This window comes from Aedes albopictus, chromosome 3 (genome assembly GCF_035046485.1).
Source record: "Aedes albopictus strain Foshan chromosome 3, AalbF5, whole genome shotgun sequence".
Classification (NCBI taxonomy): domain Eukaryota; kingdom Metazoa; phylum Arthropoda; class Insecta; order Diptera; family Culicidae; genus Aedes; species Aedes albopictus.
Window position 1 is genome coordinate 262577568 of NC_085138.1, and position 144179 is coordinate 262721746.

A 144179-nucleotide genomic window follows, 5' to 3' on the forward strand; every position below is an offset into this window, starting at 1 on the left:
CTCCCACTGTGCATTGGTCGGGCTCCATACAAAGGGGCGTCAAACCTCTCAAAAAACGGAATTGATATTTTTAAACTTTTTTTTCACCTTATAACAAAGATAATGTATTGTAGTTTTATGATTCTTAATTAAAAGCATACCAGCTTTTGTATTTCAGTGACATTTTCACTGCCAAAGAGGCCTAAGTCATAAAATTGAAAAATAAATTATTCGAAAAAAGTAAAATAATAATATTTTGAGAATGGAATATACGTTTTATGTTATCCAGCATATGAAAGCTTGTTATTGGACTGTTTGAATGCTTGTATGGTGCAAAATTAATATGTCACAAAACTTTTCAAATTTTCATATTTTGTACCTTAGGAATTTTGGTAATTTTTAAGTTAAAAAACGGTTCGTGTCGTCACGTGTCGCCGCAATTTCGAATAGTACATCTTAAACATCATGCTTAGGGCTGCATAAAAACGTTTAAACTTTTTGCAGAAACTTGCAGTTTTTCAAATTAGAGCTATTTAAAAAAAACATGTTTTTTCATGTATTTTACGTTATTTTTCCATTTTTGTTTGAAATAAATTTTATCTTCCCACATTTTTCACACGTTTTGAACAAACTTGATTGGATTTGACCGAAAGACAATCATTTAATTAAATTCAAATAGATTTTGTAACAAAAAACGCAAATAATGTGGGGTTTACTGGTTTTTACCGTTTTTGAAATTATTGAAGTTACGTAATTTTTGAATACCTCTTTTTAAACACTAAAAATACTATATAACATATCTAGACAACCTATAACTTCGATTAAACACATAAAAAGAGTTTTGGCCGAACTTTATCTTTTTCCGACCATTGCACTAAGGGCCAGAATCGCAATCTAGCGGAACAAAATTAATTACTCCAAAACGAAGCATTTCCGACACATGGTGTCTTCGACAAAGTTGTTTGACATTAGCAGGGGCATCTATTGCTATGAACGTAGTAGTTCGCAACTCGTCCGCATAGGTGGCGCCACCATCTAACTTCTTTGTTTTACGTCCTAGAGATTTGGCGTCTTCGGTAAAGTTGTTTATTTTTGCAAATTAAACAACTCTTTCTCAGACGTCAAAATTCCACAGCCTACTGTTTTCGAGTTATTTAAAAAATAAAAACCAATCAATGAAAAAACAGTTTTTTAAGCTTATTTTGACATTTTTACTAGAAACCATGTGAGTTTTTATTTTTTCCTAATGCATATGTGTCAAACCAAACACAATGTACGGGAAAATGTTGAATATTATCATTAAAAATTAAAAATAAAAATACAAATTCGAAAAAATAGTGTGAATTTCAAGGCCTTATATCTCACAAAGCGCAAAAAATCGCAACTTCAAATTTTCAGCAAATACGGAGCAATACTATGTGAACATACTGCCAAAAATTTGGAGAGGTATTTTTTGGTGTTTTTGAGATAATAGCTTTTTAGTAACAGTATAAATATAAGTAGTGCCAGCATGTAACTTTTTACTGTTACATATTAGAGAGTTTATGTATTCGAAAAAGTTGTTCATTTTGACTAAATAAACAACTATTTCTTAGACGTCAAAATTCCACGGCCTACTGTTTTCGGATTATTGCATATAAACTAGATAATATTGATAAAAATGACAATAAAACACATTTTGATGCAATAGTATGAAGTATTTTTTATTGTTTTTACTTTTACGATACATAGTAAGTCATGAAAATATCAGCTTACTATTGTCAGCATGGGTCAAGATATCTTTTAATCTTTTGCAAGTCATAACAATAAAAATAGTTCATACCACTGCATCAAAAGGTATTTAATTGTAATTTTTTATCAATATTATTTAGTTTATATGCAATAACTCGAAAACAGTAGGCCGTGGAATTTTGACGTCTAAGAAATAGTTGTTTATTTAGTCAAAATGAACAACTTTTTCGAATACATAAACTCTCTAATGTGTAACAGTAAATAGTTACATGCCGGCAATACTTATATTTATACTGTTACTAAAAAGCTATTATCTCAAAAACACCAAAAAATACCTCTCCAAATTTTTGGCAGTATGTTCACATAGTATTGCTCCGTATTTGCTGAAAATTTGAAGTTGCGATTTTTTGCGCTTTGTGAGATATTAGGCCTTGAAATTCACACTATTTTTTCGAATTTGTATTTTTATTTTTAATTTTTAATGATAATATTCAACATTTTCCCGTACATTGTGTTTGGTTTGACACATATGCATTAGGAAAAAATAAAAACTCACATGGTTTCTAGTAAAAATGTCAAAATAAGCTTAAAAAACTGTTTTTTCATTGATTGGTTTTTATTTTTTAAATAACTCGAAAACAGTAGGCTGTGGAATTTTGACGTCTGAGAAAGAGTTGTTTATTTTGCAAAAATAAACAACTTTACCGAAGACGCCAAATCTCTAGGAAGTAAAACAAAGAAGTTAGATGGTGGCGCCACCTATGCGGACGAGTTGCGAACTACTACGTTCATAGCAATAGATGCCCCTGCTAATGTCAAACAACTTTGTCGAAGACACCATGTATCGGAAATGCTTCGCGTTGGAGTAATTAATTTTGTTCCGCTAGATTGCGATTCTGGCCCTTAGTGCATTGTGCGCTTGCAGGTACGCTTCGATTGTTTTACGAAAAGCGCAGTGACGACAGACTGGGGGGTCGCGAGAGTCAAGGTTGGGAACCGTGAAACTAGACAGATTGTCCGAAATCCTAACGCAGTTTTTGGCATCGTCCATCATCGCTTTGATCAGTCTAGTAAGCTTCTAGAAAAAAAAAACCGTTCTCGTCCACGATTTTCCATATAGCAATCTGCGGTCCACACGGAAAATCCAAACTATTCAATATTTGGGTCGGTTTTACTTAAAATTGAGTAAATCGAATAAACTCGCTACCCAAAATTAGGTTGTTTTCCCTCTCTGGTTACCGATGTTGTCAAAAATAAACAGAGATGCATCTACCCAAAGGGGGTCCTTGACCCCAATAAGCCAATTTTGGGTAAATGTAGGTTCACTCAAAATTGAGTTGAATGAAGGGGGGTCTTAGGTTGCATTTACCTACTCTTGAGTATATTTTTTAGCTGGGGGTAAAGGCAATCTACCTAGCGTGAGTTTAATCGATTTACTCAAATTTTGGCTTATTGGGCCGAACTATGGAATTGCGTCAAAAGAACTCAATTTTGGGTAGTTTGGCGGTTCCTTGTAGTATTCGCGCCATTTTTGGAGGATTTTCCACACGGTGAAGATCTAGTTCTTTATCGAGTGGCCATCGGCAAAACTGGCTTGATAACTTCCCACAAACTCATTCACAAATGAAAGACAATTGAAGACGATGGGTTAGCACTTTTTAAACGGCATTCAAAATAGTGGGGTTGCAAAACGATAAGTCGATAAGGAGAGCGTCCAACATAACTCTGGCTCCCACAAGTTCCTACCTCATGCTTCTACGGGTCAAGCGATGACAAAGACTGCCAGCTAAGAGTTGTGTGTTTAGCTGGTAGGGCATCCATTCTTGTCCTTCTGACTTCAGCTAGGTTGAGGAGGTACGTCTCGAGCGTCTGTTCATCAAGGAACTTGGATGCTTTCGACTGCTGGAGTTCGTACCGGGAGACTTTTTCGGCTTTCAGTCTTTAGAGCGGTCAGAACTAAAACATGTTTTCTACGCCCGACGTTTCGATTGTATATTCAATCTTCTTCAAGGGTTAGAAAAGTTTGGTTCTTTGTCTGGTGGATTGTTTTTGGTCATTCGTCAAATGACTGTTGAAATCGTAAAATAGTTAGAATAGTTAGAAACAAGACAAAGTAGTGAACCGTTGCCAAGTTTTTTCCGTTTTGTCCAGTAAAATAGAAATTGATGAACATCAAAAGCTTGACGAGAATGACCAAAAACAATCCACCAGACAAAGAACTAAACTTTTCTAACCCTTGAAGAAGATTGAATATACAATCTAAACGTCGGGCGTAGAAAACATGCTTTAGTTCTGACCGCTCTAAAGACTGGAAGCCGAAAAAGTCTCCCGGTTCATCAAGGAAGTGCGGCTCAAAGAGCGTCTGTTCTGACATCCAGTGGCTGAGTATGAAATGCTCCTGCACCGGAAGTATTACCTAAGGGGCCGTTCATAAACCACGTGGACTTCTTGAGGGGAGGGGGGGGGGGGGTCTGGCCAAAGTCAAAGCTCCACACAAATTTCTAAATTTTTGTATGGACAAAAGTCTACGAGGGGGAGGGGGGTGGGGTCTGAGGTGGGCAAAATTTGGTCTACGTGGTTTATGAACAGCCCCTAAGGGGATAGGGCATCTTAGGCCAACAACCTGATGTTCTCGAAACCCAAAATCCGTTATAGAAACCGAAAATGAAAGATTACGAACTGATTCAACGGCAACGACTTTTTGCGCGAAACGACGATCAAGAATTATTATATTAACCCTAGCCCAGCAGGGTAAACTGGCACAACTAGCCAATGAAGCATGCCGTATGAAGATTGGGATCCTAGGCCTGAGCAAAGTCCGTTGATCGAACTTTGAAGAACACATATTGGCGTCGGGTCAAATTCTGTTATACTCTGTCCTACGAGGTGAACACGCTCCTCGGTGAAAAGGTCCTTCGTCGAGGAGCTAGGGAACCGTGCTGCGGATATTCCACAGGGTGGAAACGAAGAAAATCAATGGAGCGTCATTAAGAACGCCTCCATCGCCACCGGCGAGTATAACTTGAGTGAGCTACACACCCGGAGAAAGCAGTGGATCACAGATGTTACCTGGAGGAAGATAGAAGAGCGAAAGACCGCCAAAGCCGTGATAGAGCGAGCGAAAACACGAGGAGTCAAATCCGTAGCCCGTCAGCGTTATGCGGCTCTCGAGAAGGAAGTGAAACGCTCATGTAAACGGGACAAAAGAACGTGGGCGAACTCCCTAGCCGACGAAGGTGAGAAAGCCGCAAACACCGGCAACATTCGTCTCCTCTACGATGTTTTACGTCGCCTTAGTGGGACTTAGATGAATGCAACGATGCCCGTGCATGACACACGTCTGGACAGTTAGTTATTGACCAACCAGTTCCAATGCTGCGCTGGTTCGAGCACTTTGGAAACCCTTTTCAAGTGTCGGCCATGCCATCAACACCTCAGCATGATTCGCCAAGGATTCGACGCATTACCCGTGTGAACACCGAAGCTCCATCAGTGCAGGAGATAGAGCCACACGCCGAGATAGAAACAGCCATCCGTAGAATGAAATCGAACAGGGCCCCAGGGGTCGATCGCATATCAGCTGAGATGCCCAAAGCTGACCCCATAGTATCTGCACAACTGCTGAATCAATTATTCTGCAACATATGGGAAACCGCAACCTTTCCGGCCGACTGTATGGAAGGTGTCTTAGTTAAGGTACCTAAAATGGGTAATTTTAATGTGTATCGATCTCAAAGTCCTCTGTAAAGTAATCCTTTACTGGATACAGGAAAAGATTGATGCAACTCTCCGACGGCAGCAAGCAGGATTCCGTGCCGGACGATCTTGTGTGGACCATATTGTCATGCTTCGTATCATTCTGGCTGAAGCAAATCAATGAATTCCAAGAGTCCCCCTACCTGGTGTTTATTGATTACGGAAAAACTTTCGATCGTCTCAATCACGAAAACATGTGGGAAGCCCTCATGCACAAGGTTGTCCCTGAGAAAATCATCGGCGTCACTGAAGCACAGTACAGGGCATTTTCGTGCAGAGTACTGCACAACGATGTCTTGTCCGATCCCTTTCGGGTTGTCACAGGAGTAAGGCATCGGTGTATACTACAACCGTTACTGTTTTTCATCGTTGGGTGCTGTGGCAGCCCATTACAATGGAGCACAAAAATAACAACGAACTGGCTGATGACGCTGCTCTCCTAGCTCAATGGCACTCTGATATACAGAGTAAGCACGATGATTTTGCCGATCGTTCGTCGGCGGCAGGTCTTACCATCAACATGAGCAAGACCAAATCGTTGGATGTAAACACGGTCAACCCTTCCAGCCTCAAGGTAGCTGAGCAAGCAGTGGAAAATGTAAAAAGCTTACAATATCTTGGTAGCCAAATAGTGGCCGATGGCGGCATCAAGATCGACAAAGGTCCATGGATCAAGAAGGCGAAGGCTACTTTTGTGAGTTAAGAAAGGTATAGAAAAACAGCCAGATTAGTCAACGCACCGAAATTCGAATTTTGAACTCGAACGTGAAATCTGTTCTGTCGTACGTCAGTGAAATCTAGTGTGTATCAGATAAGAACACTCAACGGCTGCAGGTCTGCATCAGTAGATGCCTGTGGTGTATAATTCGTGCATGGTGGCCTCACAATTGGATCTCCAACGTAGAGCTCCATTGTTGATGTCATCAAAATCTATGTAACAGAAATTCGGGAGCGATAGTGTAGGCGCAGACAGACGTTCAAGTTTGACTCAGCAGCTTGTGTAAAAAACATGGCCGCCACAAATTGCCAAGTGGCAATCAGCGAACAGATGGCGTTAGCGACGTTCATATCCAATCGCTGCCTCACATGTGCGTTGCGACCAACAACTGTCACCACGGTCGTCTTCCAGCCGGATGGCGGGAAGACCGCACGTGTTGCACGCTAATAATGTTTCCACATAATTTGTGCAGAGTAAATGACTTTTTTTTAATGTCTAAAATCTTTTGCACAAATTAGCGCAGGACTCTTGTAAAATATTGTACTTATTATTACTTTTGTTTTACATAGATTTGCTTGAATAAAACTGCATTTGGATGAACTTCACTCGCATTGGGAAATCTTTGTGAATGTGACGCAGATGTAGGAATGGTTTTGACAGTGTTTGTTTTGATTTTATTTTCCGGTGGGTGGTGAATTGGGTGGTAAGTAAGCGGCTGGAAGCACGTGGTTTCTCAAACTGTCAACTGCACGCGACTGCACTGTGGCAATCGGTTGCCAAGGTGTCGCTAGTGAAAATTTACATAGAAAATTTGAATAAATTTGTTCGAGCTAGAACGTCTGTCTGCGGTGTAGGTGTGGAACTTTCAGCATAGCAAGAATTATAATAAGTGAAACTGCTGTGTGAAACGATTATTTCAGCACTCGTCGTATTGATCCAACTCGGCAATCCTGGTTGAGTAAATATACGACTCGTGCTGAAAAAAATATCAGTTGGCAACTTGTTGCATAAATAACTATTAAGAATGAGTAATTTATAACGCTAGCGGGGGTTTTCGGCTTCCAGTCTCTATGTAATCATAAACGGATATTGGTTCAACACCTGACGTTTCGGTCACATATATTGTGCCTTTTTCAAAGGATAGATACAATCCCTCCGTTTACTCGTGAGGTTATGTATGTTTTAAACATAGTCGCACGTCTTCACTTCAGTGGTTGAGTTCGTTGGTTGGCGCACTTTTTCAAATCTATCAGTATCTGTTTTACCTCCTACGATCTACCTCTTACCGATAAACAGATACTGATAGATTTGAAAAAGTGCGCCAACCAACGAACTCAACCACTGAAGTGAAGACGTGCGGCTATGTTTAAAACATACATAACCTCACGAGTAAACGGAGGGATTGTATCTATCCTTTGAAAAAGGCACAATATATGTGACCGAAACGTCAGGTGTTGAACCAATATCCGTTTATGATTACATAGAGACTGGAAGCCGAAAACCCCCGCTAGCATAATACCAATCACAGTCGATCCCCTTACATCGTAATTTATAACGTTTGAAATTAAACTTTATCGCATATCATAATTTTACAATTAAGTCTTAAATTTATGTATCCATTAAACGTTGGACACAGATTTGGAAAACTGGAATGTCTCAAAAATAATTTAATATTTGATTCTTCCAAACTCAAAATGGATTTATGATTAAACATTGAAGCGTGACACCATTCAAGGAAATGGTTACCCTACACATATCTTATCACCCGTATGATTATCGATTTCAAGTGCTTTTGAACGTTACTCACTGATAAAACAAAATCCATTCAGTTCGATTTCGGATCTAGTTTTGACTGTACGAAAGTGTTTCTGAATGTTGATGAAAAAAGGATTGAAATGTCCAACATAAACAAAGGTCGTCCATTACCACCAGTACCCCCACGACCTGTGTCCACAATATTTCCATCCGGTGTGCCTCCGCCTATACCGCCGCGTAGAAGAGATTACGAAAACAGCGAATTCGTCAGGCGACAAACACCCACATCCGGAAATCAAGCCAGAGCAAATAGCGTTCATAATTTGACGCAGCAATTTCAAGGATTGTCCTTTCGTCATGATGGAGATACTAGAAAAAGCTATCCCAATTATCTGAACAGTGCGTGTGAAGCTTTACAGCACATTTATGAGGAGATTCCGGCAAGGTAATCTTAGAAAATATTTCTATGTGATAATTTAATAATGTTTCGATTAGAAAAGATTCATTTTCAAATAATTTTGTTGAAGTGGCATTGAAGTTTATCGCACGGTTGATACATGTCCCGAATCAAAATATTAAGTGACAAGTTGTTTACATTTGTCCAATACCGCTATCTTTACAGATCGAGTACCTCCGGGTCGTACAGTGCTGGAACAGAAGAATATTGGAGTGATGCTACGTTTGAAACAGAGTAATTAAATAGCTTTACAGTGTCTTAGTCCTGTTATGCTCAATACTAATGTAGAGATTTCTTGTAGAAGTGACGGTTCAGTTGTCCGCAACGAGTCGAATGAATTTTTAAGTGACAAATCTCTTAGCACCGAGCGATACAGTTCGCCACCAGAAAACACAGCTGATGAGCTACTTCAGAACGAACAAAAGTACATCGACAATCTGATGAATGGGATGCTCAACTTCATCCCTCTGATTTATCACATGAATCTCCCGGAAGGCTTACGTGGCCAAAGAAACAACCTGTTCGGAAACGTTGAAGAGATCCACGAGCTTCATCAGGACGATTTTCTTCCAGCACTTCGTCGGTGTTATCAAAATGTAGAACAAATTGCACAATGTTTCATCCATTGCGTGGAGACGGATAAGTTTTACTGCTATGTGAAGTATGCCCTTAATCGTCGGAAATCGGATACAATTTTCGAAAGACATCGAGATTACTTTTCGGTAATTCAATCTCTTTATATTTGTACATTTTCCTCTAATTCAAATCTACATTATTTTAGTCCAACCAACACGAGCTGAACAGCTTTCTTCTGCAACCCATCCAGCGGCTTCCGCGGTACTTGCTGTTTATGGACAAATTTACCAAAGAAACTCTGAAATTTGGGGATGATCATTATACGGCATCTCACATTTCTACCATCAAAAAAGCTCAGGAGAAATTGAGCGACTTGGTGGACTTGATGAACGCTGCAGTGTCGATTAGTGATATTCCACAGTGCGCAAGAGAATTTGCTGCGACTTCTTCGTTTTCCCAGGCTATTTCAGGTTTTGGTCGCGACAATGATCTGGCATCTACGCTGATTTTGAAGCCGAAAGGGAATAAGTTACAATCTCGAAACAATCCAGTAAGTAGGATAATTTTCTCCACATTAGTAGAAAAGACAAACAGACGTAGTAAGAATTTGGATCGTGCATTAAACGGTGAATTTGAATTGCATGCTAGTACCTTGATTGTCTTCCAGGGGTGCGTGCTATTGTGTTCTATGAGCATCACCATGCGTGCGGATATCGTGTGGCAGGCACGAAGATACTCAATTCCCAAGGATGTCAAGGAAATGGCCGTGACGAAAAGTTCTTGGATTGACTGCGAATCGAGCTTGTTACTCTCAGCATAAATACATACATTCAATTACTCAACATCACATTTAAGATAAGACGTAGGTGATCACAACGGCACAATACTCGGTTTGTGACTGCCGTTCTCCATCCTCGGTCACGCCCGATGCTCGCCAAGTCACGCTCCCCTGATTCACCCATCGTGCTCTTTGCGCTCCACATCTTCTTTTGCCAACCGAATCAGTGGCAAACACCAGCTTTGCAGGGCTGTTGTCAGGCATTCTTGCAACGTGCCCTGCCCACCGTATCCTTCCGGCTTTGGCCACGTTCTGGATGTTGGGTTCGCCGTAAAGTCCAGCGTGCTCGTGGTTCATACTTCTCCACCACACACCGTTCTCCTGCACACCGTCGAAGATCGTCCTTTGCTCGCTCGAAACCTCTGAGTGCTGGTCCAAGTCTCGTGTCCGTAGAGGACCACCGGTTTTATTAGTGTTTGGTACATGGTGCATTTGGTGCGTGTTTAAACCTTTTGGACCAAAGCTTCTTCTGGAGCCCGTAGTAGGCCCGACTTCCGCTGATGATGCGCCTTCGAATTTCACGACTCACGTTGTTGTCAGCCGTCAGTAAGAATCCGAGATAGACGAATAGCTCCACCACCTCGAAGGTATCCCCGTCTATCGTAACATTACTACCCAGACGGAGCCAGTCGTGTTCGGTTCCGCTTGCCAGCATGTACTTTGTTTTTGAGGCATTCACCACAAGTCCGACCTTTGCTGCTTCGCGTTTCAGGCGGGCGTACAGCTCTGCCACCGTTCCAAATGTTCTGGCGATAATGTCCATGTCGTCTGCAAAGCACTTGATCGGGTTTTGTTTTGATCATCGCATTACACCTTTCAGAGCGATATTGGAGAGTAGGCATGAGCTTCGAATGTACTGGATAGTTCACCCAAAACTCTTATGCAGTTTTGCACACCGTCCATCGTTGCTTTAATCAGTCTGGTCAGCTTCCCAGGAAAGCCATTTTCATCCATGATTTTCAATAGCTCTGTGCGGGTGATACTGTCGTATGCCGCTTTTAAGTCGATAAAGAGATGATGCGTTGGGACCTGGTATTCACGGCATTTCTGGAGGATTTGCCGTACGGTAAAGATCTGGTCCGTTGTCGACCGGCCGTCGATAAAGCCGCCTTGATAACTTCTCACGAACTCATTCGTTTTAGGTGACAGACGACGGAAGATGATCTGGGATAGCACTTTGTAGGCAGCATTCAAAATAGTGATCGCTCTGAAGTTCTCACATTCCAAATAGCCGCTCTTCTTATGAATGGGGCAGATTACCCCTTCCTTCCACTCCTCCGGTAGCTATTCAGTTTTCCAGATCCTGACTATCAGCCGATGCAAGCAGGTGGCCAGCTTTTCTAGGCCCATTTTGACGAAATCAGCTGCTACACCATCCTTACCAGCTGCTTTGTTGGTTTAGAGCTGATGAATGTCATCCTTAACTTCCCTCAGCGTGGGAGTTGGTTCATTTCCGTCTTCCGCTGCACTGGCGTCATCGTTTCATCCGTTGCCGTGGTCTCCAGTGCCTACGTTGTCCACGCCATTCAGGTGCTGATCGAAGTGCTGCTTCCACCTTACGATCACCTCACGTCCGTTCATCAAGATGCTTCCGTCCTTTTCTCTGCTTATTTCGGCTCGCGGCACGATGCCGTTGCGGTATGCGTTGATCTTCTCGTAGAACTTCCGTGTTCCATGGGAACGGCACAGCACTTCCACGTTCTGCTGGGTTCTTTGCTGCAGCATTACCGCCCGTGCTGCGTTCTTCTCCTCCAAAATCGCTCTACACTTCTCGTCGAGCCATTCGTTTCGTCGACTCCTTTCCATGTACCCGATGGTGCTCTCGCCTGCGTCTTTGATGGCTGATTTTACTGTTCTCCAACAGTCCTCTAAAGAGACCTCATTAAGCTCGTGCTCGTCTGGCAACGCGCCACGATAGGTCTTTATAATGTCGTAGAGGTGCCGTCCGTCAATCAGAACGTGGTCGATTTGCGATTCCGTCTGATGTGGTGATCTTCAGGTGAAACGATGTGGGAGGCTGTGTTGGAAAAAGATGCTACGTTTGGCCATGTTTTGGAGGCGGCGAAATCAATGAGTCGTAGATCGGTTTTGTTCGTCAGCTGGTAGGCGCTGAACTTCCAATCGTCGGTCTGAATTCCTTCTCCTGGCCTACCTGAGTGTTTAGGTCTCCTATGATGATCTTAACGTCGTGGCTTGGGCAGCGATCGTACTCGCGTTCGAGCTACGCGTAAAATGCGTCTTTGTCATCATCAGTGCTTCCGGAGTGAGGACTGTCGTTTATTACCTATGCTGAAGTTGAAGAAATCGCCCTTGATTCAATCCAAATCCAATCCAAATCCAATCCAAATCCAATCCAAATCCAATCCAAATCCAATCCAAATCCAATCCAAATCCAATCCAAATCCAATCCAAATCCAATCCAAATCCAATCCAAATCCAATCCAAATCCAATCCAAATCCAATCCAAATCCAATCCAAATCCAATCCAAATCCAATCCAAATCCAATCCAAATCCAATCCAAATCCAATCCAAATCCAATCCAAATCCAATCCAAATCCAATCCAAATCCAATCCAAATCCAATCCAAATCCAATCCAAATCCAATCCAAATCCAATCCAAATCCAATCCAAATCCAATCCAAATCCAATCCAAATCCAATCCAAATCCAATCCAAATCCAATCCAAATCCAATCCAAATCCAATCCAAATCCAATCCAAATCCAATCCAAATCCAATCCAAATCCAATCCAAATCCAATCCAAATCCAATCCAAATCCAATCCAAATCCAATCCAAATCCAATCCAAATCCAATCCAAATCCAATCCAAATCCAATCCAAATCCAATCCAAATCCAATCCAAATCCAATCCAAATCCAATCCAAATCCAATCCAAATCCAATCCAAATCCAATCCAAATCCAATCCAAATCCAATCCAAATCCAATCCAAATCCAATCCAAATCCAATCCAAATCCAATCCAAATCCAATCCAAATCCAATCCAAATCCAATCCAAATCCAATCCAAATCCAATCCAAATCCAATCCAAATCCAATCCAAATCCAATCCAAATCCAATCCAAATCCAATCCATATCCAATCCAAATCCAATCCAAAACCATTAAAAAACTAATACAATTCCAATCCAAATCCAAGTTCAATTAAAAAATCCAATCCAAATCCAATCCAAATCCAATCGAGATCCAATCCAAATCCAAGTTTTGTTCAAAATAAATCCAAATATAATCCAAACCCAATCCAAATCCAATCCAAATTCAAACCAAATCTAATTCAAATCCAAATCCAATCCAAATCCTTTTCGAATTAATTCCAAACGCAATTTAAATCCAACCCAAACCCAATCCAAATTCAATCCAAATCCAATCCAAATCTAATTCAGATCTAATTCAAATCCAATCCAAACCCAATCCAAAACCATTCAAAATCCAATACAAATTCAATCCAAATTCAATCCAGATCAAATCCACATCCAATCCAAATCCAATCTAAATCCAAATCCAATCTAAACCCAAATCCACTCCAAATTAAAATCCAATCCAAAATATATCAAAATCCAATCATATCTTAATCCAAGCCAATTCCAAATCTAATTCATAACCAATTCGAATTCAATTCCAATCCTATCGAAATCCAAATCCTATCTAAAACCTACCAGTACTTTATTCATTTGCATCTCAGTACAATTGATTCCAGATCAGATCAACCATTGACATGTACAGCCAGTCTAAGCCAAGGTAAGCTGACACTTGCTGTAATTCTGTTGAATATCTTGGATACAAATTCTCAATTCACTGTTATTTGATTACCTAGTTGTCTCTAATTGGTACAAATTGTACAAGATTGAGTTACTCTACATTAAATTAGAGCGATTCTATTATAATCTGAGTATTTTATAGTTATTTTTAACTGTTGTATCTCGGGATCCAATAAACCGATTGAAAAAAAAATGAAAAGAGCAGCAAGTAAGGATAAGTAAGTTAAGTATGAAAACTTAAATAATACTGTTTTCTAATACATCTTTCCATTATTGGCATAGCTGCTGAAGCTCTAATGCAAAGTGCTTTCTTTCAAAGTTCTTACTTTATTTCCACAGATCGACCTTTTCGCCCAGGGGAAACTTATTCGCGTGCTGGACACCGAAATATATGACGAAGCCCGTTACCGAGCGTACAAGTCCAAGTTTTTCATATTTGAAAAGCTCCTAATCTACACAGAGATCACCAAGGCTGGCCTTCCGTACAGGGGCCATTACTTTGGCTCGGAAATAAACTATTGGGAAGATTCCCGAAAGCTGTACCTGTTTTGTCTACACCGAGGGACCCAGGAGATTCAAATGCGCTGCAACAAAACGATAGCCGATACTGTGAAAACTATCCGACAACGAGCGATCTCACAATTTTTCAGCGAACCTCAACTGATAGATTTTGAAGCACCACTGGATTCGCAAACTACTAGAGCATCTACCAAAACAGATCTGTAATTTTATCGGCGCACTTATACAAAAATTGTCCAGATACTGACAAACTTTTTTTTACAGAGACCTTACAAATAGCATTATGGCATTGATAAACTCCCAAATTCAGTATGTTCAGGTTTTTCAAGCGAATTTCGAGTACTATTTGAAATGCCAGACTCCTTTTCAAGAAACGCAACTGCACAAATTCAAAGAAATTTGCTTGAAAATGAATCATTTGCATTACGATCGAATCATATCAGATTTATCAGCTAATGTCGGAAACATTGCTGGGATTTGTACGATGTTCTCACAATACGTTCAGGTAAGAATAGTCTGTGATCAGTAATGTACTAATAAATCCAATTGTTGATTATCATTTTCAGTACGATTTTCCACCACTATACGGAGAATACCTGAAAGTTGGCTATAGTGCGGTTAAGTTTATCCGACATCGACCCACTTCAAATGTAATTAAAACGTTTCAAACAATTAACAAACACAATCGAGTGCTAACACAATCCGATTTTCAGACTTCCTGCACATTCCTTGTGACAACAATTGATGACTTCGTGTATCTCTGCATCGGGAGATTGGAAGAGTTTACCCAATTTTTCTCAACATTGACCGAGAAACTGTCGGAACAGATCATTCAAAATACATCAACCGATAGATCCACGTACCACCAGCTGGCTGTTGTTCAAGTGGAACTGGACAAATTCACCCAAAGCGTTGGTGATAATTATCGGCTGCTGTCCTTGGATGACGAAGTGATCGGGTGTGGTTTGGCGGTGAGCAGCGAACGAGCCAAGATCAGGACAGAGCAGTTGGAAGCAATCCATTGCAGGATATTCATTTGTGAACGGGCAGTTGTTTGTGTTGCATGTAGCGTTGAGCAGCAGTTCACCAAACGACGTGAACGATTTGATAAAGTGATATTTATTGATAGGTTTTCTGGTAGAGCTCATCCAATGCGATTGAGAAAAAGCAGGAAAGATGACGATGTAGGATGCTTTACTTTTGGGAATACAAAGTATAAAGTAAAATTCCAATCCAGTCAAGCAAGAGACAGGTTCTGTGCAAATTATGTCCAACAGTTTGTTTCGTTCGATAAATAGTACAAACTTACTCTAGTGCTGTGTCCTACTTGTACGTTACTTTATAATAAAATTGAATGCTCTCAAATTTTCAAATCACTTTCTATACACGAACACACAAAACAATGACAATAAATATTTGACTTGTTGGACTTCGGCCCAACTGCTGTTCCGAAACTATAATTCTCCGCTCCCGGAAATAAATAAACACGCAATCCGTAGTTGAAGGGAGAATTTTATTTTCCCATCGAAAACAGTTAGAATACATTTCAAAGTTTAAAGCTGTTGTACAATTCATATATACAAATATTGCGTATTTGATTTCATTTTAGTTAGCATGCTGCGTATGTTCTGTTTATGAGAACCCCTGGTAAACCGTACCTAGGGGCTGTCCATAAACCACGTGGTCATTTCTTTGGGACTTTTCGAACACCCCCCCCCCCCCTCCCCCCGCGTGGTCATTAGTCCATACAAAAATTTTTATTTGTCCATACAAAATGGTCATTGGCCGAACCCCCCCCCCCCCCCCCCCCCCCCCTAATGACCACGTGGTTTATGGACAGCCCCCTAACTGTCTAGTGTGTATAGTAGGGTGGCCCACACTTAAATGAAAAACAAGAATTTTGAAAAGCCAAGTCTTACCTCCTGAATCGGTTGTTTTGGACTTCCAGAAGCTACGTTCAAAATTTGAGCAAAACCGATTAAGCCTAAGGGAGCGCTGAAAGTGCTTGAAGTTTGTATGGGAAAACGTGGCCAAATGTATGCGAAAATTTTAAGTTTTCTATTTTTGCCGCTAGGTGGCGCTGTAAGCATTTAGTGATAAAACCCTTTGGTATTATTGTAGGTAACTATATTCCAAACAACTTTGTCGAAGACCGCAAAGTGATCCGACGCCTGTGAGAAAAGTTATACCCTAGGCAAAATGAGGCGAAGTATTGAGATTTCATTATTGATATTATTCTTTACATGTACTGGAAAAACAACCGCCATAATGTCTCGCCTCACTTTACCTAGGGTATAACTTTTTAAACAGGCGTCGTATAACTTTGCGGTTTTCGACAAAGTTGTGTGGCATATATATAAAAAAAATATGAAAATGAAAGCTTGCACGCCGTATCGAATGATAATGCCCAGCGAAGCGTAAACTTTGCAGCCTCCCGTGGTATGGTAGTCCGAAGCACCTTCTTCCCCCGCAAAGATATCCACAAAGCCACCTGGAGATCACCCGACCACCAAACAGAAAACCAAATCGACCACGTTCTAATCGACGGGAAATTCTTCTCGGATATAATCAATGGCCGCACATACCGCAGTGCGAATATAGAATCGGATCACTACTTAGTCGCTGTATGCATGCGCTCAAAACTTTCGACAGTTATCACCACGAGTCGAAGTCGAACGCCGCGGCTCAACATCGAGCAACTGCGTAACGTAGAAGTTGCTCAAGACTACGCGCAGCAGTTATCAGTGGCCCTACCAACGGAAGAGCAGCTTGGCGCAGCTACACTTGCAGATGGCTGGAGGGACATCCGATCCGCCATAGGTGGTACCTCGGCTACAGCACTAGGCTTCGCGACTCCGAATCACAGAAACGACTGGTACGGCGAATGTGAACAGTTGAAAAACGAGAAGAATGCAGCATGGGCGAGAATGCTGTAACACCGTGCGAGAGCGAATGAGGCACGTTACAGACAGGCGTGGAACAGGCAGAAGTTAGTCTTCCGGATGAAGAAGCGCCAGCAGGAAGAACGAGATAGCGAAGCGATGGAAGAGCTGTACCGCGCTAAGAACACACGAAAGTTCTACGAGAAGCTGATCCGCTCACGCAGAAGATTTGTGGCACAAGCCGACATGTGCCGAGATAATGACGAAATTATTCTCACGAGCGAGCGTGAAGTGATCGAAAGGTGGCGGCAGCATTACGATGAGCACCTCAATGGCGACGTTGCAAGTACCGAAGGTGGCGTGGTAACAGATCTAGGAGTATGTGCACAGGACGAAAGACTTCCGGCCCCTGATTTTCAAGAGATTTAGAACGAGATTGGCCGGTTGAAAAACAACAAAGCTGCTGGAGCAGATCAACTACCAAGCGAGCTTCTAAAATACGATGGAGAAGCACTGGTGAGAGCACTACACTGGGTCATTACCAAGATTTGAGAGGCGAAAGTTTTACCGGAGGAATGGATGGAATGTATCGTGTTTCCCATCTACAAAAAGTGCGACATGTTGGATTGCGGGAACTACCGCGCGATCACACTACTGAGCGCTGCCTACAAGATACTCTCTCAAATTTTATGCCGCCGTCTATCACCGGTTGCAAGAGAGTTCTTGGGGCAATATCCGGCTGGATTTCTAGGTGAACGCGCTACAACGCACCAGATGTTTGCCATCCGCCAGGTGTTGCAGAAATGCCGCGAATACAACGTGCCCTCACATCACTTGTTCATCGATTTCACATCGGCGTATGATACAATCGATTGAGAACAGACTATGGCAGATTATGCACGAATACGGATTCCCGGATAAACTGATACGATTGATCAAGGTGACGATGGATCGAGTGATGTGCGTAGTTCGAGTATCAGGGACACTCTCGAGTCCCTTCGAATCTCGCAGAGGGTTACGGCAAGGTGATGGTCTTTCGTGCTTGCTGTTAACACTGCTTTAGAGGGTGTAATAGACACGAATGGAACGATTTTCAAGAAGTCCGTTCAGCTGCTTGGATTCGCTGATATATTGATATTATTGCTCGTAAATTTGAGACGATGGCGAAAACGTACATCCGACTAAAGAGTGAAGTCAGGCGAATCGGATTAGTGATTAATGTGTCGAAGACAAAGTACATGATGGCAAAGGGCTTGAAGGAGGAATCACCGCGCCCGCCACCCCGAATTTATATCGACGGTGATGAAATCGAGGCGGTTGAAAAATTTGGGTACTTGGGCTCACTGGTGACCGCCGACAACGATACCAGCAGAGAAATTCAGAGGCGCATTGTGGCAGGAAATCGTGCTTACTTTGGACTCCGCAGAACTCTACGATCAAATAAAGTAACTATATAATAATAATAATAAAGTAAACTATCTACAAAACGCTGATTAGACCGGTCGTCCTATATGGGCACGACCCTACGTGCAGAGGACCAACGCGCCATTGCACAGTGTTCGAAATCGATGATTTTGCGATCAAAATTAAATAACTTTTTTTAGATTGGTTCTAGAGATTTGGCGTGTTCTACAAAGTTTTTCTGCATGTTAAAAGGCGTCTTTTGATAAAATGTTATAAATGATTAATCCCCCTAGAAGTGAGATAAAAATTTTATTTTTTCGAAATATTTTTTTAGAGGTTTGACGTCTTCGGCAAAGTTTTAGCTCATAATAAGAGAACAAAAATCGTAGAACATGTCAAAGCTCCACCTCTTACGGTTTTCGAGATATGGAGCGTTTTGTGCGAAGTACCCCTAAAACTAGTTTTTTCAGTGTAGCTTCAACAGATAAAACCCTACAGTTTTGTGACCTTCTACAAACTTGTTCAGGACGTCAAAATACACATTTCTTCTGAAGATGTCAAGTCATTATATCTTAAAACAAAAAAGTTATAGGCAAATTTATCATATTTTAAGGTGTACTTTCACCTTAAGTAACTATTTCCGGCGCAAAATGGCGCAGATGGCTCAGTCGGTAGTTGAAAGATTAGACTTTCTACTATCACTTGGGGGTGGAAACCCTCGTGGGCAATAGTGGGAAAGGTGTTTTAAATACATGACAAAAACTAATTATTTTGCCTGTAATACAAGAAAAATAAATTTAAAAAAATAATTAAGAAGCACACAGTAATTTTTACTGCACTGTGTTTCTTCCGGCAATATTTTACAACGTTTTTACAAAAACCAGTGAGTTTTTATCACTAAAAATTAAAACAGGACAAAATATTGTTCCCGCGTGTTATAACTTTCTTTCTTCAAACTTATGACAACATAACTATGCCCAAACGAATGACTACCTACCCAATGGTCGTAGAATTGAATGGCTGGTAGTTAGAATATCAAATGCCTTTTGATAAATACCTTCGCAGTTCTTATTAAGGTAGTTGTAATTTTACATTCTTCAATACATATTTTGACGATTTCCTGGTGAAAATAAAGTAGATCTTTTATATCAAATGATCAATTTGATAAAACAATTTATTTTCAACTCGATTTTTGTGAAAAGTACTGTTAAAAATATGAAAAATAGGGAAGTGGAACCATTTCGGCAGGGGTCCTATTTTGGGCACTTTTCTGCTATAACTCAGCCAATTCTGAACCAATTGACACAATTTTTGGAACTCGATGAGATGCGTATAGTATCTAGCCGTGTACAAAATTTCAAGTCAATTGGTTTGGAATTAATTTAGTAATAGCGAAGAGTGCCCAAAATACCGGCCGCTGCCCAAGTGGTTCGCTACCCTACTTCAATTAACTCATGATGCAGACGATGGGACGTCAAAACATGTAATTGATTAATGTCAAGAGATTAAAAATAAAGTTTGAAATAAAAAAAAAACATCGCATTATTTCTCGGCACACCCTGTATTTTATTAATTTATATCTGATATATTTCAATTGCTTCGAAGGTGTAAGTCAAACTCGTGGATTACCGAAAAAGCTGTTAATCTGCTATCGGACGAATCAAAACTTCTCCTGATTTTTTCGGATACTGATTCCGTAGTTGAAAAGTCAAACAACAAATATAAACATAAATACATGAAAAAAATCTACTCTGTGTTTTGATGCACATCTTGAACTGTTTAATATTTCCTTCTTCCTATTTCTAGCGCTACATAACTTGAATATTGCCCCAGAAAAAACTTCAAATAGGTAATTTTAAAGTAACTTTATCAGAAATTGCCTGATCATCTGATAGTAAACAAAATGAATTCAAAAGCATGAATAAAATATTCTGTTTGGTAAAAACAATGCTCAAAAACGACACGAATGCACCTTTGGCGTAAAGTGTCGCTAATTTAAGTAAATAAATAAACAAATCATGCTCATAAATGTTGTAAAATATTGCTGGAAATTACGCAATGCAGTAAAAATTACTGCGGGATCCTAAATTATTAATTTTTATTTATTTATCTTGTATTACAGGCAAAATAACTAGTTTTTGTCATGTATTTAAACCACCTTTCCCACTATTGCCCACGAGGGTTTCCACCCCCAAGTGATAGTAGAAAGTCTAATCTTTCAACTACCGACTGAGCCATCTGCGCCATTTTGCGCCGGAAATAGTTACTTAAGGTGAAAGTACACCTTAAAATATGATAAATTTGCCTATAACTTTTTTGTTTTAAGATATAATGACTTGACATCTTCAGAAGAAATGTGTATTTTGACGTCCTGAACAAGTTTGTAGAAGGTCACAAAACTGTAGGATTTTATCTGTTGAAGCTACACTGACAAAACTAGTTTTAGGGGTACTTCGCACAAAACGCTCCATATCTCGAAAACCGTAAGAGGTGGAGCTTTGACATGTTCTACGATTTTTGTTCTCTTATTATGGGCTAAAACTTTGCCGAAGACGTCAAACCTTTAAAAAAATATTTCGAAAAAATAAAATTTTTATCTCACTTCTAGGGGGATTAATCATTTATAACATTTTATCAAAAGACGCCTTTTAACATGCAGAAAAACTTTGTAGAACACGCCAAACCTCTAGAACCAACCTAAAAAAAGTTATTTAATTTTGATCGTAAAATCATCGATTTCGAACACTGTGCATTGGAGTTTTCAACGAAAGGTGTTGCAACTTGCGTACCATCTACGGCAGAGTGCAGATGGAAGACAGGACTTGGAGAAGGCGAATGAACCACGAGCTGCATCAGCTGCTGAGAGAACCAACCATCGTCCATACCGCGAAAATCGGGAGGCTACGGTGGGCGGGTCACGTCATCAGGATGTCGGATAGCAACCCGACTAAAATGGTTCTCGAGAGTAATCCGACCGGTACAAGAAGACGTGGTGCGCAGCTAGCTAGGTGGGTCGACCAAGTGGAGGACGATCTGCGGACCCTTCGCAGAGTGCGGATCTGGAGACAAACAGCCATGGACCGAATTAAACATGTGCTCAAAAGGGGATCAATTGTGACCCATTTTTGAAAAATACATCATAAGACATGCCTCCATAAAAACACAGTTTTGAAAACTTCAACAATAATTTAAAGTCCTTCTGTTGTGTATAAACTTGCAATAGATGTTTACCTGCCATTCTATACAAAAATGGATCTAGTTTTGTGTTTTTTCTTAATGTTACAGGCAAATTAAGAAAAAGGGATCAAGTCTCCCCAGTCTCCCCTATAGGTTAAATTTAAGGGGGTCCACTGTTATCTTCTGTTTATCATGGTAAAAGAATGTTATATACCTAATAGTGGGTCCCAATAACCCAATAGTGGATCCCGGGGTTTCCACTACAGAATAATTTGATCCAGAGATTCTAATAATTATTAAATGATAAATGATTTGGTTTTGTGTACAATGCATAGAAAAGTTATAGAACTTGTTGCGTAACCATTGATAATCACAGTTCATTAAGGATATCAAACTTCTTTTTACAATCTGAGTAAATTTCTGTTACTACTGTCCACTAGTGGTTGAAATGCTCAAGGTACTGCACCTCAGTCTATAACATAAAAAGAGGATCTAGTGTAATAAAGACCATGTATATTTTTTTGTGACAGGGGCTCTCTCTTTGATCCAGCTCTCCCGGATTGCTCACTGTTTTACTGCATGTAAACTTCCGATACCAACCAACATAGACAAAGTGTGTCGTTAAATAGTATTTCCTGCAGTGTATGTGATTCATTCATCGATATTCGGGGATAATGTTGTAGCATGAGATATTGACCGTAACCCTATATCTTATCATCGGAACGATTATCGTGTCGCAAAAAATCGAAAATTCTTCAGTTGTTATCCGTTTGTGTTCCAATTTGGCCGTATTGAGGTTGCTCTAGATCGTAGAGGAAAAACCGAAATCCCATCATGAACAAGAACCGTCCCTTGCCACCACCGAAACCCGAACCGCACAGATTGAAACAAGAATTTCCTCCAGCTTTACCGCCACGAGATTATGAAAATGCATCATTTGTCAACCAGCAAAAAGTTACATTGACAAAAGGGAATCAAATTAGAGACAGTAAAGTTCAGAAATTAGTGCAGGAGTTCCAAGGATTGATAACCAAAAGCATGAATGCAGAGCCAGACTGTCCAAATAATGTGATCAATCCGCCGGCTACTGACGATCACATCTACGATGAAGTTTCTGTCAGGTATTGTATTGGAAAAGCAAAACCTATTTTCATAGACGCATTTACTTGGGCAAAAACCAAATCGGATGAAAGTACAATCAATTAGATGTGTCATCACATTTGTCTAGATGTGAATGTGGGAGTAACACCGCAAGTCATACATATTTTCAGACACATTGTCATGCGATACACATTGTTTTCAAACTTTCAAACTACAAGAAAAAAAAGTGCAACCATCCGATTTGTATTAACAGTGAAATTACTTGTTGCATTAAAATTGTAAAAGAGATGTCCAATTGATTGGACCAGTGACTTAAGCATCTTATACTTATACTTATACTTGATTTGCTGCCCTAAAGAGAATAGGTGAATTTAATTCTTTATTGTTATAAATTCACATTTTGCTTGTTTATAACGCAGATCAAGTACCTCTGGTTCCTGCAGTGCTGAAACAGAAGAGCAATGGAGTGATTTTTCATCTGATTCCGAGTAAGTAGGTAATTGTATTATCATAGCGGCTATCTGTAATTCAATGCAGATGTTGATTTCAGGAGTTACTACGACACCGTAGCCTTCGATGTAATGGATCCCAATGATAGCCTAGCCAAGTATGAGCGACAAAAATCCACACTGAAAAACGCTGTTGCTGAACTTCTAGAAAAAGAACAAAATTACATAGACGGGCTGATGAACGGCATACTGTATTTCATTCCCTTATTGGAGCGTGCAATTCTTCCGGAGGGCTTGCGTGGGCAAAGAAACAATTTATTAACAAACATAGAAGAAATTCACAAGTTTCATCAAGACGAGTTCCAACCCGCACTACAAAGTTGTAACGAAAATGTGGAACAAATTGCGGAATGTTTCATTCGTTTCATAGATTCGGATAAATTCTACTGCTACGTGAAATATGCAATGAATCGACGAAAGGCGGATACAATTTTTGAAAGACATCGACAATATTTTAAGGTAATTGAACTACATGAATCAACTAGTTGTTCTTCATTTGATCAATTCTCAATTCTTACAGCAAAACCAAATGGTAATGCAGAGCTTTCCTCTACTACCCATCCAACAGCTTCCGCGTTACAAACTGTTCATGGAAAAATTTATCAAAGAAACTCTGAAACTGGAAGATGACATAAATGCGGCATCGAACACATCCAGCATTCACAAAGCATATGAAATGATAAGCCAATTGAACGACCTGGTAAACGCAGCAGTATCAATATGCCATATCCCAGAATGTGAGAGTGAATTCGTGGCTACTACTTCGTTTTCGCAGTCCTATTCAGGCTTTACCCGAGAAAATGATCAAGCTGGTGTTTTGATTTTGAAGCCTGAAAATAATAAGCAATCTTCTCGAAATAATCCGGTAAGTAATTTTAAATCTTACGATACTACAGTCTCTCTCTCTCTCTCTCTCTCGAGTAACTCAAAAGTCCTACATGAGCTTATGTGACTGTTATATGACTTTTATTTGCCAGGAGAAGGAAGCTTCATAAGATTATATATTACATATATGTTAATAGACTTAGGGCCCATATAGCCGAGGCGGTAAACGCACGGGTATTCAGCATGACCATGCTGAGGGTGACGGGTTCGATTCCCGGTCGGTCCAGGATCTTTTCGTAAAGGAAATTTCCTTGACTTCCTTGGGCATAGAGTATCTTCGTGCCTGCCACACGATATACACACACATGCAAAATGGTCATTGGCAGAGGAAGCTCTCAGTTAATAACTGTGGAAGTGCTCATAGAACACTAAGCTGAGAAGCAGGCTTTGTCCCAGTGAGGACGTTACGCCAAGAAGAGGAGAGAGGATGTTAATAGACTTCCTTTTTCATTTACATTGTTGAACTTTTTGCAAAGCTGATTTTGTACAAATAAAACAAAATAAAACAGACATAACACTGTCAAAATTTTCATGGACCGCGCTTTTAAAGTTCATCATTATTCATTCATAAGGAGAATACAAACATGGCTGCCACAATGGCCGACTTGGTCCCCTACTCACGTTTTCAAGAGCACCAATCTTGAAAATTTGTAAACAAATGCTCTCCGCTCTCTGCTTTGTAAAAGCTGCCTCTTTCTGGAAGTGAGCAAAGTCAGGAAAAACAAGTGCGGCTTGGCTCGATGCTTTGTTCATCAGATGTGTGCCTCTGAAGTTTGTATGAAAAATTGCAATGGGATTTCTTGATGTTTCACCTTAAATCTTCATAGTTAAGGTTATCACAACTAGAGGTGCGTGCATCGTTTTTCTTTGCGGTTTACGTTTCACACTAGCTCCTCCTGCTGACGTTGCTGATCAACGCAGTGTTTCACCAGGCGATGATAGTGTGAACTGGAAGATGAATTTTCACAAAATTTCACGTCTGTTCGATTACCTTACCGGTCAGACTAAGGCCGAGTGTCCTCTGCTGTACATAGGAGTCGTCTCCATTCGACACGTTCCATGGCTGTACATGTCTCCACTCCATGTTGCGCACTCTGCGAAGGGTCCATAGAAATTCGGGAGGCGAGCGCCGTAATTCCTCCCTAGAGTCCTTTGTCATCATGTACTATGACTTTGACACATTAATAACTAATCCAGTTTACCTGGCTTCAATTTTAGTTAGATGTAGGTTTCCGCCATAGTCTCAAATTTGCGAGCTATCACGAGCTATACTAGCAATATCATCTGTGAAACCAAGCAGCTGAACAGTAGCAGACTAAGTAAAAATCGTACCACTCGTGTTTCTTCTCGTTCTCTTTATTACACTCTCTACTAAAGCAATGTTAACGGCAAGTATGAAAGATCATCACTTTGCCGTAACCTTCTGCGAGATTCGAAGGGACTCGAGAGTGTCCTTATACTCGAACTACGCACATAACTCGATCTATCGTCGCTTTGATCAATATTATCAGTTTATCCGGATATCCGTATTCGTAAATAATCTGCCATAGCTGGTCTTGATCGATTGTAGTATACGCTGCTTTAAAATTGATGAACAAAATATGTGTGGGCACGTTGTATTCGCGACATTTCTGCAGTATTTGGAGGATGGCGAACATCTGATCCTTTGTAGCTCTTTCATCTCCTTGGATTTAGCTGGGCGTGAAGCACTATTTCTTATTCAACCGGTGGATGTCAGGACAGACGCTGTTTGAGCCGCACCTCCTTGGTGAGCAGACGCTCGTGTCGTAACTCCTCAATTCAGCTGAAGTCAGAAGGCCAACAGTGTCCAGGCTGGGTTCTATAACATTTACCCGAAAACCATTTACCCGAAAGACATTCACCCGAAAACCATTTCCCCGAATGTAACATGTACCCAAATGCCAAATACCCGAATGCGACATTTACCCGAATGCAACATTTACCCGAATGCGACACTTACTCGAATGCGACATTTACCCGAAAAGTTTATTACTATGCACATATTATGATTTTGTGAATAATGTTCATTTATTTTGTTCAATTTAAAAAGTACATGTATTATTATGTATTATGGATCAGAAAAGCATTTTGAATATCAAATCCCTCAAAAACCCATTTTATCAAATTTTCTCTGAAATGATCCGCGATAGGAATTCACAGAGCATATGCTTGAATAAAACTAATCACTGCAGCTTACATTTGTTGCGTTTACGCTGTTTTTTGGTCAAAAAAAAATCTCTGTTTGTAGGCTAAATGGTCATTAGCTCGAAATCATTAGAAAACAGTCCTCGGAAAATCAACATATCATTAGAAAAAAAAAAATTGACAGAGAAGTTTGCAGATTGTTCACCAAACAGAACATCCTATTATTAAAAAAAGGAAAAAATCTTAGATGTAGAATGGGAATCCATCACTCAATCATGTAAGAGTGTAATTTAAAAGAACATCATATAATCGAAAGAAGGACAAAACTTATATACATCCCAGCTAACAATGGTAGCTGAATTACAGCTTACTCAACCAAAATTAGTAGATCGAACGCCAAAAAGATATGCAGCAGTGCAACTCGAAAGAACAGCCTTTGAAGAGAAGAAGGTAAAATCTCCGAAGGATAGATAATAGTTTGGCCACCAAACAACTCAGCGTCACTATTTTTGTGAAAGAAACTCTATCCCATTACCCCGAATGCCACGGCCCGAATGCCATTATGACATTATTCCAAAAGTCATTACTCCGAATGGGTCATCACCCTGATAGATAGGTATATTGGTTTCTTAAAGGATATAGGTGGAAAGATGGATTCACGGGTCTCCTATGGAGTTAGTAGTTCGTCTGCAAATAAAATATATAACATTTCAACTCCAAATCAAAAAAGTAGCCTCTTATGAAAAGAAGGAATAAATTCTATGGAGGAATTACCAGTTAAATCAGTACCAGCCGACCAACTCATCAACAGTTCACGGGTGGACAATGTAAATTCGAAAGAACAGCCTATTTTAAAAAGAAGGTAAATCTTAGAAGAAGTGGAGAATACTTGCGGTATGGCTGCCAGTTTGTGACCATGTATATAAGTGTATATAAGTAGCTGTAAAAATCTACAGCTATATTGCAACAGCATTTCACAGCTCCAAAGAACACCCAATGATAAAAAGAATGTAAAATTTATTATTTAAGTATGATTTGTGATCAGCGCCAACAGCAAATGTTCAAGCAAATCTTAAGAGAACACATAAGACAAATTGTTTGAATCTGAAACCTCTCACTTCGTCATAGTTTTCTTAAATGCATTGCACTTGCTTCTTACGTTTCCATAAACCTTTCTTGTTCATGAACATGTTACAGATTACCCCAAGGGTTACCCTTTTCTAACTGATTAAGTTTCATCAATTTTTAATAAGTTATCCACAGTGAGTATTTTTTGGGCGATCTCCTGATTGATTCGGATTGGCGTTCGGGCTAATTGGATGGAGCCGTGAAAAAAACAGAATATTAACAAAAATTCTCTGATTAAAATAGCATTGTGACCGCCAGTTAGTCCTGTACCAGAGTGCTTGATGATCACTCAGTCTGATGATTATTAGGTCTAACCAAAACCTGCTATATGAAACCGGGCCATAACATATTTATTATTGACAAATCTTATGGGGATCAAGTACACATTTGTTTTAATATTTCGAGTAAGTGACGCCTTCGGGTAAATGTCGTATTCGGGTAAATGTCGTATTCGGGTAAATGTCGCATTCGGGTAAATGTCGCATTCGGGTAAATGTCGCATTCGGGTATTTGTCGCATTCGGGTAAATGACGTTCGGGTATATGTCATTCGGGTAAATGTCTTTCGGGTAAATGGTTTTCGGGTAAATGTTATAGAACCACAGGCTGTACTACCAAATAAGCACACAACGCTTAGCTGGCAATCTTTGCCATCGATTGACCCGTAAAAGCATAAGGTAGGAACATATGAGGAGCAGAGCTATGTTGGACGGCTTATATACTCACCGTTTTGCAGCTCGTGGTCCTAATAACTCTCTTTATCTCCGGCAGTGTCGACACCACGCCTGCTTCCTGCTATTTGACCTTCCTGCAAGTAAGGCTCCATCAGCCAGCACACAGAAAGACAAGGGGCCTCCACCTGCCCCGACCTTTCGGGATCCCTTTCCAAACGAATTCTTGGATCCAACCTGGTCTTCTTCTTCTTCTTCTTTTTCTTCTTCTTCTTCTTCTTCTTCTTCTTCTTCTTCGTCTTCTTCTTCTTCGTGCGTAGGGATATTGTAGGAGGAGCGGTGCCAAGTGCGAGAAGGGTGACGCCTTCGTCATGAAAACAGAATAGTCCCAGTACTCGGAAGTCTTGAGGGCGATGAGGAGAGACGTCAAGCTCGTATTAGACGTACGCAAGGACGCCGTCTACAAATGTCTGGCGGATGAGGTCCTTGGTGAGGGCATCGAAGTAAGGGCTTTTACAGTGGAGGCGACTCTGAAGGTGAAAAACTTAGACGAGATCACTATCATGGAAAAGCTCGTCACGGCACTGCGGCAACTGAGCCAGCGGCTCAGCCAAGGCCGCCAAGGCCGCAGCCGTTAGTCTACGGAAGGGCTCGGCTCACAGGTGACTTTGGTGCAGCTACCTGTGGCGGACGCTAATAAGTCCGCTTAGTAGAGAAGCTTAAAGTGTGCTAGTCAGTGTGCCAACTGACCTTGCACGAGCCACCAGAGGTTTGCGTCAGGTATCTGGAACCAGTGTAGGTGAGGCGGCGGTGAAGTCCATAAGGCACAAAACTGCACGAGTCCATCCACGTTCAGGGTTGGTCAACTCTGAGGAGAACTCTTAGATAAGTGTATATTTTACACGCGGCACACGTGGCTTACTTCGTTCACATTGCTCTTGTGGTTTTCACTCCTACTACGATGCACACATTTGTGCGATCAAGCTAAAGAGAAAGAGATTTATCTTCTCTTACAATTATCAAAAGAAGAGAAGTCCAAAACCAGTACCATGTGCATTGAGGATTGCAGGGGCTATTTGAAAAGACCCATCTTTAGCCAACCAGTCTTCGATGATTTGGAACTACAGGCGAAGTATTTTAAATTTTGGGCTCTCATTTGGGGACAACTACATCGGTCAAAAAAGAAACGCCAAAACTTTATTAACTGAGTGTTTATTAAATGCAAAATTCAAGTTTTCAAATGTAATACTAATTACGGTTTAAGTTTATAGGTATGCTCTCTTAGTAAATCACTGTTAGCCTTCACGAACAAAACGTTTCCAAGTGTTTCAGGACCAAGTCTTGTTCGAAACCTGGTTAGAACCTGTCCAAGTCCATTAAATGCTCTTTCTACCGATACTTGCGTACACGGAATCTGCAATATCACCAATGCCAGCATAACTAGATCCTTCTCCTTAGGCTTAGACACTTGCCACCATGAAATTATGTCTGTATCAAGTGGCAGAGATGGTTCAAGCCGTAGTCTGCGAATTCGTTTTTCCATGTCATTGAAATCGCTTGTTCTTGCCTGACGGTTCACCGACAGCAACTGTTCGACCCTCGTCAGTCTCCCCAGGCTGATTGCAGAAGAAGTTGAAGGCACGGGGTCGCCAGCGTCTGTGGTTGATTGTGCCTCACTACCACGAATCATCTTCATGTTTTCTCAAGTCTTGAGAATGTGCTTCTAAGTAAGAGAAATATATAAATATTATAAAATAGGTAGGAAATATGACAAATATATTAACTTACAATTGCTCTTTCTTGTTGATCAGGATTCAAGACGGGGGAATTGAAATCATTAAGGCGGAGATCCATATACAGGGCTGCTAAAAAGGCGTCATTGCCCATCCACATGTGTTGACGATCTTTCAAAGCTCTGTTGAGTTGTTTAGCTAGGGATGAGCAAATATCTTCAAGCTCAAGCGTACATTCTTTCCAGTACAGATTGAAAGATCCACTTGTCAATGCTTCCTCCTGTGTTTTCTTGGTCAACACATATACAGGCTTAGTTGCTTGAAAAAACTGATCCACGGTCGACCAAAATCGAGCACCAAACTGCTTCTTAAGATCCGGGGTGAGTAATGACATGATGAAGTCTTTTTGTTGTCGTAGGCAATCAACCATCAGGTGACTCGAACCCCAACGAGTGTCTCCATCGAAAAATGGCATTTTTTTGGATTTTTTTTGGATTCCGAATTTCCGTATGGCTGTGCCCGGAGGGTTTTGACTAGTTTCCTCGCTTTGGCCAGAAAGATTGTCACGGACTTCTTTTTGAAAACGTCGTAAACCGAGAGCTGTACATCATGGGCAGCACATCTCACCCCCGTTAGATGTGCATTATTGAGGTTTTCCAAGTCATCAATTTCTTCGGTGTATTCAACTTCGTCGGCTGAGAAACTCTTCAAAGATTCTGTGTCATCGTCGTCCCTAAAATCATTCTTAACATTGCACATGCTCAAACTGTAGAAATCGTGGAATTGAACATAATTTATGCAGTACTTACCGATCCAAAAACTCTGCGTCTGTGTCGCATTCGTGGTCAACATCACCGGAGTAGAAGCTTGCATAATCAATATCGGTTTCTTCATCGCTCGTCGTTGTGTGGGTGTGAAAGCACCCCTAGCGCATACAGTGTGTTTGAAGCTAAACATACGGAAGATCGCCCAATATGCGAGACACTCAAAGTGAGTGCCGCGATGATAAGCTCATTCACGTTGTCAACGATTTCTCCCTCACTTTCGATTGCTGACCAGCGTATAGGTAAGATGTGCTACGGCATCGTCTGGGTGATCCCTTTTCGGCTGATATCTAGGTAATACCGGGTCAACATGGTCATTTTTTCGGAACAAAGCTTTTTCGATGCCTTTTGTGGTCCCAAACAACTGTGCAAAATTTGGGCACAGTTGGTTGTGTCCCCGCATTCCGCATTGCGTTTGAAATTTGTATGGAGTTATATATGGGAAAACACACTTTTCTACATTTTTCTCGTAAGAGGTTCGAATTTGTCTGGAACTATGTAACTCTCGATGTTAAAGTTTAGCCCAGGAGATGCTGATTAACTTTGCCAAAAAGAGTAAGATGCTAGAATGACTCTGAAAAAAGTTATTAATGTTCAAAGTTCGATATCTCCGCACAACTACTGAAAATCATTTTTTCTGCCAACACTGCTGGTGCTTCAAAGGATCAACTTATCCTTGCTTTATAATCTGTCATTTCATGGAACTTCAAGCCCTATTTCATCAACAAACAACAATCAAGCTAGTGGTTTTTATTTGATTCTCCACTCATTCTTTTTTATTAATTGATTACAAAATTCTATTCATTTTAGCACTTGCATTTGAGGAATGGTTCCGGAACTATTAAAGAGAAGTACCATATAAATCATCTCTCTGCAACCGATGGCCGCACGGTGTGTTGAAACAGGATTATTATCGCCCTTTCATGAACCTAAAATATTTTTTCGTTATAAGTAAGCCTTAGCTGTATATATTAAGATTCTAGAGGTTAAAAAATCTTTCATCGGGGAAAATGAAAATAAATTCGATTTTAGTAGTTTACTACTTTTCTCATATAGTATGATATTACGCAAATCTGATGAACCTGAACTTCGCTACAAAAAGTCCCCTTTCTAATAATAAATATGAAACCATATAGTGAGAAACTAATGCGAAAGTCGTTACAACGAGTTTAAATTTGTTTGGCGTTCGTTTCATGTGTCCAGCCCACTACAGTCTGCCGAAAGTCATAATACATAAAAGTCAACATTCCTTCCATTTATCTGGCGCATAGATATTAGTAATTGAGGTAACCAAATACTTCGCACTAATGATACATTGGAACGGACTCGTATCTTTTGCAGCAAATACTCTTGTGCTAATTTGCCTGAAATGGCGGGTATTAGTGGCACATACTTTGCATGCCAAACCATGTAACGATACACCTAAACGACGATCACACTTACACGAAAGATGCTTCGATTGCGAAATAATTAAACAAATCTATCTATCTATCTTCTTGGCGTAACGTCCTCATTGGGACAAAGCCTGCTTCTCAGCTTAGTGTTCTATGAGCACTACCACAGTTATTAACTGAGAGCTTCCTCTGCCAATGACCATTTTGCATGCGTATATCGTGTGGCAGGCACGAAGATACTCTATGCCCAAGGAAGTCAAGGAAATTTCCTTTACGAAAAGATCCTGGACCGACCGGGAATCGAACCCGTCACTTTCAGCATGGTCATGCTGAATACCCGTGCGTTTACCGCCTCGGCTATATAGCATAGCATAGCATAGCATAGCCGACCGTACACATCCTGGGTGGCTGTCGATAGAGACGTTTAATGCGCCAGAAAAGTTGCCTGGGACTTGACAAACCTTTCATTTAACGAACTCTCGACACCTGGCCAGGTCCTTACGATCAGCGGGGATGGGGAGGAAATGTTGATTAGATATCTACTCAGAATATGTCCAAGAACTTGGCCCACTTCATAGATATCTGGAGTTGGAAATTGGATAGGGTTTAATGGGGTGCTTTCCTTGGCGAAAAAGCGTATGAGAAATTGTCATGATTTAATCATTTACCTGGTTACCACGAAAAGAAAAATTAGGTTGATCTCACCAAATTTGTCTCTTGAAGACATAAAATCTTATTCCTCAAGCCAGAACACCTCAAAATCGCCGCACCACTTCAGAACGTCTCATAAACGCGGAATTCACTGAGGGCAATCCATCATCCACACTGAAAAACGATGACGCACACACACAACAGAATCAAACCACCGCGACGACAGCAGCGGGACCTAATTCGAGATATGAAAAATCACCACCACTTCCAAAATTTAAAATTTTCAGACGCGAAAAAAAATGACAGCGCGAAAATTCGAAACGTCCGCGCGCGCGCACCGACTACTGCGATCCTATTCTGTTCTTGCTCACTCCCCGTGCGTTTACCGCCTCGGCTATATGGGCCCTAATTAAACAAATATGGTGACTTAATCACGCGTATTTTTTAACATTCATGTTAACTGGAAAATAAGTTGTTTTGAGCTAGTTTAGCAGAAATACTGATAGCTCTTCGAATATAATGAGAACTTTTATGTATATTATGCTCTCAAATTTTGCAAGGCTCGATGTTTTACTAAGTGATAATTTATCCTATGAATACTTTTGTTCGCATGTTGGTCACATAGGGCCGATTTCTTCACCCTGTATTAAACGTTAAACCACGTTTAACTATATGGATAAGCCTGGTTTACCGGTTAATCCGAGGTGAATAAATCAGCCCTTAGAGAATAGCTTTTAATTACTCTTTCGACACACACCCTTAATACACGTACTTTAAGGTAAGCATATGTAATCATTTTTTTTTTATTGTGAAATCAATCAATGTTTAATTGAAACAATTTTAGATATGATGATGATGAACCTGGACATGTTAGCAGAATACATGTACGTAAAAAGAATATCGGATTAAATACGATACACTGAAGATGACCTAACAGTTGAGGTCGAAATACGTATCTGTCAAAGAATGCAAAATCGTAGTGCAATTAAAAGGAACAGTACTTAACTCTATTTTCTTTTAACTTAGTTTTAGATATGTTCATTGTTGTTTATGCTGAGAACAAATTCAACTAAATTAACAGATAAATAAAAATTGAAAATGTAGATCAAAATAAAGAAGACATCAATGTTCTGGAAATGTCATAATACATATATGGATACAAAACAACAACAAACAATGGTGCGCAAAATGAGGAAAGATTGACACAATTTCAGCTTTCAATACAACTTTTTAAAATTTTATTGGTTATTTTATTCTTTTTGTCGGAATCATTGGATAAATTTTGATTGCTAAATAGTTATAACACATAGAAGATGGTTGGAAGGTATCGAGTGCACGGGTGACTTTTTAAATCTACTCTAATGGATAGTTCCCACTTTGTAAGTACAGTGCAGTGGTTTTTCAGTTTTATTACTAGTCGTCTTTATCATTTTTGCTTTTTATTTCGTTTCTATCACGCTCTGCAAGGACAAGTGATATTTCTCCCCATACTGAATCTGTTGTCAAACTCATTTTGCAAAAAGAAGGAATTTTACTTGGTAAAAAGAATGTTTATATTATGCAGTCATAACATGACGATGTTTTTATCAAGACCAAAGTGTCTTATAAAATAAAACTACAGATAACCCAGACGATAATAGAAAAATTCACTGCACGAGACTACTATTATTGTTTGTTTGTTTATTTATTAACGACCTCTTAATCAAAAATGATCATTCGGGTCGGACTACTATTAATGAAATCTATCAGATTACTTGCAAATTGATATGTTTCCATTATATTTTAAGCTTATACTATAAAATGTCATTGACATATATTAAGCATGCGTTGCATTCGGTAAGGTTCAGTCCTAATAAAAAAACGTTATGACATTGAAATTGCTTTGCATGACTAGATAACCCGTTAACCCGCTGTTTCATCTTACCCCACCCGTTTCAACTTGCCCCGGTGTACCTTATTTTAAACCAAATGTAGAATAATCATTTTTGGATGCATTAACATAACAAGACAACGCCAGTCTTATGTATTTTGTGTCAACTTTTTGTTATTTGAGATTCAACAGCCCACTGAAACCTAAAGGTATCATTTTATAAGTTTTTGAAACTTTTAAGATTTTGTATGGACAAAAGTCCTCAACAGATTAGAGGTAGAACTTTTACAAATAATTCACGCACGCTCAGTATAGTTGACTCATACTTTTTGGCAAATATCCATGTGGATGTGGTTTGATATACAAAGTATGTGCAACTAATACCCGCCATTTCAAGCAAATTAACACATGAAGGGTATGTGCTGCAAATGGTATGAGTCACAGGTGTATGGTGATTTCACAAATGTAGCACAATGTAGTCACACTAATGGGAAGTATTTGTTTACCCCCATTACAAATATCTCTAGATTGAGTTTAAATAAGGGCGAAAGTAACATGAGAGAGTTCTCTTCATCGACTCTCTCATCTTCAAATTAAAGTGACAAGATGCTAGTATGGTTGCACTTTTTGGTCATAAATCGCTAGGTTGGAATGCAATCTAGCGTCTAAGAGTAAGAAAGTTCGATTGAATTTGCATCTTGTCACTTTAATTTGCAGAAGAGAGAGTCGATGAAGAGAACTCTCTCATGTTACTTTCGCCCTTATTTAAACTCAATCTAGATCTATGTGCCAGACAAATGAAAGGAATGTAGACTCTTATGATTTATGACTTTCAGCAGACTGTAGTGGGCTGGACACATGAAACGAACGCCAAACAAATTTAAACTCGTTGTAAAGACTTTTGCATTCGTTTCTCTCCAAATGGTTTCAAATTTATTATTAGAAAGGGGACTTTTTCTAGCGGAGCTAAGGTTCATCAGATTTGTGAAATATCATATCATATGGGAAAAGTGGTAAAATACTAAAATCGAATTTATTTTAATTTTCCCCGATGAAAGATTTTTTAACCTCCAGAATCATAATATATACAGCTAAGGCTAACTTATAACGTAAAAATATTTTAGGTTCATGAAAGTGCGATAATAATCCTGTTTCAACACACCGTGGGCCGCTTTGTGAACAACTCATCCTAACCTGGTTTGCGACATTTCTAATGGACATGGGTCCGGATTAAAAGAAGAATAATTCTAATGCTCGGCATGTGGCGCATCTAATTTCTTGGTTTTGCACATCGAAAGCAATAAAAACGTTTTGAAACTTTTGACGGACACTCCACAATCTGGTTTAATCTGTCCCCATGATGATAGTACATAGCAAGAGTTTCCTAGTGAAAAATTATGAGAGAAGCTTATGCGCTTGTTTTTAGCCATCTCAGACCCTTCTGCTCCTACGAGGGAAGAGTAGACTTTTATTCATACACATTTTTTTTTTTTTGACCGTAGACTTGAGCCAGAGAACCTATCCCGCCAACATTATCTACGTTTGATCTACGTAGTTCTAGTAGAAGTATTTGCTTTTGATACCATGATCAAGGAATAACGACAAAATGATCGGCCTAAAACACATTCCTATCCCATATAACGCTGTTGGTATTGTTGGTCAGCTACACTAATGTATGAACTGTAACACCATATGACACCAACTCATCCCACTTTAACCCTTTATAAGGCAGTGGCAACTATATTGCCACCTTATACACATATTTTTTTCTGTTCGTTTAGAAAATTTTTACAACTTCTGTTTCAACTGATGGACACATTAGGCCTTTGTGAACACTCATGATTTTTTTGAGCCATAACAAATATGAATGGGCTTTTTTAGAACAAAATGTCTCTCCAAAAACTGCCATTTTTGAGTGCATGAAGGTTTATAAGCTCGAAATTCTGTTGTGGTGAGCGAATTGAAAATCGAATGATGGGGAATGAAAGGCCTATGTTCCTTTTACTTGTGGACAAAATTTCAACTTGATTGCTTCGTTACTTTTAGAAACTCAGCCTTTTGAAAAAACGTACTATAATAAATGGACATGTACTAAAATTGACATCTCGTCCAAAATAATTGGCCAATCGAGTTCAAATCCACACAAGTAACTCATGAATATTAGGGCAATAACCTGTCAAGAAATCAGCATGATTGATAAACGCATCACAAAATAACAACATTTTGAACTTTGTTGACAAAAAGTTGAAATTTAGACCATTTTTTTTTCATACAAAATCGACCATCGAATTTTTTGAAAATAAAAACGTTTTTGTTCATTACACCACATGTAGTTTATATTCCAATGTAGTACGAGTGGATTCCGTGCCTGGTTCTCTCGGCCTTATAAAGGGTTATGCAATTTATGATAGGGTCCCTACGGGATGATATCTTGGCTTCCCCTGTGATTCAGAAAACGAAGCGAGTTCGGGTCGTGCCTTGACTCAGTTTCAATATTTTCTTTTAAACCACGAGTTGTTGTTGGAACCATTTCTTCATAAAAGTATTAAAGATGGAATACAAGGCAGTGACAGGCTTATCCGCATCTATGTTCGGAGAGATACATTGAAATTGCCGGTTCTAGTAGGTTTCACAATAACATGATGGGCTCCTGTCTCTAACTTATTTAAGGGTATCAGAAATGCAAGAAGGGGTTATAATTTACTCCTTTCGAAAATTTTCGAAAGGCAGATCTGGGCAAATTAGCTATCCCGAAAAAAGTGGCCGCAAAGAAATTACAGAATGTACGATTTTATTAGTTGCAATTACTTGCATATTTTATATTTGAGGCACGTTTAATTGTACAAAAAATAATAATATAATCAAATTATGAATTACTTGTTGCAGAAATACGTATTTGCAAACTATTTTCATCAATGCGTAAATCCAGAGCACTCTGAATTCATCCATCTCGTCAAAATGTCGCAGAATGTATTGCATTTTATTTTCTCAAAATCCCAGGTCATGTTCAGATTGATTTAGTGGCCATCGGTGTGCCCTTTGAAATAGTTCCAGAAAAATTCCCCAAATGCAAATCCTGAAATGAATAGAATTTTGTAATCAATTAATAAAAAAGAATGAGTGGAGAATCAAATAAAAACCACTAGCTTGATTGTTGTTTGTTGATGAAATGGGACTTGGAGTTCCATGAAATGACAGATTATAAAGCATGGATAAGTTGATCTTTTGAAGCACCAGCAGTGTTGGCAGAAAACATGATTTTCAGTAGTTGTGCGGAGATATCGAACTTTGAACATTAATAACTTTTTTCAGAGTCATTCTAGCATCTTACTCTTTTTGGCAAAGTTAATCAGCATCTCCTGGGCTAAACTTTAACATCGAGAGTTACATAGTTCCAGACAAATTCGAACCTCTTACGAGAAAAATGTAGAAAAGTGTGTTTTCCCATATATAACTCCATACAAATTTCAAACGCAATGCGGAATGCGGGGACACAACCAACTGTGCCCAAATTTTGCACAGTTGTTTGGGACCACAAAAGGCATCGAAAAAGCTTTGTTCCGGGTTGATGTGATCAAATCTAAATTTTCCCATACAACGTTGACCCACTCTACTAGGTATGCACAGTCGTTTCAGGATCCTCCAGCTCAGCCGTTACCAATGACTGTTCGTTTTTCAATAATTTGGTTGCCTTAATCATGTTGCTTCCGTTGTCAGTTGTGACTGTGTATATCTGAGTGATACCAACACTGAACTTCTTGAGTAATAGCAAAATTTCAGCTCGCAGACTTTCGGTAGTGTTTCGCTCGAATCTTTCAATCATGCCAATCGTATATACGGTAATCTTTCCGTTATCGATTATTTGGGCATTTATTCCGAGAACAGATCTTCCTTTTCGGGAGGCAAGGTCCATCTTGAGGCTGAGCATATTCCCACGAAGTTTATCAGTAATGCACTGTACAATATGCTGCTCCACTGATTCCAGATACTTGACAATACTTTTTCTCCCGACGTGAGGTAGCTTCAGGCCTTTCTCCATTGGTTCAAGGATGTTCCGGGCGTAGGGAGTATCGAAAAAACGAAAGGGAAGGTTTCCTTCTGTAACCCATTGCACCATGGAGGTAACGTAGACGTTCGGGTCAATCCAGATAACCACCTTTTGTTTCGCTTCGGCTTGGCTCTTCATCGATTCTTCCTCCGTAAGAAGACCTATTTCTGTTGCCTTTGCCTTGTGGGAAGTTACAATATGCCGAGAGAGATTGAACTTAGTTTCGCACTTGAAAGTTTTCGTTGCTTCGCCGCATAGCAGACAAGTGGTTATCGTTTTCTCCTCTCCAGCATCGTTGACAACTTTTTTCTTGGAAAAAAAATGCTTGAATGTCGATAGCTTTCCGTTTTTGGCTCTCCGTCACACGCAAAAACGGCAACGCTCAAAAATGTGTTCGGCCTGCACATTTTTAGTAAACATCCATGCCGCACATGACTGTGTTGGAAACACACATTTTTTAAAAAATTGCTCGTACGCTCACATGAGCATGTATTTTGCAATAATTTCGACATGGCAACCTCACTGGGTTTATAAACCACCTTCAAATACCGAAAAATATTGATATTTTGCAAAAATGTGTGCGTACGAGCAATTTAAAAAAATGTGTGTTTCCAACACAGTCCCTGTGCGGCATGGGCGCTACTCAAAAATGAGAGTTTTTATTTTAGAGAGCATACTGATTTTGAACGTCCTGCGAGGTCAACGGTTCACAAACTTCTACCTTATTGCATGAAAATTTGAAGCTCAATTGATGGAGAGTGGGATCGAGAGTGAAATAAATAACACTTCCCCTGGTAACGATCAAAGTGCACTAGATATATGGTACATGGGAGAACTTCCGTGTGGTGCACAAAGTCTCATTTACACTAAAGAGAATCAAAGCACACTTCTTTTTTGTGCACTAGAAAAAGCTCTTTTTAAGCTTGAGTGCGAGAAATGACCAACTCTGTCCACGTGTTTGTTTTTGTTCCGGAAAATCCACTAACAGCAACCACCCAACTGGAGGTCCAAGGTGCCCGGCCTTCAGAAGAACCACAGCTGACAAATCACAGTGCAGGTAACGCAAGTGAACCTGAACCACTGTGACGCAGCCCAGGAACTGCTTTGTCAGGCAGTTCATGAGTGTCTACTACCTACAAGGGCTTCGTGGTCGCCAAACTTAACTGGGTTTTCTACCAGGAGTACCTTTAGTCGGAGTACTGCGGTACGATTATTGACGTTACCTGTTGTAGCCCTGGCCCTACAAATAGTTCGAACTGGAGAATAGACGATGGCTACACTCATAGCGATCACCTGGTGATTCGATGTGGTATCGTCTACATCAACAGCAAGCAGCGGGTAGACGAAGAGGCGGCTAGGTCAAGACCAAGCTCGAAGGTGGAAGACATCGGTGTTCTCGCTTGCGTGCGGTGCAGTCATGCCTAGGCAATTCCACCCTAGAAATGGGAGACCATCGGCTTACTGATGCACTTTCGTGCTAGGCGGCGGATGCAGCGAGCACGAACTGAGGAAGAGCGAGATGAACGGCGGGTGGTGTTCACTTCTGCTAAATTGAATCGTGCTAAACACCGAGATGATGGCGAGCAGAAAGGCCTGCTTTCAGGGTCTCTGTCAGAATGATAATGCGAATCCGTGGGATGATGCCTACATGATTGTGATGGCCAAGACGAGAGGTTTAATGGCTCTTACAGAGCAATCCCCGGAGATTTTGGAGGAGATCATCGAGGGGCTTTGTCCACGTCAAGATCCTAGTTCTTGGTCTCCTTTTGTAGGACTGCCGGGGAATGGGGCTAGAAATTAGGCGAGGGTCACCGATATAAAACTTGCAGAGATAACGAAGTCCTTTAGCTAAGATAAGGCTCCAGATCCGGACGGAGTTCTGAACTTGGTCATAAAAGTAGCTATTGCAGAGGCTCCAGAGATGTTCAGGTCTGGTATGCAGAAATGCCTGGACAAGGGAGCTTTCCCAGAGGTTTGGAGTCTGTTTCTATTGCCAAAGGCAGGGAAACCACCCTGAGACTCGTCGGCATATAGACCAAAATAGTTGATCGACACGGCGGGGAATCATAATCAACAAAATGTTGAGGCACACCGAGGGTTTAAATGGTCTCAGCAAGCAATGATCAGTGTATCTTGACATCACTGGTTATGGTGCCTATCGGTATCCTTATCGGGGTGGATTTGGAGTGCTTCGAAACGCGTGGCATAATATAGGCATACGCAGGACTGCCAGATGGGCCCCAATGGTCAAATGGTAGCGGCGTTCCACTAAAGGACGGTGGAACCACAGATTAATCCAGGGGGTAGATAGTTGGGTTAACTGGCGCCATAGGGAAGTAGCATTCCAACTGAGCCAGGTCCTTTTGGGTCATATGAACTAAGGTGATGTTATGTTGAAGCCACACCGCGAATTTTCAAGACAAGACACCTGATGAACTAAATCACGGATTGCACTCAAAGTTAATCGATTGGTCACCACCAACGGCTAACCAATCGATCAACTCTTCAGCGCTTTGCGATATTAGGTTCTTCAAATTTGTGCTCTTAAAAATTCGCGGTGTGGCTTCGTCATATCTTTACCTCTAGCTTGCTGGCTTGCTTTTTGAAATGTCTGTGTCGGAAAGTTTGTCTTTATTGTTACCCTAGATATGAAGAACTACAAACAGGACACCTAGACTAAATTAATACATGCTAAACTCACTTTTGTTTTCTTTTTGCAGATAGACCTTTTTGCCCAGGGTAAGTTTACCCAAGTACTGGAAACGGACATTTACGATACGGCTCACTACCGGTGGTACAAAGCGAGATTTTTCGTGTTCGAAAAACTCCTAATCTATACTGAAATTATCAAAGATTCTTTTCCCTATCGAGGACATTACTTTGATTCGGAAATCAACCATTGGACAGATCACAAAAAGCTGCACTTGTTCTGCCTGCAGCGAGGAACACAGGAAATTCAAATGCACTACAACAAAACCATCGAAGCTACTGTGACAGCCATTCGACAGCGTGTAACTCCACAATTCTCCCCTGAATCAGAAATCATCAAATTGTCAAAACCCATTCAAGCAATGATCAAACCGGATTTGTAAGTTCCAAAATAGAAACGCCAATTTGACAGTTTTTTGAATACTAACTTTATTTTTTTGTTTCAGCGAAATGGAAAACAGCATTACGGCAATGGTCAACTCGCAAATTCAGTTTGTGAAAACCTTTAGAGAAAATGTTGACTTTTATTTAGAAATTGATGCTAATCTCCAAGTTGCTCATTTTCGCAAATTCAGGGAAATTTGCTTGAATATGCTACAACAACATGAGCGTGTTTTATCTGATTTATCATCTAATGCTGAAAATATGTCAAAAATTTGTACAATGTTCTTGCAATATGTCAAGGTATAATCGGTATTAATTCAAACGAGATCAGAATTCAAATAACTTCTCATTTTTTCCAGGTCGATTTTCCTTGTATTTATGGAGAATATTTGAAAACTGTCCATGCAGGAAAATTCATTAGAAATCGAATCACTCCAAACGTAATAATAAAAAATCTCAACTTTCATATACAGCTGCAATTAATTAATAACCCATTTATGTTTATTTTATTTGTTTCAGACTGTGAATTTTTTGACGATAGATGACTTCTTATACCTTTGTATCGATAGGTTAGAGGATTTCACTTTATTTTTCACAACAATGACCGAAAACTTATCGGATATCATCACCAAAAACGTATTATTTGATAAAACCCTATTTCAACAAGTGGCCATTGTCCAAGTTCAATTGGAGAAATTCTCTCATAGCGTAGGCGAAAACTTCCGTTTGCTGTGTTTGGATGATGGCGTCAGCAGTTGTGGTTTGGCTTTGGTCAGCGAGCAGATTAAGATACAGTCAGGTCAGCTGCGAACAACCAATTGTAGGATTTTTATTTGTGAACGAGCGATCGTTTGTGTCGCCTGCAGCTTTGAGAGCCGGCTAACAAAACGAAGTGAACGATTCGACGAAGTAGTGTTTTTCGACAGGTTTTCCGGAAGTGACCAACCGATGCGAATGAGAAAAAGCATGAGATACAAGGATATGGTTTATTTTACGGTTGAAGGCACAAAGTATAGTGTTAAATTTAAGAACAATCAAGCTAGGGATAAGTTCCATGCTAATTATGTACAGCAGTATGTTTCGGTTGGAAAATAAATGTGATATTTTTGTTATGTTTGTAACTTAAATTTTGAGTTATTTTCTTTCGCTTGTCTTGCTTAATTCAATGCCAGATAGAGAATACTTTTAAATAGGGCCCTTGTAGCCGATGAGGTAAGCGCATGGCTGAGGATGACGGGTTCAATTCCTGTTCGGTCAAGGCATTTTCGTAATGACAACAGGGCCCTAAAATTAAAGTCGAAATTCCGCTTTTATTGAATTACAATCAAGCATGGTATTATAATCGCAACTGTACCTTCCATGAACTCGAATAAGTAAAATGGTAAACAGTTCTAGTTTGACAATTGAGGTCGACCTTGAAGTAGTGCAATTCGACATTTTTCAAAACTATTCCTTTTTGAAATACACAGTGAAAATAAATCACTGAAAGTATAAGTTATAAGGTAAAAAAAATCAAAAGTTATGCATTTATTTACATCCACGGCCAATAAAAACATCAAATATTGAGTAAATATGTACTCTTGGGCCATCTTCTTCTTCTTTTTCTTTATGGCTCGACGTTCGCATTGGAACTTGCTCAAGAAACAGAAACAGCTGAATAACAGTTTCTTAAGTTACAGTTTGCTTAAGAGTGATTTGTTCCACTCGTGAACAGCAAAAATGTTGGTTGGGTGGCCTGCCTCTCTTCAACTTAGTGTTTTTAGAGCACTTCCACAGTTATTAATTGAAGGGCTTTCTTTGCCTGCTATTGCATGAATTTGTACATTGTGTGGCAAGTACAATGATATACTATGCCCAGGGAGTCGACAAAATTTTCCCGACCGGAACGGGAATCGAACCCGCCGTCACTTTTGGACTATATTTTGTGGTTTAAACCTAGAATCTAGATAGGGCTTTAGGAGCTATTTTATCATCTTCCTAAGCATATAGTGTTTTCGCGCCTGCTAAGAATATGGCTTGCCCCAGTTTGGGCGTAACACTAAGAAGAAGAACGGCTTATTACCGTTAATGATGTGTCAAAACGCCTATGTAGATTATGGCAGTTCAGATTTCAAACAAAGCAAAGCAAAAGCAAAGTAATAATAACCGTACATATAGTAGTTGCTACTCCGTGATTGACCAGAACAATCGAAGTTGCATAGAAAACAGAATGAATGGTACTAGCTACACACTCTCAATGTGCTCAATTCGAGAATTCAATATTTAATAGTCAATAACGGTGCCGGCCACGTCCTTACGATCATCGGGAAAGGGAAGGAATGTTAGTTCGACAACCGTTGTTACTAGAAACCGTGGAATCCACAGCGTCCCCACAGTTGTCTCGAGAAGGAATATTTGTTAGTAGGGTAGGGTAAGGTGTGGATGCTGGAGCCACCTTTAGTAGGTGATATGATCCACTAGTTATATGAAAATACACGACACGGTCTTCATCCCGATTATGATTCATTTGGTCGCGATAGTAAGGGTAATGCACATACGTCAACGATCATTCTATATTAAACGCGTCACCGCATTGATCGTTTACAGAACCGTGAAAACCGACTTTCCCACGAAAGTTATCGCGCGCTTCTGATTTCGCATTCAATATCCGCGTCCCCATCTCCCTACCGAGAAAACCGACCGATTCACGAAAATAAACGCGCGTTTCTCACAGTATTGAACCTAGAGTATACGGAGAATAAACTTTCAAGCTAAGATAGCTATTTGCGAATTATGTATCTTATAGCTTCAATATAAGGCCAAGATTAATTTGCAAATATTACCAGACTCCAGGTACTGCCCATAACTGCATAACAGTCACATTCGACAAAAGTAGGCATTGAAGAAAATCGAATTTAAAGTTTGCAACATGCGCTAGTATGGAGACGAAACGCAATTTCAAAAAATTCACAATAATTTAAAGTTCATCCTTTTGCAATAAAATTTTCTACAGCACTTCTTCTATGCTGGACGAATAGTTAAAAAAAATAATCAGACCAAAATATGATTGATGGTACGCTATGAGGCCAGTGTGTATTTCCAGTGTGACTGTTATGCGGTTACATTCATGAATATAAGCTAATGAGACAAAACGACTTGGTATTTGTTTCACATTTTGCAAAACAAACTTATTAAGTTCATTTAAGTGGATGAAAGTAATGATGATTAGGAGATGATCCCCGGTATTAACTCAATATTGGCAAAAATTGCAAATGTTACAATTATGCAGTTATGGGCAGAGGAGTCCTCATGACAACGCATTGGAGAAATTACCCCAAGTCCTTCTAGAATGTAAAGAAAAAAACCGGAATGATCTCACCCAGTTCCGTGGCGTCGGATGACCGCAACCACTCCTTGACTCTTTCAATTTTCTGCAATACTGTTGGTTACCAAGTGTGCGAATCGTCTGTCGTGTTTTTCTTGGTTCCGCGTTGTTTGGATTTTCCCTTCCGAATCGTGAAACGGCTGGTGGTGCTACGCCATCCGGAAATGTTTCGTTTGGAAAACGCGTGTGACATTTGTCAGGACTGTCAATTTGGGCATCGTTTTGAAAATAATAATTCGTGATTGTAGGTTTTTCGTGCCGAAATCTTGCAATTCCATTTCATTTTCCGTATTTATCGTGAGTGTTTCGGCGGTGCCTAATTCAGTTGTCCGGGACAGTTGTGATTAAAGTGAATTTGCTTCAAAATTGGGATTTTTATCATCGTGTGAGAATTTGTGTTTGGACGGGCGCCATTGGCGTATCCAGGGGGTGCCTTGGAGGTGCCAGTTTCAGTAGCTTCCAGGTTGCTTTGCTTTTTTGGCGGTTCTTTAAAAATTCTGTAACAGTGATACTTCGGCAATTACTTTTGGAAATCTTTCTGAATTTTATTCTGAAAATCCTTTGATGTTTTCGAAAAATCTTTTGTGAATGTTTGTGGATATTTTTATGGAATGTATTCCGGCAATTTATTTTGAGTTTGGATTTGACCAATTTCTTTAAAAGCCTTAATATTTTCTTCAGGAATTCCACTGGTAATTCATATATGATTTTTTGTGTCAACTGCTATGAAAGTTCTAAGGTTAATTTAATGGAAAATTATACGCCAATTTCTTTTGGAATTTGTCAGGTAGTTTTTCGTGAATTTCATAAGATGTTCTTCGAGTCCAGTTTAGAATTACTGAATTTCCAATTCAGCCATTTTCGAAAGCAATATATATAAATACAATTAAATCATCAAGAATTACAAAAGTAATCACAATAGAATTGTCTGAGCAACTTGCAAAATAACTGAAAAAGAAATTGCTGAAATAATTTCAGAGGAATAGCCATTGAAATTATAAAAAAAAATCAAAATAATAAATAAATTGCTGATTAAATTTAAAAAAAAAAACGTGCCGAAGGTACTGTTAGAGTAATGGCCACACAGCGGTCTAGCAAATACGGAATCGTGGGTGCGAATCCCACCAGAACGCATTTTTTTATTCATCTCTTAATTTGACAATTAGCAACCCTGTGTGCCTTCTAATTAATTACATGTTTTTCTCGAACATTCCTATACGATTTCACAATAGATTTCTCGAGTAATACCTCCTAGCATTTCTCTGGAAATTCCTTCTATTCCCAAAACTCGTTTAGGGATTCCTCTAGAGATTTCTATTCTGAATCCTTCAGCTGGAATTCCTTGAAAAAGGCCTAGGGGAGTTCCTCGAGTGATATCATGGTTATGTCTTGAGTAATCCATGAATAAAAACTCTACACGGAGACAAATTTTGTTCGTTTGAAACAAAAATATGCATGTTTATTCGGTAAATTGAAAAAAAGTTGAAATCTAAAATTTTAATTTTTTAAACTAACTCAATTACACATTTATTTCGTCAACGCCCATTGAGGAGCCCCCTGTTCCGCCGTCGAGAACATAAACAAAACTCACAAGTTGCAGCTGCAACATCAAACAAGATTTCCTCATGCAAAAAAGGCATGTTTCACCGAAAGTCTCCACGAAATCCCGTTGTTTTCGGGAGCATATGTTATCTAATATATGTATACAAGATGTTAGCATTGAAAATACAACATGGGAGGTGGATTTTCCAGGAATGACTTTATAAGTTTAATGGGAAAACAAATATTTTCGTTTTGCCGATCCGCCACAAAAAAAAAAATCAAAAATTTTTACATTTATTTCTAACATCATCTGTCAGAAGATGCATTTTTTGTTTCAAACATGGATTGCATTTGCTTCAAATGTGATGTTCGATTTGCTCCAAACAGTTTAATTTTTGTTGCCTGAACAAATTGACAATTTATTTGAATTTACCTCAAATATTTTTGATTTTAACATAGCTTTTTCTGCGTGTACCACAGTTTAAATGTCTGGAGGAAGAATAACTGGATTAACCGCAGGAATTGCTTGAGGAAACCCAGCTGGAATATCAGGAGGAATTCCTAGAATTCCCGGAGGTATAATAGAAGTAATTTCTAGAGAAATTCTAGAATCAGGAATGCCGGGGGTATCCTAAGAGAAGTTTCTCTAACGAATGCTCGGAGGAATACCTACAGTTCTCCTTGAAAGAATCGGTAGAAGTAAACTGTAGTAATCACTGATGGAATCGCAGGAGGGATTTCTTAAGAAATCTCAGTTAGAGACGAACCAGCCAAGGGCTGAAAGTCTTTTCAATAAAGACAAATCAATCAATCAGAAATCTCAGGAAGATTTCTCGAAAGTATTGCAGCAGATAAGTATGCCAGGAGAAATTCCTATAAGAGTTTGTGAAGGAGTGCTAATGGGAATTGCTTAGAGAATTCCAGCTGATATTCATGGAGGAAGGCCAATAGAAGTTTTTGTGGAAATCCCCTGTGGAATTTCTGGAAGAACTTCTGGAGGAAGTCCTGGATAAATCCTTGAAGAATACTCAGGAAGAATCACCGAAGAAGTTTTTAGAAAAATCCTAGGGAGATTTTCCGGAACAATTTCAGGAAGAAAGTTTTGAAAGACGGACCTGGTTTAGGGTGGTGCTTCGAATCCAGTTTGACTTTCTATTCTGCAGAGTTGTAACTTGTTCTGTAGCTTAGTTGGTTAAAGCGCCGGACTAGCGATAACGAAGTCGTGGGTTCGAATCCCACCAAAACAAGTGGTAATTTTTCACAAATTTATCTCTCAATTTGCCAATTAAACGTACTATGCCTAAAAATACTTCAAGTTTTTACGTCTATTATAATCATTGTGTTAAGTTTTAAATTTTAGGTGACTGTCAATGAAAAATTCTAGGTCTCTGCATACCTTTCTTAGGTGTCCAACTAATCTTCCTTTCCCATCTCTCAGCTGTCGCAAGGACGTGGCCAGGGCAGCACTCGACCGTTGGAGGATTGCGTCAATATTGTCTAAGAGTCAGAGATTAGTCCCAAATATTTGTTGTTTGGTTCGGACCAACCCTCATAACAGCAACCCTCACACAGCAACAGCAGTCCAGGACTGTACCACCTACGAATTTGTGCGACTTGCTTAATGGTAATGCTAATACTGTTGGCGACCAAGTGTGCATCCATTTTTATCACTTCACGAGGAAGGACAATGTGCACTAGACCTGTTCACTTTTTTTAACCTACCCGTGTCACATCAAATTATCAATCCACATGCAAAAACTAGTCTTCAGTCCAAAAATTAGCTAATTTGATAAAAGTTTAGAGGTGTATCAAATCGATTTTGTGTTTTTTTCGAGCATTTTCACGAAAATGTACTTCAATATCCAGAAAATTGCACCAAAAAGGTACCGAAAATACCGTTAAAATATAGTTGGAACAATACTCTACAACTTTGCCGAAGACACTACGGTGTTTAAATTGCGTATTTCAAAGTTATTCAACAATTTTCGTTATAAAATCACCAAAAAATACAATATTTTTACGATTTTTCATGTAAAAGTCATGTAATTTTACATTGTTTTAGGTGACTAATTGTATGAGCTATTGCTCCTATGTGTTACGAACATTTCGTCCATATATCATTTTAGTGTAGAAATTCGTTTTCATTGACTAATTATCAAAAGTTTGTCACGTTGATACTAAAAATTGTACAGAGTTGCCAGCATAAAATAAAACAACCCATGATACCCATGATTTAAACGTCATTACACTTCTTGGTCTCATCTGCATCAGTTTAAATTTGGTGCAGTTGGTTGAGCATGAGATTGTGGATTCGAAGATTCAAGGTTCGAGTCCGGGAAAAGCATTTTTTTTGCGTCTCGATCCTGCTATAAGTTGATGAAACTACGCACTGCATCTCATTGCAATTTGGCATCATAGCATTGTTTCGGAACCGTAGAGTGCATAGTAAGGATGAAGTTTCCCTTCATCGTGTAGTTGTGCTGATTTATGGGTAAATAGATAACAAGTAAGCTCCACCCACAGTTGTCTGTAAAATGTTGCATCCAGAAGCAGTTCCATCATCGTATTGAATTGTTTTAGCTAAATTGAACATTATCAAACAGATGCTCAATATTTCGCCCAGCTGATCTTGTCGACACGATTTATTGTCAACAAGTATAAACTAAATATCTAGCTAGTCCTGGAATGGACTTAATTGGTAGGTCCCGATCATTATTCTTTGGGAGATTGCGTGTAAGTCATGGCAGATTCATCATCCTAACTGCTACAAAAAAAAAAGAAAAAAAAGTTTATCATGTATTTGAACTTGAACCTGGGACCTTCTGATCCGCAAGCTCGAGCCTTACCATCTGCACCATTTCTGATATTTAAATCAAAAGACATTAGAATACGATGGCATGACGCCTTAATCATGGGTAACTTTGTTTTAATTCGTGCTGGTAACTCTGTGCGATTTTTAGTATCAACGTGACATACTTTTGATAATTTATCAATGAAAACGAATTCCTACACAAAAACGATGTATGGACGAAATGTTTGTTATACAAAGGAGTAATCGCTAATTAATTTAGTCACCTAAAACATTGTAAAATTACATGACTTTTATATGTAAAATCGTAAAAATATCGTGTTTTTTCGTGATTTTTTAACTAAAATTGTTGAATAACTTCGAAATACGCAATTTTAACACCGTAGTGTCTTCGGCAAACTTGTAGAGTATTGTTCTAACTATATTTAAACGGTATCTCCGGCATCTTTTCGGAGCAATTTTGTGAATTTCTTAGTAAATTTCTGTGAAAACGGCTAAAAAAACACAAAATCGATTTGATACACCTTTAAATCTTCATCAATTTGGCTCAATTTTGGACTGAAGACTTGGTTTTACATGTGGATCGATAATTCGATGTGACACGGAGAATCGGAGAAAAAAAGTTTCAAAGTGAACAGGTCTAATGTGCACCTGTCCCAAACACGCGTCATTTTTCACTTTATGCTTCGAATAATCCCAACAATTATACAATGCCTATCTTACAAAAACACCCAAACGTAGCAAACCGACGGCGGATCAGATTACTCAATGCAAAATGCATATGTATATCCAGCACACACTTAATTTAGATTACCATGTTCGGTAAATCTTTGACGAAATTAGAACAGCTGAATACAGCAATAATGGATTGTTTACCTTTTGCACCCGGTTTTGACAGTTGGTGTACCAAGCCTCAGTCAAATCGATTACCGAAACTACTTTTTCGTCAAAAAAGTTCCGAACAAGCAATTTAGGATTGAGTGTGCATATCGTTACCTTCGAACCTAATTATTGTCACATCGATATACACTCCCGATCAAAAGTTTGGGGTCACCCCCTCAAAAACATGTCATTTTTTTAGGTCCATATCTCCGCCAAAAAATTGTGTGTTAACTTAACTCAAAGTTGCCAAATTTTCTAAAAAAAAATGAATATAAACTAACGACAGTGTCGCTGGATATTGGGTTGACCAAATTTTAAGATGAGTGTGGTAATATAACCCATTTTCTATTAGCTTTCAACTGCTTTTTACGGACCTTAGCCAAAAAATCTAGAAAAAAGTTATTAAGTAAATTAACTCTTCATGTCATCGACCAAAAGTTTGGGGTCACCCCTCAATATGATGTATCAGCCAAAAGTTTGGGGTCACTTTCGTAAAAGATGGAAAAGTGATTTGATGATATCTTCGTCATCTATAGTTCAATTTTAATTCTTTTTGGCTCATATCAAAGATCATTAACTAAATTTACGTCTGAAGTCTTTAACTTAACGTATCTAACGATTTTTGTATATAAAAATATTATGTAAAGTTAACACATTTCATTACATTTCAAAAAATAAGGCAAATTTACGTTAAGTTTTAGTATGTAAATTTCAACAAATGTGTGTGGTTCAATGTTTTTGCAGTAAGTATCATTCATTATGTTGCAAATAATCCAAGAAGAATTAAAATTGAATGAAAGATGACAAAGATATCAACAAATCACTTTTCCATATTTTACGCCGACACATCATTTTGAGGGGTGACCCCAAACTTTTGGTCGATGACATCAAGGATTAATTTACTTAATAACTTTTTTCTAGATTTTTTAGCTAAGTTCTGTAAAAAGCAGTTAAAAGCTAATAGAAAATGGGTTATATTACCACACTCATCTAAAAATTTGGTCGACCCTATTTCCAGCGACACTGCCGTAAGTTTATATTCATTTTTTAGAAAATTAGGCAATTTTGGGTTAAGTTTAGAGTTTAAAATTTTCATTTTCAATGAGTGAAATTCAACGTGAATTTTGAAGATTCTCAACTGAGGGATCAAAATAAAATTCATTTTTATGAATGAATTTTTTCACCTATTCATTCATTTTTCTGTCACTGACAATTTTCACTGAGAAATAAAACTGGACCATAACTCCCGATTATACTTCCAATTACCTCAAAACTTGTGTATAGTAGTTAATTAGAATATTAATTATGTTCTCTATGTGTCCATTAAGTTGGATTGTGCGTCTGTCAACAGAAATTTGACATTTTACGACGTGCGAAAAAATATTCGTGACAGAGAATTGAATGAAAAAAGAAAGCCATTCAGCTGACAATGAATGTGGCCAAACAAGAATGAAAAAAATAGAATGTCAATCTTCACTTCCAAGCTTCGAATTTTTTACTCTCCGAAGTTTACATACCATTTTTTTTTTTTGAAAAACTTTCTTTTAAATCGTGTTCAAAGTTTCTTTGACCTATTATCTTTTGAATGAGACCTAGGGTTTTGAAATCGGACGCAAATTGGCAAATATATGGGCCTAAAAAAATGACATGTTTTTGAGAGGGTGACCCCAAACATTTGATCGGGAGTGTATGCACCCCGCTCTAACCATTGTAATTAAATATCAATCACATTTTATACACATCTTAACCAAAATGTAGCACGATCTAATCGTTCATTCAAATAGCCTTACAATTCCTAAATACAGAGACTTCGCAGATAGCGTTCTTCCGAACAAGAACGACTTCTCATTAGCGATGCTTAGTATTGGGTTAATAGGTTGGGACACCGCGTGGAACTGAAAAGAAAACCCGTGAAGGTTCTGCGATCCATAGAGGACACATCATCCGGATTATGCCACCGAACCTGTTGGAAAAGTTTTGACAGAAAACTCTGGTGATAGTGAGACCATCTATGCAAATGTGGAAAATCATTGTTTTCCATGCCTTCTATTAAAATATTGAGTTTCAAATCAATGGGTATGAAATTATTTGTACTATTTGAACTAATTCAACGATTAGTTAAATTGTATCAAAAATGATCGCAACAGTCTGTGATCCCGTGCATCATTTACCTGTTGCATATGTGTAAGTTTCGGTTTATTTTTTATACGTTTGCATCAATTGCATGTGCTGCTGATAATAAAGAAAACTGAAATATTTTCAGTGACTTTGAGGGCTCTCCCATTATTGCCTTATTTACCTGCGCTACTATAATGTATTTGATTCGTTTATCGATACTCGGGGATAATATTGAAGCATGAGATATTGACCGTAACTCAATATCTTATCAATAATGGCACGATTATCGTGCCGCAAAAACGAAAATTCTTCAGTTTTAATCCGTTTGTGTTCCAATTGAGACCGTATTGAGGTTGCTCTAGATAGTAGAAGAAAACTTCAAATCCCACCATGAACGAAAACCGTCCCGTGCGAACTCTACGACACGGATTGCACAAATTGAAATCAAAATTGACACCAGTTTTACCACCACTAGATAATGAAATGGCAACAACTAGCAATCAGCAAAAAGTTACATCGACAAATGAGAATCCAACAGCAAAGAGTAATGTTCAGAAGTTAGTACAGAAGTTCCATGGATTGGAAACTAAAAATACGAATACAGATTGTCCAAGTAATGTGTTCAACCCACCGTGTACTAACGAATTGGAACACATCTACGATGAAGTTACTATCAGGTATTGTATTCGATGAACAAAATCTATCTTTAAGCAAGTCATCCGTCTACGTGAAACCAAATCGGAGTTAATCAATGCGATGTGCCATCATATTTGTTCAGATAAGTTGTGGATGTGTGAATGACACCATAAATCATATTTTTAAGCACATTCGTCTTCAATACACATTATATGTAAAATTTTAAATTATGAGAACGAAAATGTGTGTTTTGTATCAATAGTATTGATAAAAATATTTCCAAAATCTTTTGAACAGTAACATAAGCACATTAGAAATATTCTAAAACTTCATTCGCTCCGCTAAACAGAATATCTGAATCTAGATCAAGTTTCCGGATGTTTTCTTCACTCTTATAAACTCATTTTTTTTTTGTTTTAAAATAAGATCAGGTACCTCTAGTTCCTGTAGCGCTGAAACAGAAGAGCAATGGAGTGATTTTTCATCTGATTCTGAGTAAGTAGCTTGCTACATTTACCAACAAATCGGCTTTCCTTAGCACAATTCAGATGTTGATTTCAGTGAATATTACGACACCGTATCCTCAGACGTAGTGAATCGAACTGGCATACGAGTCAAGTACGAGCGAAACGAATCACAACTGCCAAACGCTGTTGCCGAGCTTTTAGAAAAAGAACAAAGTTACGTCGACGGGCTAACGAACGGCATATCAAACTATATTCCTTTGCTCGAGCGTGCAATTCTTCCGGAGGGATTACGTGGCCAAAGAAACAATCTGTTTGCAAATATAGAAGAAATGCATAAGTTTCATCAAGACGAGTTGCTACCCGCACTACAAAGCTGTAACGAAAATGTGGAACAAATTGCGGAATGTTTCATCCGTTTCATAGATTCGGATAAATTCTACTGCTACGTGAAGTATGCGATGAATCGACGAAAAGCGGATACAATTTTCGAAAGACATCGAGAATATTTTAAGGTAATGAAACAATTTGAACCAGCTAACTGTTCTTCATGTGATCAAGTCAAAATTCTTACAGCAAAATCAATGGGAAATGAACAGCTTTCTTCTGCTGCCCATCCAACAGCTTCCGCGTTACAAACTGTTCATGGAAAAATTTATCAGGGAAACTCTGAAATTGGAGGATGATTTTAATACGGCATCGAATACATCCAGCATTCACAAAGCACATGAAATGATAAGCCAAGTGAACGAGCTGATAAACGCAGCAGCATCTATAAGCCATATCCCAGAATGTGAGAGTGAATTCACGGCTACTTCATCATTCTCGCAGTCCTATTCAGGTTTCAAGCGAGAAAATGATCAGGCATGTGTTCTGATTTTGAAGCCCGAATGTAATAAGCAATCTTCACGGAATAATCCGGTAAGTAAAATCTAGCTATATTATGTATTTGATTGGTAGTGTGAACTTTGGTTCATGCTTTGCGCCACACACCGATCTTCTTTACGTCTGTCACCAACGGTCATCCTTAGCATTTGGCGCTAGAACCTTCCAACCCAAGCAGCACACATGTACCTACTATAAGAGTGACGCCAGCGTAGATTCGGGTTGTATAGAAGTTGATATGACGTAATTTTTGCAATATGTTTCGATATGCGGCAATCGTCACATGTGGTTGTTTGGGGCCTGTCCATAAACTAAGTCTAAGGTTCATTAAAATTTCAAAAAATTGTATGAAAAAAAGTCTACGATGGAGTAGGGAGGGGGGCGAAGTCCTGAGATGACCATAAATGAGTCTACGTAGTTTATAGACAGCGCGCCTGTTGTAGCGGGTCATGGTTCAACACTTGTATTGAAAACAGCCGTCTCTTAGGTCAGCTTCAATGCTGTAATTTAATATTTATTTATTTAGAATTCAAATTATACTTATCAATCTTAAAGTTAACTTACACTTTAGTATTCTGCCACCATTCCCGACAACACTTTCGTCTGAACTGATCTATTTAATCCACTATAGTCTATTTTACGAAACGACCACAGTGTTGATATTGATATTAACACTCACGGGCTTGGGCGCGACCTACTGTCAAATTTTCATTCATGAAATTAGCGATCAGCTGATCCGAAACGTCTCATAAAATGGCTCATTGACATCCACATTTAGATTCCTTCAGTGTTGCCAGTTTCACAGGAAAATCACCACAACAATAATTGTTGAGGAGGTGATGCAGTCTCGGCGCGCCAAACCACTTTCATGTTAGCAGCTTCATTGCTGTAAATTCAATTTATTGAATTGAATCACGGAGGAATTCCTGGAGGAATCCCGGAGGATATTTACACGGTCCGACAATGTTTTTGTCCAGTTCTATATTTCACCTTTTCTGATTGCTCCCGACTAGAAACTCATAAATCTGAAGTTTTGACCCTACCTGGGAGAGGAAAGGGGCATTGATTTGAAATTTTGAAAAATCGAAAAATTCCGAGGTTTTTCGATCGCCATTTCGGCTAAATGTACGATGTCAAGAAAGGAAAATGTTGACCACGCAGTTTTGAGGGCTGTGCAACTACCAACAAAATTTCACGAAGATCCGTCAAGCCATTCTCGAGAAACGGTGTTTTTACGAAATGATGTTTTAAAGATTTCTTATACTGCCCGCAAAGAATCCAACTACTATATGGCACAATTGCTGATTTACTCATGCCGTTTAGCATCATGGTGTCTTCGAGGAAGTTTTTCACTACAATAACGTGCTTCTTTTAACCTTCTTCGTGCATTAGCTTGCGCGCACCTCGCTGACCTAGTGCACGTTTAGGGGTCATAATGACCCTAATGCACGAAGAGGGTTAACCTGTTGGTAAAATGATCAATCCCCCTAAAAATGAGATAGAAAATTAACTTTTTGAATTTTTCAAGATACAAGGTTGGTGTATTCACAAGAGCTGTAGAAAATTGTGTTCTGAATAACTCTGTCGAGGACGCCAAACTCGTAATTTCGTTAGTTTTCAAGGTACGTTACGGTACGGTACGTTACCGTCGGTAATGGTTCCTTGAAAGTGTTTTTAGTTTACTTCACTCAATAACTTTTTTTCACTTTTTATTCCACAATTCTATTCTCGCAGTCTCCAATAGGTCAACCATTTTGACTTTCTAAAAAAGACTATTACTTGTACTTTCGCATTTGTATTACCTCATTGCTTACAACTGCATATAAAGTATTGCGGGGTAAAAGTTCGCACCCAACAGTCTCCACAAAATAACTATTAAGCGGAAAGACCATAATTTCGTTTTTCATTGCTTAACGATTCCCTGTCATGTAACCTTCAAAACATAGCACTGGATTTTATCGAGTTCTTTTTGTTGCTCTAGTAATAAAGTTTTTAATGCAATCGAGGTCTCCCAATAATTCAAAAAATTAGAGAGGTGATGATATTTTTGTAACTCAAGAAAAAATAGTTGAAAAGTATCTATTTTTTCTAGAGAATCGTCAATATCTTTTGAACGGAATGACGAAGCTCAAAAAGTGGCTCTTTGACGTTTTTGATAAGAAAATTAAAACAAAAAAGTTAGAGCGATAAAACGATTTGTTCTAGCGTCACCCTATGAAAAAGTTCTATGGGAATATGCTCAAAATTTGGCCAAAACAGTTTTTTCGCTTTATCTTTTTCATTTCAAATTTTTCATCAAAGTCGTGAAAGAACCACTCTTAGAGCTTTCAAAAACGCACATTTTCGTGCGCGGAAAATGTTGCTACGTCATTCCGTTAAAAAGATATAGAAGATTGTCTGAAAAAAAAATGCACTTTTCAACTATTTTTTTCTTGAGTTACAAAAATAACACCTCTCTAATTTTTTGATATGTTTTATAACAATATTTCTTCTTTGGAATGCTGGAAAAAGATAGTTTTTATCTTTGCCCAGCCCGTTATATCGCCTTTTAAATAAACTATGATTTTTGAAGAAAAACGTTCATTACTTTTGAACCAAAAGAGATAACGATCGTCTAAGCGCGACGACGCGTTTTCAAATTCTCTACAAGTGTTTCTTGGGCGACTTTGGTTAGAAATTCAAACTGAAAAAGTTAAAGCCAGAAAACCGGTTTTCCTTGAATCACTCTAAGCTAGTTCAGAAAAATATCTCTATATCGGTCAATTTTAAAGCTACAAAAAAAACTGTCTTCAACAAACTTGCTCAAAATTGATAGATCTCCAACTTGTCTGAAGAATGTATATAGTTATTCTTGCAAATAAAAAAGTTTGGTTTCAAATTTCTGTGAAAATATGGATTACCCTAATTTTTATGAACATTGGAAAGAGGGACTTATTATTAGAAACAACGTTGTAGAAGTCCATATTTGTCAAAAAAGTTATTTGAAGGCGCTGCATGCATCTTTCCTGGTAAATCTGGTTCATGGACCATTGTGGCATTGTTTACAAAATGTGTCCCTGTCAAGTCCCTGTCAAATAAAAAATATAAACATTGATCGTCGAAAATCCCTCCGACAGAAAATTTCTGGCTATGCCACTATACCCAAATAACTCGGTTTCGTTTATTCAAATCATGCACTCTTAGAAAAAAAACATGTAAATTTAAGTTTACTTGGATGCTCATAAAAGGAGCGGCCCGTTTGACACAAATTTACGTCTTCTATCACAAATAAATTCGAGCTAGCAATCGCTAGAGCCGAAGCGAGAGATCAAACATATGTAAGTAAAACAATGAAGTGGATTCGAACTCTAGTGCACTGATTGAGAGGCATGTACTATACCTCTCGGCTGTATCACCGAGTTGCGAAACAAATGATAAATGTAAAACTATTTGTACCTAGGGTATGTGAGCCCTCAGTAATCTCACGCTCCCATATTCATCCTATTCGAAAACAAGCGATTACGGCACCGATTGATTCCATTCTTTTTGTTTTCATGGGTGCTCACTTCTAACAAAAAATACAAAAATAAGAAACAAAACAAACAGCGCTTCAATCCTTTGTTTTTCGTAGGATGAAAATGGGAGCCACATGCTTAATAAGGGAACCAATACCCTATCTGGTCAGATAGGTTTGTTGACATCTTGTGCAACCAACTCTAACTTACATGACGGATGTAAAATTGAGTCAAATTTGCCATTCAGTCATGAAATGTTTACGTACGTTTATGGTTTACGTCACGCGTAAATTCCTAAATTTTTAAGAGTGTGTTTTTTGCCTTTCTCGTACACTAAGTACTGGAAAAGGCTATATGTTCACTCCAAAAACGACTTTTTGATAGAAGGCCGGGAGCGTCAAGTCACATATACCAATCAACTCAGCTCGACGAATTAAGGTGATGTCTGTGTGTGTATGTGTGTGTGTGCGTGTGTATGTGTGTGTATGGGCGTGTGTGTGTATGTGTGTATGTGTACAAAAAAACTCACATCATTTTTTGGCAGTTAACCTCAACCGATTTTAATGACCGACGGTTCATTCGACGCGGAATCTGGTCCCATTGTTTCCTATTGAAAATGGTTCGGATCGGTCCAGCCGTTCCGGAGTTATGGCCATTTACTTGTTCCGGACCATACCCTTGCAAGGGGCCATACATAAAAATGCAACAAACACATACATGCGACACATCAAACTGCGGCATTTCGGATAATCTGATGAACAGTTAGCAAGAAAACAGTCTCAGACCATATCTGAACCGGTAGTGTTCCGGAACCGGTTCTGGGTGTCTCGCCGGAAGTGGCCAAATATAAAAGTGAACCAAATCCATGCATGCGACACATTAGATTGCGGCAATTTCGATAACCTGATACACAGTTAGCAAGAAAACAGTCTCAGACTATATCTGAACCGGTTGTGATCCGGAACCGGTTCAAGATGTCCCGCCGGAAGTGGCCTAATAGAAAAATGATCCAAACCCATGCATGCGACACATTAAACTGCGGCATTTTCGATAACCTGATGAGCAGTTAGCAAGAAATCAGTCTCAGACAATATCTGAACCGGTTTCGAGTGTTTCGCCGGAAGTGGCCGTATATAAAAGTTGAAAAAACTTTTGCATGCGGCACATCAAATCACGGCTTTTTTGACAACTTGATGACCGGTTATTGAGGAAGTAAGCTGAGACCACATTATGGACTGTCAGTAGTGCCGAAACTAGTTCCGGGTTTCTCTCCGAAATCGGCTAAATATAAAATTGAACCAAACCCATGGCTTTTTTGATAACCTAATAAACTTTTGCAAGTAAATAGGCTCAGACTATTTAAGAGCCTTCGGTAGTGTTCCGCAACCGGTTCCGGGCCAGAAGTGACACCAAATCCATGCATGTGATACCTCAAATCACGGCTTTTTAGGTAACATGATGAACAGTTGCAAGAAAATAGATGCAAGCCATATCACTGAGTTACGGAACCGATTACGGGTGTCCCGCCAGAAATGGTCAAATGTAAAAGAGAACCAATACATGCGACATATCAATGACTTATTCAGTAACAAGATAAACGGTTAACCAACAAATAATCTCAGACCATATTTGGGAGAACCAGTAGTGTTTCAGAACTGGTGACAAAATGAGTAACGCGTCGGAAGTGGTAAAATATAGAAGGGAACTAAACCATAGCGGCGTTTTTGATAATCTGATAAACGGTCAACAAGAAAATAGTCTCAGGCCACATCTAGAACTTGTAATAATATTTCGGAATGTGTTGCGGGTGTTCCATCGGAAATGAATTAATATAAGTGAAACAAAATCATGCATGAAATACATAAAATCGCGGCTTTTTCAAAAATTTGCCGAACGGTTTGCAAGAAAATAGCCTTTAATTTTCGGCTTTCACATTAATTTTCGGCTTTTTGGGTAACGTGATGAACAGTTGACAAAAACATAGTCTAAGACCATATTTGAGACAACCGGACAGGTCGGTTCCAGGTGTCTCGCCGGAAGTGGTCAAACGAAGAATTTAACAAAACCCATGCAAGCTGCACATCAAATAGCGGAATTATAAAAGTGAACAAAATAAATGTCAAAGCGATAATTGTGGCTTTTTTGATAGCATGTAAACCTTGGGTAAGATTATAAGTAAAGAAATGGTCAAAGTCTTCATATATGCAAGAGAACTTAATCGTGACCAAAGCGATCTCTTCAAATCACACCATTTCAGATTCCTGCGGTGTAAATGTATAGTAGGATGGATCAACGTTTTATGGAAAAAATAGAATTTAATCGCATCAACACCTTATACAGTTTTTCAATCTTCAATCTCCTTATGCTTCTAAAATTACTGCTCACAATTTGGGTTGTTTGAGCCCTCACTCTTCTCATGGCGATTGAAATTTGAATGGAAAATTTACATTTTCTGCATTTTTCTTGAAGGAAGGTCAAATTTTACATAAATCGTGTTCCCAATGATAATAAAATATAAAGTGTGCTGAAATAAACATTGGCGAAGATCACAAAGTGATCTGTGATTGTGAATAAAATTAACCTTCTTCATGCATTATCTGACACTCACCCCGCTGCCGTAGTGGATGGAATGGGGTCATAATGACCCCAATACACGACTAGGGTTAAGGTGGTCAAGCAGTCAACTAAGAGGTCTGATATTTTTCTGCTCTGTTTTGCTGTTGAACATAACATCGGAATATGTATCATCAATAAGTTTCGAAAATCGATGATGGCTTTGTTAAAATTGGTGCTTTTCTATGTGAAGTGTTTTGAGGATTCAGGGACATTTTGGCTAACGTCGATAAAAAGTTCATGAGTACATATTCGACGAGAAAGGCACTATCACCACTAGGTGGATTAATCTGGATTTTTTTTTTCAAAAAAATCATTGCGCCGCAGAAGTTTTCAAAATTCTTTAAAAGGGGTCGCCATCTCAAGAAGGTTAGTAGGAGCCTCTGCTCCAACACCATGCAATATGTCGGTATAGAGAATATGTCTGGACTCCAAAAATGGTGACCAAAATATATAAGATGGCGGTCCAAAATCCAAGATCGCGGCTCAAAATTCAGGATGGCGACTGTTGCTTTTCAATATTAAGTATTCTCAGGATTCAGGCACACTTCGGCTAACGTCGATGGTAAGATCATCAGTACATATTCGAAGCGAAAGGCACTATCACCACTAGGTGGATAAATCTGGTTTTTCTTTTTTTTTATCTACTATTTTGAACAAATGCTTCAAAATCTTTAGTTAGTTTCCAAAATCCCATCGGAGAAGTGCTACAGAATAGTATCCAACTTTGTTGAGGGCCATTTGTGTTCGATGGGAAACAACCATACCAACCAGAACATCCGTAAAAATGGTCCGAAAAAAGCCCACCGGAAAATTCGGAACATCTTTGGCCAACTAAACAATCCGGAGCATGCGTAAAATTGTTTATCTAATGGGAATTCATCTATCTCGCTAGGGTTTTCCCAATGCTATTAACATATATTTTCTAAGATCAAAAGTAAATTATACTTGCATCTATAAGTTGCATTGGTTTATTATACTTGTTTTCAAATTATCAATCTATCTATCAGTCTATTTATCTATCTATCCATTTATATAAATTCAGACATGAATGTCACATAAGTGGTAAAGTGTCTTTAATAAATATTGTTAATAATAAATTTATGTATATAAATTAAAATGAAATGGTGTTTGTAAGTCACGAATAGGCTCGGGAACGGGCCAATGGATTTACAAAATTCTTCAAACGGGAATATCTGAAATTTCATTTTTTTTTAGGCATTTCTGCAGCGACCAGTATGTCAAAAAACGCAGTATGCAAGCAGTACGTCATGATGATGATGATTAACCTGGGCTTGTTAGGGGAATATCTGTAAATAAAAGAAAATCGGGTTAAGTACGGTTCCTTTTAATTCCACTAAGAATTTGCATCCTTTGACAGATACGTATTTCGACCTCAACTGTAAGGTCGTCTTCAGTGTCTTGTACTGTCTTGTCAGTCGAGTCAAGTACAAGACACTGAAGACGACCTTACAGTTGAGGTCGAAATACGTATCTGTCAAAGGATGCAAATTCTTAGTGGAATTAAAAGGAACCGTACTTAACCCGATTTTCTTTTATTTAAGCAGTACGTCGTTTGCCGGAACAGCTAGTCTACGGGAGCATGGCATAAATATCACAAGGCAGGCTAGTAACCTATGTAAACATCTATTTTGGATGTAAACATGTGACGTCGTTCTTATCGTTTTCACATTGATCAAATTGATGTGGAGTACTAGATCACATATGAACGATTTGAATTACGTCATCAAAAAGCTGTCAGATTTCGGGAATATATCACCTTCTTCTGTACACCGTGCACGGGAGGATGGTTTAGGGTAATCTGGATCCTGGACCACTACGCAATGGCATCTGTAGTGTCCATAGTTTTAAGTCTTTTTGAGACAACAAAACTCACAAACGGTTGAACCTATCAGCATGACTCTTGCACGGTTCGATTCGTATACATGGTGGCTGTGTTTATAAGCAGAAAAAGTTACGAAAATCAATTAAATAGGTAAGAGTTCGAAATGAAACCAATCTAGAGTGCGGTGCATCAATGATCTCAACAGTTGTCAAACCATCCATCTTGGCAAGACAAAGTTTGTCGGGACAGCTAGTTATAAATAAATACATTATTTACATTTGCAATCCCCTGCCCTGAGGGAATTCGTGGAGGAATCCCCAAAGGGAACTCCTGGGAAAATTCACTGAAAGCACTATCATTCCCAGAGGGAACTCAAAAAAAAAATTGTGAGAGATTCCTTGATGAATCCCTTCACGAAAATCACGTACGGTAAAAATTCCCTAAAGGAACTTCCACAGAAACGAAAACCTCAAGTGACCTCCAGGAAGGAATCCGCATAGGGAACTTTTGGAGGAATCGCCTAAGGGAACTCCTGAAACAATTTCCAGAGGAGTTCCTCCTCCAGGCATTCCTTCTCAGTCAAGTTCTGGGTTTTATCCATGGATTCCTCCAGGGATTTATTCCTGGATATTTGCTTGAACACTAGAACCGATAGGGCAAGATAAAAAAGATCATTGTTACCTGTGGTGTTTCAATGTGATTTAAATAAGGTGGGGAGGAAGTTACCTTATGTCTGTATTAGTAGGGTGTCTAACATAAACAAGGTTTGAGGGGAGGGCGTGACGTCATACAATCTCATCATGTGATTGAATCAATTGATTCACAGTACAAAGCATATGAGATAATCGGTAAATACGTACCTCCAAATCATCAAAATTTGCATAAGTAAAGCTTCACCTGTAACGAGTTTGGCAGTAAGTCCTCAATACCAAAGTTGAACATGGCAATAAATTTAGATTGCATTGTTAAATCATCTCTGTTTCGAATTCAAACAAAGCCCATATTACGTTATTACGTTCCACAGCGACCTTTCCTTCGTTGAACTAATCCTTTACTCTGGACAGCTCTGGACCTTCTGGTCCATTGGTAGATAACGTCCATTGCGCATGGAACGGATTTTCATTATTTACAGCATTTCTTTCCTCTAAAAGAATACAAAATAATTAAAATTTGGATGATTTACCAAAAATGTCAGCATCTTACGAGGGCGAGCATTTTTTTCTTGTTTATGTAGGTCCGCATAACAAGTTGCTGATGTCCCATAGAAACGAAAACTAAGCTGCACGTTCGAAACAATTGACACACAGCTGATACAATTTCACATTTGCCGAAACGTTTCGTATTTATTTTTGAAAGTGCGTTTCAACATATGTTAACTTCACCAACAATGTACAATGGAAGTATATATCGAAATTGAAAATTTTGGCGAGACACAACAATATTCGTTGGTTGGAAACAAGCCAATTGCATTGCGTATGTTTTGCAAACTACGCATACTAATGTGTAACTTATTTTAAGAGTGGCACACTTTTAGTGAAAATTTTATAACGAACTCTATGACGTCAGCCGTTGTCAAGTGGCAGTTAGGTTGCTACGAATGAAAGGGGAATATGCACTAACACATGCAAACTTTAGTGTAATACATAAAATGATCTCTTCACCTTATCTACATCACATTGGTGGTGTTTGTCCCTTGACAGTTATACTAATAATGATCGTTATCAACACATCGCCTACTCAGCGGTCTGCTAAGCTACCACATCTCCTTTTCTTCAAAGGAAAATGTTTGCCTTAGCATCAGTTACTTATAACTACCTACTTGATTTTGAGACAGTAAGGCTCCATGTCTGCGATTGGTAGAAGTGCGTATCGTATTTCCGTTTCTTTCGGTTTTATTGCATGCTAAACCAAATGCTAAACCATATGCTATTTCTTCCTACAAGGAAGAAATGCCGTAGCTCCCTTCGAAAGGCGAACTTCTCAAAATGTGGAGTTTGTTTGTCCACTCTGCTTGACAAATCTATTTAATCTGATCAACCAAATCGTACCGCCTAGTCGGTGGAGTCGGAATTACCATATCTCCTTTTGTTTTAAGTTGGGCCGACTTCTTAACAAAATTCCCAAGGTAAACATTTTTATCACCGGACCCAACGAATCGCATCCGCCGCGTCACTACGGTCACGGTGGCATCCTTCTATGGTGAGATCTAAACTGACGCAACGATCATTCCTTTCTAGAGCGAGTAGACCTGAGGGAAGTTTCCTCTTGGGGGCCGTTCATAAACCACGTAGACATTTTGGGGGGAGGGGGGGGGGTCTGGCCAATGTCTACGCTCCATACAAATTTCAATTTTTTTGTATGGACAAAAGTCTACGAGAGGGGAGGGGGGGTCTGAGATGGCCAAATTTTAGTCTACGTGGTTTATGAACAGCCCCTTGGGCAAACTTTTCTCTTTCCTGGCAGCCTGACCCGGTGGATCGCATCCACCGCTGAGGCAAGTTCCCTTGGTGAGGTGAACTTTTAACATTTTACAACTACCGGAACCGACAGTTCGAAACTGCCGCTACGGTTGCTTCCTTTTAGGTAAGCATTCTTTCGCCGCACTCGACAAATCGTATCTATCGCTACGGCAGCTTCCTTTTGAGGTGAGCTTTTCCTTTTCGCCTGCACCGGCCAGATTTTCATCCGCCGGTGAGGCATCTTTTCCCTCTTTTGTCTGACCCGGTCAGATACTATCCGCCGGGATCAGACAGTATATATTTACCACTTTAACGCACTGTAGTGTGTTCATATTCCGAGTTATATTCTAGTCTTGATTCCAATCAGCTTCGATTTTCTACGCTGGGTTCTTGTTTCTCGTCGTTATACAGTTATACTAATAATGATCGTTATCAACACATCGCCTACTCAGCGGTCTGCTAAACTACCACATGACCCAAGATTACAGTTACTTTGAACAGGACATCTATATTTAATCAATATATGTTGCTAATTATTGCTTTCGTTGTTTGCAGATTGACCTTTTCGCACAGGGAAAGTTTACCCAGGTACTTGAGACGGACATTTTCGATGCAACTCGCCACCGGTCGTACAAAGCAAGATTTTTTTTCTTCGAAAAACTCTTCATCTATACTGAAATTGTCAAAGATAGTTTTTCCTACCGTGGGCATTACTACGATTCTGAAATAAAACTTTGGGAAAATCACAAAAAGCTGCACCTATTCTGCCAGCAGCAAGGTATGCAGGAAATTCAAATGCGCTACAACAAATCCATCGAAGATGCTGTGACCGCTATTCGGCAGCGTGTAACTCCACACTTCTCCACTGAATCAGAAATCGTGAAATTGCCGAAACCCGTTGAAGCAATCATCCATCCCGAATTGTAAGTTCAAAAATAAAGACTCTAGTTTTCGCAGTTCTTCTAATACCAAGTTTATTTTTTTTCTACAGGGATATGGAAAGCAGCATTACGAAAATGATTACCTCGCAAATTAAATTTGTGAAAACATTTAGAGAAAATTTTGAATTTTATTCAGAAATCGAAGCTAATCTCCAAGGTTCTCAACATCGCAAATTCGGGGAAATTTGCTTGAATATGCAACAACAACATGAACGTATTTTAGCCGATTTGACATCCAACGTAAACAATATATCAGAAATTTGTACAATGTTCTTGCAATATGTAAAGGTATTAACGGTGTTGATTTGAACAAGATCATAACTCAAATGGCTTCATCTTTCAGGTCGATTTTCCTTCTGTTTATGGTGAATATTTGAAAATTGTCGGCTATGCAGGAAAATTAATCAAAACCCGAATCGTTCCAAACGTAATAAAAAAAATCTCAATATATGGCTAAGGTTTTTCAATAACCCATTGCTTTCTTTTAGATTGTGAACATCTTAACGATTAATGACTTCTTATATCTATGCTTCGAGAGGCTAGAGGATTTTACTTTCTTTTTCACAACGATGACCGAGAATTTATCGGATATGAGCATCCGGAACGTTCCATTCGAGAAAGCCGTATATCAACAACTGGCCGTTGTCCTAGTTCAATTGGAAAAATTCTCTCAAAGAGTTGGCGATAACTTCCGTTTGCAGTGTCTGGATGATGGAGTCGCCAATTGCGGTTTAGCTTTGGCCAGCGAGCAGGTTAAGATAAAGTCAGATCAGCTTCAAATAATCAATTGCAGGATTTTCATTTGTGAACGAGCCGTCGTTTGTGTGGCATGCAGCTTTGAGAGCCGATTAACGAAGCGAATTGAACGATTTGATAAAGTAGTGTTTATCGACAGATTTTTCGGGAGGGCTCAACCGATGAGTTTGAGAAAAAGCAAGAAAGATCGGGATATGGTTTATTTCTCAATTGAGAGCACAAAGTATAAAGTAATATTTAAAAATAATCAAACAAGAGATAAGTTTCATGCTAATTATGTAGAGCAGTACGTTTCGGTTGAAAAATAAATGTGATATTTTTATTGTTTGTTACTGCAAGTTTTCGGTTAATGCTTTCTCGTTTAACTTGAACCATTAATTACCGGGCTGATAATTCTTTCAATTTTACTCAAAAAATCAAGGCTTTAGCAACTCTATGTATTAAGCATCACAAAACCACCGTGATAGTGAGTGAAAAATTATCTTAAGTTTAAATACACATTATTTATCATCCCACATTTGTATTCTATAGACTACTTCGAAAGTAATAGATATACGACTCTACAAAACCAGCTGGACCAGCTTCGTGAAAAGAGCTTTGTGCATTGCTGGTGAAATCTTTCCGAATGATCAAGATGGGTTTTCAAAGATAGATTGCTTTCGAGGTACCGTAATTTCGGGTGAAATTGATCACTTTTCGTAGTTTTTTTACGAATAATTTTTGAATACTTATCGATATGGTTAAATCTAATGCTTTAAAACAAGTACGACCATGGTTTTCATCAGTCAACGAGATTAAAAATTCTACTGCAAATCATTTTATTACAAAAATTATCAGTTATAATAAAAAAAAAAATCAAACATTTTAATTTCGGGGTGAAATAGATTAGTCAGTGAAATGTTTTTGTAAGCGCTGAAATAGTAGTTTACGCAACAAGGTGCCGAATGAAGATTTTTACAGCACGAGTCGTACATTTATCCAACGAGGCTTGCCGAGTGGGACAATTACGACGAGTGCTGTAAAAATCGAGTTCTGCACCGAGTTGCGTACAACGTTTTATGCAACTTTATTGCGCATTTCCCACCCCATTGGACCCCAATCGCAGTTAGTACAAGTGCGGGATCGTGAATAAAACTGCGATTTTGCATCGAATCGTGTCGGTGTCTTCTGCGCACTTATTCAGCACCTTGTAATGCATAAGTGCGCAGAAGACACCGACACGATTCGATGCAAACCCGCAGTTTTATTCACGATCCCGCACTTATACTAACTGCGATAGGGGTCCAGTGGGATGGTAAATGCGCAATATAAATTACCACTTGAGGATAGTCTATATGCAATCTATAAAACTGCAGTGGCATACGTGAAACCGCGCATAGCTTGCGAACGAAACATCCGATTTGGGTCATCTTTGTTTTGTTCTGTTAGTTTTCACATAAGGAAGGTTTATGAGCCGAAACATATTGGAAAATTAAAAGTTTTTAAAATTGAGTTTTCAGACATTTTGAACGGGGACTGGGACTTAACTAGGGACTTGAAACGTCAAAAAACGCAGTAGGCAAGACAAAGTTTGCCGGGTACAGGGTTTTTAATAAAAGTTTTTCATCAGACTGCACACTGATGTTCATAGCCATGATTGAGGAAGTCTGATCATAGCAGGTTATACTACGCAGTTGTCACAATTTTTCAAACCTGCGTCCAGAAAGCATCAATAAGTTAACCCTCAAAGTCCCAGGACAAACTTCTTTTTTTTAATCGTCTGATACTCAGGATCTGTAAAATATAAAAATAAGCGGTTTTCAATATGATCGATGGGAAGAGTTGTACTTCATGCAAGAGTAGTTGTCAAACCGGAAGTCCATGTTTGAACATGTTTTTGCACCGGAAATAAGTGTTCCCTGGGGCAATGTTTTGGCGAGTCGTCTATGAATCTGGTATTTTATAATAATTCTGAAATGTTTAACAATTTGAAATGGTAGGCCAACGCAAGAACACAATGCTGAGGCTGCTTTCTGGCATGAGATGCATCTGAAACTTGGTCCCAGGAGTGTACTTCCGGTAGCACTCCTTAAGACCCAATTTCGTGATCATAATCATTTTGCACCTGAAGAGATGATTTTAGAAGTTTGGTGTCCATGAAGAATTTGTTTCGTATATTTGAGCCCTTCTTTTAAAAGTATTATTCATGTTATTAATCCACCTAAAATTCAAACACGGGTCATACTTTTCGCCAACGAATTATTACTAGATCATTGCATACTTTTAGGCGTTTATCGGTTTCTGTCCCAATTCACAAAATTGATTCCAATTTGTAAAAGCACGCTTCGCTAAGAAATTTAAGGCCCGATTTAGATTCTACCTTGATTGATCTGCCGAGAATTAACAACGAATTATTGAAAAAGTAGCCTAAAGGCAGCTGTAGAACATATTGCCAAACATAGCACCAGGGAACACTTATTTCCGGTGCAAAATCTGGTTCAAGCATAGACTTCCGGTTTGACAACTACCCTTGCATGAAGTACAACTCTTCCCATCGATCATAGAGAAAACCGCTTATTTTTATATTTTACAGATCCTGAGTATCAGACGATTAAAAAAAAGAAGTTTGTCCTGGGGCTTTGAGGGTTAACTTATTGATGCTTTCTGGACGCAGGTTTGAAAAATTGTGACAACTGCGTAGTATAACCTGCTATGATCATAGCGAATACATAGCAGCTACACACCAAATTTTTGGAAATGCTTTCAGCACAAAAAAACAGCAAAATAAATTGCTGAATTTCAGCAAAATTTTTGCTGAGTATCAGCACAACGTTGCTGATCAACTGTCAAAATTGCTGGATGGTTCAGCAAGTTGATAAATAATTGCTGATACTCAGTAAATTAGTATTGCTGAATGAAATCAGCACAAAAAAATCAGCAAAATTTGCTGAATTCCATCAAACAAAATTTGCAGTGTAGAAACATTCGATTCGAATATTCATCACATTTGCAATACAGCTAGGGGCTGTCCATAAACCACGTGGTCATGAGGGGGGGGGGGGGGGGGGTTCGGCCAATGACCATTTTGTATGGACGAAAAAAAAATTTTGTATGAACTAATGACCACGCGGGGGGGGGGGGGGGGGGGGGTTGTCCCAAAAAAATGACCACGTGGTTTATGGACAGCCCCCTACAGTAACAAAAGTTTGAAAGTGGCTTTGAAGTTCGCCTAACAAGCAGCTTCGGGAAATATTGAATTATATACACAAATGTGACTGATTGGCTGTAAAACATGTAAAACTCATCATTCAATAACTCTTGAGTCGAATGAAGAAGATTTTTTACAAATTATTTTAACAAATAAAAATGGCCCCCTCGTCGATCAATTTCACCCCACTGATCAGTTTCACCCGAAACCACGGTATTTGTCATTTTCTTCGTAAGGAACATGGAACAATTTTCCGAAGGATTTCAGACTAACTAACGCTAATTTTTCCCCATTGCCTGTGGACCCATATTTAATTTGGACTAATCGATTATCCTGTCACAATTGAGTTGTGATAGGCATTAGTCGATAAAGCACTCGATCCCAAATAGGCACAACTCGTTTTATAAAGTCTATTACCCTGTTAGGATTACTTTGCCAAATTTCCAAGGGATCTCAAAACCCTTTTCCATATACATATTGACATCCATTGGTTGGACAGCCCTCCAACTTGCAGATTCGGATGCAAGGTGTACTTTGTACTCCTAAATTAGGAGTCCTAATTATCAACTTCAAGAAGCCGTTCAAGATTCGTTACTTTTATGATGCGGTTTCGAAGGTACATTGCTTCTCTCTTAACATGATGCTACTAAAGTCCAGATTTTCTCTGAACCTTATTGAACGGTTCTCTACGGACTCCATCGAGCATATTTCCATCATAAAAAGACTCAAGATCGACCGGGAACAAATCCTCCCCCCCCCCCCCCCCAGCACGGTCAAACTGGATATCTGCGAGTTTACCGGCTATGTGACCTTTGATTGCGGATACACCTAAACCTTGATTTACGTCCACTATTGGCTTAGCGAAAAAAAATTCTACCGACAAAATAATGATCAAAATACACATTTTTATATTTTTGTACACTTCTCCTAATCACGAAGATGTTTTAAAAAATATAAAACTGTTGAGTTTGCGCATTGTCTTAGCGGTAGAATTTTTTGTCGCTCAGCCAAGCATGGACGTAAAAAAAGGACAAGGTGTATTTTTAACAAATAAATTGAAATGTTTTCTGCTTTCATTTGTAGTCATTTATGAACAAACGTGCAAAATCAAACTTTATTTGTGAGTAAAAATATAACAGGCGACTCAAACGTCCACAACGCCCTTTGTGGCAACCGGTGCATGACACAGTGGGCAGGTCTTCCGAATAGTAATTTCCAGTGGATTTGCAACATGGTAGCACGTCGTGCACTGCCAAGCTCCGGTTGGATTAGTCAGCGGTTGTCCCGATGCAGTACATGGTGGAAAATGGCTGCCACAGTTGGGACAGAGAGTGCTGCAATCAGCTACCGGAGTTTCGCAGGTAAAACAGGTTACGTTTTTGGATTTCCCATCTTTCGGCTCGTACCGGGAGAATATGTTGATGGCGAGCTCTTCAAACTGCTGTCGACGAACTTCCGCTATGTTCTCGAGTCCTTCCAGTTTGATGAAAGCCTTCGAGCAAGTTCCTAGGGAAGAAAAGTAAATGGAGACGGAAATACATAGGGATGGAATCGGCAATCAACTTACCAAACGATCGATCAGCACAGCTTGCCAATGCTAGTAACGAATACAACGCTTCCACATCGAGTACATCCTCATATTCTCGAAGGCGTAGAGCCGTTATGACAGCACTGTGCAGAAGTCCAGAGCGGAGTTGTCGTTGAGCCAGCAGCATGTAGTGGTACGCTTCAGCATGGTGCCAGATATTCTCGATCAGTACCGAATCTTCCGGATTCATTTGTGATAGCACTGATGCTCTGTTTCCTCCAGTCAATGAGATCTGTTTTTCAATGTGTTCCTCGGCAAGTAATCCGGACAAAACATACAACTGTTTTATTCTAACGAAATCTGATTTTTTATCGGCTTCGCTTTCGGCCATTTTGACCAGCAGTCTCGCAGCATCCAAGAACCGGCCAGCTTTCTTCTGTAGCTCGATAGCTTCTGGAAGTTTGCCTTCTTGCAAAAGATGAGCTGCATGCTTGCTCAAAAGGGCACTTATCTGAGGCATTTTGTATTTTTGAGCAAGCTCAACAGCCAGCCCCCATTGACGTAGACCTATGCAAGTCGACACAGCCGACTTGACATCTCCCAGCTTGAGATAAGCGGCTACCGATTGCTCACACATTCCCACGGTTGCCAACATTTGCCCAAGTTTGGCCAACTGGGGACTCTTCTCAGGAAGCTTGTGCATACAGCCAACAAGTTCATCGTACTGCTCCAGATGATAGAGAGTGTCCATGAGACCGTCAATGTAGTGGGCCTTCTCATAGTACTCCTTAGCGCTTTCCCAAGCTCTCATGTTCATGAAGTGATGGCCTATTTCTTTCCAAGCATGTTCCATCTGATGATCAGAGATGCCTGGGCCCATTCTGTAAAGTTGAACCGTTCTAAACCAGTCACAGAGTGTTTGTCTTAAAGTTATAGCCAAGTCTCGTCGGTCTGTGTCGATGTATAGTTTTTCTGCTTCATCAAATTGCCCGAAGAAAGCGCAAATTTCCGCCTTCTGTAGCGCTTCAACCTGAATATTTTTCAATCTTTTGATCAACTGTATTCCAGGATAGTTGCTGCAACGAACGAAAGCAGACTCCGCAGTTTCCAAGTCTAGCTTCTTCAGAGATGCTTCAGCCAGCAATCTCCACAACCGTGGATGAGAGTTGTCTTCGATGAATTGCTTTGCTTCTGATATTCCGACGTGAGACAATAGATCTTCAGTATCTCTCAACGATTTTACTCGCAGTTGAAGGATATGTTCTTTTACATTTGGAATGGCGTTACCCTTGATGATTTCATCCAAAAGCACTCCAGTAATTTCCAAATCTTCGAAATTGCAGATGTATCCGGAGCAGGTAATCGGTTCTTCTGGATCGGCTCCTCGCAGTATGTACATTCGAGTCTTTTCCATAATAGCCAAGAGCTGCGGGTTGTCCCGTGCCCAGCAGATGGCCCAAACATCTTTGCGTTCGATTCGTCCTTCAACTGCTTGGCTGTCATCCGAATCTTCCCGTAGCGCCACCGTTGTCAAAATTCCATTGCAATCGATCAACGCGGCACGCGTCGAGTTGCAGTTAATGGCCATTTTGTAGCTACGAGTCTGTAGGTAGTGCCGATTACGTAAGACCAAATGCGGTAGCGTATACTCGTGAATCTGCCCAGATTCGCGACCAACGAGCAGCAATGTTTCGGAAACGGTTATGCAACAAATCGGATCCTGGCTGGGATCACTTCTGGTCGGGATGTCATAGGTTTTGCTCGAATCGAGATCGTTGAGTACCTCCAGAGCGGGAGTATCATCGATGTGGTACTTTTTGTCTTTCTTTGCTTTGACATTTGCATGTAGAGTTGAAGCTCCCTGGCGGTAAAAATATGAGTTACCTTACGAATGAATGTAATCAGTTAACAAATAACTGATTACACTCATTCGTAAAGGGCATTCTGCTTATAGGGTTCAATAAGTCGGTACAAGTAACACATCTTAAAATATTTGCTTTTAAATAAAATTTTTGGAAGCTTAAATTTTACCTTCGGAGTGTGGTAATGCCACAGTAAGAATTGATCCTTAGAAGCAGCAATTACGTGAGTTGAATTCATTGCAATGAAATTAGGTCTGATATCAATATATTTCGCTGAAAAGAATAAAACTTAGTACTGTGAGGTGGTTCTACAAATGGTAACTTACAATCCACAGTAGTGCTGATAGAGTTACAAACTAGCAGCTGATACATGTAGTCCTTGCTTTTACTGTCATTCATGAAACTAAACTCCTTCGCACTGATTTTGGTCTCCACGGCGAGTACGCAGTGGTCCGTGGTTGCCGTCATAGCAATAATAGGATCCACCTGCTTCGAATAGCACTGATTCGAGTTGGTGTCCCAAAATGAAATAAGTGAAGATTCTTCGGTTTTCGTAGCCTCCAAATAGCAGACAGTTTTGTTGAAATAGCACCACGTATAATCTGGACGGATGTTCGCAAAGTATATGAATGAATCGACGGACAAGGCTATTCGGAGGGATTTACCCTCCCACGACAGAGAAGTGATTTCTTTGCCGGGTATTTTGAGAGATCTAATGTGCTGAAAAAACAGGTTGACATTAGCAAACTGACAAAACATTTGGTGAAATTGACTACTTACCACACCATAAGGTGTATAAAACTGAACTTGATTCGTTTCTTTGTCATTCAGGTTGGTTTTCATGCCACAAACAGCGATAATCGTACCGTCATGATTCCACATGCACGATATGGCCTGCATATTGGTATCGACAATTACAGGAGCTTCATCATTTTCGTTCCTCATGATCTGCATTTTTCCATTTTCATAACATATTGCTAGAACTGGTCGATTTGGTGATACCGCATCATGAAACCAGCACAGCCCCACAACGGTGATACTTTTCGATGGCGTAATGTAAACGCACTGAATGTTCAGTTTCATTACAAAGATTCCTTGGTTGTCATAGAGATGCAGTTCCCCCGTTTTGATGCTGAACAATAACAAACGACCATCCGGACTCCATTGGACACCCGTCAGAGATACATTTTTCAGATCCTTACCCCAAATTCGATTGCCATCCACAGATCCTGTGCATTCAAAGAATTATCAGTTAGTTATTAAAAGTTCAAAATAGTTTGCTTACCAACGATAACCGTTCCATCATCGTAAACAATACAGATTTTCTGACCATCACTTGTCCACGCCATTCCCTTGACTGTGGACTTCTTTCTATCATTGGTCATTTCCTCGTACCACGAGCCCTTGTACATCATCCAAACCATGATGACCCCATCCCTGTCCGATGAGGTTAGCTTCTGCTGCGATTCATTCCAGGTTACGACATGAATGGATGATTTGTGCCCTTCCAGAGTTTGATTCATCGATAGATTTGAGGGTTGCAAAGACTTTCCGGACTGCGCTGTTGTAGCCGTAGCCTGTTCCAGCTTAAGCACTTTGAGCAGGCCGTCTTCCCCTCCGACGGCCACGTAGCCCTGTTCCTTGTTCCATGCTATGCAATTGAGTCGGGTGTTGTTCGGAATAGCAATCTGAGGAAGAAAAATCCGTATTCAGGCACACCAGATAAAACCGTTCCACAAAGGAGTAACGGTACTTTGAGAAAGCGCTGAAAACTGGATTTGCACTGAAACCCATTGATATTGAATGGAACTTACCTTTTTACTAAGATAGATGAACATCTTGCAGTCCAATTTTTGAAAACAACTTCATTAAATAAGTACAACCATCACAAAAACACTAAAATTTTCGCTCAAACCGAATTTTCACCTGACATTATCCCGCTGCTTCTGGTTGTTTACGCCGAAACGTTGCCATAGCAATAATGGCGTCAAGTTGATCGACGAAACCAGCAAGAGAGCGAGAGCGAGTGAGCACAACGCGCAACAGGTTTTCGACGAAGAGAACGTAAACAAACGCCAAGCGAGAGCAGCATGTCAACAACCGCCGCCCGCTCACGAGGTCAAGGGTACGGAATCGATGAAAATGATAAACAGAACGCGGGGTGGACGCTTGTCTTCGGAGCTGGTGCGGACGGTGGATGCAACAGGTGGATTGTTTTGATTCGCTTTTATTTTTTTCATTATCGTCGCGTATGTAATTGAATAGTCAACACACTTTGGTTGTGTCGTTCGAGTTTTTCTTCTTGTCGCGATTATTGTTTGTTTTTTGGTAGATGGAAATAAACTAGACGATTTACCTTTTGCGCGGTTTGGTATACCTATCAGCAGTTGAGGAAAACCATGCCTTTGACTTTTGCGGTATTCATTGAATCAATAATAATTAATTTATTAATTTTTTTCACGGTACACATACAAATTTATACTTAAGTTCCGAATATAACATCGTCGCCACTACAACTAATGCTCCACTAAAGTTTAATCTTCGCATTGTCTCCCTCATAAAAGGTATGAACGTCTCTTCCACGGACCAACGGTCAATCCCGATGATTATTATGTCCCTATGATTTCGATATCGTCCGCGAATCCCTGGAGCACATGCAACCCCATGATAATGACTCCGGTCCTTTGCACACCAGCTCTTCTTATCGCTTCTTCCAGTGCTATGTCAAGCGTCACACAAATCAATTTGATCAGCTTCGCCAGAAAACCATGTATGTACCTTCATTATCTGCCATAACTCGTTGCTCTTCACTGAATCGTACGTCGCTTGCAAATCAATAAATAGGCAGTTCTTGCTCAACCCATTACTTCAACATAATACGGTGCAAGAGTTGTTACAGGTACTCACCACCATGCTTGAGACGCTCGGCCGGGAGTTCGTCTTTTCCAGCAGTAATGTTGTTCTTCGGCTCTCTAATGGATGTCTTTACCTCGTCTAGCGTTGGAGGTTCAACAATACCTCGAAGTGCTCTTTCCGTCTGGTAATCACCATTGTTTTAGCTTTCAGCAATTTTCCATCACAATCGTCGCACATGATGGAAGAAGGCGCTGTGTTTTTGGCACTATTTTTATGCAGGTTAGTTTATGCACTTTCAAATATGTTGTGCACCTTGTTTATGGCCTGCATAAATCAATGGAGGAGCATTCAAAGCCAACCCAAGCAACCAAAAGTTCGGATAAAATAGCATGTTTGGGCTTAATCAGCTATTCGAAGGACGATGAAAAGCATTCTATTCAGCTCACTTTTTAAGTAATTAATCGAACTTGAGTTCACAAAAAGTACACATGTGGCGCTGAAAGGAACGCTATTCAGCTTAAAAATAAACTTCGAAAAAATGAAAAAAAATGTGTTTAGTCCCCAAAAGTAATTAATTATTAAGAAACATTAGTTCATGTGGAATCCAAATTGACTAATACCTTGAAATAATTTTTGATGTTTTTTACTTACTGAGATTTGACCTCGGGTTCTCCTCGTTGAAAGTCGGTGCCTTACCACTACTCCATGTATGTGTTGTTAGGAACTGTGGGATTTTACTCAATGTGCTGATCAGTGAAGAGAATTGTCAGACAAAAAAGGCACATAACAAGCAACAAAGAAGACGCGGCGATAACTCTGTATCCCAACTGGTAACAGATAATGACATGATCTCGAATTTTTTTGTTGCAGACAAAATGGAACCTGATTTTGTTGCGTACTTTTCAAACCGTGAATAATCAATTATTACCAACCCAAAATCGAAACTTATTGATGATACATCTTCAGCAGCGTTGCAATGTTTACCGACTCGAAGTTACCGCTCGAAAATCACAATGCAAGGCTTAAAAATCTCTAAACTCGTGGTGCACGATCTTTGTCCTATTCTGTTCAAGTGGGGACAATCCTATGTCGCATTAGGTAGAATGTCGCAACAAATTCAGGTTACGACATTATCGTTATTGTTGCGCGATGGTTTAATTTTGATTCACTGTGCTGATATAATTTAGTAGAGCTCAATCTGGTTCGCATGTGAACTTTATCTGAACTTGGAATACTTTTTGAAGTCGAAAGTTCGAAAGAAGTTCACGTGGAAATTCTTGTGAACTTACACAGTTTGACATTTTCAGTTTGTTGTGGTTCGCAGTGCAAAGCAATAAATTAGGGCCAGTGCATCGACTTTAAGAAAAGATACTAAATTTTCAGCTTGGTTTCCAGTGACTATGATTGCGTCGATTACCGGTGCGCTGCAGCGACAAGTGAGACGGCTGTGAAAACTTCCAGCAAAACTGGATAATTTTTGTGCGCAGCCGAAAAACCCCCGGCGGAATCCTGGGGGGAACAGTTGTCCGCTGCGGGGGCAGCCTTTCAGCCACACAATACGGATCCTTTGCGTTGATTACAAGTAAGTACGTTGAAATATTATAGTGGAACAAAGTGTACTTGTGAAATTAACACAAGCTGTGGCAGCTGGGCTCGATTTCCGAGTGATTTAATTGAATGAGAACTTCTCCCCGGCCCCGCTGTCGCCGAAGTTCAAGTGAAGTTCACTTTTGGTACGGTTAATATTTATCCGAACTTTGAGTAGTAAGTTCAAAACAAGTTCGAAACAAGTTCGGAACGGATGATTTCAAGTTGTTGGAATATGTTTAAATGAACTATATTTGAATTTTAAAGGCACGCAAAAGTTCAACATGAGTTCGGTTAATATTTGATTGAACTCTGTTTTGAAGTTCAACATAAGTTCTTTTTGAACCTTTTTTCGACTTTAATGTCGTTTTGAAGAGAAGTCCTAAGCTTGTACATGTACTTCCAAGTTCATGAACAATACAAGAGTAACTTTTTGGAGAATAAAGTTCAACGAAACCGGAATTGAACCGAACTTGAACTTCTGAGTTCGTTCTTCAAGTGGAATCCGAACTTTTGGTTGCTTGGGAACATTGTGCATAACAACATTGCGGGTACGTGGAAAGGAGGCGTCGGAACGAATGGTTCGACGAGGAGTGTAGAGCGATTTTAGAGGAGAAGAACACAGCATGGGCGGTAATGCTGCAGCAAGGATCCCGGCAAAACATGGAACGCTACATACAAAAGCAGCAGACCCGTATCTTTCGAGGGAAAAAGCACCGCCTGGAAGAAGCGGAGTGCGAGGATATGGAACTGCTGTGCCATTCACATGAAACACGGAAGTTCTACGAAAAGCTCAACGCAGGCCTCTTGATGGACGTACGTGAGGTGATCGAAAGGAGGAAGCAGCACTTCCAAAAGCACCTGAATGGCGTGATGGACGTAGGCATGTGCACAGCAAAAAAAATCTTGTGATATCACATCATTTTCGCTGCACATCAGTCGCGTCGTAAAAGTGATGTAAACAATTACATCATTTTCATGCAACAAATTAGCCGCCGCAGGTTGAGAGTGGGTCTAGCAATCGCTAGAACCGGATCTAGAGATGAATCATATATAAGTAAAATATTGGCATGGAATCGTACACTAATCCGTAGATTGTGAGGCATATCCCTTACCTCTCGGCTATTTCACCGAGTTAGAAGGATGGTGATAAATATGATACTGCTTCTAGGTTTAATCTGGAATGGGTTTGTTGATACTTTCCGGTGCCAACCAGGGTGTGCATGGTAAGTGTGATAATTGTTGGAAAACGATGTAATCGAGTGAAATTACATTCGAAAATGAATACATCACCAGAAATCACGCGCCTGGATATTACAAAATTATTTGCTGTGTGAGGCCATGACAACCGAGAGAACGACTACGCCAATGCAGCAGAGGACGGACGCTGAGGGAAGTTAAGGATGCCATTTACCAGCTCAAACCCAACCAGCTGGATGGTATCGCAGCTGATTTCATCAAGATGGGCCCAGAAAAGTTGGCCACCTGTCTGCACCTGCTGATACTCAAGATCTGGGAAAACGAACAGCTACCAGAGGAGTGGAAGGAAGGAGTTAACTGCCCCATTACAAGAAAGCCGATCATTTGGAATGTGAAAACTTAAGAGCGATCATCATTTTGAATGCTGCCTACAAAGTACTATCCTAGATCATCTTCCGTCGTCTGTCACCTAAAATGAATGAGTTCGTGGGAAGTTATCAAGCCGGCTTCATCAACGGCTGGTCGACAACGGATCAGATCTTCACCGTACGGCAAACCCTCCAGGAATTCAGTGAATAAGAGGTCCAAACGCATCACTGATTCATCGACTACAAAGCGGCATACGACAGTATCAACCGCACAGAGCTATCGAAAACTATGGACGAAAACGGCTTTCCTGGGAAGCCGTCTGACTAGTCTGATTAAAGCAACGATGTACGGTGTGCAAAACTGCGTAAGAGTTTCGGGTGAACTATGCAGTTCATTCGAATCTCTTCGGAGACTGCGACAAGGTGACGGACTCTCATGCCAAGTCTTCAATATCGCTCTGAAATGTGTAATGCGGCATTTAAAGGTGGTCCCATGTGGTTCCAGTGCTCAGATAAGGGGTCTCAGGGGATGTTAGGGACGTTTAAGGACGTGTCATAGGCGCCTCAACCCGGGCAAACAAGAATGTCTAAATCAAATCTCAAATCAAAAAATTTTTGCTGTCACAGCTCGATGTGGTTTTGATGTATTATTCAAAAATTTAAAGAATATCGCACCAATAGCTCAAAGCAATATGGTATCAGTATTCGTTCTTGTCAAAATATCTCGGAATTTCTACATAAGAACAACTATAGCTCTTCTGCACGAAATGGTACACAAACACCCATAGATATAGGTCAATGTTAGTGAAATGCCATGTGCCCCTTTCTGAACTGGAGAAACAAAGAACCTCATGCTGTTGTTGCCAAGATACTCACAACAGTGAGCCGCAGTTGAGTGGTAAGCATCGCCGACTGTGAATCCTAAGGTCGTAGATTTGATGCTGGATTTTGGCATTTTATTTTATTTCTTCAAGAAAAAGGTCGACAAATCTTGTCTCCTATTGGTTTGATCTTGTAATATATTAACGAGCTATTATTGAGCGCTTCTCCATACTGAATTTTGATATTATTTCTGATGTTTTACCTCTTATCTCAATCAAACCAATATTAGTTGTTGTTCTTCAGTAATGCAATGGTTAATAACTGAATGTGTTATTCGTTAGATTTCCTCACCTACTCGGGAAGGGCGTTTCAAGGGGTCTCAGGAGGTCTCAGAGACGTTTCACTGATTCCCAGGGCTCAGGGGGTCTCATGGGCATATCAGGAAGTCTCAGGAGGATTTCAGGGGGTCTTAGGGTCGTTTTAGAAGGTCTCAGGGGCACTTCAGGTAAGTTCTCAGGGGAGACCCTCACAATACACGCGACGTCAGACGAGAAATAACATTTATAGTTCTTTTTAGCATCAAAGGCGTAAGGAAGACATCACACTTAAACGTTTGGGAGTTAATGCTCACCCGCAACACACGAAGACCGTTGATGCATAAAGACGACTTCGTGTCTTTTTAATGTGGTAGACACTATACACTTCAGTAGTATCTCTTCTCCTCGGACGTGTATCTTACGAAAACTGAACGTAATAAAGTCGGTCACTGTTATGTTGATGGGCAACATCGCACTCGAAACCGGTCGACGAATGGTAAATTTGGATTTCTTGAAGAGTTCTTATTACTCTGCCTTATGTCTCGTCTCGCGTTGCGTGTTTTATGAATGTTGTTAATGTTCTTACGTTAGCACAAATTTGAATGTGTTTTTCAGGATGTCTCAGGGAGTCCGAGAAACGGTTCAGGAGATCCCAGGGGGTTTCATTAACGTTTTAAGGGGTCTTATGTGTGTTTCAGTGGGTCCAAGAGAGTTTAGGAAGTACCATCGGGTGTCAAGGGTATTTAAATGGGGAAATAGTGTTTTCATGGTGTTTCAAGGGCTTCAGTGGGTTCCTGGGGAGCTAGGGGCGCTTCAAGTGACCTCAAATGACTTTCAGGGGAGGTCCATAGGGTCTCAGGAGCGTTTTAGAGAGTCTCAGTGAGTGCCAGAAGCTCCCAGGGACGTTCCACAAGAGTCCCAGAGGGTTTCAGCGGGTCAGGAGATCTCATCTCAAGGGCGTTTAAGGGGATCTCAAAAAGGCTGCATGGGGCTTCAGGGGTGTTACAAAGAGTCTCAGCGACGTTTCAGGGGGTCTCATGAGCGTTTTTGAGGGCCCCAGGGCGTTTTATGGGCGTTCCATCGGGTGTCAGAGGCGTTTCAACAAGGGGTCCCTCGGGGTTTTAGTGGTCAAACATTCGGTAAAACTTTACTCGACGTTGAATCAGCTTCCGAAAATTCATCTTTCTGCGCACGCTAGAGTTCAGAAATGCCTTGAAACGCACCTGAAACCTCTTGGGCGCTGCACATAAACAACGTTAACACATTTTGGCCATCTTAGACCTCCTTCTCCTCTCGTAAACTTTTGTCCGCACAAAAATTTTGCGATTTGAATGCCCAAGTAACAATGAATGCTGAACAGTGAGAGTATAAGTTGAACATTGACTGGTTATTGGTGCAATAGTGGCTGAATACAATGACAACTGATTATTGGTCTGAAGTATTGCTTGTTCAACCTCTTTAATCAACAATACATAGATGGCTGAATATCAAATTGAATAGATTATCATTCATCATCATTCATCATAAATCGTTTTCGAAATGACTAAAGGAAAATAAAATCAGCTGAAAATTTGTTTGATCTGATGCATAGCGGATAAACAGCGTGCTTGGTGGATGTTTTTATTTAGCTGGACAGGATATTTTCGAGGAAAGAGTTACGTGGAAATCGTGCAATGTATATTCAACCCCGCAGAAATCATACTACGTACGCCCATGAGACTAGTGGTTCTCTACTTGCACTAGATTCGGGCCATCCTCGAAGGATACCTGCCAGCACTCGGAGTGTTTGAGTGATGCATGCTATGAACGATCTTTGGCGGTATGCAGACGAAGAACGGTTCATGGAGGAGAAGAATCAACTACGAGCTCCCTGTGCTATTCGAGGAGTTCCCGAAAGAAGGAAAGCATATAATGCTACAGTGCACTGCACATGTAACAGATACATATGCCGGATAACTACAGTAATAGACACATTCTACGGGCCCCGTATCATCATTACCAATTTTTCAAAGTTGAGTTATGGCATATTTTACATTTTTATCACATTCTACATTACTTTTGTCATAAAAAAAATTTATTCGACATGATATTAGTGTGACAATAAATATAAATTGAACGACGATTAAGATTAACATTAAAATCGTGATTTTAAGTCTTTTAGGCACATTTTTCATCCAAACTATAGTTTTTTAAATACCAACACACTGATTTTTCAAAAGTCTTCCATCATTTGTTGAGAAATGTATGTAGATTTTTTAGCATAAAATGATTTTTAATCAGAAGACTTCACAACTCTGAAATATGGCTGATCATAGTATGGGTTTTTATTGCAATGTAACGTCACGAAAAATCAACATTTTTAAATTTTATTCTAATACTGAAAATGTTACAAATGTGAAATTTTGTATGCTCTTTGTACTCGAAAAGATCTTTCAAATGAGACTAAAAAAAGAAAATCGGTTCACGGAAGCCTGAGTTTCACCTGGTTGAAGTTTGCGTTGTAACGTCACGAAAAAAAGTTCTGTGGAAAAGACCAAATCGTTCTGGCTAAGACGGCATCTGAATTGGACAAATGTAGTTCTATATTCAAAACAGTTTCGTTCTCGTTGTGTATGAGCTCTTTTTCGAGATATCGTTTATAAATTGCGTACCATTGCCGGTTAATAAACTACGTAGACTTTTGAAGGACGGGGGAGATGGTGTTTGGCCAAAATCTAAGATGTTATTGTACTGCGATATTGTATTTTTTTTTTAATCGTAATCTAATACCACTCAAACCGAAAATTTCTGTGATATGAGTGACTAACAGACGAAACACTGACGAAATTACAAAGTTATTAAGTTGGTCAAAGACTTACAGTTGATGGATAGTTTGATTTAACGTTCCACCAACAGGCGGCGCTAGAGAACTTACAAATTTTAAATTTCATACATCTCAGGATCCCTTTTACATAGAAATACGATTTCTTGGGCAAAGTTATTTGGTAAGTGAAGCACTTGCAGTTGATTTACCAATAGATGCGAGATTTTGCCACTAGAAGACGTTAGTTTCCATTTTGCAAAAGCAGGCAAGGGATTAGAATTTCTTGAAAAGTATTCTACAAGCTGGAACTTTTTTCACTTTGGACATATTGTATTCAAATCAAATTGTAATCAAAGATCAATATATAATTCTTAACTTTCAAAATTTAATTTGATTTGATTCACTTATTCCTTAGATATAAGAGTTAATAGAACACTTCTATTAAGAATTCTAAACTATTGTTAACTTTTAATAAGTGTCGCCTAGTGTGTCTGAATCTCACATCCAATAGTAAGTACACAACAAGCTGTAAGTTTTGTACTTATCAAACAACTTTGCCAACTAACTCTCTAAGTAATTATGACTCTGACATATATAGGATGGATTTTTTTTGTCAGAATTAGGTCTATTTGTCTCTGGAATCACAGAAATTGATGCCCCTAAGTGGTATGCAGATCCTCAGGTATGTCTTTGGTTCAATAACTGCTCGCACATCTTAAAGCGTTTGTAATTGAATCAATGACATTGTGTACACACTTATTTCTGAATTGCCTGTTCGGTACTTTTTTGACGAGATTATAACAGCAGTACGATCTCGGTAGTTTCGGTAATCGATTTTACTGAGGTTCAATAAAACAACTGTCAAAATCGTATGGAAAAGGTAAACAATGCATTTTTGCTGAACGAGTTCGGTGCTCAGCAGTTTTAATCTCGTCAAAAAATTACCGAACTCGGTAATCAAAATTAAGTGTGTAAATTATTGAAAAAGTGTTTAATTCGACGGCGTGATTAGTTTTATGCTGCAAAATCTAAATATCTGGCAGTGCGAAGTAATGAATATCAACGGTTTAGTCTTTGGGACAAAATTAGATGAATATGGGTGGTACTAGGCCGAAGATGGGTACCATTAACCTTCATGAAGGAGTTTTCATACTGCTGATAGCAATAACTTGGCCCTCCGAACCATTTATCACAAAACGGATTTTTAAAAGAATAAAGTTGCTCTTGGAGCATTAAAAATAATGCAATAATATATTCACAAATTCAGGCATATTTGTCTGATTATTCTGATTCAAAAATGATGTGCATTTTCGTGACGTTACAACGCGAGCAGAACCCTGTTTGAAACTGAACGGGCGTTGTAACGTCACGAAATGTAAAAGTCGATTATTCAAAAACAAATCCGAAATTTAAATGTTTTATTCCATTAAATTGAATAACAAACCAATAAATTTCAATGGTGAAAAAAAAATTCAGAATATCATAAAAATCCGAGCAGATTTTTTAAGATGTTGGTAGCGCGTTAGAGAGGGTTGGATTCTAGCGCGTTGTAACGTCACGCTACAAATACGCATTTTGAACACGGTTTTCTAATGAAAACTAAATGTTCAATAGGTCAAATATATCAGAAGTTTTATAAGGAATCCGAATATGAAAACATATTTATACAATTCAGTATCATAATTTAAATTTTATATAACTCATTTTGGTATCATAACGTTCAACTTTTCCGCACTGTTTCATTATGTAGCTGAAATGAGTTGCATAATGAAAAATAGTTGCATAATGTTCATTATGCAACTCATTTGAGTTGCATTATGAATATTATGCAACCCAAATGGGATGTATAATGAAAAAAATCATTGCATAAAATTTTGTATGTTACTCGTTGCAAAACTCGATTTTTTCAGCACTCTTAGCACTGGATAAATACAACTCGGCAAGCCTCGTTGGATAAATGTACGACTCGTGCTGAAAAAATCTACTTTTTGCAACTCGTTACATAAATAACTATTTGCGGTTTACGCTCGTTTTCATGAGTTATGGAGGAAAATCTGACTACGAATGCGTCAAAACGTTGTAACGTCATGGTAGAATGTGTCAATAATCTCTACAGATCATTACAATGCAAAAGGGCGTTCAAAGTGAAGAATATGTAAAGTTTTATCAGGCCAGTGTTGCGCTGCTCAATTGACTGTTTGGCATGATACCTTTTCTCAGCTGTAATAATTGTTTTGAGGGATTAGGATTTTTTCGAAAGAATAAATGAAACAACGGAAGCAGCCGTTTGAAACAGTTGAGTGTTTTCTTTTTATTTTTTGTTATGTTTATGCTTTATTTCGTACATTCAATGTCGCTTGTATAATCTGCCTTATGCACTACGGTGTATATAATAAACATTTTGAATTCAGTAAGAATACACTTAATAATGTCCAATTACGATCGCTTACAAAAATTCCTCTCATTTAAAGGTTCGTGAATTTGCATTATTCAAAACTAAACCTCAACACTAATCAGGATGAGAATTAACTAGATGCAGACATGACATTCATTTAAAATTGCATTGATTTCGTACGTGTTGTCATGATTTTCACAATCGGCCACATTTGTAGCTTCAATCATCATCATCATCATCACTATCAGCCTTTCATTCATCGTTTCGTCAGTTTTCATTTTCACCTTGCTTCTCTCCCAATAGGAATCACACCAAAATAAACAGTTACAATATCACATCACAGAGTTCTCATCACTATTCTTCATCAATCGATCGATCGCATCAATTGTACCCTCGTCGTTCCTAGTTGCAGCTGCTCTCGTTGATCACACTCTCTCCTGACAGTTTCTACAGTACAGGCTATCACATCACACTTTCGCTCTCGAGATCAATCTTACCTAACCTTCGTCGTTCGCCGCTTGTTTGACTTTCCTGTTGTCACACTTTTAGATGTTACAAAATCACGACAACACACCTCAATGGTTAAGCCAATTGTTGTTATTTGATTTTTTTTTCCTCGGGTTTGTTCTCAGTTGCTATTTCCACAGAATTTATTCAGCTTGTTTATAAATGGATTATGCCAAACCAGAGAAATGAATTCGATGCGATGGATAGGTTGCCGTTTACGTAATTCAAACGATTAGATTCAGCAACACATTATGCCTTCGAGAACATGACGCTAATTTGGCATCCAATTTTAATAGTGTGCTTTATTGTTTTTTAAAGGTTTACTGTGCAGTTTGCACCAAACTAAACTTTCACATAACAAATGTGTAATTTTACCACATTATTTAGTAAGTAATTGCATGTTCATTCGTATGAAAGTATAGTTGTATGCAACATACATAAATAATTACGCAATCACATGTTTCAGTTTGGGCAAAAACGTTTTGGTTCATCTAAGATTCCTTGTATTCGTTTGTAGGTTTAGCTTAGCCAGCACATGAGATGATAATTTACTCATAATTCACCAGAAGTTTCACCAGTAGTTTGAGCAGAATATTTTTCATCAATATAAACAAGACTTAGCGGCTGTAGAGCGAGCCTGGTGGATGGTAAATGCACGTAACTACATATCTCGCCGAGGACCTGGGATCGATTCCCACTAACGACAAACTCAAAAAATGTGAGTTCTTGTTGTGCGCCTAACAATTGCATCACAGCAACCCATAGTTTTAATGTAAAGTTGAGAAGTTTTCTTATGTTACACGTTAGTCTTGCAAACCAAGTCCTACTTCATTTCTACCGGTTTGCGGAACTCAAGAGGTTATGGGCGATAAACATAAGGAAGCGGCCATCCATGGAATTCCCCAGTTCGCGGGAAATGGATACGATACCTGGAATCTCTGAATCCAGATGTATCTTGCACTTGACCTTGAAGCTTCTGGTGTGTGGGACGCGGTAGAGAAATATGCTCCAGTGGAAGCGGCTGCGGTGACCAAGTTCCAAGAAATGGATCGAAAGGCCAAGTCGTTGCTGGTAAGCTTGATTGCGGAGTAATACCTGGTTAAAGAAGTCCTTGCGGATGTTTTTGGTAAAAGAAGTCCTCAAAGGATACGTGGAGAGCTTTCGAAGAAATTTTCGCCAGGAAGTCGGCAGGAAGCAGATTGAGCGCCTCCGTCTGCAGGAAGCGATGACTTCGTGGACATCTGCTGCAGTTCGAGGATCTGATCTGGCAACTTCGTGTGGCTGGCTCCAAGCTTGAGGAGAGTGGTGTCTGTTCAGCACTAAGTCTCACCCTACCCGCATCGTTTGACTCGTTGATGACGGCGTTGGAGAATCCCCTGGAGGATGAGCTGACGTACGAACTGTTGAAGGCTCGGCTACTCAGTGAAGAATCCAAACGGATGGATAGGATGCACAGTAGGGTGGCCCACACTTATATGAAAAACAAAAATTTCGAAAAATGCCAAGTCTTACCTCCTAAATCAGTTGTTTTGGACTCCCAGAAGCTACGTTCAAAATTTGAGCAAAATCAGTTGAGCCTAAAAGGGCGCTCAAAACGCTTGAAGTTTGTATGGGAAAACTTGGCCAAATGTATGCAGAAATTTTAAGTTTTCGAATTTTGCCGCTAGGTGGCGCTGTAAGCGTTCAATAATCAAACACTTTGGTATTATTGTAGGTGACTATATGCCAGAGAACTTTGTCGAAGTCCGCGAAGTGATCCGACGGCTGTGAAAAAAGTTATACCCTAGGCTAAGTGAGGCAAAGTATTGAGATTTCATTATTGATATTATTCCTTTACATGTATTGGAAAAACAACAATAAAGTTTATTCTCACTTTACCTAGGGTATAACTTTTTTCACAGACGAAGGATCACTTCGCAGTCTTCGACAAAGTTCTCTGGCATATAGTCACCTACAATAATACCAAAGGGTTTGATTATTGAACGCTTACAGCGCCACCTAGCGGCAAAATTCGAAAACTTAAAATTTCTTCATACATTTATCCAAGTTTTCCCATACAAACTTCAAGCGTTTTGAGCGCCCTTTTAGGCTCAACTGATTTTGCTCAAATTTTGAACGTAGCTTCTGGGAGTCCAAAACAACTGTTTGAGGAGGTAAGACTTGGCATTTTTCGAAATTTTTGTTTTTCATATAAGTGTGGGCCACCTTAATGCACAGTTTTGAATAAAAACCGGCGACGTTCATCGGAAAGAAGAAGCAGGCGACGGAAAAATTCACCGGGAAGTGTCAGGTCGGTGGTGTTCATGGCGGACAGCGGTTCAGCTCAGCAAGAGATCGACAGAAAGCTGGAATTTCCGCTGGATTAGGGTGCTAGCGAGCATTTAGTGAACTCGAAGAAACACGTTCCAAAGCATGGAGAATCTCTGGTTGCGAAGAAATCAGGCGTGATCATGGGATTGAATAACCGTGGAGTGATCGTGAAAGCAAGAGATGCCCTGTTCGTGCCGTCCCTTCGAGAGAACCTGATGTCCGTTAAAAAGCTGACAATTGCTGGTGTTGAGGTCCTGTTCAATGAAAAGATTGCGACCCTGGCGTTGTTATTGCACCGGACACCCCGGTGGAAAACTATACGATCTGAAGCTCGAAGTTCATAGGGTGAGTGCTATGATGGGTGAGTGCTGATCCATTCGGACGTATGAGGACCAATAGAACCGATGTGCTGTAACGGTAGTCGTTATTTTGTGTCATTCATTGACGATTATACCCACTTGGCTGCTGCATACCTGATCAAGAAGAAGTCTAAGGTTTTTGCGAAATTCCAAGTGTTTGAAGCGGTTGCCAGAGCAGCACACGGTGTGGCAATCTCGAAGCTAACGGTTGATCAGGGAAGCGAATATTGCTCCAGAAGTTAACGCAAAATACTGATCGAGCAAACGGTCGCCTTTTTTTCGCAACAGAACTGAGTAGCGGAGGGGTTCAAACGGACTTTGGTGGAGAAGGTACGTTCAATGCTAATCGATTCCAAGGTTCCGAAGCCACTCTGGGGAGAAGTAGTTTTGACAGGCGTGCAGCGCTGCCCCGAAATTTAACCCCCGCTGAATCGTGTTATAAGGAGAAACCTTCACTGGAGAAGTTGCGAATTTTCGGTTGTCAAGCCTTTGCGTGGATTCCCGGTCAATGTAGGAAAAAAGCTGGTTCCCAAGAGTCAGGAGCTATTGATGGTCGGATACGCGCCGAATGGGTACAGACTATGGAACAAATCTACCAAACGAATCGTTATTGCTTGGGATGTCAAATTAAACAAGAAGTACTTCCCGTTTGCTGGGCTCTGTGAAGAATCTGGATTGGAGCAACTGATAGTACCGATGACATACGAACAAGAGGGGGAAGAAGTCCAGGCTGATATTCAAGCCGTCCAACCAGATGTACAGACTGAGGCGTACGAGCTCACCGATGATGAAAACCTGAGTGAAGTTGAGGAGGACTCCGCGCTCCCTTCGCATACAGATCGTGATGTAAGTTCCGGCCGGTTTGCCGAACCATCACCGAGGCGCAGCGAACGGGACCGCAAACTTCCTGGTAAGTTCCTCAAATTTCTTACCGGATTCAGTGCCACTGTTGTGGATCTGCGTTCCCTCTCAGATGTTCCTGAAGCGTATGACGAAATTGCATCCCATAACGATCGTAACCAATGGTACCAGGCTGTGCATGGTGAACTCGACTCCATGGCATCGAATGGTGTATGGAAACTTGTACCGTGCCCTTCTGAAAACCAAATGGGTCTGTGGACTGTGCTAGCTATAAGTGTTCACCATGGATAGGCGCTGTCCATAAACTACGTAGACTCATTTTGGGCCATCCGAGCCCCCCCCCCTCCCCCTCTGTAGACTTTTGTTCATACAAAATTTTCTAAATTTGTTTGGAGCGTAGACTTTGGCCAGACCTTCAAGCTGGGGTTCGTCCATTCCAAGTGGGATTACTGTTTGTACACGTGGTCAAGGAACGCTATCAGGTATCAGAAGGCCGGCTCCAGAGGCACGATATCCTCCATTTGGGACATTTGTGACATCGCCATACATATAAGCCTGTTTCATCATTTACCTGAGGGGGAATGAGACAAGGGATAAGAATTTGGAAAGGGAAAGATGATGAAAAAGGAAGGTGCGCCGTAGAAGAGGGAATGAACGCATAAGCGCAACAAGGGCTCATAGCCCATACCACAACGGGTTTAATCAGAGCCCTGAAAAGGACACTGTAAAACGCATAAGCGTAATGAGAGCCTATAGCTCATTGGAGGTAGCTTGTGACGTCATGCGACTTTCAATATGACATTGAAAGGCACGTCATCGAAAGCATCCTCAATATTCTAGAAATCACCCAAGAAAAAACTACGTTTGAGCGAGTGCTTTCTTGAAAACGTATACAACTTTATGTAAAAGAGTCACTGTGGACATCCCAAATTGGGAGGCATGTGAGTTCACATGAATAGACATGTTAGCCAGACGAACATCACAGATGTGATAATCGACAATGCGTTTCAAGCATTTCAGAAAGAAGGAGGTAACCAGATAAATCTGGAACTTATTCCTTCTTTATACAACAAGGGACGCACCCTTTCGGGATGAAAGTATAGAGTAACTTCACGCCATGAAAATACTCAACAGAAAACTATAAGAGTTTGAAATACTCAAATCTCAAATCTCAAATCTGGAGAAAAATAGGACAAAACCCCATTTGCTCCTGGAGATTTGAAGTGAGCTTTTCAGTGCCCACTAAATCGATTCTATAGCTACAATCCTCGGGCAGAAGATAGAGACTCGTAGCTATACAAAAGACTGGTTTATCCGAAGATATTTTGAACTTGAACAGATCAGAGTTCTATTCAGGAATAACTCTTGCGGTCCGCACAGACCGCAGAGGCAGTCTTGTGCATTATCACCATCATAACACAAAAAAGCCGCAACATCAACATTGCCCTTCTTCCTCCATCAACGCTACAGCCGACCGTCTCTATGTTGCTATCGAACACATTCGAGACGAACGCATTGATACGGTGGCTGCCGCCGCCACGCTCTTTCTCTGCAAATCTCTTGAGTAGCCGAACGCTTCTTAACCGTCGTTCCGAAGCAGAGCTATGTCACTCACTGCGGGGTGACTCTCGTCTGAAAATGCCAGGATGAGGGTCAATTTGATAAGTAGTATTGCATGGCGCAGCAAACACAAACATAGCACGCCCTATGAATAGAATGCAAAGCGTAGAACAAAAACTCGCTTCGGTGTTTCATCGTGTGGTTCGGAAACAAGAGACGATCGCTGCTGTTGGATGTGGTTGACTCTGCATTGAACGAGGGTTGGCTTGAGTGGCTTTTGCGTGAATCGATTATGTTTTGATGGACTGCGTTTGTCGTATGAAGTGATGGTTGGAGCGAGTGTCATTCGACATTGACCATCCTGAAACTGCACAACCCTGCGCAGAGGACAAGCTTTTCTCAAAACAATGGTTATGGTATACCACAATGGAGGGCATCTAATGAGAGCAATCTAATGTATTGGGTAGGATCTACCACCCTTGCGATCAGATCGCTTTGTTATTGGTTTGGCCGTGTTGCTAGTTTGTAGGTTTAGCATGTGATACCAATATTCAAAACCATTATATTTTTCTATTCAAGTTAAATCGACTTAAAAATGTCAGCATTCAAATGTAAAACATCTTAATGTGGCTGCTTTGTCTGAAAATTGATAAATACCATTATTTTGTGCAAAATCGATTGAATTTTTGATATATTTCACTATAAATGAGTGTACTTTTCGTTGGAAATCAATTTTACTTGCAAGTTGTGCTATTCCAGATGCAATTATTAATTTACGGTGCAAAATATTTATGAATCCAAATTTCAATCGTTTAAAAGATTTGGAATAAAGAAAAGTGGCAGCACTGGATTTCCATCGTCGACGAAATCGAACGAAAAAATAACAAGGCAGGCGAATGTTTGTTGTCACATCCTATCCTAGGACTACACGGAGACAAATTTCGTTCGTTTGAAACAAAAATATTCATGCTTATTCGGTAAACTGATAAAATATTTAAAACTAAAATATTAATTTTTAAAACTAACTTAGTTACATTAGGGGGATTCACTTAACAGCGTAAACTGGTTAAACTGATTAATCGTCGCGATCACCACGGCAATCTTTGATTATTTCATTCGCAAAATCATGAAACATTTCAAATAAGCAGAAAATCATGGCTTACGCAGCAATTTAATCTGTCTAGTGTGTACCCCTATTATTGATTTCTTCAAAACCCATAGAAGAGCCCCCCGTTCCGCCGTCGAGAACAGAAACAAAACTCTCAAGTTCCAGCTGCAGCACCAAACAAGATATCTATATTCCCTCTTGCAAAAAAGTCAAGTTTCACCAAAAGTTTCCACGAAACCCCATTGATTTCGGGAGCGTATGTTATCTACATAATGTTGGCATTGAAAGTGCCACGCGGGAAGTGGGTTTTCCTAGAGAAGGAAATGACTTTGTAAATTTAATTGGAAAACAAATATTTTCGTAGGGCCGACCTGCCACAACAAACAAAAATTTTTACATTTGTTTTCAGCATAACCTGTCAGAAGATGCATGTTTGTTTTAAAAATGGATTGAATTTGCTTCAAATGTGACATTCGATTTGCTCCAAACAGTTTTATTTTTGTTGCCAGAACAAATTGACAATTTATTTGAGTTTACCTGAAATATTTTTGATTTTACCATGCTTTTTTCTGCGTGTACGGTAGCGGACGGGTTTGCATTCGCAACCATGGGTAGCTGTGATTTGAATAGTTTTGACTCCGCCGAATGAACTTCGTGATTTTTCCCAGCACTGATAATAATAAACAGAGCTACGATATTCACAAAATTTATTCATAACAAATTCTAGGAATTCTAGCGTAAAAACAATGATAAAAAATATATAAAGTAAAAAGTTGTTATCGCGAGTGTGCTTGCGGCGTTAGATGATAGATTTAGAAGGAAAAAGATTTTTAGCTGAAATTTTCGAGAAGTATAAAGTAATATTTGTAGCCAAATCCTACTGATTGTGTTGTCGTTTTTGCGAAATTGAAGGAGATTTTCCACGGGAATCGTGCTGCAATCTTTGGAGAAGTTGATGTTCGATCATCATAAAGTATGAACACTTAACAGAAGCTTGTTCTAACGCGACTCCCAGAGGAGGTTCAGGCGAACTTCCAAAAGATTCAAAGGTGGTAAAGGATATATAAAATGGGGTACCACTCAATAGTGCCTTGTCCGAGCCTATCCTGATCGTCGCTAGAGTGCGGCAAGGATGTTTTACTAGCAATGCTACTGTTCTTCCTCCTAATCGACAAGATCCTTGTTTGTAGATCTGATTGACCGTGAAACGCCAACCATGGATCGTTGAGGCAGTCCATTATCATGGAGCATCTAAAGGAACTCCAATTGACTAATGATGTTGGTATCTTAGCCCAGACATGCAGCCCAGATGACTTCTCGGCAGCAAGTACCATCAAGCGTTGAGGCAGTCGATATCTGCAAGCGTTAGACTAGAACCCAAAAAGGACAGGTCTAGTGGTTCATGACGGCGCAGTCTAAACCAAAAACAGAAGAAGCTCCACATTTTATTTTTCTAATTTTCCAAAAAAAGATCATTTCCCCCTAACTTATGATTCTTTAAACATTGAGTACTGTTCAACAATTCAACAATTCAGATGTTTCATTGTGCAACTGTCATTGGTTCGGATCAATTACGGAGTAGCAACTATGTGCAGTCAATTGAAGCTAAGCTATAAGCTGGGCTAAACTAAAATTGCCTATGCTTTGCTAAACTTAAAAACGATTACACGGAATCAAAACCTTACTTCACATTAACTGTATTATGGTCATTTTCGTTTATTCGTGCAAAAGGGTTAATTGGAGACGTTCTACCTGGAAAATTATAATTTATTGGTAGTTTCAGAAAATACAATGGATTACTGCACACATTTATACTGGTCTGTTTACTGATGTTTGAGCGGTGTCGGCAACGCTCAAACACCAGATTTTCTGTGAGATTAAGCAGGTCAGCACAAATTCGTGCAGTGGACCATTCGAAACTTGACCAAATTATGCTATACTCAAACTTAGGAAACATAAATGTGAAAGATTCTGGCCCATAAATTCTTTATTTGAATAAAAAAAAATCTTGCACGAATTACGATTGATTAGTTTTAGGAAGTTTTACTCTATCTTTCCCAGAAACAGGGTGAGAGTGGAAAGCAGAAATCAAAATGTCATTTTATGGAACAACTTTCCAGCAAGCATCCATCTTACCGTAGATAAAAACTTTAATGTGGATATTTCTACTGTTTCCTACTTTCCAATTAGTGTAACTGATACACAAGCAATTGCAGCGATGCTGCCTCGCATATTTTCAATTATTTTGAGAATCTTATATCCTTAGCTGATTGGCCAGCAAATTTACTAATCGATGAAATAGCCTTTTACTAGGACCTGTTCGTGAAATTATTTTACTAGTAATTTTTTTCTTCGTGTAACTAAAATCAAAATCTGTACACCGCTCATCTCATGACGACATTTGGGGACTGGATTTGTTGTTCCGTAATTATTATCATCACATCCGTCTTGAAACGAATGGAGTTGCTAATTCAATGTTATTTGAATTTGAGTTCGGTTAGCCCTTGTTCGACTTAACAAATTGAAGTGTACTTTTACTTTGTTCTTTTTTTTTGCTACTGTTGAGTTTAGTTTTCTCGTATCTATTAACTGTATTGTTTTGGCAGTAAAATTCTTCCTTACATTCTTAGAGTTTCGTGTGTTTCGCCCGAGGTGACGATTCACTGACCCTACCTTTTGGACATCGAGGGCCGCCAATGCTTCCGTTCCAATCTCGACTTGAATGGCTGTTCTGTGTGTTTGTCTGTTTGTTGTCACTCGCCTGAGCCAAAAGAAACACAGATACTTGGAATACAAAAATATTTTGTTTTATTAAAAAAATACATCATAATCGTAATATTATACATGTATTGATCACATTCGCTATCCAAAAAGAATAAAACTGAAACAGAAGTAACAGTACTGCTCGGCGACAGGCGTTACAACAGCTGTTTGTTTTTATTTGCTTTTTTGCTTGGTTTTGCATTCGTTCCATTGCATTTATCTAAACTTGTGATTTATAAAACCATAAGTGTTTGTCTTCTTCGTCTTCCTCCTTTCAGTTTTGTTTCCTTTCGTAGAACTAAAGCTAGTTTTCTTAGACGTGTATATTTCGACTAAAATACGATTTATTATAAATGTTATCTCACTTGAAACATTCGTAAAACTAATATCACTCTCGCATTTTCTCTCTCGCGTACCATCTCTCTGCCTTCGCTCATCTTCCACCCTACACGGATCCCTTCTCGCTGCGCTCAGGGATCCCAATCCCCACGTGGTTTACTCAATCCGTCACAAACATCGCTATATCTGCTTCATCTACCACTCGTCGATCGTAGTCATCTCATCACTAATCCATAAAATAGTGTTAATCTTCTCGCTATCTCAGGAAAATAAAATGTTTCCTCTTTTACTTCTCTGCTACAAAAGGGATTTGAAAGAGTTAGGTTTCTAAACTAAATTATTATTTCTCTTGTTTTAAATCGTGTACGTGGTTCTCGCAGGTAAAATTAAGAATGGTTTACAGAATGTTTGACAATTAAAAATAATCCCAATCTAATGCACGGCTGTTACGATACCGTTCGATACTTCAATCATTATACGATGGATTTAGTACATATATGCGTTGGTGAGTGTGAATGGAACGAACACGTTATAGAGAAAGATCTACTTGTAATAGGATAAAACGCAGATGCAGGAAATGACAGAACAGCTACGCACGGATATACGCTTTTGATCTAGGGTTTGCTTGGGTTGATCCTCCGCCGGGGGACCTCCTTGCGGGGACAGAGACTTCAGAACTAGGAGATACACTGACTGTGCCGTGGAAAGAGGATGCAGGAAAGTTGTCATTCCGAAGACTTCCTTCCCGCTGGGTTCGCGCACTATTGGATTGCGGGATTTTGCTTTTTTGCGATTTTTACCAGTATTGACTAATCTAGTTGACGCGATTACAGCAATGGCTTGGCGATCAATCCCAGCCGTTCTCCTTGATCATGTGAGCTAGTTCTATGATGTACTTTCCCTCCTTGTATTTCTGGCTAGATTCAAAAGCGTGCTCCTGAAAAAGTAAGAAAAATTACAACTTGGAGATGCCAAACCAATCCCTAGTATTTCGACTTACGTATTTCCATCCTAAAGGCGTTTTACAGCATTCACAGTAAATGTCGGCTACGGCGTGTAAGCCAGTTAATAGGACGCGTTCCTCGGCTTGGCCACAAGCGACGTTGACCCTGGAATTTATAAAAGGTAAAAAAAAATGTTGAAAATAATATCATGTATTTTAAATATGTACTACAGATCAGTGTTTCTCAATTTTAAATGCACCACAAATTTTGAATTCATTGATCCTTCATTGATCGGACGTTTCAAGAAAAAAAACATCAAAAAATCGTCGACAAAACCCCGTTGATGAACATACTGCTTCCAAGAATAGCTGCAGCGTTGGAACTAGAAAATGATTCTAGAAGTTCATCATGTAATCTAACAGAGAGAAAATGATAATTTTTGTTCTGGTTTACTTGAAAAGCCGCCCGTATACCTTGGATGTAGGTACCACTTTAAACGTAAATTCTGAGAAATTTTGTTATATTTCATAATTTGCTGCACAAATGGTTACAAATAGGAACAGATATTTTGCCAAATCATATTTGTTTACATGAACTCACCAACACAAACATCTAGCCTGTGCGGTCGATACTGTCCTGAGAAGATCGGGGTCGCTGGTTTTGATTTTCATGCCATTTATGTACTTAAAATCGTGAGTGGATGCAAAAGTCGGCCATTGTGGCGGCCATTTTGAGCTTCTAATAAATCTGTCCTTAAAGTCGATTAATACATCATTCCCGGCATTTCTGGAGGATTTTCCGTACCTTCTTCCCCCGCAAAGATACCCACAAAGCCACCTGGAGATCACCCGACCATCAAACAGAAAATCAAATCGACCACGTTCTAATCGATGGTAAATTCTTCTCGGATATAACCAATGTCCGCACATACCACAGTGCGAATATAGATTCGGATCACTACTTAGTCGCTATATGCATGCGCTCAAAACTTTCGACAGTTATCACCACGCGTCGAAGTCGAACGCCGTGGCTAAACAGCGTAACGTAGAAGTGGCTCAAGACTACGCGCAGCAAATAGCACTGGTCCTACAAACGGAAGAGCAGCTCGGCGCAGGTATGTACACTTGAAGATGGCTGGAGGACATCCGATCCGCCATAGGTAGTACATCGGCTACAGCATTAGACTTCGCGACTCCGAATCACAGAAACGACTGGTACGACGGCGAATGTGAACAGTTGAAAAACGAGAAGAATGCAGCATGGGCGATAATGCTGCAACACCGTACGAGAGCGAATGAGGCACGTTACAAACAGGCGCGGAACAGGCAAAACTCAGTCTTCCGGATGAAGAAGCGCCAGCAGGAAGAACGAGATCGCAAAGCGATGGAAGAGCTGTACCGCGCTAAGGACACACGAAAGTTCTACGAGAAGCTGAACCGCTCGCGCAAAGGCTTTGCGCCACAAGCCGACATGTGCCGAGATAATCACGGGAATATTCTCACGAGCGAGCGTGAGGTGGTCGAGAGGTGGCGGCAGCATTGCGATGAGCACCTCAATGGCGACGTTGCAAGTACCGAAGGTGGCGTGGTAACAGATCTAGGAGTATGTGCACAGGACGAAAGACTTCCGGCCCCTGACCTTCAAGAGATTGAGGAGGAGGTTGGCCGGGTGAAAAACAACAAAGCCGCTGGAGCAGATCAACTACCAAGCGAGCTTCTAAAATACGGTGGAGAAGCACTGGTGAGAGCACTACACTGGGTCATTACCAAGATTTGGGAGGAGGAAGTATTTGTGTACTTGGGCTCACTGGTGACCACCGACAACGACACCAGCAGAGAAATTCAGAGGTGCATTGTGGCAGGAAATCGTGCTCACTTTGGACTCCGCAAAACTCTATGATCGAATAAAGTTCGCCGTAACACGAAGTTAACCATCTACAAAACGCTGATTAGACCGGTCGTCCTCTATGGGCACGAAACATGGACCCTACGTGCAGAGGACCAACGCGCCCTTGGAGTTTTCAAACGGAAAGTATTGCGTACCATCTACGGCGGAGTGCAGATGGAAGACGGGACTTGGAGAAGGCGAATGAACCACGAGCTGCATCAGCTGCTGAGAGAACCAACCATCGTCCATACCACGAAAATCGGGTGGCTACGGTGGGCGGGTCACGTCATCAGGATGTCGGATAGCAACCCGACTAAAATGGTTCTCGAGAGTCATCCGACCGGTACAAGAAGACGTGGAGCGCAGCGAGCTAGGTGGGTCGACCAAGTGGAGGACGATCTGTGGACCGTACGCAGAGTGCGGAACTGGAGACAAACAGCCATGGACCGAGTGGAATGGAGACGCTGTACTATGTACAGCAGAGGCCACCCCGGCCTTAGCCTGATCGGTAAGTACGGTAAGTAAGTTCAATGAAAAATAATTTAAGTTACTCGTGCATTTACCTCTGTTTTCCATCACAATATAAATCTGAGAAACACTGTTCACCATTTAACATGTACGTATCCGTTCTATCCCATCCCGAGCATCTTCTAAGGGTCTGTCTCAATTGGGATATTAAAAATAATTTTAATTAAATTTGACAGTTCGAAAATTATTTTTCCTTGATTTTCGAACTGTCAAAAATAATTCTGCTCCAGAGCAGACTTATGTTTGACAGAACGGTAATTTTCGTCCTCACCGGCTCGCGCATGCGCACGCTTGTCCACTGGTGTTTGTTTACATATCGGCTTGCGCTTTTCTCTCTATTTCTCTCTTGCTTCGATTTTGAGGTGGGCCCGTCTATGCGTCCGTAATGAATATAATGTAATCATTTTTATCATAGAAATATGTGTATGGATTTGGTATGGATGAAATTTTGCTTAATTGTACTTCATCCTGCTGAAGTCCGTAGTCCGTAGCTTGATTGGCGACGGATAGCAAAGTGTTTTCCGTTGAAAATTGTTCAAGAAGTCGGCATTAGATAAATATTTCGATCGTGTTGATTTTCTTCCCTGCTCATAAAAAATCAGTATTATTTTAAGCTATTTTCCCTCAAAGGGGATTCAAACACATTTTTATATTTATTAGCTGCCTCGGCTAACTTTTACAACTGTTGACCGCCCTCTAGATTAGTTTTATTTCGATCATGGTGAATTTCTTCCCAGCTCATTGAAAAACATTAACTTCACTATTTTCATATTTTTCTTGATAATTTTGATAACTTTTTCCACATATAAACACTGCCACCAAGAATACGGGTCGAACCGTGCAAGAGTCATGCTGATCGGTTTAGCCGTTCGTGAGTTTTGTTGCCTCGAAGGGACTTCAAACTCATTTTTATGTATAGATTTATATTTATAGATAGGAAGTGAAGTGGTCGTAAACGATCGAACGTATTCACGCTACCTCTTGATTCCCTTTTTGTGTATGTGAATTCAACATAAGGAAGTGCAACAAAGGTTTTTTTTTCTGCGCACCTTTTATAAATATTTATCCTAAAACTTCTCCAATATTTCGTTCAGGAATCCCTCCTCATGTTCCTCCAGGGATTAGAAATAAATGGAACAATAGGAGGCAATCAGTGAAGTACTAGATTGAAAGTAGTGAGCTGGATTTTTGTATGGTGAGATGATCAATAGGGTCCTAAAATTAAAGACGAAATCTCGCTTATATTGAATAATACGATCAAGCATGGTATTCTAATCGGAATTATACTTTACTCGGACTTGAAAAACAAAGGAATAATGAAAAAATTCGAAATAAGTAAAATGGTAAATAGTTCTACTTTGACATTTGAGGTCAACCTTGTGTGACTGAGCTCGACATTTTTCGCACTGGGATTTCAAAAATGTTCCTATCTGACATACACGGTGAAAAAAAATCACTCAAAGTATGTGTTATAAGCTAGGGACGAGACAAAAAGCTAAAAAAATAAAAATTATATATTTTCAACTACGGTTAATAAAAACGTCAAAAATTGAGTAAATATGTACTCTTGAACCATATATTGTGGTTTAAAACAAGAATCCCGATAGGACTTTAGGAGCCTATTCTCCATTTCTGCAATGAAATGGTGCAAACAGCGTAGGTTATATGATTTATTGGCTAATTTGATGCTATTTGAGCAAAACTTTGAATAACTGTGTTGTTGTATTATTTTTTCCTGCAACTTCAACAACACAGTTATCCAAACTATTGCTCAAACAGCATCAAATTAGTCAATAAATCATATAACCCACGGTGTTTGCACCATTTCATTGCAGAAATGGAGAATTGATCATCTCGCCATACAAAAATCTAGCTCACTACTTTCAATCTAGTTCTTCACTGATTGCCTCCTATTCCTCAAGGAATTTCTCATTTGCAGTACTTACGGAAATTCCTCGGGAAATTCTTCCCGCAATTGCTCCAGGAGTTTCTGAGTTTCTCTGGAAGTTTTTTTTATGAACTTCTCTAGGGTTTTGTTAGGAACTCCTCCGGAAGTTCCCTCAGAATTTTCAAGACACCCTGGAACAATTCCTCAAGTTTTGTCAGGAATTCCTCACAAATTTCTTCTATATTCTTCCGGAAGTTTCTCCAGGAATCTCCCTAAAGAGTCACATGCTGGAGAAATTGTGCTACGGAAGAACCATCAGTGAGAATTTCTAGTGAGAGGCAACTTGGAGGAATAAATGAGGAAAGCATCGAAGAAATTTCAAGGCAAAATAATATTTTGTTTTTAAATTTTCCGACAAGTTTTCATTTCTGAGCGGAATCATTTTTGGTAAGGCAACATTGTCAACATCGATCAACATTGACGTGTTTAAATTGGGCCAGAAAAAAATTAAATTTGACAGCACAATGATTTTCGAGCTTTGTAATAATTTTCGAACTGTCAAATTTGATTAAAATTATTTTAAAATATCTCAATTGAGACAGAGCCTAAGAGTCCGTACTTACACCGAGTTGAACAGATACGCCCGTCCCTGGCTGCCCTGGAACGATTTCGATATAAGCTCATCGTGACTAGCTAGGTGTGCCCGGCAGTGGACACAGGAATACGTTCGGTTCGTTGGCGGTAGATAGGCTTGGAACGTTTTCACCATATTGCCACTTCCTGACGATGATGACGACGATGATTGCCCGTTTGCGTGCCCTACGTTGGCCGCTTCCTGCGTTGATTGAGCGTCGATTGACGAGTTGCGTCGATCGGTTTGCGATGTGTTCATTTTGCAAGTGATGGGAAAATATGGTGAAGAAAAAATATAGAAAACCGTTGAATTTCGATTATTTTCGTAAGACTAAAGGAAGGATTTGTTTATGTTAGTAAGCCGGTGCAAAAATCAAAATGATAAAAAAAAACAATAGAAAAACTAGATATCTCGACTACGTGTTCAAATAGACGTTAGTATTATTTTAAGTAAAGGCAACGCAATGTGTTCGAGCAAACAATCGTCTATTTGGAAAAGTAATCGAGAAGTTCCGAAAACATCGCCTCTACCTGGGTTGGATCGTTTTCTCGATTTGAGTCCAGGCCGAAAATGATTGTGACAACTAGATGGAAAGAAACGCACGACCCCAGGATCGCAGGGCCGCCCTATGGAACGGGGGTTGGTTAGTGTTTTTGGATGTTGGTTAGTAATATGGTAAAAGAAGCACGGACCCGTCGATGGGGGAGAGAGAGCCGTGCAATGATTTCACGCGGTTGTTCGGTTTCGGTCGATTTACTTGCTAGAGAGCTCGTTAGTGGCGGATTGGAGTTTCTGTTAGCTTAGACCTATTGGGATAGTGATAATCGAATGGCTGTTTACTTCGAACAGTAGATTAAACAGGGATATGTACATCCGTCTCCGCGGCCCAGCTGCTGACCGCTGCTGCCACTGTTTGTCCGGACCAAATCCGTGAGCTCACTTTGAATACGTGGGGGCACTATCGGACCGCACGCTACGCTGTCATCCGTTTTGAGCTTTGGTGTGTTTATTCGAGAGTGTGCTTACACTCGATTGCGACAATCGTTTCACAATCACTGTAAATGTTTTTCTACTGTACTGTGCTTTGTTCTGTTGTAGGTTATCGTTGTTAACAGCTGTTGGCTATGGAACTGTAGTTGATGTTTACAAGCTGTCAAGCTGTGATCGAACTGCAATCTCAATTGAAAATCTGAAATAAATGTAGAAAGACGAATGTTGCATATTAGAACATGCAGATTGAAAGCAAAATATAGGTATAAATGGTTTAAATCACACGTGTATGTAAGATAAGCACATCTCTGTGGACTGTTTATCTTCGGAGTCTGAGATTACTATAAAAATGATCTCACCTTACACTATAAGCAATTTCAAGAGTGACAATCAAATAGGTGGGTAAATGGCACATTTCCAAATTTGCCATTCTTCATTTGATATCACAACTTTTGATGCCGATGTTTTAGTTTTTTCAACTCAGTCAACGGCTGCATCGCTGTATTCTTCAATTCTCCCAACACCCACCATTGTCTGCAGGTGGGTTCTTTATGGGCATCTTTTGTACTTTATCAAGCAATTTGCAATGGATATCTCATATATTCAATACGTTTGTTGTTGAGCATGTTTGTTGTAGACCGTACCATATCCATCCTTTCAACTTCTGGTAACAGCGGAAAGTGATAATTTAGTGAAGTAGCTTATGCTCCAGGTTATTCCTGCGATGAAGTTTGTTTCTAATGTGGTTCTAAGTCTATTCCGATTAATATATTGAAAATAAGGACTTATTCGTGTAAATAATACTATACTTTAAAGATCAATAAGACCTCCAGCAGTACCTGAAATTCCATAAAATTTTATCAAAGTGCTAACCAGCATTCTTAACCGTTATGTGACCAGCAGGGTATCCGACCTTATCACTATAGTTTTCGGAAAATCCGAATTTTCGGGAGCATGTCTTTATATCACATTGAAATCCATATTGTTGAGGTTAGGATACCTTAAGGACAGACTTGTTAGAATCCCAAAATGGCCGCCACAATGGCCGACTTTGGCACCTACTCACGATTTCGAGCGCACAAATCTCTTCGTAAACAAAACCAGCGCACATGATTTTCTTATTTGAAGCTTATTTCAAGTGAGCAAGAACAGAATAATAAAATTCACTGTTGTTTGAAGCTGCTTCTTGAGATTTGTGCATCTAAAGTTCTGATGCACAGTTGAAGCGGGATTTCAAGACGTTTTTCCTTAACGCGTGTTTAAGGGCAACCATTTCCTCACGGGAAGTGCGTACCGAAATCACAGCTTCGAAGCCAACACGTATTATGATTTCAGGCTGGTCTGATACTATATGCTGAAGCTACTATGAGAAGTTTGGTACCAATATCGCTACACGCAAAACAAGAAAAGCTACCAAAAATTGAGATATGCCTTTTCTACCAATTTATGTATTAAAAACGTACAGAAAATGTGATAAATCATAATCCATTCGTTGTATTAAGATACACTACACGGTTCCATTGATTGATGCACCAAGCGAAAAGAAGAAGCAGTTTTGACATCCAAGCGGTGTGCCGTCGATGAGATCCTCGTCGCTGATTGGTCGACGAATGTAAACGGCACACCGCTTGGATGTCAAAACTGCTTCTTCTTATCGCTTGGTGCATCAATCAATAGCTTCCATACCACTACACACAAACACCTCTATTCAAATCCGAGAAGTTGAACCGGGTTGCGTCTAAAAATAACTCTCGCTTCGCTGCTGAGCTTCGCGTCCTATAGGGCACTGCATGAAATTCTCTCCTTCTCTTTCACTCTTACAGAAATTTTGTAAACAGCAAGGCCAAGAAACGTCAAAATCCCATACAAAATCAAAACAGTGCAGTGCCCTATTGTCTACATGGAATGTTCCACTTGCGAACAACAACCTGCTGGATGCGGGCTTTTCAGTGCACAATGGGTCTAGAGTCGTATTTACGAAGACAAAAATGTTTCTGCCAAGTTCTGTTTTTTTTTTATCATTGTGAAATGATTACGGTCAATCAAGTGTGGCTTATCCAAAAATCTGCTGATAAATTATTCTCTATACAATATCAAAATGTTTTACAAAGTTATAGCAAATTTACAAAAATAAAACATTCGATTGATTTGATTGATTTTTCTTTATTCAAGAGACTTTCAGCCCTTGGATAAAACATTCGAATCATTAGAACTTTTCGAAAAGTTTTCAATAAATTGCAACTTTTTTGCCTTTGGTCATATTTTAGTCGAGTCCAACGTGTAGACCAAAACATTAGTCACAAACTTTCAAAATTTAATTTAATTCGGTTCACTTAGTCCTAAGGTGTAGTAATTTGATAAACGGAAGTCAAAAACTACATACAGATAGAAGGGCTCTAATTTCGTGTAAAGTTGAATAATCAATCAAGCCCAAATTTGCACCAATTAAATCAAACTCGTTGAGGAACAAGTAATCAAAATTTGGATAGTTTTGGTGGACTTTATAAAAGGAGCTTACAGTTAATGGTCCACTTGTTTCAAAAATTTGCCACAAGGAAGCGCAAATTACACATTTGCAAAATTATGGAAATGAATGTTTTTTTTTCGTAAAGCAATCAAAAAGCTGTAATTTAGTTTTCTTTGAACATATTTAAGTCAAGTCAAAGGTTTTTCAAAGAGCTATATATTAGTCATAAATGTGCAAAATTTTATTTCATTCGGTTCACTTAATCCAGAGATATAGCAGTTTAACGAAGAACACTCAAATATGAAACATTTTACTAGAGTCGCTCCAACTTCATGTAAAACTATCCAATCGAACTCAAATTTGTACCATTTATAGCTAATTAGTTGTGCAACTAGCAGATAAAATTTGAGAATATTCCCTACACATTATAGAAAGTTACAGGTTGCTGAATATATTCGAGATAATAAGTAAAAGATACATGCTTCTACTAAATTGCAACTAACGCCGTCTACTGACAGAATCCTGAACCAATCAGCTAATCAACTGAAACGCCCTTATAAACCAAACAACATTGCCGAAGAAACCAACTTTCTAAGTAATCAGAGTTCTGAGATATATGGAATATAATAATTAATTTATCGTCAGCGCTACCTAGTGGTGGAATTTCGAATCAAACGGCCCATCACCAGTAAAACCTTGGCTGGCCTAACAACTTTGCCAAGTATACCGAATATTTAAGTAATCATGGTGCTAAGATGTACGGTATGGAAATTTCGCCAGTGCTACGTCTTGCTGTCTGTGATATCTGTCATACCAGAGACAAACAGACGTAACACTGATGAAATGTTTATACCAAATACCTCATCATCCTGGTTACTTAGAGAGCTGGTGTCTTCGGCAATATTATTTGGCTGGTCAAGAACTAACAAATGATGAGTCGTTTGATTCAAAATTCCACCACAAGGCAGCGCTAGTGAGCAAACAAATATTATATTCCATATATCTCGGGACTCAGATCACTTAGAAAGTTGATGTCTTCAGCGATGTTGTTAGGTTGGTTACGGCCGCTCAGTTGATTAGCTGATTGGTTCAAAGTTCTGTCAGTAGGCGGCGCTAGTTACGAATTAATTGAAGCATGCAACATTTATTTATTATTTCAAATATATTCAGCAAGCTGTAACTTTTTTCAAAAATGCACCAAATATTCTCAAATTTTTCCTGCCAGTTGCACAACTAGTAAGCTATAAATGGTACAAATTTGAGCTCGATGGGATAACTTTACATAAAATTGGAGCAACTCTAATAAAGTAGTTCATATTTGAGTGTTCTTCGTTTAATTGCTATATCTCTTGATCAAGTGAACCGAATGAAATGCGACATGGCACAATTATGACTAATACATAGCGCTTTGAAAAACTTTTGACTTGACTTAGGGTGTGAACCATTTCGCTTGTTAGTTTAACTTTTAGTTAAAATTTGACACTTGGATAGTTATTTGCCATCGAAAAGTTTAAAAATAACCACGACGGTGGCCCATTTGAAATTTGACAGAGGAGTAGTTATTTGAAACAAAATACAGTACGCAGCCAAATCATTGCGAACAAAAAATAACTATCGAACTGTCAAGACTAACCCTGCTCGCGAGTAGGGTTATTTTCAAAATAACTATCGAAAAGTCAAATTTTAACTAAAAGTTAAACGAACAAGCGAAATGGTTCACAGCCTTAGACTCGTTCAAAGAAAACAAACTTACAGCTTGTTGATTACTTCACGAAAAAATATCAATCATTTGAATGATTTTGCAAATGTGTAACGCCGCCTTGTTGACCATTAACTGTAAGCCCTTGACTCACTTAACAACGTTGTCGAAGACACCAACTTTCTAAGTGGTGAGAGTCCTGAGATATATGAAATTTAGAATTTGCCGTTTATTGGTGGAATTTCTAATTAAACGATCCATCACCATCCATCATGGCATCGCAAATAAAATTATTAGAAAGCAGATTTTTGAATCAGTTTAACCAGACGAACCACCCTAACATAACAATAATAGGGAATAGGGTCAACAATTGAAAATAAACTTTCTAAAACACAATATGTGTCTAAAAACTTAAAGCTGAAGCTTAAACAGTTTTGTCTTCGCAAATACGGCTCTGGACCCATTGTGCAGTGTGGCGGCTGTATCACTTCCATCACCAAGCCACGTTTGTGTTGATTATGATGGCTTTCAGCCTCTTGTCTATTCATGTGCAGTTATAGCCGTGCTGGTTAGAGCGCAGGATACTGTGTATCGCCATGATAGTGTCTCGGTTCGATTCCCGCCGCCGCTCGAATTTCTTTTTAAACTTGGTATTTGATGCCGCCGCTGCTGCCATGATCAGTCTAAAAATAGAACAAATAATGAGAAACCAGTGCGACAAAGCACACGCACACATGCGAAATTTTCCTTTTCCAGATTCTAGGAAGCCAATACAATTTTTGATATACTGCTACCTACCAATTTTTGTATTTGCAAGGCCCTAATACAATATTTGTATATGTTTCATACCCAATTGTATTAGAATCTGCCAATCTCAGGTTGCGTGTACTAACCCATCGAAAATTTCGTACATTGTTTTGTATAAAAACGTGGACCCGGAAATCCAGATTTTCTGGCACCCAAGGTAATTCGACCGGTCACACCTGTCTCACTAAATAATTTGTTTCTGAGTTGAGTGAGACAAAAATTTCAAAAATCGGTGGAAATTTCACGGTTATCCGTTCGGATAAAAAAATACCATTCATTGCACGGAAAATGTTATTAGCATATGATAGGTTTCATCGTTCACAATAAAACACACAGTAGATACAAGGTTTTAGGTTCGTGAGTGCAAACTTTTTAAAGGGTGATATAGGACCATAAATGATGAAAAAAATTGTTCTACGCATATGGTCAAATTTCTACCGTTGCTTAGTAATTGAACTTTCCATGTTTTTTGACAATTGCCTTAACTGGCTATAACTTATGTCAAACTTATCGCAGTTTTTTTACCCTTTTTCGAAAGATTATTGAATTTTCTATCAAGTGGCATCTTTGAATCTACTGGTTTAGTTAACTAACGAAGTTTTCTAGAGCAAATAGCTCAAAAGTAGTGTGTTTTAATTTGTTTTTGTCAATTATCTTTGAAAAATGCATAGTAATTTGAAATTCTTTCTTAGGCAAAGTTGTGGCCCTTGTTTCACTCTACAATTCGTTCTTAAGGCGAAACTGGAAGCATTTCCTCACTTTTTGGTTTTTGATTTTTTATTAAATAACGAAGCAATATTTTCAAAATCGGTTTTCGTGCACATGTAGAGTATGGATCAAGGTATCTTCTGATTTTTTTTTTGTAGTGGAAAATGTTTTTCGTTTTTGCAGAAACCATTTTTGAACAAAATTTCACATAAAAATGGTTTCTACAAAAATGGAAAACATTTTCCACCTCAAAAAAATTCAGAAGATGCCTTGATCCATACTCTACATGTGCACGAAAACCGATTTTGAAAATATTGCTTCGTTATTTAATAAAAAATCAACAACCAAAAAAATGAGAAAATGCTTCCAGTTTCGCCTTAAGCATCAAACTTCTATCTCTTATCGGTTTCTTTCAATTTCGATTTAAACTTCGCATTTCAGATCATAAATATTGCAACTGTCAAGGTAAGCACTTTTTTGCGCACTGTGCCGCACATTTAAATAGAAATTGCAAGAAAATGATAAGAGCTAGAGGTTTTGTGTCAAAGAACAAATAATAGAGCAGAATAGGGGCCACAACTTAGCCCAAGAAAGAATTTTAATTTATAACGCATTTTTCAGAGATTGACTAAAACAAATTAAAACACACTAGGGGTACTCACTAAACAGATTAAATTGCTACGTAAGCCATGATTTTTTGCTTATTTGAAATGTTTCATGATTTTGCGAGTGAAATAATCAAAGATTGCTTTGGTGATCACGACGTTTAATCAGTTTAATCAGTTTAGGCTGTTTAGTGAATCCCCCTACTACTTTTGAGCTATTTGCTGTAGAAAACTTAGTTAACTAAATCAATCGATTCAAAGATGCCATTTGATAGAAAATTCAATAATTTTTCGAAAAAGGGTAAAAAAAACTGCAATAAGTTTGACCGTTTTCGAGTTGAAGCCAGTTAAGGCAATAATAATCAAAAAACATGGAAAGTTCAATAACTACTTAACGGTTGAGATTTGACCATATACACGTAGAACAATAATTTTCACCATTAATGGTCCGGTCCTCTATCACCCTTTGAAAAGTTTGCACTCACGAACCAAACACCCTGTATATTGTAACTTTTTACATTAGAAATCAAGCTCATATATTTCATACAATAAATGAAAATTGGCTATATTAGTGACAAATTAATCCTATTGTTTTCAGTACTTTCATAATGAAAAGTTAATATAGGTAATAATTAATTAATTCTAGTTGTTTTTATACAGTAGAGAAAGTTCCTGCAAAGTTCTCACGGACTTTTGATTTGAAAACAAAACTCTCAATTACATTTTAAAATCATTCGTAAGGATAAAATAAGTACTTGAATCATTTCATTCTATCTGTATAGTCAAAAAACAATTCATTTGACATATTTTTAGTATACGTAGTTGAGTACATATTGACGTGTATGGTGTTGTGTCTGGCTTATTAAAGACTATTGCTATTTTGTCATGCTCTAAGTGATTTATGGGGTGATACCGTCAATACTAAATCATTCTAAAATCAAAACAACCAGAAAAATATATATATATTAATCATATATTCCACAAATTTTATCATGAATTAGTTTTACAAGTTCGATGGAAATTGATGGAATTCACACCGACACTTCAAGGGGACGTCTTAAGCCTGAAACACATAGTCTAAAACTTACATTTTTTCGGGAAAATCAATATACCTTAATGTTTTTTTTTAATTATTCCATCAATGATTTTAATGGACATTTCTCTCAGTTAATAACTGCGGAAGTAGAGCACTAGCTGAGAAGCAGGCTTTATCCAAGTGATGAAGTTATGACAAGAAAAAGAAAAAGAAGAACAATGATTTTGGTATCGTTTTACAATAAACTAAAGAAATCTATAAATAGTAAACTGCCATTGATAACAATACAAATACAATCAATATAATGGGAACTCGTTGTCACAATGAACATACAATAATATTTGTTATAATTTTTTTTGAGCAATTTTCGCTTTTGAAAAACCACAGAATTTATATTTCTAGGTAACATTTTTCTCTAGCATTTACAGATGCCAATGGTCATCAGAATTGTATTGTATAAATCATATGACCGGAAATTTTGCCTGTAGGGTAAGTGTACTAGTTATCGCCATAGTGGTTTCCTATTTGGCCATAGTTTAAATAGGGAAATTTTTCAGGCTTTGACCTTTTATCAAAGTTTTAGGAGCTAGCATTTAAATGTATCTTGTCATTAAAACTCTTGAAATGATGCAACATTTTGAATTATCTCAAATAACCACTATGACCAAATAGGGAACCACTATGGCGATAACTGGTATACTCAGCCTCAGTCTAATATTTGTAAGTTACCGTAAAACGGGGTATCATTGATCAGCGGGGTAACATTGATCGGCTTGACCGACCTCATGAAATGTTCAAACAAGTATTTTATATTGAATCAGTTTCTGCTATCGAATGGTATGTCGCTATCTGCCATTATTTAGCTATTGAATGACATGTAATTTATGAAAATTAAATTTCATAAACATTGAAATAAATCGATTTTTCCATAACTGTGCTTCGTAACGCAATGAGATACATTGTCAAACATTCATGCTTGGCGTGAATACAAGATACAATATGAGGTTCGAAATCACTGTATTACTTCAATATGATATCCTAGAGTTGGATTTAATAACCGAAACATCTATGAAAATGCTACTTTTCAATAAAATATACGATTTATTAAAAGTAGGCTATCAATTCCTTAAGCCATTGCCTACCTTTAGGCGTTATTCGCGATTTGGAGGATTTTGACCCTAAAATATCTCAAAAAGTACATAACTTGTAAGAATTTCGACAACATATTCGAAATCAGCGACCCCGAATTTAGTAAGAAAGGGTATTTTTAACACAAACGAACTTTGATCACTAACATGATCAATGTTACCCCAAATAAACCAAATCAAAAATTAGATTAAAAAACCTATTTTAACATGTTTTAAAGTTTTGTAATACTTTTCCGAGTAGCTTAACACAAACTCAGAGGACCAGTACTTGTTTTAAAAATATAAAACATGTAACGTTTGCTTTAACAAGAGAATTATTCAAGAAATATCGAAAATTCTGATCAATGTTACCCCGGATTACGGTACTTGAAAAGGTTGATGATAGATTTTATCAGCAGTTGTCAAACAACAAATACCATTCCCGGAAGTTCCCGGCAACTCCACCAGGAGTTCCTCCGGGGATTCTCCAGCAGTTTCTTTTTGGGATTCCATTCTTTTTCTTCTTCTTTATGACTCTACGTCCCAACTTGGACTTTGCCTGCTTCGCTTCAACTTAGTGTTTTTTTGAGCACTTCCACAGTTATTAATTGAAGGGTTTTCTTTGCCTGCCATTGCATGAAGTTGTATATTGTGAGGCAAGTACAATGATACACTATGCCCAGGGAGTCGAGAAAATTTTCCCGACCGGAACGGGAATCGAACCCGCCGTCTTCGGATTGGCGATCCATAGCCTTAACCACTAGCCTAACTGGAGACCCCTTGGGGTTCCATTAGAGGGCAATTATACGCCACGTAAACATTTATGGAGAGGAGGAGCCTGGAGAAGGATCCACACCAATTTTAAATTCTTTGTATGGACAAAAGTCTTCGAGAGGGAGGAGAGGTTCTAAGATAACATGAGCATGAGCATGAGCATAGATAACCGCACAATTCATAGTTGCTACTCCGTGATTGACCAGAGCAATCAAAATTGCACAAAGATCCAATGAATAGGGCTTGGGACTAGCTTACTATTCTCAATGTAAACAATTCGAGAACTCTCAACTTTAGTAAGGTCAATAACGGCGCCGGTCACGTTCTTACGGTCATCGAGGATGGGAGGGAATGTTAGTAAGACAAACGTTGTTATAAAGACCGCGAATCGCTGCATCTTCACGTTTGTCTCAGGAAGGAATTTTTGTCAGTAGGGTAGGGTACATTGTCAGTGTGGGAGTCACCTATGGTTGGTGATATGATTTGACAATGGATCAATATACCCAAACCGCCGTTAACAACCGACCACTTTTCGACGCAAAAACAAGCCAAAAAGAAAATTCTATCGCGCGTCTCCACTCCACTAGGGAGCAGAAACCATTAGTCTATTCCACACAGAAATACACTGAACGCGATTTACTTGTCGGCGCCCGGATTTCTTTATCTCGATCGGCGAGCCCGAACTAACACTTTTCATTCGAGAGGAGAGGTTCTAAGATAACCTGAATTAAGTCTACGTGGTTTATTAACAACCTCTCAGTAGTTCCAACAAGAATTATGAATTATTGGAAGCTGCTTCAGGATTGGGGCCTTTTCAGTTAATGATTGGACTTAATAAAGTACTTGCAATGATTTGGCCAGATGTGTGGTGTTGAGTGGGTCTATGACATGGTTGATAGTAGCGACATCAGCATTTTTTTTTGCAGAATAACAACCACCACAGTTTTCCGGAGAATCAGTAGTTTGGATTTGTTAGCAGCAAAACCAGCAAATTGATCGAGATTCCTGAAATATCAGCAAACTTTTCGGTTGTCAATTACACCGGTCACTTGTCAAAATATAACAAAAGTTGAACAGTTTATTCTAACGGCAGTGCATGTCCTGATGTAGTATTTTGAATGACGAATAAAACAAAAATTGGCTGATTACCTTCCTGGCATGTAGGCATTTAAATTGTACTCGAATCAAGTGTATTTGAACCACGGTTCTTTCAATCGGCAAGTGCAATCGCAGTTAAGACAGCTCCACGGATTGACCTATACATTCAGCAGTCTTTTCAAATATTTTGTGGCTTGATTTAGCAACAACTGCAAATTCTTGAATTGATTGTTAATATACGTGGAGTATTATTACACAAAAAAAATGTCAAAAAAAAAAATATCAAGTCTCAATTATATCTTTCTTCAAATCCATTTTCCAAACAAACTATCTATTTTTTTATTCAGCTCACTGAAACAATTCAACAAAGTGCTACCATACTTCACGGCGGTCGAATTAACTGACACTTCAGAAGTCTCTGCTGTTTATTCAGTTAACCGATGTCAACAACGATGACAGTGGAATTTGCTGAAAATTGCAGCAATTTATTTTACTGAACTATTTGCTGAAATGTCAGATCGGCAGAATTCTGCAAAACTATGCTGATTTTCGGCGAAAAGAAAATTGTGTGTATGCTATGCTATGCTATCATGGAGTTTCTACGGGGATTACATTAAGAGAATCAACAACAAGAAGAATTTGTATTTTTACCCTTCTTACACCCATAAGAAGGGTATAAATACCGCTTGGAAAACCGACTTTCGATCCGAGGCCCGCAGGGCCGAGTCACATATGACGAATTTCGCGCCAACTCGACCAGTGGTTGGCAACACCCTCTCAGAATCGAATGAAACTTGGTGGGCATAAAGACTAGGTTTTTATAAGCAACTTTGCATACTTAAATTTTCGAAAATTTTCAAGAGTAACATTTGAAGAGGGCCTAACTTTTTTTCGAAGAATTTTTTAAAATCGATGTAACTCAAAAATGACAAGACCTATAGAAAAGTGTTGTATGGGGGACTTTTAGAGAATTGTCCAAGCTTTCATGAAAAAATATTTTAAAAATTCTAAATACATTTTTACACGCTAAAAAATATATTTTTAAAATTAAAAGTCAATTTACAGAAAATGCCCACTTTTTTATGTTTTGAAATTTTTTTCCAAGAAAGTCAATATTGTTGCCTAACTTTCCTCCATACATCACAAGATGGGCACTTTTAAGGAAAAAATTTTTTTCTAACAAAAACTTTTTCATGTTATTTTTTTAGCGTGTTGCGTATTAGCTTGTACAGGATGTATCAAGAATCCTTATACCCATTTAATAACACTCAATGGGCATTACAACTTTGTTTGATTGGGTGCCTTCTTTTTCTTGGGGTTACATCCCAACTGGAATAGAACCTGTTTCTCAGCATGTTTTGATATCTGAATGCTTAAAACAGCATTCTGTTTGCTGAAATTGTATTATTGTGTGCCTAGAACCAGTGAACTAACATTATTATTATTATTAGCTTTATTAGGGAGATTTTCAGCCCGAGGCTGGTTCATCTCCAAGAACTAACATCATTATTAGAAACGAATGATAAAGAATCGGTTTTATTTCAACAATGGCTAACCACTGATTGATGCAATTTGGAAACTATTACAAAGACTATAGACGAGTTTGTTCCGTATTTTGTAGAAAAAGTTGATAAGCTTATAACTCATGATTTCATTTATAGAGAACAATCCTCATTTTTGCGGGATAAAAAAGAATCTCTTAAACAGGGTGAAGTATTAACAATTTGTGACTTTTCAGAAAATTATTTATTTATCATTCAAAATTCAGCTCAAGGTTACCATTGGAATAATTCTCAAGCTACAATTCACCCCTTTGAACTGTACTACAAAACAGACAATAAGTTGGAAAACTTGAGCTTTATAATAATATCTGAAGTACTTACACACGATACAACAGCAGTTCAGTTATTTATATCAAAACTGCTGGATTCCATTAAACAATCGATTGATTTCTCAAAAATTACTTTCATGTCAGATGGAGCAGCAGCTCATTATAAGAACAAAAAAAAAATTGCCAGTTTGTGCAGTTTTCGGTCCAAGTATGGATTGGAAGCAGAATGGCACTTCTTCGCAACTTCACATGGCAAAGGTCCATGTGACGCTGTTGGAAGTACTCTCAAGCGAATGGTAAAACGAGCAAGTCTTGCTCGAGATTATGGAAACACAATCACAACTTCTCGAGAACTGTATGACTGGGCAGTTAAACAGCCAGATACACATATAACAAAATTGAATTTTAGCTTTATTTCAAATGAACAATATGCAAAAATGACGGATGAACTTGAAGAACTATACACATACAGTCACGTTAAAACAATACCTGGTACACAAAAATTTCATTCATTTGTGCCAATTTCTGAAAATCAAATTGAAGCGAAGAAGTTTTCGAATTCAAAAGATAATCCAAAAAAGTTTACTTTGTTTCAGATAGACTAAAGATCTAATATTCAAAAAACGTTACAATAGAATGTATAAAAGAAGGATGTATATATTGTAGAAAAGAAAATAATTGAATACACATATACATATGTACATATTTCATCAATACACAAGCGTTTTCATTGATATAAAACCCTAAAAGCAAATTTGTCTTGAGCCCTTTCCAATATCAAGCACGTTTTCAATGTCAAGCACGTTAAGATATTAAAAAAGTAGTTGAGCCCATTAAGTTTTAATGGATTGTCATTAGGATTCTAGATACATTACTGTACGAGTTAATGCACAACACGCAAAAAAAAAAATGAAAAAGTTTTTTTTAGAAATTTTTTTTTCCTTAAAAGTGCCCATCTTGTGATGTATGGAGGAAAGTTAGGCAACTATATTGTCTTTCTTGGGAAAAAAAATTCAAAACATAAAAAAGTGGGCTTTTTCTGTAAATTGACTTTTAATTTTAAAAATATATTTTTTAGTGTGTAAAACATTTTTTTATATTTTTTAAATATGTTTTCTTGAAAGCTTGGACAATTCCCTAAAAGTCCCCCATACATCACTTTTTTGTAACACTTATCATATTCGAGTTATATTTTTTGTGAAAAAAACGGCTAATGCGCAACACGCTAAAAAAACTAACATGAAAAAGTTTTTGTTAGAAAAACTTTTTTTCCTTAAAAGTGCCCATCTTGTGATGTATGGAGGAAAGTTAGGCAACAATATTGACTTTCTTGGAAAAAAAATTTCAAAACATAAAGAAGTGGGCATTTTCTGTAAATTGACTTTCAGTTTTAAAAATATATTTTTTAGCGTGTAAAAATGTATTTAGAATTTTAAAAATATTTTTTCATGAAAGCTTGGACAATTCTCTAAATGTCACCCATACATCACTTTTTTGTACATCTTATCATAATCGAGTTATTTTTTGTGAAAAAAAAACGGTTAAAGAACTTTGACTCTTTTTAAATGTTAGTCTAGGTTAATTTTGAAAAAACAAAATACGCAAAGTTGCTTGAAAAGGTAAAGTCTTGAAACCTACAAAATTTCATAACATTCTGAGGGGGTGCTGCCAACCCCGAAGACGAGTTGGTGCGAAATTCGTCATATACCAATCAACTCAGCTCGACGAATTGAGCAAATGTCTGTATGTGCGTGTGTGTGTGTGTGTGTGTGTGTGTGTGTGTGTGTGTGTGTGTGTGTGTGTGTGTGTGTGTGTGTGTGTGTGTGTGTGTGTGTGTGTGTGTGTGTGTGTGTGTGTGTGTGTGTGTGTGTGTGTGTGTGTGTGTGTGTGTGTGTGTGTGTGTGTGTGTGTGTTTGTGTGTGTGTGTGTATGTGTGTGTGTATGTATGTTACAAAAAAATGTCACTCACGGTTCTCAGCCGTCTGTTGACCGATTTGAGATCTCTTGGAAGCAAATGAAAGTTACTACATCCTAGTAGAACGCTATTGAATTTTATTTGGACGTTCGGTTACCGAGATATCTTTCAAAGAGTGCAAGGGAGTAGTACAACTTAATTATTTTAGATATTTTTGACAAAGTGTATCACCATAAATTTCTCAGCCGTCTATCAACCGATTTGGGTTCTTAAGGCCCCAAACGAAAGCTACTACATCCTAGTAGAACACCATTGATTTTTTTTTTTTGATTGGACGTTCGGTTACCGAGATATCTTTCAAAGAGTGCTAGGGAGTCGTACAACTTAATTATTTTAGATATTTTTGACAAAGTGTATCACCATAAATTTCTCAGCCGTCTATCAACCGATTTGGGTTCTTAAGGCCCCAAACGAAAGCTACTGCACCCTAGAAGAACGCTTTTGAATTTCATTCCGATTGGACATTTTGTAACCGAGATATCTTTCGGGGAGTACTTTGGAGTAATACAACTTAACTTTTTAAGAGGTCTTTGACAAAATGCTTCATAATAAATGAATCAGCCGTGTGTCAATCGATTTGAGTTCTCTCAGCATCAAATGAAAGCTTCATCATCCAAGTAGTATGCTATTAAATTTCATGCCGTTTGGACATTTTGTTTCCGAGATATCTTTCCACGAGTACTAAGGAGTAATGAAATTTACGCTTTTGAGAGATTTTTGATAAAATGTATCATAATACATTTCTCAGCCGTTTGTCAACAGATTTTTTATGATCGTATTTGGTTACACAAGTTAGTTATACATGAAAATGCAATTGCATCAAATATATAAGAGCTACTATCTCTTTGTAATATTTGAGCTTAATAAACAGTAGCAAAAATATCACGGAATGTATGTAGGAAAAGCCTTTTTACCCTTCTTACACCCATAAGAAGGGTATAAATACCGCTTGGAAAACCGACTTTCGATCCGAGGCCCGCAGGGCCGAGTCATATATACCAATCAACTCAGCTCGACGAATTGAGCAAATGTCTGTATGTGCGTGTGTATGTGTGTGTGTGTGTGTGTGTGTGTATGTATGTTACAAAAAATGTCACTCACGGTTCTCAGCCGTCTGTTGACCGATTTGAGTTCTCTTGGAAGCAAATGAAAGCTACTACATCCTAGTAGTACGCTATTGAATTTTATTTTGATTGGACGTTCGGTTACCGAGATATCTTTCAAAGAGTGCTAGGAAGTAGTACAACTTAATTATTTTAGATATTTTTAACAAAGTGTATCACCATAAATTTCTCAGCCGTCTATCAACCGATTCGGGTTCTTAAGGCCCCAAACGAAAGCTACTGCATCCTAGAAGAACGCTTTTGAATTTCATTTCGATTGGACATTTTGTAACCGAGATATCTTTCGAGGAGTACTTTGGAGTAATACAACTTAACTTTTTAATAGGTCTTTGACAAAATGCTTCATAATAAATGAATCAGCCGTGTGTCAATCGATTTGAGTTCTCTCAGCACCAAATGAAAGCTACAGCATCCTAGTAGTATGCTATTAAATTTCATGTCGTTTGGACATTTTGTTTCCGAGATATTTTTCCAGGAGTACTAAGGAGTAATAAAATTTACGCTTTTGAGAAAAAAAAAATCTGGTAGTTGAGCCCATGGTCGATAATTCTATTATGGAAAGCAATCAACTACAATATTTTCTAGAATGACCAAAAATCACAATCATACATACGAATAATACAACAATAATTTTAATAAGTGTAAGAAGGGTTCTGTTCACCATAGGTGGATTAATTCAGGTTTTTTTTTTCATAACAGGTTCAACTAAGAGATCTCGAAATTCCTTCAGAATTTTATTTTAAGATGCACTCAGAAGTTCCAGAGTTCATCAAGGAGTTCTAGCGGGGTTTTCTATAGAAGTAATTACGGTAATTCTTCAAAAATTTCTCCTACAAGTTCTTACTGGATTCCATCAGGGCCCAAGAAACGCACATGTCATATAAGAGTTACGGCAGCACAAGTTTTGGTTGTATAGAAAATAATTCAAATTAATTTGCAAGAATTATGTCAAATTAACTTCTATATCATCAACACTTGCGCTGCCGTAACTATCATAATTATGTGTAGCTTGGGTAGTGCCTTCTAATATAAATAAAGGAGTTCGTTCTGGAAATCTTCCTGAAATCCTGATGCTTCTCCAGCGATTCCTGCAAGAGGACCATCTGGGATTCCTGTAGGAGTTTATTCTAGGATTCCAACAGGAGTCTTTTTTTATTCTTGCTGAATTTCCTTTAAAATCGTCTTTTGAATTCTTCCAGAATTTACATACTACTGGATATCAACCAGGAGTTCCTTCAGACAACACTACAAGAGTTCAAAATGGGAATCCTCCAGGAGTTGCTACTAGAATTAGTAAAGGGAATTCGTTCTGGGAATCTTTTGGAAATCCCACAGATTTGTTTTCCGGCAACCTCCTCCAGGAGTTTTTTTTTATGATAATCCTAAAAAAGGTTCCCTCTGAAAATCTTTCAGAAGTTGCGGCTTTCGACTGGTAGATACTGATACTCGGAGTTTTCGGCCATTCAGTCTTGCAAACTCAAACGGTAGTTTTTTACCTGCCCGACGTAGAGGCTGTGTTTGGTAGCCTAACACTCCGAAAACTCCGAGAACCTTTCAGAAGATCCTTCTGAATTTCCTTCCGTGAAACTTCTAGGTGTTCCTATTGGAACGTCCCCAGGAATTATTTCAGGAAACCCTCCTTCTCCCAGGAGTTTCTTCTAGAAATACTCCAGAACTTCTTTCTAATAATACTACAGAAGCTCATTCTGGGAGCCCCCTCGGAGTTAAATATGGAAATTTTCCAGGAGCTTCTTTTGAGCATGTTTCACAAATTCCTTTTGAGAATCTTCTGGGAGTTCTTTTTAGAAAATCTGACAGTTTATTACAGCATTCATCCAGGATTTTTCCTGGAATTCCTTATGTGAATCTTCTAGGATATTTTATTGGGAATCCTCCTGCACTGCCGTACTGCCGTAATTCTACAAAGTGACGTAAGCGGCATTGATAGTTTTGGCCCATTTTTTGGTTATTATGCATAAATTCTTGCTCATCCTCTATATTTCTTTCCATAGATGATAGATTACGACTGACTGCCTGCTATATAGGCATACCATAGTGTTATTTTTTCACCAGATATTATATATAATATACCAAAAAATATCGGCATTTTGAATGGCGCTTACGTCACTTTGCAGAATTACGGCAGCGTAGTGCTACGAAGTCACGTAAGCGAAAATGATTTTTTTTTGCACATTTTTGATTATTATGTATCAAACTTCAACTCATTCTATAAGTAATTCTTCTTCTTCTTCTTGGCGTAACGTCCTTACTGGGACAAAGCCTGCTTCTCAGCTTATCAACTGAGAGCTTCCTCTGCCAATGACCATTTTGCATTCGTATATCGTGTGGCAGGCACGAAGATACTCTATGCCCAAGGAAGTCAAGGAAATTTCCGTTACGAAAAGATCCTGGACCGACCGGGAATCGAATCCGTCACCCTCAGCATGGTCATGTTGAATACCCGTGCGTTTACCGCCTCGGTTATATTGGCCCTCTGTAAGTAATTACGGTTACGAGTACAGATTACGACTAGATCTTACAACCTTATAAAGCAGATAAACCACAGTGTTATTATTTCGACAGATAAATACCAAAACAAAACGTCGAAATTTTGGAATATCACTTGCGTCACTTTGCAGATCTATGGCTGAGCAGTTCCTTCTAGGAATCCTTCAAGGGTTCCTAAAAAATCACTAACTGAAATTCCTCGATTAATCCTCAGAATGAATTCTCAGAGCAGTCCCAAAATTAACTATTGTATTAATTACTTCTGGAAGTGTTCCTAGAGAAATCCCCAGAAGGTACTTAAAATACGTAAAAGTAGTAATGTTCAATATCAAGTTCGCTATCTACGTCATGTATTATGGTACACTCTTGGTTGCACATCAGTATTTTTATTTGGTAAACAGTAAAAGTGTTGTTTTTTTAGTTGAGTTGATCTGATTCCAAGATAGTTAAAGTTTATAATTTCATTTCACAATACTAAAGAAATCAAATGCATCTTAAAACAATGAATTGGTATCCCACAAATACCTTGTGATAAATCAATTAACATTCAAATACTCACGCGGCAAATCACTGACGTTCCAGGCCTTCAATACGTCTGATCTGTGAAACCCAGAATGGAAACGATCACTATTCCTGCTAATTGAGGATAATTGCCCTAACAACATCAAATCGCAGTAGATATGGCTGTTCCACTTTTCCGATTATGGGAAACTGTTACGACTGATCGCACAATGATAACCATTTAAAATGTATTCGGTGAAAAAAATCGTTAAGGCGTAAAACCACCAACTACGTACTACCTACTTCTTAGACGCAGACGACCGACCAAAACAAAAGACACACAGAACCGTAGGAATACATTTAAGCTCAAAGACCTACCTCCTCCTCCACATACGCAGGAAATCGAAACCCATCAGCTTCAGTCGTAAAATCCAAATCCCATTATCCCAAACTTTCTCTGCACAAAGCTGCTTGTGTTGTGGCAGCAAGCAAAACAAAAAGCAACGACACTTGGCACACTGAATTAACGGTTCACTCACTATACTTCTATATACTTATTTCGTCTTATTGGGTGGTTTACCACAGACTAACCCGGTCGTCGTCGTATGGCCTCTCTCTTCGCTCTGGGCGCTGCAGGCAGACACTACACCTCGCACTGACTTAACTACCTTTCCTTTCTTCTTCCACTATATCCAGGAAAACAACGGTTTCTGTGGGGCACCACGCAAAATCGCAAACTCTCTAATATCAATCAGCGGGTCCACAACGAACTACGCACAATAAATTTTATTTCGCAGCTCTCGATTTCGCCAAAAAAGCAGTGACGTCTCGTGCTCTACATTCACTGAATCACTGCCTGCTGAACCGAACCCCTCGGACTACTACGCGTTGACTTCCGAAACAGGGCTGCGCAACAATAACAACACTTCTGCTAACAGCGCGAACGTCGTCACCACGCGCGTTGTAACACATTCAACTTCTTCTGTCTGAGGACTTCCTCCTGAATGCAAGAAGACTGCTGTAATGGCTTGCTGGACGGACGGTTTAGAGCACTCTGCTTCCTGCTGGTCAGCCACTTTGCTCTTTCGGGGGGCTTGAGAATAAGTGTTTCCTCGCGTAACTTCTGGCGCATACTATTGGCTGATCGTCCAAGAAAACAAGTCGGTACCACTATCCCGCATCAAGCTCCGCCGTCGTTCGTCGTCACGACTCTCTGGTGTATTAACACCAACATCAACAACAGTAACAACAACAAAAACAACAACAGCTACATACAATAGTGTAGTTGGCACCAAGAGAAAGAAGAAAACTCGTAAACAAAAATAGAACGGTTGTGTTTTCTGGCTTCGTGTATTAATAATACGCGGTCTGTTTACGGCAACAGCTGGTGCTGATATGAAAGCGGGTTTCTCCGCCGTCCGTCCCGTCCGTTCAGCTGGGTATGGCTTTAGCAGCTTTTGAACGCCGCGCGCGTGTTCGTTCGATAGCGTTTCGTCCCTCTTGTGAACCACACCGCGGATGGATTGGATATCATACCCACATTAGCCCTAGTACTAGGTTGGTTTACTTCATGTCTTTTGCGCGAATTAAATGTAAACTGCTGTCGACGACGACGTCGACGTTGTCATGGTAGTTGATGTTGTTAGCGAAGGGCCAGACACATTTAGAGTTCGGCTTGGTGGTGGTAGGCCGAGTAAGCTTTGTGCTCTACACATTGAGCCGCATTTCGGTTGTATTGCTGCCTGTTTTTGTAGGCAGGTACGGATGGAGCAGTTGTTGTGAGCTTGCCCATTCCATTAGAAGTCGATATGTGGGTGTAGATGGCTGCACTAGGGTGGTTGAGAGAGGACGGAATGGTTCAGTTTCGTAAATATGAACAGCAATATTTAGTAATGAATGCTAAGTGCAATATTAGTTTTATGTACTTGCACGATGTTTTTTTACAAAGCTATTGAAATAAGAATAACATCATTTCTATATGTTTGATATTTTTCGGTCTTGACTTACGTTCTAATTTATATTATAACTTGATCACATATGACAACAATCACCATGCATTTTCTCCAAGGTTCTGTGAAATATAAATAAACATTGGAGACGCGTGGTTGAGCAGTTCATCATCCTCGGCCTCGTCCCGCATTTGCCAGATCGTTCTGCACCAAATCCGCCCACTTTGCATTCTGCTTTCCAGATCTCCTTATACCATTCATATCTCTTGCGAATCCCTGCTTTGCATGGTTGTTGTTCAGCATTCTCGCAACATGCCCTACCCATCGTATTCTTCCAGCTTTTGCCACCTGAGGAATTCCACGGAGTCATGTCAGTCGATCCTGAGCGACCATTTCAAAAATATCTGAAACTTTGCACAGTTTTTCAATTTCATCTAAATCGATATTTTTCGATATCAAATCTTCATGTTCACTCACCACTAACTTTTCAAAAGGGTGTATGCCAAAATAGTTCAAAAATATTCTAAAAGCTGTACAGCAAAAACGGAATGTTCAATTGTTATGAATTTTTCAGCCTAGTTAGATAACTAAATGATGATTCCTTAGAAAATATACACTGTAAAAAAATTCTTCTTTTACTTTTAAAAAATATGATCTTTGTCACAAAAACTCAAATATCTCAAAACCCCATCTTTTTACCAACGTAAATTTTTTAAGGTAAATGGCCCATTATATTAGCTATCTACCATAAAATTTTGGTGATGGTAAACTGATAAACAAAAAAGTTATGACATTTCATACATTTCACAATTTTTACATTTATTAACAAAAAAACATTTTTTTTCTGTGTAAATTATTTCGAGAATTATATTTTGATGCTGATTTTATTGTTAAGGCTACCGCCTGAATTAAACAAGTTGTTTTCATGATATTTTTGTTCGATTGTTCATAATTACTATAGTATCTATTTGAAACTTAGACGCGATCCAGTGTTGTGATCAAAAATATTGAGAGTGTCATACTTTTTATTGTACGTGACTGGTGAAAAAATCCCTTGATAGTGTTGAAAAGCTGTTGATTATAAGAAAAATGGAATTAAACTTATTTTTAAGACGAAAGCTGTTTAATAAAAGTTTTATATACGCGTATACGTCTAGTTTATCTGCAAAAAAAATTACCTCTTAGAGAACAGACTTTATGATCGGAAGAATGCGAGTAACTTCAACAACAACAAATGCCCGTGTAGTTGCCGGCTTAGAATAGCACTACGGACCCCCTGTTCCGGGGGTAAGAGTCCACCAAACAGGGAACCCCAATCCAAGGTGTCAGGCGACCCGTGCTGAGGGATGAATGGTTGAGGGGGTTTTAAACATGCTCGATCATTAACGGAGCCCGTAACGAGGGTAGATCTCCCTTTTGGGTTGCGTTACGGAGTAAGATCTACCAAACTGAACCCTGGTGACATACAACTTGTTAAGCTAGGGTAATGCGTTTTGGTAATAAGGATTAATGGTACAAAGCCCTTGTTACTAGTGACAGTTTCTAAAATTGCATTTATTTTGCCTTACGGATAGTTAAAGACTCGGTTTATCCTCGCCGAGACTACACTTGATGTATGGAAAACAAACATGCTTTGCGTATCTAATTGCGTATAAACCTATTAAGGACTGATAAGTACTGGTGATACAAGGACTCACGTGAATTCTTATTACCGAACACATTCTCTAATTTGACAGCGTTTTGCAACTAGCCTAAAGCCCCGGGTTTTTTTCAATGTTGTCCTGGGACTAAACTAGAAGCAAGACATGGATGAAGCCAGGGTTCCGATGCATGGACAAATATCAGTTCTACCGTTTTGTTTTTCTCAGAAATAGAATCGATTATGTGTGAATAAGGGCGCACTTTCGCTGAGAAAACGGTACTTTTTCATCACATTCGATTTCTCGAACCTCTGAGGTAACAAAACAGGAACTGTACAGAAATCGATGCTTCATTGCCTCTCAATGATAATGGAGTAGTACGACATGCACTAAATACTAAGGATACGGGTAATGCCACAAAAGATCTAAAAACTGGTCGCAGTGGCTCACCCGAACAGAATAAAAAAAATGAGAGGTACATACCACAGACAAACAGACGAAACGCCTAGAACAATTTTCGTGAAAATCCATCGCCCAGTTCACACTACCACCACCTGGTGGAAATGTTTCACGAAACACTGCGTTGTGCAATCTCGTCATCAGAAGGCGCTAGTGTGAAACGTCAAACGCAAAAAAACGATGGGCACTCTTCTGGTAATGAAAGCCACAACCAAGATTCAAAATGATCGTTAAAGGCGTGGTCAATGAAAATTTCGTCAGTGTTACGTTTATTTGTCTGTATACATACCATGACAATGCTCACGAAAAAGTAAAAAAAATACTACCGCTATGGATATTAAAAATTTTATATTAAACTAGCTGTACCCGGCAAACTTTGTCTTGCCTACTGCGTTTTTTGATGTTTCAAGTACCTAGCCAAGCCCAAGTCCCCGTTCAAAGTGTATGAAAACCGGAAATTCAAAAACTCTCAATTTTCCCATGTTTTTTGCCTCATAAGCCTTCCTTGGGTAAAAACTAACAGAACAAAACTAAGACGACCCAAATCGGATCATCCGTTCTCAAGTTATGCGCGGTCCCACGCATTTATATATATAAATATATAGATGTTTTCTTCAGCCAAGCAAACAACACCAAACTAGTCAGTTAAAACTAATAAGTGTTTTTGTTTATTATAATCTAACGAACAACATGAACAGTCGCTATCTCAAAAGTCTTCAACTCAAAGCTTTCTTGTAGACCGTTTGATGAAAAAAAAATGCATAAACTGAAAAAGATTGGTTATGCCCAAATTGAATTACTGTACACATAATATACATAATACATAATAAAAACAGCTTGTTTTACTCACGCAAGGCCATTAACAATAAAATCAACATCAAACTGTGATTTCCGGCCGAAATTAATTTACACTAAAAAAAAATTATTACTAAATGTGAAAATTGTGAAATGTTTGCATTGTTGTTTATAAGTTTATCATCACCAAATTTTTATAGTAGATTTCTAATACAATGGACCGTTTTCCCTAAAAATACCAACGTACAAGATAGGGTTTTGAGATATTTGAGTTTTTGTGACAAAAATGATATTTTTTAATGTTAAAAAAGATTTTTTTTTCACAGTGTATATTTTCTTAGGAATCATCATTTAGTTATCTAACTTTGCTGAACAATAAAATCAGCATCAAACTGCGATTTCTGACCGAAATAATTAACACAGAAAAAAATATTTACCAAATGTGAAAATTGTGAAATGTTATAACTTTTTTGTTTATTAGTTTACCATCACCAAATTTTTATGGTAGATTGCTAATACAATGGACCGTCTTCCCTAAAAAAATTACGTTGGTAAAAAGATAGGGTTTTGAGATATTTGAGTTTTTGTGACAAAAATGATATTTTTTAATGTTAAAAAAGATGTTTTTTCACAGTGTATATTTTCTTAGGAATCACCATTTAGTTATCTAACTTTGCTGAAAAATTCATAGCAATCGAACGAACCGTTTTGGCTGTGCAGATTTTTGAATTTTTTCGAACCATTTTCACATACACCCTTTTGAAAAGTTAGTCGTGATTCAAAATAAAAATTTGATATCGAAAAATGGCGATTTAGATGGAACTGAAAAACTGTGCAAAGTTTCAGTTCAATAGAAAATCATGAATTAAAAAATTTCCTTAATTTTGATGCTGTTGCTTGGAATCGCTCACCTTCGGGATGCTAGGTGCGCCGTAGTGTATCTAGTTGTATCGAACTAGTGATTATTTTTTCACCGCCACACATCGATCTCTTGTACACCTTCAAAGATGATCCTAAGCACCCGACACTCAGACACATCGAGTGCTTACATGTCCAGGTCTCGTACCCGTAGAGAACTACCAGACCGGTCAGTGTTTTGTGTATGGTGCGGGGGTGAATCGCAGTTTTTTGTTGAGTCCGTAGTAGCCCCGACTTACACTGATGATGCGCCTTCGTATTCTACGACTAACATTGTTACCTGCCGTTAATAAAAACCCAAGGTAGACGATATTTTCCATCACTTCCAAAGTGCCCTAATTTATCGTTACACTGCTATCTCTTGTGCGCGGTTTCGCCTGTAAGCATGTACTTTTTTTTTCGATGCATTCACCATCAGCACCCATCAGTTCAACCTTTGCTGCCTCACGTTTAGGCAGGTGTAAAATTCTGCCACCGTTCTAAATGTTCTAGCAATAATATCAATGTCATCCGGAAAACAGACAAATTGGCGGGTTTCATGAAAATCGTGCCCGGCTGTTGAGCCTGGCTTATCCCATAACACCTTCCTGGCATGAGACTCCATCACCTTGTCGTAGTCTCCGGCGAGATTCGAACGAACTAGACATATCAACCGAAACCCTTACTACACGGCATTTTACACCGTCCATCGTCGCTTTAATCAGTCTATTAAGCTTCCCGGAGAAGCTGCTCTCGTCCATGAGCTTCAAGAGCTCGATTCTGTTGCACACCACCTTGAAGTCGAATGGGGTGCTTTTCTCCTGGAAGAGATGGGTCTGCCGGCTCCGCTCCTGTTTGTAACGTTCCACGTTCTGTCGGGTTCCATCATGCAGCATTAGCGCATGCGCTGCATTCTTCAAAATCGCTCTGCCCTCCTCGTCAAAATAACAATTCGTTCCCGCCACGTACTCGAGGTGCTATCCGCTGCGTCGTTGATGGCTACTTTAACTGTACACCAGCAGTCCTTTAGAGAGACCACATCGAGATCATCCTCGTCTGGCTACGCTGTCTCGTGATTCTGCGCGTTTGCTGAGGTGACATCCGGTTGCTTCAGTCGCTCAAGATTGTACCGAGGCGATCGCCGGTACCGGACATTGTAGATGACGAGAAGTTTTTCCGGGTTGTTCGGACTCGTTTGGAAGTTGACCATCTATGTTAATTACTTTTCCCGAGCAGCCTAGATAGCTGTGTGTGTAGTGTCGATAGCGGTTGTCTCAAATGGCTAAGAATAACATTACGGTTAGCCTGATCAAGTGGTAAAAGTACACTAAACAGGTGACTCCTAATCCATGGTGTTATGCGGCTTTATGCTAGCCGTGCCAAGGAATGAATGGTTAATGTGAAACGGGACGCCGTGTTATTTTTCATATCTTCCCTCTCTTTCTATCAGGTCCTACCTACTGATGTCGGCTCCAGAGGCACGTTCTCTTCCATTTGGGAAATTTGTGCCATCGCTATGAACACGAGCCTATTCATCATTTCCCTGACGGAGAAGGGAAGGAAAAGGATAGGACATGGGAAAGGACAGGCAAGGGAATACGATCGTCATACTCGCAAAAGCGTACCACAATGGGTTCAAATAGTGTCCTGAAAAGGACACTGTAATAACGCATAAGCGTACCACAATGGGTTCAAACAGCGCCCTGAGAAGGACACTGTGATAACGCATAAAGCGAAAAGAGAGCCTATAGCTCTTTACCACAGCGGGTCAAGAACAACAGAACGTCCTGAAGATTCAGGTTTTTGAAGTCAGTTTCACTTAATAAGTGTTTACCGTATACTCGGAAACGCAGTTGCGCAAAAACTGGACAGTTACATATTTAATGATACGAAGTTCCATAATCGGATTCACCGCTATCACAGGCAAATGAATCAGCTTGCTGAATATTCGCCATGTGATAACTGAGTCGGCAGTGGCCAGTCAATGCTTTGGCCAGCATGCTGCAATTCTGCTTTGACAGATTTGTTAGATACTTTGCTACCCCTAGAGATGGCTCAGTACAATACAATTTTGTTTGACGACATGACTCCAAACTATTCCAGTATTGTTTGTGCTGAGTGGCAGCCCAGGTGTCAATCTGAAGCTTCACCCAACACTTGAATACCGGAATAGCTGGCTCAGGGCCATTGATGTCATGTGATGCTCCAGTGCGAGCTATCTCATCAGCCAATTCATTTCCAGCGATTGAAGAATGGCCAGGTACCCATACAAGGTGAACAGCGTTTGCTGAATTCAGCTCCTCGACTTGAGTTCGACAAGCGATAATTAACTTCGACCTGGAATTGGCAGAAGTTAGTGCTTTAATAGCAGCCTGGCTATCTGAACAGAAGTATATTTCTTTGCCCATTACGTGCTGCTGAAGTGCTGATTGCACTCCGCACATAAAGAGCAAAGATTTCGGCCAGAAAAACGGTGCAGTGTCTACCAAGTAAGACTGATACAGCCGTAACTCACGAGAACATACACCAGCACCAGCTCGACCATCGAGAAGGGAGCCATCAGTGTAACATACGATCTGAATTACTTCTTTCCAGATATCCAGATGTCCACTCTTCCCGGGAAGGGAATTTCGTGGAAAATGTCCTATATGGAAAATTAGAAGCAATTGTAAGATCACTTAGAGTGAGGACAATTTTGTCCCAATTCACCAAAAGTGGAAACAACAAGGTGTGTGTTGATGTGCGGTTCACAGGAGTTTCCTCTAGTAGACCGAGTACCCGTAGACGGTGAGTGCAAGAGAGTGCTTCTTGTTTGAGATGAATGTGTTGTGGGACAACGTCAAAGAGAACCTCGAACGCTGCCGTGGGAGTTGAAGAGAACGCTCCAGACATCGTGATTAGGCACATCCTTTGGAGATGGCCTAACTTTGATTGGATCGTTCTCATTTCTCCCTTTTGCCACCACACAAGACATCCATAGGCCATTATTGGCCGAACAACAGTTGTGTAAATCCATTTGATATGGGGTCTTGTACCATTTGGACAGGTGTACCTATTTTGGGCACTCGCTGCTATAACTACGTAAATTTCAAACCGAATGACTTGAATTTTTGTATAGACTTAGCTGCCGTTCTAAGCATATCTGTACCATGTTCAAAAATGTGCAACTGAGAAAACTGCGATTAAAGTTAATAACGCATTTGTCTAATTGACCAATAACTACAGTACCACAACGGCACACGCAGCCGTATTTCTATTAAAATGGATTATATCTGAAGTGGAGTCAGTGAAGTTACGTTTTTTAACGTAAAAAAAACATTTCATTTTTGAATAAATACTTCCCAGCGGGACAGTTATGCTGTGAAACACAACGAAAATTGGAAATTTCTACGCTTACTTTTCGCAGTTTTTGACTGTATTTCTTGTAGTGGGACAGATATGCTTGGAAATGCAACAATGGGACAATATGGCTTGGTATTTATTTTCGAAATTTCAGAACAAACTAAGGACTTTTACAAGTTTACATAAAAATACAGGTACAATTATACTGATAGGAGGAAAAAAATTAAAAATGTTGAAAATCAACATGGGACAGATATGCTTAGAACGGCAGTTAGGTGCGTACAGAATCTAACACTGTACAAAAATTAAAATCAATCGATTCGAAGTTGACTTAGTTATAGCTGCAAGTGCCCAAAATAGGTACACCTGCCCCAAAGGTACACGACCTTACTTGGGTTTTAGACCCCAAGTTGTATCAAAGGTTCGCCGGCATTGCCCGAAGGCCATACAAGCTTTCTTGATTATGAACTCAATGTGAGGTGTCCAGGAAAGCTTGGAATCAAGAATAACTCTAACGTACTTTACCTGTTCAGTCACATCGATTTCAGAATCAAAGAGATGCAAAGGTCGAACGCCATTACGGTTTCGCCTTTCCGTAAAAAGAACAATAGATGTTTTACTCGGATTAACCGAAAGGCCATATTGGCGACACCAACCCACAACTACCTGAAGAGCGTTTTGCATCAGGTCGAAAAGGGTGCTGATACACATACCGACTAACAGTGTTAGGTAGTCGTCGGCAAAACCATAAGTAGGAAAACCGCTATTATTGAGTTGCCTCAATAGCATATCTGCTACGGGATTCCACAAAAGTGGTGATAAGACTCCCCCTTGGGGGCATCCACAAACACTCAATTTCCTAATCGCCGCTTGACACAATGTCGCGAAGAGATGTCGGTTTTTGAGCATTTGGTGAATCCAATTGGAAATCATTGGAGCCATGACCCCGTGCGGCTTCCAATATGGCATCGAAAGGCACGTTGTCAAAGGCCCCCCGATATCTAAGACAACACCCAAGCAGGATTGCTTTTCAGCGAATGCCTTCTCGATATCGTAAACAACGTTGTGTAAAAGAGTAACAGTGGACTTTCCAGATTGGTAAGCATGTTGGTTCACATGAAGAGGCACATTGGTCAGATGAACATCACGCCGACAATGCGTTCTAAGCATTTCAGAAGAAAAGAGGTCGTACTGATAGGTCTGAAGCTCTTTGCTTCTTCATACGACGCACGACCCACTTTCGGAAAAAAAACTTTGCAGTAATATCCCGCGGATTTGGGAATATACCCTGTAGCAAAACTGCAATCAAGCAGTTGTTTCGAAACATGTTTAAAATGATCAAATCCCTTCTGAAGCAAAATAGGATAAATCCCATCTGCCCCAGGAGATTTGAAAGGAGCAAAGCTATTTAGTGCCCATTCAATCGATTCTAAAGCAATGATACTCCCAGCCGAAGCTAAAGAATCATAACTTCAAGAAAAGACATCAGGTTCATCCGAAGATGTAATATCCACACATCCGGGGAAGAGTTACTGAATAAACTTCCCAAAACTTCCTCATCAGAGGAAGTGAAATCACCATTTGTCAAACGAAGTTTGTTCACTTGAAAATCCTCAGATTTTGTTTAACCGACTGAATTCACTCAAACTGGAAACATTTGTACAAAGGTTTTTCCAGCCGGATCGTTCAGCAAACCGAAGAGCTTTCTGGTAGGCCTTGCGAGCCGACCTGAAAGCCACCGATCCAGCAGAACGTCGTCTGTTCCAACTCTTTCTACATTGTTTCCTGAGCTTCGCCAGATCAGAGTTCCACCAAGGGGTTCCTCTTGTGGTCTTCCCAGACCGCAAAGGGCAAGCTTCTTCAAAAGCTTCCATGATGAAGGCCGTTGTAGTATCAATGGCATCATCTAAATCACTTGGAGTGTCAATTGATGGTGAGTATCCATGAAATTTGGCAGCATAAATCTGTAAAGAGATCCCAGTTGGTTGACCGGGGGTTCCTGAAACGCAAAGTTTGCGAAGTAACATTCACATGTTCAAACAAGATGTAGCGATGTTCAGATAGAGATTCTTCATCTGACACGTGCCAATTGGTCAGCTCGTGACTAATTCTACTAGAGTGAAGCGTTATTCCTAACTTTGCCTCTCTAGCAGATACCATGAAGGTTAGACGGTTGCCTATGTTAAGTAATCCAAGATCTGTAACACTTGAGTATTCCATCAAACTGGAGCCTCTCAAATTAATGTCTGGGCTGCCCCAGATTATATGGTGAGCATTAGAATCACTACCAACAATTAGCGGAAGGCCTTTTGAAGTGCAGTATGCAATGACTTGCTTGAAAGCTTCCGTAGGGGATGGTTCATCATGCGGTAAATAAACCGAACAATAAACGTATTTCCTGTTGAGGTTTCCAACAGATACATAAATTGTGATAGCGCATACATTTCTAGTAGTTAGCTTAGAGATGAGTGTAGCAACTATTGCGTTGTTGACAAGCACACCTGCTCGAAGCATGACACGTGAGTTTGCCATTTCGTTTTTACTGAAAGTAGCAAAAACCGGATTCACAAGGTTTCCTAGATAAAAATTTCCCTTACAAAAGTAAGGTTCTCGGACCAAGGCCACTTGGGCTGTACCATTTTGCATAAGTCTGCAAAGATTGACCGTTGCTGTTCTTTTATGCTGAAGATTGATCTGATCTATCCTAACCGTAGCCACTACCCAAACTAGGTAAGATCAAACTCTTCGCAATAACAACACAACAAAGAACAGCAGCAATCAAACCAGATCGGTATCGATTGGAAAACGCCAAAGGCGAGGATACACAGAATAAACTGTGTGAATCGTATAATGCGAAACCATATAGGTGAAAATTTAAACTTATTAACAGCATCTTCATAATCCCGCCCTTATTTAAGTAGCCTCAAGTGAGACTAAAGAAGGGCAGCTCATTGTCTCGGAGAAAAACAAGGTCCACTGCACCATTGCTCCGGTTATCGCAGTAAGGGCAACATTCTGTGGAGGGCACCCTGGTACTCGTTTGCGGTTAGGTTTTTATTAGACCCCCCTAGCCATTCATTCCTAGACACGAAAAGCATGAAGCCGCACACCATGAATTAGGGGTCACCTGTTGGTAGACTCTTACCATCGGAACAGGCGGTCCGTAGTGTTTTTCTTAGCCAACTGAGACAATCGCTACCGACACTACACAGCTATCATCATAAGCCATCAGGTATCAGGTATCAGAAGGCCGGCTCCAGAGGCACGTTATCCTCCATTTGGGACATTTGTGCCATCGCCATACATATAAGCCTATTTCATCATTTACCTGAGGGAGAATGGGGCAAGGGATGGAATGGGATTAGGAAAGGGAAAAGTGATGAAATAGGAAGGGGTACCCTTGAAAAGGGAATGAACGCATAAGCGCAACGAGAGCTCATAGCTCATACCACACCGGATTTAATCAGTGCCCTGAAAAGGACACTGTAAAACGCATAAGCGTAAAGAGAGCCTATAGCTCATTGGAGGTAGCTTGTGACGTCATGCGACTTTCAATATGACATTGAAAGACACAGCATCGAAAGCATCCTCAATATTCAAGAAATCACCCAAGCAAAAACTACGTTTGAGCGAGTACTTTCTTGAAAACGAATACAACTTTGGGGGCATCCATTAAGTACGTCACGGTCCTAGGGGGGAGGGGGGGTTTGCGAAAGTGTGACAAGCAATGTATTAGGCATAAGAAAAACCCGTACGAAGGGGGGAGGGGGGGTTGAAAATTCCCAATTTTAGCGTGACGTACTTAATGGATGCCCCCTTTGTGTAAAAGATTCACTGTGGACATCCCAAATTGGGAGGCATGTGAGCTCACATGAATAGGCATGCCAGCCAGACGAACATCACAGATGTGATAATCGACAATGCGTCTCAAGCATTTCAGAAAGAACGAGGTAACCAGATAAATCTGAAACTCATTCCATCTTTATACAACGCACGCACCCTTTCGGGATAAAACTGTGGAGTAATTTCACGCCATGAAAAAACCCCATAAAAAATGTAAGAGTTCAAAACATGTTTGAAATACTCAAATCCCTCTGGAGAAAAATAGGACAAAACTCCATTTCCTCCTGGAGATTTGAATTAAGCAGAGCCATTTAGGGCCCACTAAGTCGATTGTATAGCTATAATTCTCAAGCGGAAGCTAGAGCTTTGTAACTACACAAAAGAATGGTTTATCCGAAGATATTTTGAACTTGAACAGATCAGAGTTCCATTCAGGAATACCTCTTGCAGTCCGTACAGACCGCAGAGGACAAGCTTCGTTCAAAGCAATAGCTATAGTTTACCACAATGGAAAGCGTTGTAAGTACAAAATTACAATGAAACTCTCTTGGAGTAGCAATGGAAGCGAGTTATCAGCAAAATGTGATCGCAACCAATTAGTACAGGTTTCCTAGTTCGTTGAGCAGGGACGCCTGAATACGCAAAGTTTGCGAAGGAACACTCCAAAGTGCGAAAAGGTCAAATGGAGAGTCCTCATCTGGCGCATGCCAATCAGTCAACTCATGACAAATTCTGCTCATGCAGAGAATGGTTAGGTGCAATTCTATGTTAAGTTATCCATGAACTGGACTACCTAAGTAATCCATCAAACTGAAGCATCTCAAATTAATGTTTGAGCTACTTCAGATGATGTAATCATCGTAGCAATACTGCCAAATACCAGCGAAAATATGCTGGATACAAGAGCTTGCTTGGAGGCATCCATAAGGAAAGGTTGAAACATACTGTTAACGTCATTCTAAGATATAGCATGCTCGAGGCACGACACTTCATTTATAATGAAAGAAGCAAAACTGGGTTCACAAGGTAACCTATACAGAAGTTACCCTACGAATATGAGCTTTTTGAAGTAGAGCCACTTAGGCCACGCACGCTTTTTACGCTGAAAATTGATCTGAGGTTTCCTAGCCGTAGCCACTACCCAAACTAGACAGGATTACACACTTCACAATCACAGCACAAAAAGGAAACATCAACGACAAACCAATCCGGTGTCAATTGAAAAACGCCAATGGCGAAAACGCATTAAGCGAACCCATATAGGTAGTAATGTAAGCTAATTTACAACATTTGAATAATCCCGCCCTTATTTAGCCTCAAATTTGAGACTTAAGAAGGGCAACTGATTATCTCGCTGCACTATTGCTCTATTGCTCCGGTTAGCGCAGTAAGGGCGTTATACTGTGGAGGACGCCCTAAGTTTCCACAGGCTCCGTTTGTGATCAAGTTTTTATTAGACCCCCCTAACCATTCATTCCTTGGCACGGTAAGCGTAAAGCCGCATAACACCATGAATTAGGGGTCACCCGTTTAGTGGACTCTTACCACTGGATCAGGCGGTCCGTAGTGTTATTCTTAGCAAATTGAGACAACCGCTACCGACACTACACAGCTATCTAGGCTGATTGGGAAAAGAAGTTAACATTGATGGTTAACTTCCGAACGAACCCGAACAGCCGGCAGGTTTTTATTAGACCCCCCTAGCCATTCATTCCTAGACACGAAAAGCATGAAGCCGCACACCATGAATTAGGGGTCACCTGTTGGTAGACTCTTACCATCGGAACAGGCGGTCCGTAGTGTTTTTCTTAGCCAACTGAGACAATCGCTACCGACACTACACAGCTATCATCATAAGCCATACACGGTCAACATAAGGCCAAAGTTCCTTCCAGGGTTAGTTACCCAATCGTCCTTAAGGTTGTTCGTATCCCGGCCGCTGCCACACGAAGGTAGGTTTCGGAGTTGTATGGCAAGAGGCCGAAGGACCTCACAAAAGGTCTGAGTCGTCTTACCTGCATTTGTCGTGCCAATCTCGGGTATGTGGCTCGTGTGTTGCTAGTACCTATGGCGTAGTATCATAACGCGTGGGGTTGAAAATTGTTGTTTTTGATGTCTGTTTATCTTTGTTTATCACTTTTCACGATAGGATATCGCGCCACTTGGGCGGTGGCTTCTATATTCGTCTGTTTTCCACTATAGCTGAGTCAATTTTGAACCAATTGACTTGAAATGTAGTACACGGGTAGATACTATACCTATCTCACCACATTCCAAAAGTTGTGTCAATTGGTTCAAATTTGACTGAGTTATAGTGGAAAACAGACGAATATAGAAGCCACCGCCCAAGTGGCGCGATTCCCTATGTATTTTACGTAGCGTGTTGATGCCTCAAGCTCACTCTGCGAAAGTTCAAATGGGTTCCGAAATTGACTAGGTTGAGGTTGCTGGTACTTGCAACGGGTGCTGAAGTTGATTTTTGGTAGTGTGTCGGAGAACGGCCCCGGTGTGTGGCAACGAAAGATGAACCACGAGCTCGCTGTACTCTATGGCGAACTCAGCGTCCAGAATGTTGCCAAAGCCGGAAGGATGATATGGTGGGTAGAGCACGTTGCAAGAATGCCGGGCAACAACCTTGCAAAATTGGTGTTCGCTACAGATCCAGTTGGTACAAAAAGACTAGATGGCCGGACATTATAAAATTGTAATGTTGCAGATTTGGTAGGTGTGTTATCAGAAATGTTTTTTTTTTCTAGAAATAAGCAGACATTCTAGTTTAATATCTCATATTAATATTGGTACTGTTTATATAAAATACCTACGGCCCTATTGAACCATCATGTTTATATTACTCTTAAAATGACGCAGTTCCACATAGATCATGCATCTCAAACCATTAACGTGCGCATGTGACTCTGAATTGATAATCGTATTTAATCAAAATGTCATATATGCATTGACCCATTTACATCAACCGCTAGTCAGCCAACAACGCCAACCGCATTTCTCATCGCATTCAATCAGAATTCAAAATCTTCAATCACAGCCAGCCGGACCGCCCGAACCGAACCACCCTCAAACGAAACAAACTAGCGCGGTGCGGCACGGCTCGGCGACCAGTCACCGTCATCGTCGTCGTCGTCGTCGTCATACCTATTAAAACACAGCGGGAGTTCGTTGGCGTCGTGCTCCCTGAATGTCTGCGCTTTAGCAGCCTGGCTTGGCTTGGGTTGGCCTGTCGGGTGTCTCGCAATCGCAATCTTATCTCACAGCTATACAACACGGGCCGCTGCCGTCGCCGCTGACATCGACGCCGCGCCGCCTGCTAATACAGTTATGAGTCGAATGTGAAAAAGTCGGGAGCAATATAAACGGTAGCTGCGAAATCATGCTGTATCAGAAAAAATCAAACATTTTATAGGATTTGGTCTTGCATGTAATTTGGACACGCGTGGTGCTCTTTTAATTTGAATTCAATTTCAGTATGCATTACTATAAGATCAAGAACGTATGTATTTCCCAAATACCGCCAGCTAAGAGTTGTGTGCTTAGCTGGTAGTGCAGCCTGAACACTGTTGTCCTTTTAACTTCAGATAGATTAAAGATGTACGTCCTGAGCGTCTGTTCTGGCATCCAGCGGCTGAGTATGAAATGCTCCACCACGGAAGCTATATTCATTACTCAAGGTGGCAGCCCCACCACGATGGATAGAGAACTTTAGACCAGCAACCAACCACAGACAAACAGGCGTAACACTAGCGAAATTTCCATCGACCACGCTTTCAACGATTATCTTAAAAATCTTCATAGTTGTTGCTTTCACAACAAGAGGCGCGTGCATCGTTTTTCTTTGCGTTTGACGTTTCTCACTATTTTGCGAAAATCAAGCGAGTTTTTGTGTTCGAACATAGTTTTCTGGCGAAACTGATTAGACTGAGTCGTGCGAGGTGACAAGACAGATTGCTGCTGCGAATCGGGCCGCTTTCGGTCTGGACAAAACTCGTGTTGTACAAGACTTTGAATCTTACGGTCGCTTTATACGGACATGAATCGTGAACGTTGAGAGAAGCCTTAGAAGTCTTCGAACGTAAAGAGGAGCGATCAATACTCGGCGACAGCATCTGTTGCAGTTGCATAGGACCTAAGTAGGGGTAGGCGGGGCATTATGGACACCCTAAGGTTTTTGCCAACTTTACCTGGCAAGATGTCAAAAAAGTTTAGTTTTTTGATACATGTATCCTTTTAAAGTCTATTTAGCATCTATTGCATAAGAATGTTCACGAAGAAAAATGATTTATCCACTTCAAAAAATGTTATGAAAAATGTTAGTTTTTCATGACCGTCTTCAAACATACGGGGCAGAATGGACACCCCCATGGGGCAATATGGACACCATGAGTCTTTTACGAATTTCGTACATTATTTACACCTATAAAGTCATTTCATTACAAAACAACTATTATGGATGAATAATACGCCGAAGTAGTTCATTTTTGTTCAGTTAATTTAAATTCAGGCTGTTTTGGATAAAGCTTTGTTTTTGTCGGCATGTACAACTGTGCCTACAACAACTGTTTTCGACTGCTGTCGTTTTTTCACCAATTTGTTTCACCCTATGTCTACTATAGTGAACATTTAACCGAAAATATACTGAAATCGAAGAATTTGGTTGGTTTGTGATTTAGGCTATATTTTTCCCTTGCCGCTTCTTTCAAAAAGGTGAGTGTCCATTTTGCCCCGGTAGCAGAAGATATTTCCAAACTTGATTTTTGATATAATAAAGAAGAAAATATAAACATGTTAAGCATGTAGATACAGCAAAACTGCTTGCATGTGTTCTAGAAATATCAGGTTTTAATCGACCTGCAATAAATTTATCACTAAATCTTATTTTAGATGGTGTGGAAATTATAATTTCCATGCACAAAAAACGGAGGACGCAACTTTTTCGTGTAAAATCAAGTATAATTTTAATGTTGAATGTTTCTTTCCTGAAACTACGTTTTAGACAAATGGACTATATTCTCCATTCATTAAAAGTTCAAAAAAGTTCGCATATTTCAAAATATTGAGGGTGTCCATTCTGCCCCGGGTGTCCATAATGCCCCGCCTACCCCTACTCTAAACGTTCAGGCCAACTCTGAGGAATTTGCCCAGAACCGAGACCAGTGGAGACGAATGCTTCATTCGGCATAGATACACGACTACGAGTTGTAGCCAACTAAGTATCAAGTATCAGTAGGTCGGCTCCAGAGGCATGCTCTCCCACATTTGGGAATTTTGTGTCAGTATTAGGATTCTAAACAAAATTCAGTGCATTTCTATGGAACATTTTCCGAGCTGCCATCGAAAATATCACAACAAAGACCGGCTGATTACTGCGTGATGTTTTTGTTGCTTTCGATAGTGTTGGGTTGGGACAGCAGCGCTGATTTCGATGTGTTGTTATGGTTAGGCCACCATCTTCTTCGGGTGCTCTTCTTTTTTTCACCCGATGTGATACCATTTGGCTTGTGTACAAACAAACATGACGACGACGACGACGACGATGACGAGCCCTGTTAATTACGTTTCAGCAGCACTGGTTTTTGATGGGTCGCGTCGCGTGTTGATCCATGAAATAAACACTGGAAATCTTTACTATTACTTTAGAGCTTTTAGTAGAACTTGTTACTTCAGACTCTAGTTTAATTTAAAAACACTTCACTAATACTTTACTTTTGCAAAAGAAAATAAAAAATGAATAACTCTTTTAAAGAAAAACTAGAAAGGACGAGCAAATTCCTTTTAATTCTACTACTGTGCTTATCTTCGGACAGATAGGCCTATTTCGTCTGTGACTTACAGACTTCTTCAGTGTCAAGTGCTCGACTGAAGAAAAAGGCTTACTCCCGTAAGTCACAAGGTAAAAGTTAAAACAGCCACAAACCCCAACATAGTAAAGACACTTGAACAAACACTCATCAAAGAAAGCATCAAAAAACTACACAGCAAGATCAACATGAAAACTTTGGAATGTTATTCTCTCCATTTAAAGTTAGCGAAAGATTATCCTGAATCTTTCCCTAATTTTCTAACAAAAGTAAAAGTTGCAGAATTTTGTGAATCAGAAAGAAAAAGGAAATTACTAGATAAAAAACTTAAAGCATTAAAGATGCAAAATCCGAAGTTTACATGTTCTTCTACACAACCACAAAACACAACACAAGAACTAACTGGGTTAGTGGTCAATCGCTCTTCCGAACAGTTTACGGAAGAACAGTTGACCCTTCTCAACAAAGGTCTTAACTACGCAGTACACTCTAAACCAGATTCAACACAAACCATAATCGACATTGAAACAGCTATCAACACGAACAATTTACAGACACCACAGATTCAAGAAATCAGAACACAAACAGCTAACACTATTCAAAACACACAACAAAACAAATTGAACAAAGAACACCTGAAAGAACAACGAATAATCAAAGAACTTAACCAGAAACCAGTTTTCTATCTGAAAGCTGACAAAGGAAACAAAACAGTAATCATGAACAAAGAGGACTATGATGAAATAATGAATAACAAGATTCAAAATGGACCTTACCGAAAACAACGTACTGATCCTCTTCCAGGATTAGTAAGACGTGTTGACAAAACTCTCAAAGAGTCTACACCAGTTTTAGGAAGCGTCATTAAAAGCCTGAAAGAATCTAACCCTTCATTGCCAAGAATAAAAGGACTTCCCAAAGTTCATAAACCTGGAAATGAAATGCGTGAGATTGTTTCAGCCATTGGTTCACCTACACACAAAATTGCCAAATATTTAGTACAAGAATTCCAAAACATGCCTAAAAAATTTCACAGTAGATCTGTCAAGAATTCCGAACAATTCACAGAACTAGTACAGAATTTATCCGTTAACGACGATGAAATTTTAGTTTCATTCGACGTTAAATCACTATTTCCAAGCATCCCAGTTAAAGAGGCCATCAACCTACTAGAAGATTGGCTTCTGAACCAATATGAAGATTCAAATTCAGATTGGATTAAGAAAGTTCGTACATACATCAAATTAACCAAACTTTGTATGGAAGAAAATTATTTTTCGTTCAGAAATGAAACCTACAAACAACTTAATGGTGCCCCCATGGGCAATCCACTTTCTCCATTTTTAAGTGAAATGTTTATGGCAAATTTGGAAAAACGCTTAGAAAACAACAAACAGCTTCCTGAAGTCTGGTGGAGATACGTTGACGACGTGTTTAGCATTGTTAAGAAACATCTTTTACCTGAAATCTTGAACAATATCAATAATGCACACAAAAACATCGAATTCACTTGTGAAATTGAACAGAACAACCAACTACCATTTTTGGACATACTCATCGTAAAACAAGAATCAACACTTTCCTTCGAAATTTACAGAAAACCGACACACACTCAACGCACTATTCCAAGTTCATCAAATCACTCACATCAACACAAAATTGCATCCTTCAATCACATGATACACCGAATGCAGACACTTCCACTTAGTGAAACAGGAAAAACGAAAGAACTTAATTACATTTTCGAAACAGCACAGTTGAACGGTTACACAAAACAAACAATACAACAGATCATCAACAAAAAGACACAACAACAATACAGACGTTCTTTGACTACACTGACTCGGACAGAACCTACACTTAAACGGATAACTGTGAACTACAACAATGACACCAAAAAACTCCGACCAATTCTCAGAAAGTTTGGTTTTGAATTAGTTTTCACAAGCAAAGCTAACCAACTTCAAACTCTCTTAGGATCTACGAAAGACCCGTTGGACAACTTAACAAAATCTGGTGTTTACAAAGTAACATGTAATCACTGTGACAAAATATACATAGGACAAACAAAACGCACACTCAACACACGATTCAAAGAACACATAACGGAAGTATCAAAAGCACACAAAGACACAGACAAGGGACTCATTCATCATTTTAAATCTAAAGTTGCTGAACATATTTTCAATGAAGGACATTTTATGAATACTTCAAATATTAAACTCTTACGACACATTACAAACCCATGGAAACTTGATGTTGCAGAAAGTTTAGAAATTTACAAACAAAACAATAAAAAACTACTTAACAAGGATCAGGGCAATGGGTACACGTGGCTGTTTAAATTTTTACCTAACACACACAAAACATTTCACAATACACAAAACACAAATTGACTACCTACCAAATCGGCAGAAAAAATAACACAACAAACACCAATTGACTACCTATCAAATCGGTAGGAATTTTCCTAGCTTTAGGTATCTTATTGACACCCTGTTTTCTAACAGGCAGATACACCACCTTTTTTACAAATATGTACCTACACTTTTGTACCTACATTTTTATACCTACACTTTTACCCACACACGTACCTACACATACACTCCTAGTATAAATACCACAACGAATGCGAGGTTTTCTTCAGTCGAGCACTTGACACTGAAGAAGTCTGTAAGTCACAGACGAAATAGGCCTATCTGTCCGAAGATAAGCACAGTAGTAGAATTAAAAGGAATTTGCTCGTCCTTTCTAGTTTTTCTTTAAAAGAGTTATTCATTTTTTATTTTCTTTTGCAAAAGTAAAGTATTAGTGAAGTGTTTTTAAATTAAACTAGAGTCTGAAGAAAAAACTTGAAATCTGCTGCGGTCGGCGGATAGATGACAACAACATGCGGGGCACGAAGCACGATTCACAATTTTTCCACCAGCAAAAATAGATTCGGGTCATCGTGGAAAGGGCACCACAACATTCGAAATTTCGAAAGCAACGACCGACCGTTCAGGTTGATATGTGGCACGGCGTAGACCTTGACCCATTACGTTAACCATGATTGGAAAAAAGCAGTGGAGGTGGTGGTCAGTCACCTTTCCCCCGGTGTGCATCAGCTTGCATTGAAGTCGTGCATTACTCTCATACATTCACGGCGGGTAGCAATTGGCAAGTTGAGTAAACTTGTACTGTGCTGCTTTGTGGTGGATGACGAATTTCGCTTTGTCTTGATTTGCAATTTTTCTAGTGAAGGCTCTCTGCGGTTTACATTACCTGTGCGAAATGCGTATTATTATAAGGCCCTCTAATAACCCATCTTAATAATTTGAAGCCAACAGTATAGACAGTATCAGATCAGTCGGGATATCCAAGATCATCCAAATTTTTCTTGAGTTTAGATCCCAAAGTCTACACGTGTAACGGTAACTTCTTTCGTTATACAAAGCCACGATTTGTAATCTATCATATCCAGTAAGTCTTCTGAGAGTTCAAAAAACTGTATCAGAATAGTTGGGATATCCTAGGTCATCCAAACTGTTCTTGAGTTCAGACCCTGAAGTCTACGGGTGTAACGGTAACTTCTTTCATTATACAAAACTACGATTTGTATTCCATCATGTCCAGTAAGTCTTCCAAAAGTTCAATAGACAGTTTCAGATGAGTCGGGATATCCTTGATCATCCAAACTGTTCTTGAGCTTAGATCCTAATGTCTACGCAAGTAACAGTAACTTCTTTCATCAAACAAAACTACGATTTGGAGTCTATCATGTCCAGTAAGTCTTCTGAAACTTCAAAAGACAGTATCAGAACAGTTGGAATATCCCAGGTCATCCAACTGTACTTGAGTTCAGATCCTGATGTCTACGGGTGTAACGGTAATTTCTTTTATTATACAAAGCTACGATTTGTATTCGATCACGTCCAGTAAGCCTTCTGGAAGTTCAATAGACAGTAACAGATCAGTCGGGATATCCTAGGTCACTGTTCTTGAGTTTAGATCCTAAAGCCTACGGGTGTAACGGTAACTTCTTTCATTATTCAAAACCACGATTTGTAATCTATACTGTCCAGTAAGTCTTCTGAGAGTTCAATAGACAGCATCAAAACAGTCGGAATATCTTAGGTCATCCAAACTGTTCTTGAGTTAAGATCCTGAAGTCTACAGGTGTAACGATAACTTCTTTCATTATGCAAAGCTACGATTTGTATTCCATCATGTTCAGTAAGTCTTCTGAAAGTTCAATAAACAGTATCAGATCAGTCGGGATGTCGTAAGTCATCCAAACTGTTCTTGAGTTTAGATCCTAAAGTCTACGCGTGTTACGGTAACTTCTTTCATTATACAAAGCTACGATTTGCAATCTATCACATTCAATAAGTATTCTGAAAGTTCAAAAGACATTATAAGACCAGTCGGGGTTTCCCAAGTCACCCAAAATGTTCTAGAGTTTAGATCCTAAAGTCTACGGGTGTAACGGTAATTTATTTTATTCTGAAAGTTTAATGCATATCATCAGATCGGCTGGGGTCATCCAAACTATCATGATGTTTGAAATCTAACATCTACAGCAATTGAAGTTTTTGTATTGGCTAAATAGAGATACGTTTTATAATCTACATATTATACTTACTGGAACTCACAGAATACTATCAGAGACTATGACCTAGCTTCGAGATATTCTGATATTCATAATCGTACACACTGCCCAGCAATATGGGCATCATGCAACATGGAGTCTACAGCCGTAGTAATATCGTTTTTGCTGTTTTGAGTTACACAACATTACCAACCGTAATGATTGTATCTATTTTATTTATTTTGAGTTAAATACAATATTAGAACTGAATTAACAAATCTTCAGCACAACACTCGATTGGTGGCTGCAGTCCTTATCCACGGCTGCGTTCTACATTTGCCTTCAGATTTGTGCTCGAGATGTGACTTCGTCATATCTTCACCTTACTTGGAAGTTCTCAGTTGTAAGGAAATTCAGTGAACCTTAAATATCTCTAAGGCATTTTGGAATGGCGCTGAGTTTTACAGAAGTTCACAAATCTGAGTGAGTTAGACTAGGTAGCATAACGTGGTTCATTATGTATCATTATTTGGCGTAGCAGGCTAGCATTGCAAGTGTAG

At 39.3% G+C, this 144179-nt stretch overlaps 5 protein-coding genes across 13 annotated transcripts in view; 3 read left to right on the forward strand and 2 right to left on the reverse strand.

The window, feature by feature from the left end:
• The first annotated feature begins 7973 nt into the window (after positions 1–7973).
• LOC115266240 (uncharacterized) lies at positions 7974–15469 on the forward strand. The gene is made up of 8 exons (XM_062860523.1): positions 7974–8384; positions 8562–8630; positions 8698–9118; positions 9178–9522; positions 13925–14307; positions 14369–14609; positions 14671–14754; positions 14818–15469. Exons 1-8 carry the CDS (start codon positions 8080–8082, stop codon positions 15400–15402), a joined length of 2433 nt encoding a protein of 810 aa, XP_062716507.1. The 5' UTR covers positions 7974–8079; the 3' UTR covers positions 15403–15469.
• Positions 15470–22080: 6611 nt separating this feature from the next.
• On the forward strand, positions 22081–42766 carry LOC115266238 (uncharacterized). Its single transcript, XM_062860528.1, has 8 exons — positions 22081–22688; positions 23088–23156; positions 23219–23636; positions 23698–24042; positions 41267–41634; positions 41702–41939; positions 41999–42079; positions 42159–42766. Exons 1-8 carry the CDS (start codon positions 22402–22404, stop codon positions 42732–42734), a joined length of 2382 nt encoding a protein of 793 aa, XP_062716512.1. The 5' UTR covers positions 22081–22401; the 3' UTR covers positions 42735–42766.
• A 9352-nt stretch (positions 42767–52118) lies between these two features.
• Positions 52119–66965, forward strand: LOC109422419 (uncharacterized). The gene is made up of 8 exons (XM_029857830.2): positions 52119–53031; positions 53417–53485; positions 53552–53969; positions 54031–54375; positions 65307–65674; positions 65743–65980; positions 66036–66119; positions 66181–66965. The coding sequence occupies exons 1-8, from the start codon at positions 52745–52747 to the stop codon at positions 66754–66756; spliced, it is 2385 nt and encodes a 794-aa protein (XP_029713690.2). The 5' UTR covers positions 52119–52744; the 3' UTR covers positions 66757–66965.
• Positions 66966–70447: 3482 nt separating this feature from the next.
• On the reverse strand, positions 70448–75141 carry LOC109422420 (WD repeat-containing protein 35). Its single transcript, XM_019697216.3, has 7 exons — positions 74840–75141; positions 74311–74713; positions 73806–74254; positions 73352–73745; positions 73195–73298; positions 71203–73024; positions 70448–71141 (listed from the first exon to the last, which is right to left on the reverse strand). Exons 1-7 carry the CDS (start codon positions 74861–74863, stop codon positions 70780–70782), a joined length of 3558 nt encoding a protein of 1185 aa, XP_019552761.3. The 5' UTR covers positions 74864–75141; the 3' UTR covers positions 70448–70779.
• A 19722-nt stretch (positions 75142–94863) lies between these two features.
• LOC109417184 (protein yippee-like) overlaps positions 94864–144179 on the reverse strand; it is a 314595-nt gene continuing 265279 nt past the window's right edge. For 4 of the 9 annotated variants that reach the window (XM_062860536.1, XM_062860532.1, XM_062860531.1 and 1 more), the window contains 4 exons: positions 101902–102250; positions 101051–101262; positions 96181–96289; positions 94864–96117 (listed from right to left, as the gene is read on the reverse strand). In XM_062860536.1, coding sequence (XP_062716520.1) covers positions 96028–96117; positions 96181–96289; positions 101051–101262; positions 101902–101934 — 444 coding nt within the window. In that variant the 5' untranslated portion in view covers positions 101935–102250 and the 3' untranslated portion in view covers positions 94864–96027. The other 5 variants (XM_029872218.2, XM_062860534.1, XM_062860530.1 and 2 more) reach the window with 5 other exon arrangements.

Coding starts and splice junctions, on each gene's coding strand:
- LOC109422420 (XM_019697216.3), bottom strand. CDS start 74,863: ATGTTCATCTATCTTAGTAAAAAG. Junction 74,714..74,839: donor TCATCTATCTTAGTAAAAAG/GTAAGTTCCATT, acceptor TTTCTTCCTCAG/ATTGCTATTCCGAACAACAC. Junction 74,255..74,310: donor TGATGGAACGGTTATCGTTG/GTAAGCAAACTA, acceptor TTGAATGCACAG/GATCTGTGGATGGCAATCGA.
- LOC109422419 (XM_029857830.2), top strand. CDS start 52,745: ATGAACGAAAACCGTCCCGTGCGAACTCTACGACACGGATTGCACAAA. Junction 53,970..54,030: donor GACATCGAGAATATTTTAAG/GTAATGAAACAA, acceptor AAATTCTTACAG/CAAAATCAATGGGAAATGAA. Junction 54,376..65,306: donor AATCTTCACGGAATAATCCG/GTAAGTAAAATC, acceptor CGTTGTTTGCAG/ATTGACCTTTTCGCACAGGG.
- LOC115266238 (XM_062860528.1), top strand. CDS start 22,402: ATGAACAAGAACCGTCCCTTGCCACCACCGAAACCCGAACCGCACAGA. Junction 24,043..41,266: donor AATCTTCTCGAAATAATCCG/GTAAGTAATTTT, acceptor TTCTTTTTGCAG/ATAGACCTTTTTGCCCAGGG. Junction 41,635..41,701: donor GCAATGATCAAACCGGATTT/GTAAGTTCCAAA, acceptor TTTTTGTTTCAG/CGAAATGGAAAACAGCATTA.
- LOC115266240 (XM_062860523.1), top strand. CDS start 8,080: ATGTCCAACATAAACAAAGGTCGTCCATTACCACCAGTACCCCCACGA. Junction 8,631..8,697: donor GATGCTACGTTTGAAACAGA/GTAATTAAATAG, acceptor GATTTCTTGTAG/AAGTGACGGTTCAGTTGTCC. Junction 14,308..14,368: donor GCATCTACCAAAACAGATCT/GTAATTTTATCG, acceptor TTTTTTTTACAG/AGACCTTACAAATAGCATTA.